Consider the following 142,575-nt stretch of genomic DNA (forward strand, 5'->3'; position numbering starts at 1 on the left):
TTGTAAGAAAACACCTTTAAATTCAACATAGGCACAAACCCATCTTCCTTCTCCTCTTCCTCCTCCAACCCCTTTCTTTCACAACCCCTTTTCTTCTTCACCATCACCAACAAAGTCTTCACCACCACCCCCAAAACCCCAACAACCCCAATCACAACCCCACTCCACGCCACCATTAGAGAAACATCCAAGCTCGAAATACCCATCTTCAACAACTAAACCTGATGAAGGTCATGTGCTGCTGCGGAGCTCGTCGAGGGCAACGACGACGAGGAGAACGAGGTCATGTGGTTTCATTGCTTGGGATTTGTCAAGGACGATGGGCCCTACGATAGTGATGGTTGTGCATGGTCCTTTTGGAGAAGAAGGGGGTGACGATTTTCACTTTCTTCGGCATTCCACTCCCTCGCCTCCGATGAACACTTCTAGGTTATTTTGCATCATAAAACCCAAACCCCACTTCTAGATTATTTCGCCTCCGAGAAGAAGTGGTTGCACTAATTGCGGAGGCCGAGGAACTGCGGGGAGCGCATGGTGTGGAGCTGGCGATAATGGTCTGCAAAGACGGCAAGGACGGAAGGGTGTTGGCTTATAGACATAACTTGTTGGCGCGTGAGAATTGTGGAGAAGCTATGGAACATGGTGGGCTTGGATTGGGAATCCACGTAGAAGATGAAGGTCTTGGAAGCTTCATCACCGGAAACAATGGAAAACAAAATGAAGAAGAAAACAATGGGAGGAAAGGAATTCAATACTTGTTTACCCATTTCAGAGACACAATAACAAGTGAGTGAAGAATGAGAAGAATGACGTCATTTTTACCTTTTAAAAAAATAAATTTCAACGTGTAATTTCACTTACACAAATATTACATGTGACAACACACGTTGTATGTCAACATGTCCCGTTAACGACCATGTATGCAGTTAATGGATTCTGACTAACGACAAAGATCTCAGACAAAACTTTTAAAATATTAGAGACCCGATTAGAAGAAAAAATTTATTAAGGACTAGATGTCAAAAATTGGTATATATTAGAGACAAAAACATATTTAAATCTAAAAATTATAGTGAATTTTTTATCATGTGTGAATTTTTTTTCCCTAAGAATTTAACCTAATTATATGTTTAGGACTCGGACTCACCATCACTTATTAACCTGAAACAATCTTTTATTTTTATTAATTGGTCCACGTATACAATAGTTAGTTTGCCTCATTTTACGATGAGTTGGTTCACTAATAATATCATAAAATAAGATAAAGAGGAAGAGAAAGTTATTAGAGTATTAATGGTCCACCTGCACTAAAAATAAATAATCTATACATACTTTCATACAAAAATTATCTATTAACTATTTTTTTAGTAAAATTTAATTAGATATGATAAAAATATTACTACTTTCGGTCCTTATAAGGTTCAAATAATTAATTTATCATGATTAAGGATTTTGATTGATTTAGTTGAGAGTATTAAATTTATCTTAAATTAATATATTTTGTTTCCAAATTTTTCAATGTGAAAAAAAATAACAAATATTTATGGGTTATATTTCTTTCACTGTTATGTGATTCTAAAACTGACTTTAATAAAGAGTATTTTTACAAATAAAAAATAAAAAATAATGCAAGAGATATTTTAAATTAGACCTTATAAGAATGATAAAATTATACTTTTAATTTGGACTTTATAATAAGGATTAAAGTTGTATAAAATATTATTAATATAAAAAATAGATTTAATTACATGTTTTACCATTCAAGTATCACTATTTTACAAGTTTTATTTTTTTGCATTTTACCTTCATATTTTTTAATTTTATGCATTTTATCACTCACATTTTTTTCGCACATTTTATCATCACATTTTTTCAAGTTTTGTGCATTTTATTTTAAGTTGGTAACAAAATTACATCATTTTACAAAAATTGATGATAAAAATACATTGTTTTGTTGGGGACATATCAACACTTCGTTAGATATTTAAATTGGTAAAATACACGAAAATTTGAAATATGGTGAGAAAAAAATTTGTGATAAAATTTGTAAAATAATAATAATGGTGTGATAAAATATGTATTTAAGTCTAAAAATTATTAATTAATAATTGTTCTAAGGAAAAAAAAATAGGTTATCGAACTAACCTGCTCCTCCAAAATCAGGTTAAACAAGTTGGCCAATCTTAAACTGTCATGCCAAAAAGAATGGATTAAAAGGGTTGGCTGAACAAGTATTTTGCCACCTCTAATTAAAATGGGTCATACTTTACTGAGTAATAAATTTTTCAAATATAAGTCTCGAACTTAGCTTATTTACTTGATATGGATTATTATTTTCAAATTTAGCCTAGAAAAAAAATAAATAAAAGCTTAATTTGTCATAAGAACTTTTAAATAAGCTTACAAACTTGCTTTAAATAAATAAATAGGCCGAAACTCATATAAACTTGTCGGCTTAAGTCTCTAAATAGATTAATAAGTATATTAAAATTTACAGTAAAAAAATAATATAACAATAACAGTAAATTATTTTATTTACATTCATTTATAATTTTATATAGGTCTCAGGCTTTAAAAATCTTTTTTAGATGTGTTATCCTAAAACTAACAAATGTTAATACAAGTGGTAATGGTCTGTATCTCTTAACCAACTAATTTAATATTTGAATCATAATTGACATTTGGGTATAAAATAAATTATATTAGAAGAAAAATACATATTTCGAATACATTCATGATTCCAAATGAAAATTTAATCACTACATTGAGCTGGGATTGCTTCGTTTTATTAACATATTAAAAAATATGCTATTCTAAATTCATTTTTTTCGTTAAATAGATTTAAAAAAACATCTTAACTTAACTTATCTAATAAATAGGTTAGATCAACTTTGTGTAAGTTAGCCCAGAAATTCTTGATGAGTCACCTATCATATTTTTATCCTTATTTATATAGAATAATTTGTTAAACCTCATAAAGTAAGAGTGTGATTTTTCTTATTTTCTTAATGTCTCAAAAGACGTTCTCATTCCTAGGTTAATTAATTACGTACTCTAGCTAAAAATGTTTCACTTAAATAATCCCCATACATGCATTCAGAACACATGCTAAATTTTTATTGTTTATAAAAATGCTAACTCTTGAGAAATTAAAAGTAAATAGTTTTTGGTTTGAATATTTGATCTTACGAAAAATATTAAGTTTAGGCACCAATTTTTTTTCTTTATCTATTATATCTTTTTAAAAATAGATGATAGACATAGATTTCTTGTAAGTTTAGTGAAGAATTCCTTTTTTTTTTTCTTTCGAATTGCTGCAAAGCTCCTTTAGCAAGCTTTTGCACCAACCTTTTTTATAGACTGATTTGTATCTTTGTTTTTTTATGTAGTTAGCAGGTTCTCAACAGACTCTGAAATATATATATATGAGTTGAAATATTCTTTATACTTTATCAATAAATTTTTGGCTTATATAAAAAGATAGAGCATAAAGTTCTAAACTTATACTTTAGACCCATACAGAATATGAATAAGAAAGTAATTAGCATATAAAATTTCATGTGAAAGGAAGCTATTTTAAAGTTAAAGTTTAAAATAAAAGTTTTAAAAATAAAGTACAGGTTAAGCATAAAAAAAGTGGAAGGTTTTTTTTTTCAGTTTTAAAATTCTTTTTAAATTAAAATTTATTTGATAAAAAATATTTAAAATTTTAAAATTTATTTAAAACTAATTGTCTTACTCAATAAAATTATATATATATATATATATATATATATATATATATATATATTTATAAAAATAAAACCACATAAAAGTATTAAAACATTAATTTAGAACTTTTAATTTTAAAACATAAAAAAATATTTTAAATAATAAAAATATTTTTAATGACAATATACAAATAAATAATTGTATATAATACTGCCCAGTTCTATTACGTTTTAATAAAAAAAAATGTTTCAAATTAGTTATTGTAAAATAATTAAAGCATTAATCCCCCCCCCCCCCCCCCAAAAAATATTAATTACAGAGAATAGGAGATGAAAGAATATAATAGAAAGTTGCATAATATATTGTATGAAATTTAAAATATTAATTATATTTCTTAATGTCTATACTAAAATCTTAAACATCATATAAAATAGAATGAAGGAAATATTAATTAAAAAGTTAAGTATTAACTAGAAAAGATTAAATATTTTAAAAATTCTGTATTACAATTTCAATTATATGTTTAGAAGGAAAATAATTTAATATTTTGATCCTAAATAGAAAAATTGTCACAATTAAGATATTTTGTGAATTTTTTTCATTAAAGTATCATAATTTAGACAATAAAATAAATTACTTATTATTTTATTAAAAGTTTTTACAAAAAGTGTGTGATCCAACTTCTTCGAAGATAAGTTCACACAAAGTCAGACGTAACATATGTGACGAAAAAGCTAATTAATTAACTGTATACATGTTATGCTCCCATTACATTTTTTATCCTAGAAGAAAAGACGCTTGGATTCAACTTTTTTGGACGTACTACATGGAGTATTATAGTACTTATAATTGAGAAAAAGAATCATAACACTTTTTAAAAAATTATATCATAATTCAATCACATAATTATGTGCCATAAATTTATTAATTTTTATAATAATTATTTAAAAATTATATTAATTATGATTTTAAATTTAAGAATAATGTAAAAATATTTTACAATATTAATCTAAGATCATATTAAGTTCTTTATAATCTTGTATAATTTAGATCTCGAGATTAAAGAGAACCCGAATTCGAACCCAAACAAATACATGAGAAAAAGACGGTTTGGATTCCAAACTATATATATATTATTGGGAACACAATTCTTTTTAGTGATTAGTGATCTGGTTGCCTTACTTAGCAAGAATATGAATGGCACCATGAAATTCAGCTTGCGGACAATTTAAATATCTAGTTGCTATATATAATATGATACTAATATTATACCCGAAACACTTTATTCTCATATTCTTAATATTGGACAAATGTGCTTTAAATCATGGGAAAGTTGCATCCCCACGTCTGTCTAATCAAACCTTTGAGAGCTTATAGTATAATAGTAATGATTAAAGTTGCTGATATATATTTAACTACATGAGAAGAAGTGGAGAATATGACCCATGCTGATTCTGTGTATGTATGTATGTAAATTGCTCCATATAAAGAGAGTGAAAGCAATGATTTTTCTTCAAAAGTCACGTCCTTTGCTTTCCTATAAAAATTAAAATCAACTGTGACACACAACTAACAAAAGAAAAAAAAATAGAGCATTCTGGTTTTCTGAATTTTTGGAATATTCTAAAATTTAATAAAAATACGTGAATCTAGCAGCACCTTCCTTAATTGAACTTAAAATAATTAAAGTCCACTCTTGTTGCCTTTTCAAGTGTGAAAAGGAAAAAGAGAAGAGCAATGCACAATACGAAACGAGACACCATTCTACACTTAGATGCCAACAAGTTCATCCCACCAAAAGAATTTTTAAAAAAAGGGAAAAGGAGGGGGAAATAGAAAATAATGGAAAAGGAAAAGGCTAACCAAGAAGAAGACATCTGATTTCTTTGTGCCTTAAAACTATACTCACACAAAGCCACGAGTTTAAAAAAAAGCGACATATTATACCTTTCATGTTTCTTAACTCAATCAAATATCAAAATCAAATGTTCCTTCTACTTTGGCCGAAAAAGCATCTTCTAAAACCTTTACAAAACAACTCATACTAATAATAATGATAAATAACAAAAATATTACTAGTGCGAGGCAGTGCTCTGCATCCTTAATAATTCTTTTAAGAAACTTCAGAGTGAAGTTATTTCTTTCTTCGAGTATCTTTGGACTTTCCTTGGCTGCTTGTGACACTGGACGCCACATATTGTGTCTTAATTAACATTGGTTAATTTAAGTACTTTTTTTATCCTTATGATTATTTATGTTTTGTTTTTCAAATTTTATTTGTGTTTTTTAATGTTTGTTTAAGCATCTAAAGGAAAAGAAGAGAAGGAAGAAAGAAAAAAATGAGAGGAAATAAATTGTTTCTTTCTTCTTGGTTAGGAAATAGGCTTTTTATTTTATTTATCGATGTCTTTTTACATTGATTATCACACATCGTTGTAACCCGGAGTCAAATAAATCATACATTTAGACAGTGAGATGATTAGAACTAGTTGATGTAAATCTAACGGTTTATAAATTATTTTGATAAATTTCACTTGTCTAATTTGCTTTCAAGTGCTTAGAAGTTAGACCAGTGTTGAAGTACTTTCTGCAGCCACCGGCTTTACTTTTTAACCTTTTTTGCTCACGTCCCCACTAAATTCAATGATGATTAGATGGAATTTGTTATGGTGTTTCACTATTAACATATAAATAGGATAATCTCCGTATGCTTTCGGTTTTTAATGCATAAGAAGTTCAACCCAACAACCATATAAAATTTACTTAAGCCCTCTTAAAGTACAGGTAAGCGCACGCTGGATTCTGATTTCTTCACATAATTTATGGCGCAATCACTTTTAACCTCTTAAAACATGCATTGATAAATAATTAAATTTATTTGTCCTCATATAAACATATTAAATTTATTTTTAAAAATCAAAATAACCTTTACGTGTACTTTCATTTTTACATAATTACATATCATTCTATTTTGTAACATTTTCCTACTAAACTTACATATCAGATGATTCAGATTAACTTAATATATTTTCTTATTGAATTAATTAAATACCGAAATATTTATTCTTCCTAATTTGTTTATTTAATTCTCAAATATTTATTCAATTTTAAATATAATGAGATATTCACATCTCGTAATATAATGAGATATTTTAAATTTTATTTTTTTTAAAATGAGATATTCATAATCGAAAGTTTCAAATGATTTGTGTATTTTTATATTTTAATTCATTTTTCACTATCAATAAATAACATTTATTAATTAAATCGATCTATTCTTAATTTTTTTATATTTTTACAAGCACTTCAAAATATTCATGAAATAAACAAAAAAAAAATTACTAATTAATATTGAAAATTGAATCTTTTATCATATCCAAATCACGTAATAATATTTCTCTTAAAAATTATTAATAAATGTCTTTATGAAACTGATTTTAAAAATAAAAAAATATATTAAATAGTCATTATATTGGAAATGAAAATTTATTTAATATTATTTTTTCTAGTCAAAGAAATAAAATATAATGTATTTGATATAAAAATACGACATTTAATACATTTAAACTTACAAAATAATATATCTTTTTAATGTGTGTGTGTGTGGCATATGCTTGGGCTGAAATTTTCCATTGATAAAATAAATTTGTCAAATGCACTCGCATCAAAGGCTAAAAGTGGTGTGGTGGTGTTGGATTAAGAACGACAAATGTCACTTAATACCACCAGAAATAATGCAGTAGGCATCAGTGATTAAAGGCTTAGGGCAAGAAATCAGGTTGACGAAGGGTTTTGATTCAATTCTATCAGAATAGAATCGTACTCGACCTAATTCAATATTTTTGTTGGATGTGACTACAAGGATGACAATTGCCCGCATGAACGTTCCAAGTCATGATAGCTTATTAACATAATTAGTGTGTACTATGTATCTGGATGTGCGTTTTTGAGAAGACCTAAAAAGGTTGCATATGAAAATTAACAAAATATTTAAACCTACCAATTGTTGTAATTAAAGTTATCCGACAATATTAATTGTGCTTAGGTAAAGTAGGCGGGGCCTGTATATACCCCAAATATTTAGTTAAATAATTATTAGTTCAGGGAAGACAGATTTTATCCAATGCCAATACTATTCACCCCCTTGTGTCATAGAATTTTCATGCTGGGATAGTGGGGATGCTTCAAAAATAGTATAACATATTGATATTTTTTTTATATCTCATATTATAATTTTTTAAGGGCAAAAAAGCTTTATCACGAATATCCTGAATTCAGCACAAGTGCTAATTCAGGCTCCAATCTTTCATTTACCTTTGTTTGTAATTGATTGGTTTGGAAGAGTGTCATATAGCGGTGACAGTTATTTTCAGGGGCAGTGACAGGGCAAGATTGTACTGTAAGACCTTTAACACTCTAAATTAGATAGGAGCTGAATTTGGACTTAAGAGATGAGAAATAAGAATGAATGCATATCTCACAATGTTGAATTTGAAGTTGATATAACTCAAACGATGTGTCATTTGGTGAGAAGTGTAGTTGTAATTCCTTCCATTATTTTCACAATGTTAAAAAAATTGAAAGATAATTGTTAGGTTGATACAAATTATTGAGAAATAGTTATATAATATTCATCGCTTGCTCATTTGTCTTCGAAACGTCCATTATAAGCTTAAACATCAAATCAACCTACATAATTCCAGCCTCACAATTAAGTTGTGATTAAACCAAACCCTGTCCTGAAACAATAAAATAAAATTGTCAAGAATGAATTCAATCCGTTTATACTTGAATTGCAACATACAGTTCGTATTTTAACTGGAGTGATATGCATATATAACAAATTTAAGCCAATGACACAACTACGAATTCTAGTTTTTCCAAAAATGGATGAACTAAGAATTTCTCAAGCTTTCAACCCCTAATTAAAAGTTGAGCCGATGGCACAACTAATAAATTTGAATGTTGAATTGAAGAATAAACTGTGATAATAATATTTTGGCCAAGAATTGTCAACCTCAAAGGACTACGGACAAGAAGCCCCATCCCTCTCTCACCCACTCTCTACTCTCAACAAAACTGTGGCATTAATTGTACAACTATTATCCTTGTTACTAAACACCACCGTTATTTTGTCATATATCTATATGTATCCACTTGTATCCAACAAAATGTATGTCTGTTTCACTATGATGATGAGTGAGCCAGTCACAACATGTATAAATGCACACAACAACACACAATTTTTTTCGAAAGACAAAGATATTTTTTTCAGGTCCAAATTGGCCATCACATTTGGTCAAATTCTCCTCTTTTTTTTCTTTCTTTCTTTTAGGGTTGTGTTTTTATGTGCGCATGTCGTGGTAATTGGGGAGGAATGAAATACACAAAGATGAAAGACCCATGTAATTATCCATTTGTCATAAGGAGTTTGATTTTTCTATTGTCTCTGTGTTATCTCTTTGAAATGATATCATTTTCATGATTTTTAAAACTGAATCACAATCTTAAATATTAACACAATTATTATATACGTGATATCATCGTTTTGAATGGATAACACAAAGACAACTTAAAAAGAGACGGCAGAAAAGATAGATAATATCACAAGAGTGTGCTTCCCCTTCTAATGAAATCGGGAATGTTTTTTAGGTGAGCCTCGTGATTAATTTCTAGACATACGAATAAACTCAATTTGATAGAGATTGGACGACAAAGGGTGCATAACCATTCATTTTGTGGTAACTTGTCAATTTCATATTCAGACACGTGTTCTATATATCTATACCAACCATAGTCATTTCGTTTAATCTATATGTCACGAATTTTGTTTAATAATTTGATTAGCTGAAGAACTCGATGTTAATATTTTTCTCTCTTTAATTATGCATAAAAAAAATATGAAGATACTAATTAATGAATCAAAAGTGAATTTGTTCAGTAAGAAATAATGGTAATATAATACGTACTACTGTAATTTTCAATGCACTCAAACGTGACTTATGATAAAAAGAAATTGTATAAATTTCTTCTTTAACTAGTTTTTTTAGAGTGCTGGTTAGCAAGAGTATCTTTTAAGTAATTAAAAGTATTTAATAACATTTACTTTCTCTGTCCTCCTGTTTCTTTTATAAGAAAAAAAAATTCATTCTATTTTGGTCTCAAATATAAATAAAATTTAATTATTTTTATCTTATTTAATGAGATCATTTTTAAAATATCTTTCATTTAATAGAAATTTAGATTTGATATCAAATTCCAACGAATAATAATTAAAAAAATCATTTGTTTAATTAGATTGACAGAATTTAATAAATTTAAGGTTAATATTAATTAGATTGACACAATTTAACTAATTTCCTTAAAAAAAAGGTTGTAATTATTATTTTTTCTTACCAAAGAGACCGAAGGAAGTATATTAAGGTTAATATTAACAAAATCGTGATAATAATTAAGGAGCTTCCATAAATAAATAAAAAATACATTTAGTAAACTACACGACCAATAAAAACGTCTCTTGGGCAATAACCATCTATAATGTCAAGTCCAAGGGTGGCCCTCCTTTTTTCCATGTCATTTATTTATATGGCCTTCATTTGCGTATATTTATTCTCTTGATATCCTTTTCCATGATTAGGCCACTCATTGGCAATTCGGGGAGTTCAAGGGAATGTGGTATCTACTACATATTTAATGACATTGCCAATTGACAATAAACTCAAATTATTGCTTTCCCGTGACCCTACATAAATTTTAGCTTTAGTTTGAAAATTGAAAAGCGTTAACATAATTTTAACTAGAGTGATTACTCCCTACCTAGGGAGTATTAAAATTATTTTTAAATTTTCTAATAAAACATCTGTTATTACTTGTTTAGCATTTATAACTTACTTTCTCCTCTCAAGTATAAGTTAATTAATAGTATTATTTAATTTTATTTTTTTTAAACTACCCTTCATTAAAAAAATTATAATTGAAAATATAACCCAACTTAAATAAAGATATTTTGGGATGGATTTATTAAACATGGTGAAGTTAATTATAATTTCCTTAATTTAGACTAACATTTATTTTGTTCCTTATCGATAGATTTCATAAAATTGGTGATTTGACCAAGTCCAAACCCACTAGGCCAAAATATATAATCGTGCGAGATCGAGTTGACTCAAATTTTATTCAAATAGAAATTTTAATCGCCAAACTTAATTGTATATTGTGCCAAATTCCTTCTAATAAAAAATTAAACATATTTAATATATAATTTTTCAAAACATATGTAACTATATAAAATAAATAAAAATAAAAATGTTTAATAAGATCAGGTCAAATAAGTCCAATTTTTTTTTTTCAGGACTCTTTTCAAAACTCACCTTACCCATCGAGCCAATTAGGCTGGGCCAAATACGGCTGTATATTTCATGCTTGTTATTCAAGAAACTTACTCGACTCCAGAATGATGATTTCTCATGGTGATTAGAGGAAGATATTTGTTGTCTATAATAATCCAATCTATTTGAAGTAAAAATGTCTTTCATGTATAATATTTGTGATCTATAAAAAAAAATTAAACAAGGTAAGTGTTATCATACACTAACTTAATACAAAAGAAAAGTGACTATTTTTGTTTGCATTATTTTAGTTTTTTAATTGTTATGAGGAATCTTACAAGCGTATAAAAATCATATGCTAATTGTAAATTAAAATATTAGTCTTTAGACTTGTGTCTCTTAATATAAATTTTGTCCATCGAAAATGAATTTAAAAAGTTCACGGAGTATCATGGATGAGCAACTTACACAAGTCACATAAACTAATTAATGGAAAAACTTTAAAAAAATCAAAATAGAGAACATGTACCATTTAAAATGAAAACATTTACAATCACTAGATCATCAGAGAACGAGTTTGAAATCAAAATCTAACGAAAGGATCAGGAATAAGTTAAGTTACTCTCATTCAAATTATAATTTACTAGATAGGGATAGATGTAAGCTCGGACAAAGCATGCAATTATTAAGTGTTGAAATTGCTACAGTTTTAAGTCTTTGTAACCAAAACTTTTGGATACCTCTCTTCTTTTTTACTTTATTTGAAGAGTAAGTTTTAAATATTTCATATAATATTTTTTAATAAAATGCAATTAAATAAATTTGATGATACAATATGTGACATGGTTCTGATAATTTTATAATATAAAAAAAACATTTATATGCATGGAATTTTAGTTAGCATTTCTTTTTCTACTATCAGTGATTCATATTGTAATTGTTATTTTTTTAATCATCAATCGTAAATGTATTTTATCATCTCCACATTCAAGAGGAGTCCAATAGACTTTGTTTATGTTTTTAAAATATATTAGTATTTCAGTATGCACATTGCACCAAATAAATATTTTTTATGGCATTAAAATTCATGATAGATAAGTATTTATATATATATATATATATATATATATATTATAATTAAAATTCATAATAAATAAATATTCTTACATGTACAAAATTTATATTAGATGTTATTTTAACTACTGATAATTTTGTTTTGAAAATTTATTAAAATAAAATTTAGAGATAAAGATAAAAAAATATTAAAATAGATAGGAAATTATATGAGAAGATCAAATATAAAAATAAAACTAAAATAATAGTTTTAATCAACTTAATCTATTTAACGAGAACTATCAATCCAATAATGGATGAGTATTTACTTATAATTATAAGATAATATAGTTGTTAATTTTTTATAAATTTAGTATAAATGTTCGTGTAAGTTATATATATATATATATATATATATATATATATATATATATATATATATATATATATATATATAATCATTTAATTTTAAGTTATCGCATAACATTAAATAATTAAATATTAATAATCTACGTATGTTATATAGTAAAGATTTTCTCCTACTCTTATATAAGATCAGTAGGATCTGTTTTCTACCACTTTTTTTCATAAAAGAATAATTTATGTTTAAAAAATATTTTTTTAAAAAAATATTACATTTTTTGTTCCAACCTTTCAAATTAGTCAACAGAAGATAAAATAAAAAAATCTGATAAAAATCAGAAGATATTTTAAGTAGTTTCTTATTAAGTTAAACTATAATTTTGATCCCTTATAATTTTTAATATGTTATTTTAATCCTCATATTTTAAAATTAAGACATTTAATTTTCTATTTTTCATAATAAGCAATTTTGGTCCACATGATACTTATGGGAATAAATAAAATAAAAAATAAAAAAGATCTTGATAAAAAAGTGAACTAATGTCATTTTATTAAAAAAAAATGTAATAAACTATTATAATACTTATTTTATTTAATTAACTTTACAAATATCATTATTTTGTATATATCATTAGTTAAGAATTATTAATTTTTTTAATTATAAAAATTTATAAATTAAAAAAGTATTTAATATATAAATATTTTTAATTTTATTTATATAATTTTATATATTTTTATTTTAAAAATTTTACATATTTTTATTTTAATTTTACCAATTTATAATTAAATTTCATAAATTATTTGCATACATTATATTGTAAATTGATTTTAATAAACATATTATTTTTACTCTAATTATATAAATCAATATAATTGCATCAAATAATATTTAAATTATACAAATTAAGTAAATTATTTTTTTAATTATATAAATTAATAAAATTTTAATATTTAATTTTTTAGAAAATTTACATGTTAATACTTTCATTTTAACTATAAAAAATTATTTTGTAAATAAGTTTTTTTAATAACAATTATATAAATCAAGAAAATTCAATAAAATAATTTATATAATAAGTAAGAAAATTTTAATTTTTAGATTATTTAAATATTATTTAAAATTAAAGTAATTTGTATAAATTACATAAAATAGTTTTTTTAAAACAATCTCTATATTAGTTTATGTAATTTTTTAAAAATTATAATAAAATAAGAAATTTTTTTATATATAATAATTTGTATTAAAATAATATTTTATAATAAAAATAAATATATGTAAAATTAAATATGAAATATTTTATTTTAATTTATAAATTTTGATAATTAAAAAAAATTAATAACTCTTCAATTATGATTCATGTAAAATAGAGTTTATAAAATTAGTTAAATAAAATACGTATTTAGTGATTGTTTTTAAATAAAATATTATAAGTTTAATTCTTATTAAGATTATTTTTATTTTTTATTTTATTTATTTTTTTGTCTGATAAATATCGTGTCAACAATAATAATATGTTACATCGAAGTTCACATTTGATTTTAAATGGTGGATAAAAATACTAAAATTGTTTATTCTAAAAATTAAGTAAACTAAATATTTTAATTTAAAAAAAGAAAACTAAAACCATAAATTTAAAAATATAAAATGAATAAAATTATAATTTAATCTTCTTATTATAAAATAACCCAATTCTTAAATAGTTTCTCATAAGATTAAATAAACAAAAATAGCTATATATATGTAATATTGATGAGTGATGATAGTAGAATAATAAAAAGAAAATAATCCTTGACTCTATTTGCATTGAAAAAGGAAAATAGAAAATATTCCATGACGTGGTTACAATTAGGATAGAATTCACAAACCACCCAGTCAAGCTGAGTCACTATTGTCCAAGAGAACTATCACCAACAGCTATCTTCTAGTTATTGTCTGTTAAAACCAACTCTTTTAATTGAAGCTGCTGCTATCACGTTGGATTTGTTAACCACTTCAAAAGGAATAATCATTTTCTGCAATCTCCCCTAATATTGACGAACACAGTGACGTCGTTTCCATCTGGGGTTAAATATGTAAAATGCCCGGCTTTAATTAATTGGCCTAGAAAACTATATGATTTCACTGTTCATTTAGTTTATTTAATTTAAATCAATAACAACTTATTTATATACTCTTTTTTTTAATCAAACATATATTTTTATTCTTAAAAATAAAAAACAGATAATCTAATATTTATAAAAACTCATATATTATATTCAATTTAAATTCGTCCAAAGTGAACCAACATACATACTGGTTAATTAAATATGTATTATAAAATGTTCCCACCATGGTTGCTTCTGTTTTTACCACTTGGATCTGGGCCATATAGATTGCTTGTATGATGCAATAGGAATCTCTCTCTCTCTCTCTCTCTCTCTCTATATATATATATATATATATGCACAGAGAGATGTCCCCCATCCTTCTCAGTCTCTCTCTGTGATGAATGCTGATTTAGCCCCGTACTTGGTGCTCATCCTCCCGATTAACCCTCCTCGGTATTGAACCATATCATACACTATACTATATAAGAGAGAGAGAGAAAAATAAGAAATTATGATTCTTGTTTAGTGGATAAGACCCTCTTAATCCACTCCAATTTTCACGGAAATATTTTACACACAAGCCAAATCCTCCTTCAGATAAGGCACCAAAAAATTACCACTCAGCTCACCCTAATCCTTCTGCAAATCAAGACTAGAGAGAGTCAGAGAAAGAGAGAGAGAAAGAGCTTTCTCTCCAACGTGGTTTCTTCTTACTTACCCGGTTCTCTGTCTCAAACAGAACCAGTTCTTTTTTCAGTTCTCCAGGTAGCATACCTGGCCGAGAGTCGGAGACTAATCTTCTTCGAGATACCCAGACCTGAATTCTTTTTTTCTTCTTCTTTTTTCATTGCATTCTTGATGGAATATTTCTTGAGAGAAATAGAAGGAAAGCAAGCACACGACCCGTTGTTCATGAACAACAACAAGTCATCATTGTCGTCATCGTCGTCATCATCTTTTTCCACCGTGTGGGTTCATGGGCCTGTGATAGTAGGAGCCGGGCCTTCAGGACTCGCAGCAGCAGCATGTCTCAGGGAGAAAAGTGTCCCAAGCGTGATACTAGAGCGATCCAATTGCATAGCATCTCTATGGCAGCTCAAAACCTATGATCGCCTACGCCTTCATCTTCCAAAGCAATTCTGCGAGCTTCCCTTCATGGGGTTCCCTTCTCACTTCCCAACATACCCTTCAAAGCAACAGTTTGTACAGTACTTGGAGAATTACGCGGAGAGGTTCGGGATTAGGCCGAGGTTCAATGAGACGGTGCAGCATGCGGAGTTTGATGCGAAACTCGGGTTGTGGCGGGTGAAGAGCGTCGACAAGGCGGAGAAGACGACGGAGTACGTGTGCCGGTGGCTGATCGTGGCCACCGGAGAGAATGCGGAGGCGGTGGTGCCGGATATAGAAGGGGTGGAGGAATTTGGCGCTCCTATAAAACACACGAGCTTGTATAAGAGTGGGGAAGAGTTCAGAGGGAAGAGGGTTTTGGTTGTGGGGTGTGGGAATTCGGGGATGGAAGTGTGCTTAGATCTTTGCAACCATAATGCTACTCCTTCTCTTGTGGTTAGAGACACAGTAAGAACTCTAACTCTCACTCATCTTTTCGCCTTTGAATTATGGTTATGAAAAAAAAGAAAACAAGAAAGAAAAATCTGTGCTTTTTTTTTTTTTTTCTTTTCTTCTTTCCAATAGTTCATGTCCCTCCTTATTTGGAATTTCTGATTTAATATGGAAAAGGTTCGTTTGCAACAAGACGCCCACTTTTTTTTAATCGTGTTGTGTTGTTGTGACTTTTGTCATGTTTCGAAATATACACCGTTTGCTTTGCAAATTAAACCAACGATGGGGATTTTACCTTTTTTCTTCTCATGCAAAAATTCATAAACTTTCGTGAAATATACTGTTACAGGTTCGTACATAAAATTTTGCATCACTCACCACTATCTCACTATCTGAAAAACGAAATTGCAAGGCTTCTTGTGTTCTTTCTGAAAACAAAATGGAATCAGTCCAAGTAAGATTCATGTAAATATCCACAAATTGGGCTTTTCTAGTCTAACACACAAACTTCATACAAATTACAAAACCCTCGTTTCATTCTTGCATCGATCGGCTTCAAGTTCCAATAGATTGTTTAAAAATGATTCAGAAGCTTTTTAATTTTAATTTACTTTATTAAAAAAAATTCTTTTGAGGAACACGAGTCTTAAAATTTGATCTTGAACTTTCTTGGATTTTTAATTAAGCATGCGCAACATAGGTGTGTGTGTGTGTGTGATCAGTGATATTTTCATTATTTGGAACCCAAAACTTCTCTTTCTCTTGTTTCAATTTTTTTGAGTGTTCTCCCAAAAAAATCAGGAGGTAAAAGTCCTCGTGCATCAACTCCCACCTTTTAATTATTTTAATCTTTGGAGTACTGAAGTTGTTTTGTTTTTACATTTTAGTAATTAATATTGTTGGTGTTAAATATTTTTTTGGTGGTTTGGTTTGGTTAAGGTACACGTCTTACCACGAGAGATGCTGGGAAAATCAACTTTCGGGTTGTCCATGTGGTTGCTTAAGTGGTTACCCATCCGACTTGTGGATCGATTCTTGCTAATGGTGTCATGGCTTCTGCTCGGTGACACTTCTAAATTAGGATTGGATAGGCCGCGTTTGGGTCCCTTAGAACTCAAAAACCTTTCAGGAAAAACCCCTGTGCTAGATGTGGGTACCCTTGCCAAGATTAAAGGTGGAGACATTAAGGTAGTTCAATTCCCCCTCCTTGCCTTTTTATCAAATCAATTAATTTCATCTTTCTTTTTTAATCTCAACAAAGATCTTATTTTTCACTTACACCACCATGCTTTTTCAATTCTAAATGGTGCTACCTAATTTTTTTTCTTTTGCTTTTTCATCAAGTGCCACATTAAAATTATTTTTCATGATCAACTCCCCCCTCCTTTTTATATTTAATGAAATGACCCCCTTACTGAGTTCCCTTTTTTTTCCCCTTAGATTTTGTTTTTTCCATCATTGTGCGTTTTCAATGAAATCGTGGGCGGAAAGCACAAGGTCTAGAGTAGTTTTGGTTTGTTTAATAATTAAAAAATATCCCAAAGCTAGTCGACAAAAGACGTTCACTAATCACTAATCATTGTTTTGATCACGTTTGGTGGGGTTATTATTTCCGTTAGATTGGTTTGTTTGAAATCAACGCACAAATGAATCAAATCTGAGTGTGTCAAACTCAACATTTGATGTAGGTACGTCCAGGCATTAAGCGGCTTAAACGTCAAACTGTGGAATTTGTGGATGGAAGGACAGAGAATTTTGATGCAATCATATTGGCAACTGGTTACAAAAGCAATGTACCCTATTGGCTTAAGGTGTGACACATGACACTTACCCGTTCCTTCTCTTAAATTTAAATTCATATAGTATTAAATACAACTATAGTTAGTAATTTTTAGCAAATTTATTTTTTGAATGATACAAAGCAAATAATACTGATACACTTATATGGTTGGAAAATTGTGTAGGAAGAAGATATGTTCTCTAAGAAAGATGGGTACCCTAGGAGGCCATTTCCAAATGGGTGGAAAGGTAGAAATGGGCTCTATGCTGTTGGTTTTACCAAAAAGGGTCTACTTGGTGCATCCATGGATGCAAAGAGAATAGCTGAAGACATTGAACAGAGTTGGAAAGCTGGGGCAAATCATAGAACTACTTTTGCTCGTTCACACTTGCCGCAACCAAATTCATAATTTATAGTATTAATTTGGTTTTGGCTAGGTGCAAACACACGAAAAGGGGTTCATCAAAAGAATGATATTGGAAGGAAGGAAGGAAGAAAAAAAAAATCATAATTGATGTTTGGGTTTGGCCAAGGGGCAAAAGAGAAGAGATTTGTTGAAGTTGGTACATAAATGGAAACGGAGGTTTTTGGTGGTATTACGCTATCATACGTGTTCAAAGCTAGTACCAAAATGATGCTCCTCCAATATCCATGCATGGGTGAAGTGGGCAAAAGCGAAAGAAACATGAGGAGGAATTTACTTTGATGCCCTTCAGCTTAATTTTGATGGAATCATCGGTCATGGGGTTGAGAAGATATTGAATTGAAGTTGAAGGAAAGAAAGATGGCGGATTTTTCCTGGGGGGACCTAGCTTAGGTCCTGGATTCTATGTGCGTCTTGTACATTGCATTTTTTTTTTTTTTTTTGCCTAAGTAGGTTTGACTTACAAGAGGGAGAGAGAAAGTAAAAGAGAAACAGAGTTTAAGAGGACATGTTCAGTTTAACCTATATTTCCTTTTTTTTTTCTTTCCCTTTTTCCTAGAACTAGAGTATAACATTTTGATTTTTTTTGGTGGCATGTTTGGCTCTCTGAATGCTTAAATCGTTTGGCTAGGGGTTATCTTTCTTTGTTTTGTTAACAAACTTTGGAGAAAAAACCAAAAGTCAGTTAAATGAGAAGGCTAGGGGAAAAAAAAACTTATAGCTTGGGATGAAGTGCTAGATTGTGTACCATTTTCATTATCACTTCCATGCAATTTCATTGTCGAAATGATTTCATTCCAAGTTGGAATCAGGACCACTCCCTCTTTTCAGCACAGAAGCTTGAGAATGTGCGTTTGGAAACAGCCAGAAGCAATTAATTTCAGGGAATTACAGTAGATTTGTTATCACATTTATTATCTACTCACCAACTTCATTAAATTGACACCGCTCTGAGAATTCAAGCAACGGGAAATGATTTGGACAAGCCATATGTGGTGGCTTTGCATCATCAATCGCAACCACCCTTTTAGAATTACCACTCACAAATATGAAATATGTAATTGAAATTTTAATTTAGTAAACATTATTTTACTTTTTCCCTTGCTTTGTCAGAAAGAGAGCAGTGTCCAGAGTCATACAACCCCACCTACTACGTGGAAGTTCCGATGGGAATATACTATATGTGAAAATTGATTAAGATCAAGTGATTAGTCGAACAATCTTAAAAAGTAATTCTACACTCAAATCTCTTAATCAATGTATAAGATTTTATTTATGATTTGAACACAAAATCACAATTGCAGATACTATTTTAAGTATCTATGTGTTATCGTTGTGGAATCCAAACACAAGTTGGCAATATGATTCATCCCCTTATGCATTAAGAACGTCTCAAGATGAATACTATAACAGTTCCAACGATTTTCCAAACTAACACTTTATTTTAAAATAGGTCAAGTCAATAAAATTAAAATTAGTTGGGTGTAAAAAGAAAACACCAAATACTTCCTAGTTACATAAAAAAAGCGATCAAACTCTAGTTAGTCACGTTGATTTTGATATGATCTGAATCATTTTAATGATAATAAGAAAAAGGGGAAAACTATTTATCCAGAAAAAGAAAAAGTGTAACAGAGTATGGGGGGGTGTCAACGTCACACTCTAGTGTCAAACTGTCAATTCTGGGAGGTTAGAATAGCAATGGACGATTGTGTTTATTCCTTTCCAGGACTGGCTGATAGTGCTCAAATTTATGTTTCTAAAGCAGCTACCGTTAATTATACTGATGATGCTTGATTGTACTCCAAATTTAGCACAACACTTGTGATTTTAACGTGACCCGCTCGTCAGAAGAAAAAAAAGAAGTCATATCCTTGCTTTCCTTTTTTCCTCCAGTAATGTTACTGTTATTTAAGCATTGTGGGGGAGGCACATCACTTACATAATATTGATAGGTGGTTGCTAATGGTGAAAACTGAAAAGGAATAAAAAGAAAGAAAGAAAGAAAAACAGTGAAAAAGATATGTAAATTATCGTATGAAAACCATTTTTTTATACAATTCTGGTAAAATGAAGACTAGCTACTTATCCACCCCCCCCCCCCCCCTCCCCTAATAATCTATTAAGAAATAAGGACTACTTATATATATTTTAAGACTAATCATGAGTTAGGTTGACTAGACTAAACTTGATTTAAGTTCTTTTTTTTACAAACTTGATTTAAGGTAAAAACATCAAATTTGGTTGAATTAATGAGTGAAATTGGTTTGAAAAAAAAAGAATGAATTATAAGCAAATAAGTGGGATATCAATTTTTTTAAAAAAAATTATTCAATTATATTAAAATATAAAAAAAATTGATATTTAAATATTTCAAAATTTAACTATTATTTAGTCTTCTCTAAATCCAGTATATGAAACAATATATCTATTATCATTAAATGCATATATTTTTTTTTAGTTTTTCCTACTTTTCCATTTTATATTTTTTAGATATATAACTCGAGGGCACTATCCGACCCATTTTGACTGTGATTGGATTGGTTTGGGATAATATAAACAAAATTAACCGATCTGGTCTAACCCAATGTTTTCAATTGGTTAGAGTTCAAAACTCTCCTAAATTTGATTAGATTTGTATTTACGCCTAATGTGTGCTCATGAGTGTGCCAATGCAAACCTCTAATATTCCACAATTTTGGTTTTGAATATCGATATATAATTTTTTCAAGATCTTTAGCTCATAAGTTATTACCAAACTTGAGTAAAAGAAAAGTTATTACCAAACTAAGTTTGCATTTATGTTGTTTAATATATTATTACCTATTGTTCAACAATATATAGTTTTTGGAATTGAAATATTTGGATGAATTCTATTTAAGTTCTCATGAGCCAAACCCATATGATCTACTTGCAAGGATTCTAACACTCAAATCAATATGTATAAAACACACATAAAGAACTAAAATTAGAGAGAAAATACCTCCGACCTATCTATTAGATAGATCTATTTATATCATTCTTTATTTGGTTATCTTGACTTTCTAACTTGAGATGGCGTGAAAAATGCATATTCTTTGGGTAAATGATACCTTGATTACTATCTCTAAGGGATTTTTTGTTATGATTTAATGCTTCACACCTCTATAGTTGTTTGTCCACCATGGGAAGATTCACAATAAATGCATTTTAAGACACGATTGATGGTTTTTGGTCATTTGACAATGCATTAGCTTAATTTACCATATTGTGTAAAAACTAACGAGGGTTTGAAAACACCTATATAAATTTATTTTCATATTAGAGTTATAAATAGTTGAAGAAATCTATTTTCATGTTAGCTTAATAATCCTCAGTGGTTTTTCTTTATGATTTTTTTAAAATGAAAGATAATTTTTTACACTCACCAACTCACCACTGAGGTGAAATAGGTAAGAAGAGAAAGGATTTTAGTTCTCTTAACGTGAAAAAATGTATAAATTAAGAAAGTAAATAACGGAAATTACATTTTGATAGAAAATATATGCATGAAATCACATATAAATTAAAGGTATCGTAATTATTTTTTTATTTTTATTTTCAATCAATAAAATACAAATACCGCTTTTCATACTTTGTGTGAAATCTTGTAGTAATTAGCAACCATGAAATGAAAATATATTTATTATTAATTAATTTGAATTAAATTATTTCCTAATCTTAAGTAACTTTAAATCAATAGAAATATACTTCTACTTTCTCATTTTCTAAAGGCCAAATCTGAAAAGAAAAAGAAAAAGAAAAGAACATGAGAAATGTGATGGATGGGGTCGTGAAAAAAGAAGAATGATATACAAAATGTAAGAAAAATAATCATAAAAAAAATTAAAATTCTTAAAAAAATTATCAACAAAGGTTAGTTGCTAGTTTTTTATTTATAATTTTTAAAAAAAATGATTCATAAGGAGGTATTAGACTAGTAAAATGGTTGTTATAAATTCATTTTTTAATAGCATAAGCAATACATTCTTTGAGGGGGTATTTGTATACCTTGAATTGTCATGTTTATCTTAATTTTCATAAGCTGAAAAGATTTTTTGAGTAACTTTAACTTTTATTTTTTTAACTAACAGCTATTAATCATTTTCTTAAGTGAATAACTATTAATCTATTAATTTCATCATCAATCCGTTAACGATTTGATATTTTAATAATTTCATAATTTATTATACATATACATTTTTAGAAATATAATTTTTCACTTTTGTACGTTAAACTTGCGTATTAAGACCAAAAAACTTGCGTATACTTTTTTTTTCAGCGTAATGTATCAACAAAAACTGTAGCACCCTCAAGAAAAAAAAATTGTAGCACGGTAAAAATTGCCTTTTTTTATAATTTGATCCTAAACTCCAGGTGAGATTAGTCATCAAAATAAAAATCCAGCTGATATTTTTTTTTTATATATATATAGGTGATCGATTCTTGAGTTAACAACCTCGAAGTCAAATGCTGACTTCACGAAATTCAGTTTTGCGATCAAAATATCTTCTCAAAATTAATTAAAGAATCCCAAACAAACTGGAAAAGGAAAAACAAAAATCAAGGAAAATATTCATACATATGAAGTTCTTCAACATATGTCAAATTCATTTTATTATAGATAATATGTATTTTTTATTATATTTTTTATATTTTAATATTTATTTTAACTATTATACTATTTAGAATATTCATTTTATTATTTTATAATTATATTTCAAGATGTTTATATAGATAGATGGTAAGTTTCTTTTTTTTAATGTTTTTTTAACCACTACGTCACATTATTTTATTCTATTACATAATTTTAACCATTATACTGATTCAGATCATTTAAAATTTATATAAAATATAACATAAATATGCCAATTTCTATAATTTTACATTTATTAATTAATTATTTCAACAAATAATTTTATTAAACTTTTATAATTCAATAACGAACTTAATTACTCTTAGTTACCCATTATCATTTTAATTACTTTTGTTAAACATAGCCACAAATTATCATAATAAATAAAAAATATGAAAATGAAAACATTGAATTTTTTACACATGGGTATGTAATGAAGTTATTTTCTAATTAATAAGATATTTTTCCTAAAAAAACACTTACAGTATATATATTAAGAAGAGTTTTGTTAAAATTTAAAACCAAACATCAAATTCTTTGATTTTCAAGAAACATGTATAGATATGACTAACTAAACAAATTTTAATTTATCTAAAAAAACAATTTTAAATATTTTTCCACCAAAATCATGATTTTTAATATTCATAATTTTCAGAAATCATTTTTTCCTTATATGAAAAAGGTTTTCGTCTACCGAATACTTCCTAAGTTAAATTTCATAGAAACAATAAAATTGCAGTATTTTATATCATTGTCATTTTTGTTAACCAAAAGGGGGAAAAGTATATCATTTCTGACCTTGAACGGAACCTAGTTGCATACATGAAATGCTGCTAAAATTTAATGATGAGTCATTTCATGCATTGTTGGATGCATGCATACACTGTGAAGTGGGCAATGAGTATATATATGATGTGTACTAATCATGAGAAGAATGTCCGAGAATTTGACAATGCATATACTTCTGTCATGTATTATATGACATTACATGGGTGTTAAGTTAGGATTTTTATTTCTTGAAAAAATTGCATAGTTGTTGTGTGACAGATGCAGACGTACGTTGAAGAGCTTTCGTCTTATGCAGCATATTTATATTTAATCAAAACAATCAGAACGTGAGATTCACCCAAAAAAAGAAATAAAAAAAAAAAACAGAAAAAGAGAGATTACCAAATACCAATTGACATGTTGCCTAAAAAATCATTGAGCCATCTACATTTGGGCCCATCTTTAAATGTCATCACTTGTCCTTTCCCATTCCTCACTCCCTTATCATTTCCTACACTCCCCCTTATCATTTATTTCTTACACGACATCTATCTTCCAATTCGAATCTTCATTTAACCATTAATAATAACGAACAAAAAATAAGAGATATTGTATAATATAAGAGCATATATATATTATTGGGAGAAAATCCATTAGAAACAAGACGATAGGAAAATACCCAACACAGAGATGTTGCTGCGAGCACATGTTTTGATCATCACATGTGTTGAACCTTCTGATCAATTTTAAGCACAATTCAACATGAATGAATCTTTGGTTGTGATTTTATGGTGATTGTCAGGTGAGTATGCGAGTTGATTTGTCTCTTGTCTCTTCTTTCTAATGGTGGTTGATTTAACTTCCAAAAAGGCTTTAGACTCATTAAATTTTAATTGTAAGTTAGGATCAGCCTCAAGTTATATTTTTACTTTCAAATTTCGTCAAACGTTTAAGTTTAAAAATATATACCTTTTAAATTTCCATAATTAAGTTTAATGTTTTGTCCAACAAGTTATATATGGTTGGCAAAAAGTAACTGATAAACTAGTTGAAAATTAATATTTAATCGAAAGGTAAAAGTTATTAGATTTATGTGCGTGTGTGTGTTTCGGGAATTATAATTTTGATTTTTTTAGTTAATTTCAAACTTTCATGGTTTTTAATTTAAGGACCAAATGTCTTATTAAAAAAATAGAGCAATTAGTTTAATAATTAAAATAAACAACACCAGTAAAAGAAATGACAAATCAAGAATTTAATTAAAGAACGAAAGATAAAAATGATAAAATAATAATAGCAATTAATTTAAACACTATTTGAAGTCACGCGTGAGAAATTATATATACCTTCATTTATCAAACATTTATTTCACAAACAAACTTAATTAATCATAAGGTAGTCAAAACTTGTGCTTTAATATATCTGCAATAATTAAATCGCAGAAACCAAATCAACAATTGGCATAGAGGAGTTGCAGAATTTATACGTACCTTACCCTTTTGTCCTAGTCCTTCTCTTCGATCTCCATGCTACTACAAGAACAACATTCACCGAAATCGTTTGGCCTTTCCACTAATATTACTTAACCCTAACCCTAAGGCTCTATACTAAAATATACATGCATAGTGTTATACGTACTCAGCCCGTGAATTAAAATTAATAAAGATCGAAGCTCCTTTAAAAGATACCCACTTGGGAAATAAATTTTCATTATATATAATTAAAATGATATAAGGGTTCGGTGGATGTGGATGTTTATGTGTTGGAAATCTACTTCAGGTTTCAATCAAAGTGCAAAATGGGAGATTAGGCCCTATCAGCCTGCTTGAAGCAATTGCTTTTTTGAACAAAAATTGCAACTCAAAGTTGTGCAATTAGGAAAAGCCACTCATGACTCAACTAAGGTGGTCCTGCTATGGTGTATAGTATTGCATCCACAAGCTTAATAGGGCAATTCAAAATGTACGTACACATGGTGCACATGGAAGCTAATAAGAGCTAGTAATCAGGATTCAGGACCATTGTAGTTTGAAGGGTTAAAAGAACTTAATTGTCTGTGGTCCAAAACTCCAAATTATTGATTATCCTAACAGTTTTGATGAATACGTCTTGTAGCGGATTTCGCTCTATGGACCATTATATTCTTTTCTCATTTCTCTTTATTCTAATAAGGAAAGTAGGAACTAATTTTCTCCGGTTTTTATAGCCAAGGCTTCCATATTAAAACCAATTTCTCTCTCTCACGGACGCACATTCTATAGAAAGATTCATGATTAAAATTAATTTAATTATAATTTTCAATTACATTAAATAATATAAAATCAATTTTATGGAATTAATTATGTTCGGTTTTCGATCGGTATATTTGATTAGAAGAGAGAAGAGGAGGATTTTTTTTTTTTATAATTTTGCCTTAATTATAATTTGATTTAATATTTAGAAGGAAAGAAATAAATGAATTAACAAATCTCCGATTTTCGAGGAGAATAAAGTAATTTATAATTTTTTAAATTTATTTATAAAAATGATTTAATAACACATTATCCTATTTTCGATCCCTTCCCTACACAACCATATGTACCTTCTCTATCTTCGGCTTCTCTTAAATCAATCTAATAAAGGAATTCCTCTTTCTTTTCCTTCATCTCTCCTTTCGATCGTTAAACTAAATAGACTGTAAAACAAACATACACTTTCTTGTTCTTTAAAATTTAATTGGTGATTTGGTGGTAGGCACGTTCATGTGTGTATAGACCAGAGAGAAGCCATGGAGAAAGAATGGTGATCGGAAACAGTCCGCATCAAGTCAGACGGTAAGCAATATAATTATTAGTCAACGAAAAGGTCATCTATCAATAGTCCAAATCTATCATTAGGGTTGGATCAAATGATTGGCTTTTCTTGGAATGTCTGAAGGAAAATCACCTTTTATACAAGTTCCCAAGACTATCTTATACATTATTTTAATTTCAGAAATTGACTTACGAAAATTTAAAATTTCCTACCTGCCCAAAATTAATTAAGTGCCTCATTTTTTCCCATTAAACTCCCGGTGATATTTTTGTATGGATTTTTTTTCTAAATAAAATGATAGAATGAAAAGATATTCCTTGTATTACTTAATAGAGTACTAATGACACATTGAAACTATCAATAAAAAATCTTCTAGAAAAAAATTGTCTATCAAATCATAAAAGTGACGTCACACGTATAAAAAAAATTATTTTCAATCTTTAACCACGTGTGTCACTCTATATCCCTAATATAATAGTAAGTGATTTTTCACTTATTTTGTGGTGGAAAAAATTGGTTTTAGAAGAAGTGGAATTTTAATACTTTTAATGGATACAATTAATTCAAACAATGTTAGCCAATTTGAACTCAAATTAGAGATGCCAAAAGGGTGGCTTTCGCATGCCAACCATGCCACTTGCCTACTGTATACGGACAAGTCAGTCAGCACTTAACCCATAAAATTGACTAGCTGAAAAAATTAGTTAAAACCATGTCAGCCAGTAATGAATAAAACGTTTCTGAAAAATAAAGTAGAAATCATTATAAAGTAAGTTAAACAGTGATTAGCTTATTATACCTTGTTATATACCTCCTTACAAATATTGTTCTGGGCTAAATACTTTGATTCATATAACCAATTTAAGCCGACATGTTGATCTAGAAAACATAAAGCCCAAAACATAATCTCATGGATAACAGTTTAACACTCCATTTCAGTGGGGAACCTTCCCTATAGTTTATTAGGGATACTACAAGCACAAGGCTGTCAAAGCATCAGATTATTATGACCACAATCCTTCGCAATGAGCCCCCAAAAGTTACGGGATTCAAGAAAAAGATAGGAAGAGAATAAAATGGGGAAAAAAAATAGAAGAGCAAACAAATTTATGTTCATAATCACCCACAGTTTATACTCTCCTATGCGATACCATCGTTTGGGGTATTGATCATCTTTAGTACTTGAAAATTTTCAAACAAAAAAGTTAAACGATCAAAAAAATGTTACACACTGAGCTTTTTTTTTGAGATGTTGGATACAACGGAAAGAAATAAGTGAAATATACGATTATAAGAATAGAGAAAAAAGAAATAGACATAATAAAAATAAGTAAAAAAAATAGAATAAAAAAGATAAATATTCTATTTAAGATAAATAGAAAAAAAATAAAAAGAGAAATAAGGAAAAATAAAGATAATCGCTATTTATTTCTTTTCATTTTTGAAGAGCAATAGAAAAAATATTTGATCCATACCTTTTTATTTTTCTCATATATTCCATTCCACCTCCTTTTTCATATTTCCTCTTCATTTCATCTCTCTTTTACAAGAAAATTTCTTCTGGAACATGCACACGTTGTTTTCTTGTTTCACCTTTTTGTCCTTACAATTATCCCTGGGATGAGTTTTTCAACGAGGGTACAGCAACCAAAGTAGTTATCAAATAATGTGAGCGTAATAGTGTGAGATAAAGTATAATTAATCAAGTGATGTAAAAACAGGGAACACTCATTGTAAGCTTTTGGGGTTGAGGACAAACACGCGAAAAAGAAAAAGGGTACACACTACACAGAGTTACACACTATTTGTGCTTAATTATTATGATGATAAGCTTTCTAGCTATTGATGGCTGGCTCCAGTTCCACCCGACACTGAATCTATACGCAAATATTTATCAGTTTTTTTTTTTTATTTTTACTTTTAGTACCATCTCTGACTCTGTTGCTCATGAATCTAACTAGATCTATGTCAAGAGACATTAAAGAAAAATCATTCACGCTTTTCGTACCATCTGTGACTCTGTTTCAAGATGCCAACACCCAACTTGCACTTTGCATGATTTCTTCTCCTTTTTCAATGATTACTGTAGTAGCCCTTTAGTTTGACAGAAGGAGGAACAAAAAATAAAAGTGAAGAAAAGAAAAAAAAAAAAAACAACTGATACGGTAGCCCTGCAGTTTGTAGAATGAGGAACAAAAACTAAAAGAAAAAAACATAACAAAAAATGCGGTGAGCGTGGATCGAACACGCGACCTTCAGATCTTCAGTCTGACGCTCTCCCAACTGAGCTATCCCCGCTGATATTTGTAAATTGTATTTATTACAAGAAATTAAATGTTAGTCAGAATCAGGCATTAATTTTGCATTTACCACAAAATTTCACGAAATTAATGGACAATTTGAATATAAGTTTTGAAATAAATTTATCAACATATCATGCAAGAGGTAATATATATTATCATTTATCATTAATTTTTAAATAATTATAAATTTTAAAATATAATATACTATCATGTTAAGTTTGAATTAGTTTAAATATGGCATAATACTAACCGAAAAAGATCACCGTAATCTATAGACTTATTATTATTATTTGCAAATGATCCTAGATATTTCAATTTTTCCCTACTACTCCACATCCACCAGCAGTATAAGAAGATCCATTATGTTAACCCAAATAAGCCTTTACAAGGAAGCCTATAGTTGAAAAAATAAATAATCGCATTGAAAAATCACAGTTAAAAGAGCAAAACCAGAGTTCTGTTATAACATTTGTCTTTCTAGAATTAATTTCTAACAAAATCAAGTTTAACTCTCTTAAAGTAAATTACTAAATTAGATTAAAAGGGAAAGTTGCTATGGATTTTTATCAAATCAATTTGATGAGTGTGAAAAATACAGTTATAATAATTCAATATGATCGTGCTTTTTACCCTAAAAGTTATGGAAAATAAAATAATATCGAATATTTCCAGATTGTTTGAAATTTGTCAAAATAACAATATTTGAAATAATCGGAGATTTCACCATTGATAAACTTTGAAGGGAAACGCTGTTTTTTTGTGACAGAAAGAGAAAAGGAAAAGCAGAAACAAAAACAAAACTAGGGTCTTGAAGAGCCTACTCCTAACGCATCCGCATACAACTGCGGTTCTCCTGAGGCCCGCGTTTCGCAAGTATATCAGCACATATATTGCCTTCACGGAGTGTATGCCTAACCTCACATTTCCATTCTCTAGAAACTAGCAGAATGCGTTTTGGATAAAAAATTTTAACTGAGAAAAGTAATTTATCAGAGAATTTGATTTTCTGTAATTTATAATTCATTGTTTGGATGTTTTTTTATGAAGAATTAAAAATTTTGGAATTTTAAAACAGAATTTTAAACAACTAAAAATCTGGAATTTCAATTTCCTTCTAAAATGTGAGAAATTGAAATTCTCTTCTTACAGTCTTCTTCAAGAAACACCATCTAAGCTCCTAAAATATCGATCGGGTGTGTGAGCATAGAGGAACACGTATAACTAGCACACCAACCATATCTTCTCTTTTTTTCATTCATTTTTTTCATCCTCATAATTTTAATTTTTTTTATCCAAACATAAAATTTTGAAAATAAAAGAATTTCAATAGAAGTATTTGAAATTCTTAGAATTTAAAATTTCTCAGAATTTTAAATTTCTCCATCCAAACACACTCGCAAGGATATTTTTAATTCTTGAAATATCATTGCTATGCCTATGGTGGGGTTGAACTTCCTGCTGAACTAGACCATGGTAAAGTGCCATGATCTCTGCAAACAGAATGGCTGAAAAATTCATACGTCCATAGAATCCCACTAAAAATTCCCCACTCCTCAGCATGGTTTCATTATGAAATTAACTTAATAAAGTTCAATTATGATTCATTTTAACTTATTTAATATGAAATTTATTAACATAAAATATAAGAAATAATATTTTTAAATAAAAGAATGAACAAAATAATTCTTTTTATTCCTTGAGTTCAGAAAGTTTCTTTATATTCCTTTTTCGAACTGCAAAAGATGAAAGGGGTGTATTTTCAAGGCAGAAAGCCAAAGGCAACCGTGAATACATCATCTGCAACTTCTACTCAACCAAGTTTCCAATCTATATATCTCTGTAGACAAAGGAACACTTATTTTGCTAAACATCATTCATTGAGTTGTGTGCTCAAACTTTTGACTATCCTTTTCAAGGCTTGAGTTTGAGAGATTGTAAATGTAAATTGTATCCGGCTAAAAGGGGTATGGGTAGAATGCCTCATTAAAAGTGAGGAAAAACAAACATTAACCTAAACTATTGTTCCTTTTGTGTTTACGAACAAAAAGTTACAGCCAAAATTCCATAGCTAATGTTCACCTGTAATGCATTCGGGAAAATCTCTTCCAATTCTTGGTAAATGCACGTGAATAAAAAGTACAAATTAAGAGATCCAATGGAAGACAACCGCCAAAGGCAACTGAACTGACCACATTGCCATGTCCATCACAACAGATACTTCTCAACCACAGTCCTGCCAAACTTCTCTTGGACATCCCTTGGCGTTTCAATCTGGAACAAACAAGAAATGCCACATGAGATATCACAGGGAAAAGTTGTTTGAAATACTTGCATTGCAAGTTTGAAACATTGGCAACATGAGTTACTAACCGCATTTAGTGCTTTGAAGACAGCCTTAACTGTATTATGAGGATTTCTGGAACCAATGACCTATCAAGACAATAAAAATTAGATCTAGCACTAAAATTACTAGACCATGCTCAATTTTTCTAGGCATCAGTTACCTTTGACTTGACATTCTTTAAACCAGCTAAATGAAGTATGGCTTCAACTGATCTGCCGGCTTTCATGCCAGTCGTAGTAGGAGCAGGCCAGAGATAAACCTATGGAATAATGCAGAAGGCATGAAATCTATATAATATATAATATAATATACAGGATGAATACAGGCAGGATAAACTCAGTCATTACTTGTCAAAGACAATTAAAACAAAACATTTTAATTTTTCTAACAGAAGTTGAGCTTTCATGGGATAAATGGGAGAAGTACTACCTTGGTCTTTTTATATGACGTTTGTACTGCATGTGCAATTGTATGCTCCTCATGTCGCTCTACATAATGCAAATTCTGGAAGCATTTCTCATACGCCTGATTGTAGTCAAATCAACTACTAATTCAATATGCTATGTTGTTATCAGAATAATAAAATATTAAATTGCATTAAACATAATGCACATAACATAAGTTTTTTTTAGGTCGAGATAAAATAAATATACTTTTATACTGATACGTATTGTTTTAGCAATGTTTTAAAGTCATACTCAATAGCACAATGCCAATACAAAATTTAAAACATTCAAAATTGGATTTCAGATTATGGCCTGGTAAAGTAAATGCACTTGGTGAGTAGTGACCAATAAAAACATAGTATCACATAGTTAATAGAGAATCTACAATAACAACCGACCAATATCTGATTTTCAGTTAGATTAGAAAAATGTAAAATCAGTTAATGCACTTTATGCAACTCATTATCAACGGTATATAATTAAATAATGGAAATTATTTGGATAATCTTTATAATAATCAAACCAGATATGTTAATGAAATTAGTATCAAGCTTGTTGAAACACAGAAAATTTGAAAGAAATTCGTGCATGCTGAATAAGACATGTAAGGTTTGTGGAATCATTATGCAGATGTTTTCTATCAAACATTTCTAATAACAGAACAGAAGTCACAGTCATCAATCCCAACTCCTACTAATTATGAGTTATGACCAAGATATCTCAAGGATTAACCAAAACCTATGTCAATTCAACATCAGAATGTTGGCCAAAGACAAAGCCCCTGGGCAGTATAACTGCCATAAAAAATCAAAAAAGATTTGTGACATAAATCAAAACTTCAATCAGCTTGAAACTACTACTAGTAATTGAAACAAAAGCAAATCTATCTCTACATATCTATGTTGGGTAATGAACTCATGAAACTTTTCTACATTGAACACAGAACAATTGGAAACAGTCCACAGACAAACCACTTTAAGGAGAACTTGAAAGACCTAATAAGATAATGTGAATACCTTTTGAAGGGCAACTGGGACTGCAGGGCCTTTGGCTTTTGCAAAACCAATAACACCATTATAGTTGCCACAAGCTACCATAGCAGTATACTTCACAACTTGTCCTCCCTAGATCAAGAGATTCAAACGAAACTAAGAACATACAAAAGACAAGAGGGAAAGCACAGCAGGAAGCACAGATTTATAAAATACCTTTGTGACTTTACAAGTTCGGTTCATGTCTATCAATCTCGTATCAAAACCCTGGTAACATATACAAAAACCAAAATCATAACTGATAAGTCAGCTTTATTAAAAGTAAAAATAAGAATATGGGAGAAATAACAAAGATTATTTAAACTAGAAGGGCAATGAAAGTGCACAACATAAGAATCAATTAGAACTTCAAAAAAAGATCAAACTACAAGAATGCAATATCTTTGAAAAACATCAAAATATTATTTTGCGCTTGATAAAAGAAAAAGAAAATTTCACGAACAACCAAAGAAGGCATCTCTAAATATATATAAATTGAAATCAAAACCAATAAGATTTGGAGGAAAAGACAAGTCAGTAAATTTAAACAAGCAGTTGCCTTGCTATGAATGCATAATGTACCTCACCTACATGGGCAGACCTTTCACTTCATAAAATTAGTAAAGAAACAGGAGAATTGATATATTATTAAGCAGGAGAAAAGGGAATAAAATAGATAAAAACTAACCAGTTGAAATTATATAATTTCTATTTTTAGGAGTTCTTTAACAACTTGCTTATTTTTTCTTTTTTAATTGTTGAATATTAATATTAGGAATTCTCAAACTCAGAAGCTTCTCACTCTATCAGATTGTCAGGAATATAAGTTCAATTCACTATCAATTCATCACTCCATCTAATTCATTCTACAAAATGATTCCAAAACCAACCATACAATAAGTCAACTGATCTGTTCAATAGGTCAATAAATTGTTCTTAGTTGGTCAAAGAGTGAAGTGGGGAAGTGCCTCACAAATTTTTGTTTCGTATTTTTAACTGATCTGCATAAAGATAATGATTTTTTCTTTCTATAAGGAGTACAATTAAAAGAATCACTAGGCTAATAAGTAAAACAAAGGGCAATGATAAAAGCTTTGCAGTGGTTAAACGTATATAAAAGAGCAAGCTCCTATCAAGTGAATTCATCTGTAAAATGAGCCAGTAAGAGTGTATTCAATTCACCCTTGGTGCATTGTGATCTTAACCTACTAAAATTCAAGAACTAATCCACTCTTTGCTTGCTCACTTTAGAGAACACTAGACACAAAAGAAGATGAGCAATTGATTATGGTACATAACAAGGTAAAAAATGATGCACTCCAAAATGCCAAGACAAACAGTTTGTTTGTTCCACATCTCAGATATGATTTTTCACATTTATTTTTAAACAAACAGTTATAGCTCTTCCACATCCCAGTCATGATTTCTTACTTCTCAACAGGTTTCCAAACACGCTAAAAATCAGAGAATTGTGCAAGTATGAAACTACCTTCCGGTAAAGAGGCTTTCTTTTCTGCTCAGTCAATTCATTTCTCTCCTCAGCAAGATCCTTGATCTCTTCCTCGAGCGCCTTCCCCTTCCTCCCAAACGTATACTCGAGCTCCGCCAACTTCTCCTCGAGCTTCCTATCAATAGCCTCAAGTTTGGCCATCAGTACATTATCCTTCTCCTTCATGTCATCAAACTCCTGCTCATCATCATCATCAGCATCAGCATTATCTCCCTCCTCGATCTGCTTCTGCTTCTCCTTCTCGAACTCAGCCTCTTCCTTCGCATCCGCCGTCGGCTGCTCACGCTGAATCACACCATAATTCGCAGGGTTATCAGGATCATAAGCCTCCTTCCATCGCACCAACCTCAACGCCCTATTAAGTTTGTTCTGCAAAACAAACTTGTCCTTCAGCTCCGTCGAGACCTTAAGCCGATTCATGAGCTCGCCGATAACCCTATACTCGGACCGGAGGCGGAAATGCTTGTTTTCGAAGTTGTCTATTTTGGTCATGCACTTAAACGCGTCATCTAGGGTTTCGGCTTCGATGAAGTTCTTGAGCAGGTCCGTGTGTTTGTCTCTTTTCTTCTCGAAGTCACTCATCTTCTTGTCCGCCTCGTCCTTGGTTTCCTCGTCGGAGTCGTCGTCGGAGTCGGTGGGCTCCTCGTAGCGGTTCAGCTCGGGGGATTCCTTGAGCATCTCCTTCTCGAGCTTCGCGATGAGGGGCCCCACGCCCATGTAGTCCTGCTCCGACTCCGTGTCGATGTCGGCGGTGTCGAGGCCGAGGCGCAAACGCTCGTTTCGCTCCCTGCGCCTGTCGCGTTCCACCTCTGCGGTAATTTCGTTGAGGTATTTATCGCCTGTTGAGAAAAAAAGCACGTTGCCGAGGATAGGGGAATGGGAGGGGAATGCAGCGCGCGATTGCGATCTGCCGGAGTTTGAGACCACGCCGGTGGCGGTTCTGAATCTGAGTATGTGCCTGAGACCGGTTCTTCCATGGTGGATGTAACCCATTCAGATTAACGCTTCTCTCTCTCTCTCTCTCTCTCTCTCGTAATTTCGTATATTCATATATGCAGTGAGACACTGAGAGTCTGAGACTAATGCTACCAAACAAGTCCTCAAGAAAATAAAAAAGATAATTGGTGTAAGAAATTTTATTATTATTATACCATATTTAGTTTATGTGTATTTGTTAGTATAAAATACGTTTATATAGATATGTAATAAAGATGTATCTTAATGTCTTATCATATTAATGAATAAAAATATGTATTTTATATTGATTGTGTATATAAATTACATTTTTATAATAAAATGTTAAAAATCATTTAATATTTGTTAAGTCATAAATAAGCATTTTATAAAGTGTATGAATATTTTTAATTAAATAAAATTATATAATTAATTTAAATAAGTTAAAATATCATTAGTTTAAAATTAACAGAGAAAAGAAAATTTAAAAATAAAAAATAATTTGTAAAAGTAAACAAATTATATTTGAGTTAAATTATTTTGAAGTAATTAAAGCTAAGTGGGTCCATTTGACGTGTATATGTACAGAACAACCTAATAAAAATTTAAAACCATGCCCACCCAATAACATGGCTCCAACCTTTACCTTAGCTCATATCTAATATCTAAAACTACACACATCGGGTCCTAGTCGTATTCAGCAACGATTATGGTATGTTACTTAAGTAGAGGAAACTCCACTTTAGTCCTTAACGTTAATCCGTTTAGTTTTATAAATTTTTTATTTAATCCTTAACATTTTCTAAACTTCACCAAACATTTACTTCAATCTATAACATCAATGAAAAATGCAACGAAAAGAAATAATAACATTTTTTAACAAAATCAAGGAATAAAACAAAGGTTTTGTAAAATCAATTATTAAAATGATGTATTCTTACAATGTTAACGACTAAAATAGAAATTTACTCCACTTAAATAGATATTTCAGCCTAGAGATCCCTTCAAATATTTCAAAATCCTTAAAGCGGCTTCTTGTAGGTGAGAAATTCTAGGCTTGGAAATAAATTGACTGACTTGTTGAACAGGAAAATCAATGTTTGGTCGAGTATTGGTTAAGTTAAAGAGTCTTTCAATAAATCTCCTAAAAGAAGTGGCATCTTTTAGAAGATCTCCTTCATCAGAATTCAATCTAACAGAAGCATTCACAAGAAAATTAGCTGGCTTGCAACCAGTAAGACCAAATTCAGAAAGGATTTCCAAACAATACTTCCTTTAATTAAGAACCAAACCAGCCTTAGATCTTGCAACCTCAAAGCCTAAGAAAAACTTCAAATCACCCATATCTTTAATGTGAAATTGATCATGAAACTGTTGTTTGACTGAATAGATTTTAGCTAAATTATTTCCAGTAAGTACAACATCATCAACATAAACTAGTAATATTGTAAAAGAAGAAGCAGTTTGCTTGACAAACAAGGAATAGTCTAAAGTACTCTAAACATAACCGAGTTGAAGAAGAGTAGAAGACAACTTCTGATTCCATTGCCTACTAGCTTGCTTCAATCCATACAATGATTTCTACAATTTACATACAAGGCTAGGATAAAAAATGTGCATGCCAAGTGGAGGTTTCATGTAAACCTCCTCATGGAGGTCTCCTAGAAAGGCATTATCCATATCAAGCTGCTGAAGATACCAAAAGTTGGCAACAACAAACAAAAGAAACTGCATAGTAGTCAACTTGGCAGCTGGTGAAAAGGTTTTAAAAAAATCAATCCCCTCTATTTGTGTAAAACCCTGAGCCACTAGCCTAGCTTTGTATCTCTCCAAAGTACCATATGCCTTATACTTAACTTTGTAAACCCATCTACAACCCACAAGAGGTTTTCCTAAAGGAAGCTTAACCAAAGACCATGTTCTATTGGCCTAAAGAGCCTGTAGTTCTGTCATCATAGCCTCTCTCTAACAATCAAGTTTGTTTGTCTCTTTAAAGGAATGAGGCTCAGGATGAGCAGAGATGGACAAGCAAAAAGAAGTATGATCAGCAAAACACTTAAAATAAGAAAGAAAGAATTGCAAAGGATAAGGAGTTGTAAAATGAGGAGAAGAATAAGAAGAAATAGTGCTACGGTAGTAATCAGACAAATAACCAGGGGGTTTTTTGAGTCTAGTAGAGAATCTAACAGGATCTGCAATGATTGGAAATATGTCATTATTAGAAACAGATTCAGTAGAAGAATTGGACAAAGTTTCTAATACTTGATTCTGATAAGATAAATATTGATAAAAATCTTGAGTTTGAGTAGAAATATCAACATCAACAAGAGAGTCAAAATTGGAAAAATCAGAAGAAACACCATTGAAAGTACCAGTATCAGTATTGACAATAGTAAAAGGAAAAATTTTCTCATAAAAGATCACATTTCTTGAAACAAGAAAAGAATGAGAGTGGAGATTAAAAACAAGATAGCCTTTTGTACCAGTCTTGTAGCCAAGAAAAATGCATTTGGAAGCCCTTTTATCAAATTTAGTTTTGCCTGAATCCAAAGTATGTGCAAAAGCCAAACAACCAAAAGTTCTAAGGTTTGAAAAATCAGGTTTAGAACCAAAAACAAGTTGAAAAGGGGATTTGTTATGATTTAAAAAGAAGGATGGCGGCCTGTTGATAATATAGACAACATGTCTAATAACATAAGACCAAAAATGAATAGGGAGTTTAGATTGAAACAACAAAGCATGACCAACATTTAAAAGATGTTGATGTTTTCTCTCAGTAATGTCATTCTGCTGAGGAGTCTCAGGACAAGATGTCTCATGAAAGATTCCCTGTGTGGCAAAAAAATATGTTAAAAATAACTCCTTATCATTATCTGATCTTAATTTCTTCAATTTTATTGAAAATTGGTTCTAAATGAGGAGAATAAAGTTTGGAAGCATAGTTTTAACCTCAGCTTTAGTTTTTAATAAGTAGATCCAAGTAAATCTACTAAAGTCATCGACAACTGTTAAGAAAAAATGATGGCCTTCAAAAGAGGGAATAGAATAGGGGCCCCAAATATCAACATGAATTAATTCAAAACACTTTGAGCTAACAGTAGTACTGATTGAAAAAGGAAATTTCTTTTGCTTAGCATAATGACAAGTATCACAAGGATGAAAAGAATCAAAAGAAATTTCATTATATTGAGAACATAACCGGTGCAACACTTTATTTGAAGTATGGCCTAGCCTAGAGTGCCATAACATGGAACTATCAGTAGCATTTACAATAAAATCTTTAGAAAAAGAATTCAAATCACTAAAATCCTGCAGATGGAAAAGACCATGATGTTGCTTAGCAACTCCAATCATCTTGAAGTTGGAGGTCTGCACAATTAAACAAATGGATTTCCAGATAATGACTAAGCAATCAATAGTGATAAGAAGCTTTGAAATGAAAACAAGGTGAACAGAGAAATAAGGAACATACAAAACATTCTTTAAAAGCAAATCACCTAACTGAATGTCACAAACAAAAGATGCAATAACAGAACTATTGTTAGGAAGTAGAACATGAATAGGTTTGATCTTCTTAAGAAATGAAAAAGAAGATTTATCAGGACATATGTGGTTTGTGGCACCACTATCAAGAATCCAAAGAGAAGAGATAATACCTGATTGATTAACCACAGAATGTTGAATGTGACTAACAGAAGTAGAAGAGTCCTTGGTCGGCTGAAGAAAGGCTATGATGACATTGTACTGATCTTTGGACAAACGAACCTGGTCTCGGTTGGAACTTTCCTCTAAGGTACCATGTTGTGAAGCTGTATTAGAATCTGCTGGAACTTTCCATAGAATCTTCAGACGAGTATAATACTCAGAAATGCTGGAATTACCTTGCTTACAACTCTGGATTTGATCTTGAAGATTAGCAATGCGAAACTTGTCAGAATGCGAAAAACAATCCTTAAGATCTTTCTAGATTTCAAATGCCGAATCCATCCACATCATAGATTGCTTGATCGAAGGACTCATCGAACGAGTGAGCCATGACATCACCATGTGATTGCAACGCCTCCAAGCTTCATGCATTGGATTTGTTGATGGAGGAAAGGGAAGTGTGCCAAAGAGGAAATGCTCTTTGTTCTTGGATTCAACCGCCGCAATCATATCACATTCCCATTGATGAAAGTTGTTTTTGGTCAAAGGTGACAAAACAAGAACAACGATAGGATTCTCTCCGGGATGAAGAAAATAGGGATTGACAAGGTTGACAAGGTGATCGGAAGTTGAATGTTGATTGTTAACAGCCATGGTTGATCAAAAAGAAGAAGATAAGAAGGATCGAAAAAGGAAACAATCTCAAATAGAGAAAAGCGGAAGAATGATGAACGAAGATAGCTTCGTGTACAGGGATGATACCATGAAAGAAACTCTAACAAAAATTGAAGAGAAAACTCTGTTTTTGGAATGATCTTCTCATACATCCAACTGAATGTTTACAAGATTAACTATATACACAAGCTAAACTAGAGTGAGTTGTAACTAACTATAAAACTAACCAAAAACAGAAAGTTAACAACTAAGCTAACAAGATTAGTTGGTAGAACTTGTCTAATCCTAATAAATACATCAACGAAGAGATATTACAATAGGTTGGTTGGAACATAGTGAAGTGCACCAATAATTCCATCACCAGAGGCAATTACATATTACAGTGCACACAAGTGTAGTAGATATCGTTATTGATGGTAACTTCATTAACAATTCCTTTAAGGAGCCTAGTAACACTTCAGTGTCATCGCTGTTCAGCATGCTCGAGTCATCTGGTTAATAGTTATGTATTTAGTTTTATGTCAGGGAAATATAACCAGCGAGAGCATAAAGGATAATTGATAGATTTGATAAAGAACGGAAATTGAAAAATGATACTACTATCTGATATCTCATTCTTCTCACTATCGTATAAAGAGGAAAATGTTATAAGTTTTTACATGGGAGCTGTTTTCCTGCCGCATCCTTGCATGTATTTTGATTCTTCAGCTCATCTACAGCCGGAAAAAAATGAATATGCAGTGGCCTGCTAAAAGTAAGGGCATCATGAACGCTCATGTAAAGTGATGGTTTTCCATGAAGTGTCACTTCGGGGGAGAGGCAAAAATCTCACATATAAGTTCTTTAAAATCAACGACAATAGTACTTTGGAAGTATCCAATTATTTGAATGAAAATATCATTACTAATTTACAGGTGATAATAACCATTTGTGAACATCCAAAACAAACTTCATTAGAACAATCGTACAGGGCTGGGAGTAGAGAACCTCACGCAGGCATGGTGTTGTACAGTATCAAGCTTTGTTCTAAATAGTTTTCTTTATCCAGCTTTCATGTCACTAGCTTTAGGCCTTGTAGGTACTTGGGCAATACAGAGAAGGCACACCAGGAAAATAGATAAATTGATAACCATATTAGCTGGTAATCAAGCAAGTCTATCTGGAAATGCGTATCTGCGATGATAAATATTAAATAAAATATTTGTTTTTGTGGACAAAAAAAGCATGCCATTTTATTTTTGACACGATATAAAATGTTAATTAATTTAAAGCTGTTTCTCTATTACTGTAAAACAAGAGATATTGGATGAATTTAGAACTTAAATCACCAGCTTGATAGAGTCTCCTACTAATTGGCGCTATGAGGGAAAATATAAAGCAACTCAAATCTATATAATCACTTGAGGATTCAAGATTGACATACCTGCTCTAACGATATCATGTTTCTCAGAACTAGTGCTTGAGCCAGTAGTTCCGTAGCTGGGCCATATGGAGGAGTATCTCATCACGACCCTGATTGGTAACACTACTGGTCATGATCCATGGAGGCACTGATTGGAAGAAACCTCGAATCAAATCCTGAAAATCATTAACATTTTCTTCTGGTCTTTTGCCTCCATTCTTTTTCTTTTTCCGCTTGTCACATTTGGTGAAGATTAATGTCATTGGGATCTGAAAGAAAAATTATATTAAAAAACCCACTCTTGTTACCGAAAGAAATTATTAACTCTCTTCTGTTCGCAGCAGCACAAGTCCCATCTGGCTGGGTGTGAGACATGAACTAGAACTACTTTATGATGCTCCCATTAGAAGTAGGGGCTAGAGGTTTTCCCTTCTTAATTACCTGACCTTTAGCTTTAGGAGAGGACTCTCCTATACATCAAGTGATACTATAGCTTGGTTGTCCATCTTGGTGTAAATGGGCTACTGCCGCTACTCTATTCAACACACGACTAACACAAGTGTAATGCAAGACATATAGCTCCTATTTGGATTGAGGGAAAAATGCTAGCAACACGCTCTTTTATTATTAGGTAAAATTCAAGTGGGAATCATTATACAATGTGCCCCCACCCCCTTCTAATTTAATGGGTCCCACATGAATTTCACCCAATAGTAAAAAATTTGTTGAAAATATATATATATATATATATATATTAGCATTCCTCTTAAATAAAGACCCTGCTCTTGACAACTTGGCAGGAGTGGGCTCTTACATATAGTATTTACATCACATATCTTCAAAGTCTATAATAACCTCAGTTGACAACATTTAAATTATAATAACTAATTTAAGTTGTAACTGTATTAATATTTGTCCTCCATATAGATAACCAAGCACTAGCTGAGCAAAGTCAACCTCTTGGAGATATTATCAATCATCTAACCAAAACATCTCAGTGATTCCAGTTTCCATAACTGAAATGAAATATTTGGTATCATACTATCATAATTCTCACATGCACATTACCTACTTGACATAAAGATGAAGTGGCAGTAACACCAATATGCCAGTTAATTATTATCTATAAGGAGTTCTACTAGGAAATATGTAGTTTTAGCTGCAACTGCACAAAAAAAAGGTAGGAAGACAAAAGTGAGCCAAACTTCCACACAAGGTATGCCATAACCATCAGATCAGGTAGCACATGCAGGATTGATGGTAAGTAAACATAAAGCATATAACTTAATTCTGCTAATGAAGAAAATTTGACACATTACCTGATTCTGACCCAACCAACTGGCATAGTCAAGATCAATTTGTTTAGCAGGAATGCTAGCATCTATTAGAAGGAATACTGAAACTAACGTTGAGCGGTTAAGGAAATAGTCTTTGGTGAATTTTTCCCAATCCATCCTAAGTTCATGCGGTGCAGATGCATACCTAATGAAAAGAACATAATGGCAAATAAATGGCATTGGCTTAAGAATGGTGAACAAGATCAAATTATTCATCAATAGTTATCCTTAAAAAACAGCATAAACTAGCATTTAGAAAATAAAACTCTGGCCTAAAGGCAAAAGAAATGTTAAAACAGAACTTTAGCATTTCAAGAACTCATGTGGATAATGTAACACAGAAAAAAAAAATCATAAGACAACATATCAACATATAAAATTATTTGCAACCTTGAATATTTAATCAGTCAACCTAAGAGAAGTAAAAATACAATGGAATCCTGCTGCTCTGAAGTCTAACACTCAAACTTCATCAACAACATTTGCACAGCATACTAGTCCATTGATATCGAATATATTAGTCAATATTTCCAATCTTTAAGACCTAGTACAGGCCTAACATACTGTGAGAGTATAGCAGGAGTATATATGGTAGCAAGTCATACCCATATCCAGGCAAATCAACCAGGTACCAGCTATTATTAATCCGAAAGTGGTTTATACATTGCGTTTTGCCTGCAAAAATTTGAAAACAGACAATTTAATACTGTCAATAAATGGCAATGCACAGAAGAAAGAATAATGTGAATTACCAATAAATTAAAAATCCCTTTATTATGTCTTAACACTGAATGCACTAATGCTATATACTATGTCCAGCACCTTAATAACCAATATTAGCCATTACTTGATTCTTTATACAACATCACCTAAACCCTACAAAACTTCCTTACATTTGTCTAAATTCAATTTCAATCCACCAATTCCTAAAACTCTATCCCTCCAAAAATACCCTAACCCTAATCTAGAGTCACAAATCCTCTCTCCTAAGTCCTACCTCCTCATAGAGACGGTTCAAATGCCTAAATACACACGTAAATCTTAAATCTAACACGTTATTTTCAAATAAGTCGCATTCAAGTTCAACCTTTCAAGCTTCAACACAGAAGAAATCACCACATGCCTGACATTGAGAACACAATTTTTCTTTGCACTGCACATAAAACAACTATTTAAAAAGGAGCCGTTGTAATAATGACTAACCAGGTTTCTTCGAAGTTAAGGCGAGCTTCTTGCGGCGCACGAGGGAGTTGAGGAGCGAGGATTTTCCGACGTTGGAGCGGCCAACGAGAGCGAACTCAGCAAGTCCATCGGAGGGACAATCCTCGGTCTTCACGCTGCTTTTCACAAACTCGGCCTGCAATACCAGAGCATCATTGGCGTAGTTACTCAACAGAATGTTGGAACCGTTCAAGACTCTGGAACTTTCGAGGGACACGGTGGTCTCCGGCGGAACGAAGAGCTTCTCGAGGGATAGCTCTGTTGGGGAAGGGTTAACACCTACGGGTTCTGAGGCGGTGAGAGTGGATTTGGGTGGCCGTAAGAGGGTGGTTTTGGAGTAGGCTCGGGGAGTGAGGGAGGGAGATAAGGTAACGAGGTAGAGAGGGAACCTTGGGAGGTGAAGAAGGACCATTTCACTGCACTTTAGGGACTCAGCGATGAAATGAAAAAGGAAAATGTCTTGGCGGGCGATTAAACGACACTCCCGGCACACGCTGCCGCGTTACTCAAAACGTCGTTTTGTTAGCCACGCCAAAGAGGGTTGGGGATTTTTGCAATCAAACAGCATAAGTACTATTCATAAAAAGATGGGGATCAACTATTATGTTTTTTTCGGACGATGAAAAACTTTGAGGGAAAAAAAAAAGATAGACGAAGGAGAATAGATTTGGATCAATTATAATATGTTTTGTTTGGATGATGAAAATCTTTGGAGGGAAAAAAATTGAGCAGAAAAAAAGAAGCAAAATAGGAAAAATAACGAGCGAATAATTGGTAGATTTTTAAATTGCTTGCATTTAGAAAAATAAGAAAAAAAAAATAGAATAAAAAGAAAAATATGTATTGTAAAGACATATATTATGTCAGTGATTATTTCATAATTTAAAAGAAAATATAAATGTTTTTTTAATGAGTCCCATAATATATTTTTTTTCTTTTCTCCACAAAACCGTGTCACTCTAGATAAGTTTTTTTTATTTTTTTTATGTCTCATCACATATTTCTATTTTTTTGTAATAGCTCAATCACAATTCTTACTTTTGTAGACCACGAGATATTTGTATGATTTTTTCACTTTAGATTCATGATTAGTCAAACCTCAAAGTTTTGAGTATAAAACGCAATTCATGCATAAGATTTAAAAAGCAACCAATCCCTCAAAGTGTGTTTCATTATTACCTCACAAATTTTGCATAGGAAATAAACGGTGCGTCATTAAGGCCATAAAATTGATGAGGTTAAATGGGATTGTTATTTCTTTCATTATCTCCTCATGCGCATATGAAGTGAGGTTTGAGCAACAATTATCCTTCTTACGATGGATTTAGCTTGAGCTAGTGCCTTTAGGTTTATTTTGTTACTGAGACTAAAATTATAGGACATTAGGTTATGAGAACTAGTTAAGGGTTATTTATTGATTTTCCCCAATGATTGTGTTGCGAATTTGCTTTTGGCATGGGGCGCTTTGCCAGGTATGCAAGTGTGGCTTTTGAATTTTGATTGTCATTTTGGTGTGTAAGAGTAACACATATGTTCTTCTTCTTATGGTGAGAAATCCTAAGGCCCATGAAATTACAAATGTCCTCCCAATTTAACTTATTTAGTCATGTATGAACATTCTAAACATACCTATCGCCCTCTCTTTACCCTTTGCCTTTTTTCCAATGACCTCTCATGATGATCATTTAAGGGTCAATATGTGTCTTGGCCTTACTCCCCTAACACGATCGTGCTTTCCTACCCTTCCTCAGGTTTGACTTTAATAAACAATAGAATGGACAACCTTGTGTGTGCTTTCCAGAATCATAAGTTGTTAGTTGTCATCACCAACCCCCCAATGAGATTAAACCTCTGTTTTAGACCTATTATTGTATAACTCAACAGGAACGTGTGAGATTTTTTTCCCAAATCGCTATTTTTCTAATCTCCTTTACATTCACCATAAAAAATGGTCTCTGTCACTACACTATTAAATAATGATCCACCACCATCCATGGACCCTTAAAGGAGATAATGATAATAAACTCTTGATGGGAACGACATTAAGCAGCAATCAACAAACATATCAGCAATCTTTATAGGACCCCTTTACACTCTAACTTCTCTCCAACCTTTGTTCAAAAACTTCGAAGTTCATTTTTTTTCCTAAATATTTGACCTCAAGAGTCTTCATCCATGGCTTAGACCACATTGCCCATTATTTATCCACAACATTAGGGTCAACAACAATAATAATAATAATAAAACTTATCTAATTGGTTGGGAGCCTATTCTTCTTACCATCCATTTTTGGGTAACTCACTCTCCACCCACAAAAAAAAAAAAAAAATCAATCTTTGGGACTAACCTCACTTATTGGTTAAATAATTATTATTTTCCATACTCAACCTTGACTTCTTCAACACCATAAACTTCAACCATTACTTTCACCTATTGTCTTGGCTTTTTCTAGTGCTTTTACAAAGGATGTCATCCTTTTGGGATGAAAATGGTATAGGATCTATTGCCTCTTTACAAATGTGAGCAAAATGTTGTAGAATAATTCACAAATTTTGGTCTTATAAGTTACAATGTACATATATAAATAAATAGATAAAAGGAATGTAAATTTTTCATGTCTTGATTATTTAAGGCTCCCCCGATATTTTATATAATAAAAATAATTATTTAAATTGAAATTATTAAATGATATGATTTTGACATAATTATATTTTGAGTTCTCTTGCAATCAATGTGTTTTCCTCATTGTTGAGCACTTTAGCTTGATTATCTAGCTATTTTAATTATATAATTTTAGTCTATTTATTAACTTAATATTTAATAAAAATACTGAGATAATTTGATATAATAGTGCATAAAGCATTAAAGCCTCATATCAATATATATTGACGTACCAATATAATGAAATATCAATTATTTTATTTATTACTAATTACTAGTATTTTTTAGCATGGTTTCTAAAAATCAATGAAACGTGATTCTATTTTATTCACTCGCAAGAAACATGGCATAGAAGTGGAGAAGAGAGACCCCATACACCATAGGCAATCAGATCTCGCCACTTCAGCTTCTCATACGTCGAAAGTATATGCACCAGAAAGTTTCTACTAGTAATTTCTAATATCCATCTCAATCATCACTGTAGCTACGATTACCGATCACTCTTGTATCTATCTTCGTTTAGATCTCACTTTCTCTGAAGAAGCAAAGGGGCGATCTAACCGCGTTGTCGTTCTACTCAGCTTTCAGTGGCTATGGCTCCACCGCCACCGCAGTCTCATCGATCGCCCTCACCGTCGCAACCGTCAGGGTCAGTTCCCAAATCCACTTTCCTTTCTTTTTATTTATTTGAATGTTTCACAATTTCAATTTGGACTCATCCACGGAAGCAACTACATAGCAATTGCCGCCTTTATCTCGCAACATGCTTTAGACAAATAGGAAATTTCGTATGTTTTGGGTTTTACCTCACAGCATAGCATGGCTTCAAATGTTTGAACGCGCGCTTCGCTTTGTTCTCATTAACGTTAGAGATCCAATGCCGTTGAGTTTTGTCTTATTTGGCGTACAATTACGAAATTTACAGTGCTTGCGTGTTATGACTTAAGTAGTTAAGTTCTGTATGGCATAGTGTCTCGCGGATTCATCAACTTGCGCTATCTCTTCTATTTCAGAAACTTGTTTCTGGAATGAGGAAAGGAGCTATGTTAACTACATTGAGTTGGTGCATTAGCTTTACACACACACACATACATATATTTAACCTCTAATGTGTTCTTGATATTGTTCTCCAACCAGAATTGAAGTTTCACGTTGGTTAATCTATGTTGACATTTAATGCAAAGTTTTATTACGCAGATTACCGAGGTGAAACTCTGATTTTGATTGAAAAGCAATATCTAGGGAACTGCATCCAAAGTTTTGTCTATATTGATATCCCAATTCTCTTCTGTCTACATGGTTGATTATTTCTTCGTTGTGGTGTAATACCTTTACTTCGAGTACTGACCTAATGTTTAATTTTACCAGGAAGAGTGAAGTCTCCGATCTGAAATCGCAGCTCCGGCAGCTAGCTGGGAGCCGAGCTCCGGGCGCTGATGATTCTAAGAGGGATCTCTTCAAGAAGGTGATTTCCAACATGACTATAGGTATTGATGTCTCATCTCTCTTTGGCGAGATGGTAATGTGCTCTGCAACGTCAGATATTGTTCTGAAAAAAATGTGCTACCTATATGTTGGGAACTATGCTAAGGTCAATCCTGATCTTGCGCTTTTGACGATTAATTTTCTGCAAAGAGATTGCAAGGATGAGGATCCAATGATTCGGGGACTAGCATTGAGGAGTTTGTGTTCGCTCCGGGTGGCAAACTTGGTGGAGTATTTGGTTGGGCCATTAGGATCTGGATTGAAGGACAATAATAGTTATGTGAGGATGGTGGCAGTTATTGGGGTTTTGAAACTATATCATATATCAGCTTCCACCTGTATTGATGCTGATTTTCCAGCAACACTGAAGCATTTGTTGCTTAATGACCCTGATGCTCAGGTGAGGATTCTATCTGTGTGGAAATTTTATCCTCAATCCATGATAAATCATAACAGCTTCGTTCAACTTTTGTAAAGAATTAAGAGTTTCACTTAGAACCAAGCTAATCTAAATTGTCCAATGATTAATGAATTGCAAGCAAATAGGCTGCTTAAAAGTTAAAAAAATATTATGCTTGATTATTTTTTGGTTTCTTGTTTGATAAAGAATTCATTCATTTTCTATTTTTCAAATGCTTGTTAGCCTAAATTTTGTTAGAGTCCCTCGACGATGTCTTTGGACATTTACAAGTACCATATATCATGTTGATAAGAGAATCATGTATGATACTTATAAGCAAATAAAAATACAAAAGAGCTTGTATGGCACTGATCAAGGTTTGGTTAGGATACCTGTGAATAATAAATACTCTGAGAACCAGTTCTATTGAAGGTATGACTTTTTTATTTTATCAATTTGATTCAAACTAGTGTTTTGATTGATTTCAATTTCAAAACAGTATAATTTCCTTGAGTAGTCACACTTTAAATGAGCTGGTCCTTTGAGGTCCCATTTTAATAATTTTTTTGTTTGCTTAAGAAGTTAATTGTATGGTTTTTGGCATAATGCATGTATTTCTACCTTATTAAAAAATCAATTCATTTTGTTTACTTTTTTCTAGTTAAAATGCTTTATTATGAGATAGTGAAAGAAGTGAATTTTGCCCATTGGGTGAAATCATGAAATCTGAAGATTAAAAGACAAAGTCATGTGACTTTTAAATTAGTAATGTGATTATTAAACAACTTTTAATCCTAATGATCAATGTATGGTTATATGGTTCAGATTTACTCCTCTCACCCTCATACAAACACTCCTCTCACTTAATATGCCCTGTACCCACATATGTGTGTGTTAATTTTTTGTTCTTGTTATTGCTTTTCAATTGTTCACCTAATCACCTTCATATTAGAACAAATTTAAAACAACAGGAGTCACCAAATAAATTGTACTTTACACATTTATATGGCCATGCTTTTTTCATCAGGTAGTTGCAAATTGTTTGTCTGCTTTACAAGAAATTTGGACCTTAGAGTCATCCACATCAGAGGAAGCAGCCAGGGAGAGAGAAACTCTACTTAGCAAGCCAGTTGTATATTACCTTTTGAATCGGTAATCTTTTCTTAAGTCTCTCTGATACTTTGATGAACACTACTTGGGAAAGATGTGGTGCTTAAGTTATCTTTCCCTAAAGGACAGCTCTGTTATGTTCTTTCTTTAGCATTTTTTAGGGGAAGCTAACATTCATCAAAACACAATAGATAAACTGAATTTTCTCAACCACCCTCCTCTGGGATTTTCTTACATAGGAATTTTGTCTCTTTCCATTTCTCCTTGGCAAAAAGGCTTATAGCTACCATATAATCTGGTAGTTTAATAGCTGCTTCATCCTTGTGGAAATTATAAATCAGTGATATGTAGTATGATTGTGGGAGTAATGGTTGACTGAGTAGTATCTTCACAAATGGGTTAAAAAATGTTTTATTACCTTATTATAAGTGCTAACTGTTGTCCTATTAGACTATAAAATGTGTTGATAATTTTAGTGTGTCTTTGGTATCACGTTTGAAGTTCACGGACGTGGATCAAGCAGACGCTACAAAGATTAGCTTCTGTGTCTTCTACTCTTTTTTGATGTGGATACGCAATGCCAGCCCAAACACGCTAGTAGCAACCATTAGATATAAAAAGAAAGCACCTGTAATATTTTGCAAAATTACCAATTTTAATAAAACTTATCTGTTCCTTCTTTTTTCACCTGCAGCATTAAGGAATTTAGTGAATGGGCTCAGTGTCTTGTGCTGGAATTGGTGTCCAAGTACATTCCATCAGATAACAGTGAAATATTTGATATAATGAATCTTCTTGAAGATAGGCTCCAGCATGCAAATGGTGCTGTTGTCTTGGCAACTATTAAAGTATTTCTGCAGTTGACTTTGTCTATGGCTGATGTGCATCAGCAGGTATGCTTTGATTTGTGTGTAAACATCTCATTTAATCTTGTTTTTCATTGCAACATTTTTTTATACATGTTATTTTTCCCTTAACATAAAGTTCTTTGGTCTGAATCGTGCTTGCTTTGTATCTCATAATGATTTTACTTTTAACTATTATCTTGCTCAATCATTCACAGAGGACATATATTTGGCATTTAGGTTTTTCAGCTGAAAGATTAGGCTTATGATATTCATATATGGACTCATATAAGAAAGAAAAATAGCAGAGAAGGTATTCTTCTCTGCCCTGTGGCACAGCCACCCAAAACTATCCCAATGATTATAGCCCACCCCTCTTTTCCCTTATATCCCACGAAGCCTGACAATGCTTCCCACACTCGTTGCCACATATGCAAGTTTGTTATAGCCTACACAATCCCTCTTTGCCCTTACCCATATGTCAACATGTTACATCACCTTCAGTCATAACTCATGACAATTCCCTTTGGTTACGTACTTATTGAAACTATCATTGTTATTATTTAAACCTTTTTTCTTGATCTTGAATTATTTTGCCTTGAGACTTGTCAGCTTTGGTTGCTTCTCTGTGATTTATGTTGCACATTCTTCTTGTTAGGTATATGAGCGCATCAAAGCCCCTCTCTTAACTCAAGTGAGCTCAGGAAGTCCAGAACAATCTTATGCAGTTTTAAGTCACCTGCATATTTTGGTCATGCGAGCACCTTATATATTTTCCTCAGACTACAAACACTTCTATTGCCAGTATAATGAGCCATCATATGTTAAAAAGTTGAAGCTTGAAATGCTGACTGCAGTTGCAAATGAAACTAACACCTATGAGATAGGTAAGTAACTTCAATTTGCTATAGAGAGAAATGGTTAGGGGAAGGAGTAATTGATGTAAGATTTGCATTTGGTGTTCTATTCCCTGGTCTGAGGCTGCCCGTCTTATGACTTACTCATGAACTTCTTGGATCTCATTTCAGTGACAGAATTATGTGAATATGCTGCAAATGTCGACATTCCCATTGCAAGGGAATCAATTCGAGCTGTTGGGAAGATAGCATTGCAGCAGTATGATGTCAATGCTATTGTTGATCGACTTCTCCAGTTTCTTGAGATGGAAAAGGACTATGTTACTTCTGAAGCTCTGGTAAAAATGACAAGTGCCTGCTAGCTACCCTGAAATTTGTGCTTAAGAGTAGTATTGCTTTGTTTTATATTATATGCAAACATGTGTTGAAAGTAAGGCATTTTGATTTGACTTAGCTATGGTATGGTAGACTAATGCGAAGTTTGAAAGTTCATTTGTTCAGGTGCTTGTGAAAGATCTGCTAAGAAAATATCCACAATGGAGTCAGGATTGTATTGCTGTTGTTGGAAATATCAGTAGTAAAAATGTCCAAGAACCCAAGGCTAAGGCAGCTCTTATATGGATGTTGGGGGAATATTCTCAGGACATGCATGATGCTCCATATGTCTTGGAGAGTTTAGTTGAAAACTGGGATGAGGAGCATTCTGCTGAGGTAGTTACATAACTTTTTATGCTTTACAGTGGTGCAATTTCCGCATTTGAGATTTAGATTTTCATATTGAATGGCAATTTATGCCCAACAACATGGGACAGTGTAATCTTAGTTATATATTCAGTTCTGCCCATGTTGAATTTATATTCTTTGATGGTGGGATTCAACCTTTTTCATTCAGCATATCAAGCTCTGACATTTTAGAAGAGGTGTCAACTCTCAAGTGCTTCATTCCCATCTAGCCATCTATAGCAAGAGTTCCTGTGCATCATTCAATGATGTATAATTGTATATATGAAAGCATAAATTTAAATATTATAGCGGATCATTTGGATGGTAAAACTCAACCATTGTTTTACACTAAGATTGTAGTTGAACCAGTTTCTTCATTTTTTTCCTTTGAAAGGATTGCAGAAGGAACATTGTAAACAGCCTATGTTGAAATTATGGGCTTTTAGGTATTGAGGGAGAAACTGAATAATATTCTCTTGTGTATTGTCATGTGTTACATATGATGATAAAACATAGAGCACTAATGCTTATTTATGCTAATACTGGATGATAATCCTAATTAAATAAAGAAACAAATTATTTTTTACTGCGAACAAACACATCATTAAATATTAGGAAACTTGGAAACTAATAAAATAGGGAAATTAGCCCTAAGAGATAATCTCTATGATACATTAGATATAATCAGCATATTTATTGGATATTTTTCATATATTCTAACACTCCCTCTCAAGATAAAGCTTAGTAAGCCTGAATCTTGTTGCAAATAAATATTTTCTAATGAGGGCTCCACCTAATATGGCTGGAAGGATAATCACCCTGGAGAGTTGGTTTTGGAATGTTGTGTTAGGAAATAAGGAGAAGGGGAGTTAGTTAAGATAGACTATTAATGAGTTAGTTAGTTAGTTAATTGGTTAGAGGGGTTTATTAGATATAAATAGGGGAAGAAGGATAGGAGAGAGGGGATTTGGTATCATTTGTAGATTGATCATTAGTTCTTTGTGAAAGGAGAAATCCTTTGTGAAGGGGAAACCCTTGGAGGAGATTAGGGAAGAAGAAAGAAGAAAGAGAAGAGAAGACTGTGCACTGCAATTCTGTTCTTATTATTCCAGCCTATCTAAAATACAACAGCCCTTCCTTTTTTATAGGCAGCTACTCAACAGCTATGAAATCTTATCTAATAGTAGCTAGCTGACTAACTAACATATGCAGCTTTCTTTCCTTGTTTATATTTACGTATCACAATGAATGGAGTATTAGCTTGTATTTATGCCTGCTTATTTATATTTTGAATAAATGCTGTCTCATGATGCAGGTTCGCTTACATCTTCTTACTGCAGTTATGAAGTGTTTCTTTAAGCGACCACCTGAAACTCAAAAAGCATTAGGAGCTGCATTGGCTGCTGGGCTTGCTGATTTTCATCAGGTTTGAATTGTTGTTACTAGTTACTACTTTGTATTGTCAAAACAGTGAATTGTTTGAATATTTGCTTTGTGGTATGTTAAATGAGCTTTTTGTTGATTGCAGGATGTTCATGATAGGGCCTTATTTTATTACAGGCTTCTGCAATACAATGTATCAGTGGCAGAGAGTGTGGTTAACCCTCCAAAGCAAGCAGTTTCAGTATTTGCTGATACTCAGAGCAGTGAAATCAAAGATCGCATATTTGATGAATTTAACAGTTTGTCTGTTGTATACCAAAAGGTAACTAATCTACCCGCTTCCTTCCCAGTGGCTTTAATGAAACAAATTATTCGTTGAGTTTGGACTAATTTGAAGTGTTTCGCACCATTTCTAAATTTAATAAAATATTTTACTATTTTTAACAAATTTAAAGATAAAATGGGGAGAAAATAATAAATAATTCACCTTACCATTTAAAGTGTGTTTTTTCTGTTTCTTCCCTTTAAAACATGTCTGACTTCTTAATGTTTTATGTTTAGTCTTGCCTCAGCTGTTGAATCACCTGAGATATTCTAAATAATATGCTGCAGTTTGTTATTTACATTAGAATTCAATTTTAGCATTTTAAAAATATAAAGCATTGTACTGCTAACTTTCTGCCTCAACACCTTGTGGTGTGATAGATTAAATTAAACACCTTGTCTTACAGTAACGCTACTTGAAAGTTGAAACATGTTTATATTACTGTGATGCTTGTGTATATTAAAATCTGTCAAACTAACAATAGCAAATTCATGCAGCCTTCTTATATGTTCACTGATAAGGAACACCGAGGGACATTTGAGTTTGCAGATGAACTTGGAAATCTATCTATTAGTGCAGAATCTTCAGATTCTGTTGTTCCAGCTGAGAGAGTGGAAGCAAAGGACAAGGATCTGCTTCTAAGTACTTCAGAAAAAGATGAAGGAAGAGATCCTGGTAGCAATGGTTCTGTCTATAATGCTCCTTCCTATAATGGTTCTTCTGCCCCTTCTACAACTTCACAACCACTTGCAGATTTGGCATTTCCAAGTACTGGCATATCCGGTCAAGCTCCTGCTTCTAGCTTGGCAATTGATGATCTACTTGGTTTAGATTTTCCAGTTGGGACTGCAGTCACACCTTCACCTCCTCCATTGAACCTAAACCCAAAAGCTGTACTGGATCCTGGTACATTTCAGCAGAAATGGCGTCAACTGCCAATATCCTTATCTGAGGTTTGCTTTGAAATTATCAGTTTTATTAATGTGATAACTTTGGCTTAAAAATATATATATTTAATTTGAACGCATTGGTATTATAAAAAAGTTTTTACATCATCCAATGATGTGTTGCCACATCATTTAATGAATTTGACATCTTAAAGTTGTAAAGCTTATTAAAGGATGTGCAGCAGCACATAGCAAATAATTGGATGATTGTGTAAAACTGTAATATACAATTTTCATTGATAATTCATCAAAAATTCAAAAATTGAACTATAGAAATGTCTTAGTGTGTACTCTATCTTTTCTCTTCATTTTTTTTGTGCCACTCCCAACCAACAAAAATGTCGAGCACTTTTGTTTATATGTGGTCTATAATTCATTATCTGGTGCAGGAATATTCTCTAAGTCCTCAAGGAGTTGCATTGTTGACAACTCCTCATGCACTTCTGCGGCACATGCAAAGTCATTCAATACAATGCATTGCATCCGGTGGTCAGTCTCCCAACTTCAAGTTCTTTTTCTTTGCTCAGAAAGCAGAAGCAGCATCAATGTATCTTGTGGAGTGTATAATCAACACATCGTCAGCCAAGTCACAGATTAAAATAAAAGCTGATGACCAAAGTTCATCCCAGGCATTCTCTACTTTATTCCAATCAGCCTTGTCCAAATTTGGTTTACCTTGAATCTTTATGGTGTCTTCAGAGCTTACAAATCGGCAGTTATGAAATTTTGCAATCCTAGAATGAATATATAAGGGAATGGAGAATATCGGCTCCATACACACTCCCCCCCCCCCCCCCCCCCCCAAAAAAAAAAAGAAAGAAAATTCAGATCGGTGTATATCAGAAAAATGCAGGGGGATTGCATTGGCGAAAAGATTTTGTAGTTGTTCAGTATCCAAATTATCGTGATGATCCATCAAATATTCAGTTGTAGAAAACCCATTGGGTTGTAAGTTTGTAGAGGTTTTATGTTGATTTTCTGACGTTTATTCAAGTGTTCATTGTGTTCTAGGTCATAGGCATTGATTGACTAGTGGTTAATTTCTGTGCCGGGTTGGTGCTGAAATGTGAATCTGGACCCTTTATTAGTTGATTGCTTAATACACAAATGATGTTCGATGTCTGTAGTGTTGTTGCTTGTTAGTTTGCATTAGGTGATTTTTTGTCTGTCATTATCTTTAATTTACTGCTGTGAACTGAAGATATTTTTAACACACAATGTTTCACTTAATTTTTGTTTCAAGTGATCGTGACCATGATCATTTTTTATTTTTTTTATAAACATGTTTCTGTTTAAAAGAATAGTACATGATGCCAGTTCAATGAAACATGTATTTTTAGTAGATATTAAATTTACACTATCAGATTAATCTCAATGAAGTTTTAATCATGCATCGGCCTAATGGAAAAGATCCACTTAGCTAAAGATTCACCAGAAATTGATTTTTTTTAATATTTTAATATTCTGATCCAAATGATCTCTAATAACATTTTGAATTGGTTGGAATTATAAGGTTGCCTTAATGGCTTTCGGTTGATTTAAGTGAATGTTTAGAGCGGGTTTGTATTGCCATTGGAACTGTGGCAGCACAAAGTGTAATGCACTTAACAAAGGACATGCTTTTGCAAATCAAGGTTGGAGTTGTCAAAATGACAAGGTAAACATTCACTTAAACCAACCTGAAACACATCTCTGTAAGTTATTCTTCCGGTGAAACTTTGCACGGATATGTTGCATGCTTTAAACAGAACTGTAAAGGTAAGAATGTGTCTTTGTTCATGTGTATGAAGAAATTTGCTTTAATTTTGGGTAAATTTAAGCCAGAAAGTTGAACTAACATGTTAAACCCAGGGTAACGAGAAACGGTTAATCCGGCTAGTGGCTCGAAACATTTCCCCTTCATTTATTTAATCATAATTTTTATTTTGAGCGGCTGTTCCGAGGTACATGTGACATCTTGGGATACTGGAAATATTAAGGAAATATTCACCTGGGATGATGAGATGTTACTATTGTTAATTTAAGTGTCTCCATCTTTGTTCTATATTTTGTTTTGTCTGTTCTAATCCAAATGCAATACAGCTTTATTCAGTTTTATTTGGTAAATACTAGACTTGTGCGTGAGCATTGAAGATGAGGGTGCCTCATTGCCAGTCTGCCACACATCTTTTTTCCATCACTATTGCTCTCGTGCATTCCTTCATTTATTTTTTTCAATCTCAACTACTCTTCTATCTTAGTTGATTCTGAAAAAGGTCACTCGATCTACGGGGACCAATACTATTATATTTTTCGTAAAGGTCAACCACCACATGCAGGTCAGTCTGTCTCTACTATGATACCAAATAAAATTTGAAATGTTTATGAATTTATCCTAATAGTTGGTTATAAAGTAATTTTCTTTTCTTTCAATAACTGTATTCGTTCTTATTCTTTATGTACTAAGCTTTATACATAAGATGATAAGAAAAGAAAAAATGTGTTGGAAGTCTGGTCACTCTTACATAATACATTTCTTTATTCTTATTATAACTAAGTCAAAATAATACAAACGAATGACAGTCTAAAATCATCGATATATATAATCATTGAACTTTAAAAAAGAAATTATTATTATTATTAAAGTTTATACAATTATATTAAATATTCATAAGATAGAATTTTGTTGTATAAACTTATCCCACCCAAGTAGGGATTGCCTTCCTTCCAGCTAATACATGTGGTGACTAACTACTAACTAGAGTTGGATTGCACTAACCATTAGTGAACCAGTGGTGCTGGCACCGTAGCGTTCGTAGCTCTTCATTAATTAATTTTCACTTTTCTCTAAAAATTGCAAAATGGCCACTATTATAGTCACATATTGCTGCGCTGCTTCATGTGCATGAATTTCTTCTTCGCCATCCAGCAAGCCATAACCACTGTTTTATTATACAAAGAAAAGGAAAACAAATTTCATGTTTGCAGTTGCATATTATTCCCCGGCGGCCTCGCCACCACTGCCGCCGTTTGACATCACTCCTCCGCCGTCACCTTCAATGTATCCGACTCCTCCAGCACCCCCAGTCACCCCGCCGCCGGATACTTTACTTGTTCAAGATTCGCCGCCACCATCTGCAGTCACGCCACTTCCTCTGACGGAGCCGTTGTTGCCGTCTCCGTCGCCGGTATCTCTGCCACCGCCATTTCCACTATCTCCTTCAACTCCGACCGCCGCATCTCAGCCACCACTATTACCATTTGCCACAGCGCCTGCAACGACAACGTTTCCGCCGTTTGCAGTTGCACTATCACCTCCAACTCCAACCGCCACTTTTCCACCTGCATTGCCAGAAATGCCTTCGAGACCGCCGGCGACAGTGGCGACGGTGACTGTTCCTCCACCATTCATGACGGAACCTACGCTGGTAACGCCGTGGTTTCCTGCGTTGCAGTCCTCGGCGCCGGAAGTGAATTTGCCGTCAACAACACGAGGTGGAAGTTTGCCGGTGGCTGTGAATGTTCAGAAGCCTTCAATATTCCACGTGTCAAGTGGTCTCATTGTTGGGTTTGTAATTGGAGCTATCGTTTTCGTCTTTGTTTTTACTGTTGGTTCAGTGCTACGATGGAATAGGAAGAAAAACAAACACAAGAATCTATCCACCCCTCACTGTAAGGAATCATCTCCCTCTCTTGGATCCAAGGGTTAGAAAATCTTATTTCTTCAATTTTTTAAATTTGTGATTAATTTATGGGGAAAACTTAACATCAGTTTGCTAAGTACTTTTTGCAATGTTATTCAAAAGTTTTATTTTGATAATCTAAGTTAATTTTTTTATGTAAATCTTTATTAAGCGGATTATCCTCTTAAATGAATTATTGAGATAAAATTTAAGAGTAAGTTTGATAGGAGAGAAGTTTTTTCTATATCCGAAAAACATGATTCTAAGTGGAAAAATCGATTCTTAAGAATCATGATATCCAGATATGAAAAAACTTATGGAAAAAGTTAGATTCCTTATCTCTTAATTATATTTTTTAAAATAATAAACTAAAATTGATTTTTGGGAATCATAATTTCTTCATAATTTTTTTATTGATTACATATCAAGAATCATAATTTCATACTTTAAGATTTTTGGGAAAGAAAAAACTTTCCGTCTATAAACACCCCCCAAATTCTAATAGAAAACTCTACAAAAAATACTTAGAACTCTATCTAGGTTTTATCCATTCTTTAATCAGAGTTAGAGTTTCATCTGGATAACTCGTGCTAACCTCTAATGCAAACCTTTGTTGCGTGATTAGCAAGACGAAACTTCAATTCTGAGAATAATAGTATAATACTAATAGAATTTAAAGGTTGTATCAAACTTTTTTCCCTATATTGAAAAGCATAATTTAATAGTTTATATGATCCCTTCTATTTATATATATAAAAAAAAAGTGATGCGTTAATAGAGTTCAATGCATTTCATGTTTCATTAGATTTGTTGGATCATTATTGAGCTGCTAGCACACTAATTATCTCATCATCAGGGTCTCATGTTATTCGAGTGCCATCAAATCCAAAGCTGCCACCACGACCTCTCACTGAGGGCGGTGGAGCTTCTTGCTCTTTTAATTCGGTGTCTGTGAAAGCAATTCCAAATAATGCTCCAAGAGGTGCCTTTGGTCCCGTGAATGGTATTTTCACGTATGATGAATTATTACTGGCCACTAAATGTTTCTCTGAGTCAAACCTTCTTGGAGAAGGTGGGTTCGGGTATGTGTACAAAGGAGTTCTCCCATGTGGAAAGGAAATTGCAGTTAAGCAGCTAAAATCAGGAAGCCAACAAGGAGAGAGAGAGTTTCAAGCAGAGGTTGCGACCATTAACCGAGTGCATCATAAACATCTTGTTGAATTTGTTGGATACAGCGATACCAGGGCAGAAAGATTGCTTGTTTACGAATTTGTTCCAAATAACACATTGGAATTCCACTTACATGGTAAGTCTAATTTAAGGTAACCTTATAAATGATGCATGGAAATGGCACTAGTGGTTTCTTGTGACATAATGTTATTTTAAGTACCCTTGCTTTGTTGTGTCTAGAGTGGACAGGTTTTTTTGCTGTTCCATTTTACAGTTGCATGGTCCTTAACATGACATAAAAATGTATTGCAGGGGAGGGGAGTACCTTCTTAGAATGGTCAACGAGGATTAAAATTGCCTAGGGATCTGCAAAAGGGCTGGCATATCTACACGAAGATTGTGAGAATTCTTCCCTAGTCTTATGATTTCTTGATCTTTCTGAAGTCTATATCTTCTAAAATTTGTTGCTGCATATCTCATTACATTGACAATTTCAGAAAGAAAAAAAAAATCATTTCTCACATGGATCCCTTGAAGTTTACATACTTATGTCTCATATAAACACACTCTGTTATGGGTATTAGAAATGGCAATTGGTTTTAGTTATGATCATCATGTCCACAGGAAATCCGGCAATTATTCACCGTGATATTAAAGCATCTAATATCCTTCTTGATTTTAAGTTTGAACCCAAGGTAAGCCTTATATTGTTCCCATAATGGTAATGTTATTTTTATACAGTTTTCTATGCCGTTCCTTTTACAACAATCTTTTGTGTCCTCTTTCCAATAAAACGCAAGAGATAAAGGCAAATGTAGAAAATAATAGTAACATTTTTATTATATTTAATACCTAATTAGTCCTTCAGGAAATCAGAATGCTTGACTTAATTGGATAATGCCCATTTCCCCCTTTTATATTCAGCTATGCATCTTATTCACATTGCTTATTACTCTTAGACAGAACTTTTGTCTTCTATATTTTTCCCAGTGCATCATACAGCAGATGAAGTGTTCCTATGTTAATACTTTGGTCTGAGACGTATGTTTCTCTAATACTTGTGGAAATATATTGATGATGAGCTTCTGTTTGTTTAGGTTTCTGACTTTGGCTTGGCAAAAATCTTCCCTAACAACGATAGTTGCATTAGTCACCTCACCACTCGAGTGATGGGAACCTTTGGGTAAGGCCACTTTCCATCTTACAGCACTACACGTGTCATAAATGCACTACTTGACATTGGTCCTCATCGTTTCCTTAATGGAATTGTTTTTATGTAAATAAGCACCTCACACTTTAAAATCAGGTGTGCAGAGTATAGGTGTTAATAAAAATGGGTAAAAAGCACACTTTGTATGTTCCTATACATCAATGATGTGTAGCCAAAGTTGTCTATTAATGTGCTACTATGTCAAGAGCAGCTTTGGCCAACTTTAGAATTTCGTTGCAGGTATCTAGCTCCGGAGTATGCATCAAGTGGTAAACTGACAGATAAATCAGATCTATATTCCTATGGCATCATGCTTTTAGAACTCATAACAGGACGCCCACCAATCACAACAGCAGGATCAAGGAATGAGAGCCTCATTGACTGGGTGAGTTGACCGAGTTCTTTCCAATAACCTCTTTGTATATTAGAGTCATCATGTTGGAAAATGTAATTTTATTTTTCAATCAGTTTCATGCTCATGTGTGTGAACTGTGGACAATCATTAGGATGATAATAGATTTTTTAACAACTCAAAGCAATAGTGATTAGTGAATTTGAGGGACAATTTTTTCTTGTTGCTCACAAGGTCTCTTTTGCTGCTGACCCTCATAGTATTAAAATGACCTTTCAATATGTTTGTGTATTGGCACAACAGGCTAGGCCATTGCTTGATCAAGCACTACAAGATGGTGACTTTGACAATCTTGTTGATCCAAGGTTGTGGAAAAGTTACGAAGCTGATGAGATGGAAAGAATGATTACCTGTGCAGCTGCTTGTGTGCGCCATTCAGCCAGGCTTCGACCTCGTATGAGCCAAGTAATAATCTGTTCGTTGTCTTTCATTTACATCAGTAATTCATAAAGGGAGAAAGATGAACGAATGAAGCTAATTTAACTTCTCTAAATTCGTTGCTAGATCACGAGAGTAATTCTGACGGAATGATCGTTATAGAAAAAAGATATGGAAGTTAAGGCAAAATTCTTCATAGAAATCAATTAAGGACAACACTTAGAATCTTAGATGCAGTTCGTTAAGTGTTTTTTTATATTGTTCTTCAATCAAAATTAAGTTTCACTTCAATATTTTGTGTCACAAAAATTTGTATTAAAGGTCAACATAGATTACCAAAGTAAAACTCTAATTATACCAAAAACACTTGTGCAACTGTATCTAAGTTCTGTCCATAAATTAATATATCTTGGCGAAATTCTTTGGAACTACTTTTTTGATGGATTTGCTTCAACATCCCTAAATAAAATATATCCCTAACCAATCCTCTTAAAAAATTATGAGTGTAAAATATTTGCTTCTATTCGGACTTACAAGTAGACAATTAATTCTTAATAGCTAGATTTCCTTTGTTAAAATCCCATAACATAGTGTATGTTTGGAAGAAATATAAATACATGAGTCTCTGAACACAAAGTTCACAATCTGTAACAGATAGTTGGAGCCTTAGAAGGAGTGGTTTCTCTAACCGATCTTGTTGGAGATGTTACAACGGGGCTTACCACAGACACAGTATAGTGAAATATTTTAGATTATGATGCCAGCCATTACCAGCAGGACATGAGAAATTTCAATTAGGCATTGTCATGTCATAAATACAGCTCCAACGGGTATAGTGAAACCACTAGTGCTTATGGTCTTCACTCATAAGGCTCAAGCAGTGAGGCTCAGCAATCTATCCGAGACATAGTATAAAAGTGGTCAAAGATAGTGAATGTATTGTGCATTCTGAGCTATGGTAATTATGTTCTGCTCTAGATGTAAAGCTCGTACTGTCCAGACTAGAGTGACTAGATGTTCAAATTCTTAATCAGATTTCAATTTTTTAACAAATTATTAAAAGCTTCCTCAGCGTACTTAATTAGAGTTGATATTTTGGCAAAATGATGTGGATTGACACTTTGAACGGTGGGTCCAAAACCACACTAGCAGGCACCCAAAAGCACTTATAGGAAATTTGAAGTTCTTTTTTCTGATTCAACACTGTAAGACAGCAACACCAATAGATTTTATGAAACTTGCGGGTTCTTTTTTATTTGTTTCAATCAATCTATCAATTTATTTATTTATCTATATATCATCATCATCATATATAAAACATGATGCGCAAGATGTGGAGTCGGCATATCTATGGACACTCACTATTATCAAACCATGTTAACGTGATCATTCTTTGTTAAAAAAAAAAAGACCATTTTCTATTATGAAACCATGTCATTCGTCCTTTCCTGCTATTATAATTCTTATTTACATTAATGTTTCTTTAATTATAATGCTTCAATTTACCCATTACGTGGCATCCTTACCTGCTCTACTATTATAATTTTATCTTTTTTTATGTCAATTTGCATAAGATCTTTGAACCTTATTGTTGTCATCAAGGGGAGTGAAAAATTAGGGACTAGTAGTTTCAAATGTAATAAACTAGAGAGCTCAAAATACCAAAATTCAAGACATTTATTTGTAATTTTATCAAAGTCATACATTTACACACCCTAAATTGTAGATAGGTCCACCAATGATCTTCATTAAAAAAAAAATGCTTCAATTTTGTAACTCTAACTAATTGTAATTATTCATGAATGGAGATATCAATACTAAATTTTCACTTTTTACACCTTGTAATTAAATGTAATTATTCATAAACGAGTGATATTAATGTTGAATTTAAAACCGATAAAGAAATGAAAAAGATGTTTTACTAATTATTATTATTATTCTTTAAGAATTTCCTTAAGTAAAGAATTTTCTTTCTCCTAAGGTATCACTTTATCGTCCATTATAATAATTCTTTGCTTAGTATTTAATTTATTCACCCAATATTCTTTTAGGTCTTTATCTAGATTTTAAGGCATTCCTTTCCTTTCAAACAAATATTCTGTTTGTCATTGTCATTAGTATTATGACCGTTTTCTTTTCTTGTAAATGTTATTATTATTTTTCATTGCAGTTATTATTATTTATGTTTTGGTAATAAAAATCTGCACATATGTTCTTACATATAAACCTGCTTTGTATTTATTATTCCTATTACCATATACCTGTGTTTTAATTAGTTGGGTTTATATCACAAAACGTGGCTTGGCTATGGCTCACTTCATTATTATTTTATATTAAGACTTACGAGAGGCCTAATTTTTATTATTATTATTCATCAATTTTGTTGATAAATAATCTGAAATTGATCATTTTTAATAAATTTTATTTTTCAGTTATATTTTATCATCACAAAATTTAAACATGAAAATTTATTTAAAGAAAAGAAGTCTAATGTCACTTGAATCAATAAAAATCATATAATATTATTAAATTATTTATTTACATACTTGATTATTAATTAAATTATTTATGTACACATAAAAATTGAATTACATATTAAGTGCTTTACCATGAACTGATTGTTTATACTTGGATGGAAGGCTTGTTAATGTGATTGATGTTACACTAACAATAAATACTTTTCTTTTTAAACTAACAATACGTTTTAATACATTACATTTACTAATTCGACTATCTATTATATTTAATAAATATGATATTGTACCGTAAATATTACCTATAATATATTAAATTTAATATAGAGTTAATATATTAAAAAAATTCTACATTAATTTATTAGTTTTTATTTACTTAATAGTTTGACTACATGAGTAAAAAAAATAGTTTGACTACATATTATATTTAATAAATATGATATTGCATAGTCAATTTTTCTTATAATATATTAAATGTGATATTTAATGAATGTAATATAATATTTATAAAATTGAATTGAATAAATAATATCTAGCACTTGTCCTTGTTTTTTGTTAACCTGCGTCGTGATTAGGATTTAACAAAGACAGAAATTCCGAAACCTGACGTGGAAGCTTGCGAAAATTTGATTGGGTGAGATAGCTCAAACTACGTGGGTCGGTTTAGCAATTAGCAGAACAGTGAAGTTTGATATATCGTCACCATAAGTAACAATCACGGTCACTGCCAATTCACCGTTTGCCACGTTCGCAACCAAACACCTTCTCTCTCTCTCTTTGACTCTTTAGGTAAATCTTAAAACCCTACTCTTCAATTTCTTCTTTTTTTTATTTTCTTTTTCCCAAATCAATTTCTCTCTCTCTCGCTCTCTGATCTGTTTTGTTTCAGGAGCCACCCGCTCCTGCAGTTTTCTTTTGCGGTTGGAGGTTCCTTACTTTCTTTCATTCACCAACAATATCAACGTTTTATCTCTCTTTCACGAAATTGATCGACGAATATTTTTTTATTTTTTGCTGTTTCTTGATCGCAGTGGAAGGCCATTCTCGCAACGTTTGAGTTCAGCAGATCCAGAATTTTTCAGAAAACAGGTTTAGGAGAATGAAGAATACGGAACGAATTGCCAATTTGGCTTTAGCAGGTTTGCTTCTCGTGTTCCATGCTTCAGTTGATACTCAAATTTGATTATAAGTAAAACCTTCAAACCTATGCGGGATTCGTAACTAGCCTTTTCGGCATTCTAGTGCAATGTAGCTGCTATGCTATATCATCCATTTTCTAATGGATTAAATGTTTTTTGAAATTTGATTCTGAAATACTAAGGTGTATCGGATTTTGGTGGTTATGCATTGTTTAATAATGTCAGTGTATGAGTGAGAGGGGGGGGTTTTGTTTCTCAATGTTGATGGCATTTTATTTGTAATCACAGGTTTAACCTTAGCGCCTCTTGTTGTGAAAGTAGATCCGAATTTAAATGTTATTTTGACTGCTTCCCTCACTGTGTTTGTGGGCTGTTACCGCTCCGTTAAACCAACCCCACCAACTGTAAGTAGTGATCCTGCTTATCCTATTCTTTGCGCTGTGTTTTTCATGGTTCAAGATATGATTTCTGTGAATGGTATTGTTGATATGTTGCTAACGATTTTGCAGGAGACAATGTCCAATGAACATGCCATGCGTTTTCCCTTTGTTGGGAGTGCAATGTTATTGTCACTCTTCTTACTCTTCAAGTTTCTATCCAAGGACTTGGTGAACACTGTATTGACAGGCTACTTCTTTGTACTTGGGATTGTTGCCCTTTCGTATGTTCTTTTTCTCACGTCCAATGTGCTTATCATTTCGAGTCAATAGAATCTTTTTTAACATATTTGCTATTTTATGTCTACAGGGCAACATTATTACCATTTATTAAACGTTTTCTGCCAAAGCATTGGAATGAGGACCTCATAGTCTGGCGTTTTCCATATTTCCGTTGTATGTGACACCCTGGCTCCTTTTTTTTCTTTTCTTAATGTTAATATTCTTGCTCTGAACTTGTGGTGTATCTAGCTAGCCTTTGGCTATTATTACCAGTTACCACTGATGACACTGACTGCTACTAGTTTTGTGATGTTCTTGATGAAATATCAAAATGTTTGGGTTATTTATTTAATGTCAAATTGACAATAAATATATTTTCCTCTTTTAACTATATGTAAGTTTTAACCCTCCATTTAGTGATATTAATATCGAAGAGTGGGTTATGGTGTATTTGCATGTACTTATAATGTTACTTGCACAACATTCACATCTTGTAGTTTCTACTTGCATTATTGAATGAATTTTGAAATTTGAACTATTTTCTAGAGAAGGGGTTAGAAATTAACCCAGTATAACACAAAATAATGATAAATAACTCATACCTCACGGATCCCACATGGATTATTGCAAATTTGTCATTGTAAAAATGGTTGACTAGTTGGTGGTTGTAGTGACACCCACTAATTGCATGATTTTTTTATTTTTAAGTTCTGTTGGTCAAGTGTGACCAGTAATTTCTTTGGCTAATTATTATGCTTAACTATCTATGCTGTTGGTTTTATAATACCTTATTTACTACCATGATATGATTATCCTCTTGTGTTGAATTGTTTGTATTGTTCTGTTACTTTTAGCTGTTTGCACTTGATCTAGTTGACATTAACTTGCTTGTATCATGCAGAATGATATACTTTTGCTTACAATTTTCTTACACAGCATTGGAGATTGAGTTTACAAAGTCACAGGTCGTTGCTGGAATCCCTGGGACATTTTTTTGTGCCTGGTATGCTTTGCGGAAGCATTGGCTAGCAAATAATATATTGGGTCTTGCTTTCTGTATTCAGGTTTGTTGCTTTTCCTATATATAAATGTTATTTTTTTTTGTCAATTGAGCCAATCAATTGATTATGTTTTTTATACTAAATTTTTGGTATCCATTTCCATGGTTTGAAGCAATACCATTTTAGAATTAAGCTTATTGCTAAGAAAATGAATTTTAAAAATAAATTAAACCATTCTATCGTTTCTGCTGTGAATGTTTGTGCAATACTGTGAATCAGTTTTGATTACTAAACAGTATTTGACACCGATGACTACATATTTATCACTTACAGGGAATTGAAATGCTTTCTCTTGGGTCTTTCAAGACTGGTGCTATTCTCTTGGTAGGTGTTTTTCTTTCTTTTTTTAGTAATTAATGGTGCTCAAAGCTTCGTTTTAAGAAAACATGTATACCAATAATCCTTTGGCTGAAGATTAACCAGACTAATTGTCTTTGTCTCGTTCATCAAGACAAACATTTTGGTCATAATAGAATACATTTAAAGGGCCTTCATCTCAACTTGCTCTCTCATCTGATATCTTAAGTTTCTTTGACCTTTTCAATCAAATGTGAGCTCATAAAATGTCACTGATTGCAAATTTTATTTTATTCCCTGTAGATATAATAGAATTAGTCAGTTATTAAAAGATTAAGCATATGCTTTTCATTGTATAACTCCTTTTTTTTTTCAATATGATCTTTGACTCTCTTACATTCATGTATTTTACAGGCTGGTCTATTTGTGTATGACATTTTCTGGGTTTTCTTCACCCCAGTGATGGTCAGCGTTGCAAAATCATTTGATGCTCCAATAAAGGTTAATTTTTTTGCTAATGAAATGGAGATTTCTGTTTGTCTTTGTGTGAATTTTAATTGTGTACTTACTATGATATCAGATAAAAAAATGTAATAAATCTATTCCTAATATTGTCATTCAAATTATTTTGCAGCTTTTGTTCCCCACAGCAGATTCAGCAAGGCCATTTTCAATGCTTGGCCTTGGTGATATTGTTATCCCTGGTAGGATGACCCTCAAACTCTATTCCCCTTCACAAGTTTTTGAACTCCCATTTAAGGAGACTTATTCCTTTTTCTACCTTCTTACTTCAATGCATGAATAACTCCTTATCCAAATAATAACAGACTCCTAAAGCTAAATTTCAAAATTAAAAACTCTTGTGGTGATACTATCCCACTCCCCAATTAAAAACTCCTTCGTAAGAGACATTGTTCTGACCCTTATTTTTCTCATTGTGCATAACTGCTTTGTTGAGTTAAACTGTTAAATTTGTTGAGTTTGCCTAACTGATCTAACTGTAACATATGGCAGTGGTGACTGTATTTTAAAGTGGGTTTTATAAATATATTTTGCATTTATAAATCCAATCAGGTATAGCAGATGCAACTTCTTGCTTTTGCTGGTTTAGTTTACAATTACAACGTTGAATTAGATTTATAAATAACTATTTGTCCTTAGCTTTATGAGGATCTTTGACAATTTTGATGTGTTTTTACTTCCACATTTGAAATGTTTATGCTGCAGCCAATTGATGTATAAGACCCATGCATGCATGTGGAAGAAAAAGTTTCATTATAATCATTTGGTTGTTACCTCTATTTATTTTGACTACATATTTTTTTTCCTCCAGGTATTTTTGTAGCATTGGCTTTGCGATTTGATGTATCTAGAGGAAAACAGCCCCAGTATTTCAAGAGTGCATTTGTAGGATACACTGTTGGCTTGGTCCTTACAATTGTTGTGATGAACTGGTTTCAGGCTGCACAGGTAACTGATCTGTTTCATCTTTTTTTTTTCTTGTTAGGTTTGGGGGGGATGGTGTGGGGTTGTGGAACTATCATTGATTTTTGGTGATCAATCTACTCTATTATTTTTCACACTTCTAATTGTATTTCTTTTGCCAGCCTGCTCTTTTGTATATTGTACCTTCTGTAATTGGATTTTTGGCTGCTCATTGCTTATGGAATGGTGATGTCAAACAGGTTTGTTTTCATTGCTTAGTTTTCTGATTTCTTTGTTCTCATATCAATGTTAATCATCCTTTTTATGCATCTAGTTTGCTTTCAATCATTAGTTTTACTTGAGTATAATGCTTCATGTTTTGTATCATATAATATGTATAGTGAAGTGTGTAAATTTGATTTATCACATGTTAAACTATTTACGCCATCAATAAACAATAAGGTGCCACATCATTATAATATTGCTGTAGACCTTTTGATAATTTTTAGGAGGCATGACATAGTCACTAATATTGGAAGTTGAGTCATTGACAACAGACCGAAGTTAAATTCTATAGAATATTAAAGTTTGTTTATTTCAAGTCATACAAATTTATTCCCGGGAATGTGAGTTAGGAATGGATCATTACCATGGTTGGTACAACTTATAAAAAATTATTCTCGGGCATGATATATTCCCAGGAATATATACTACACATGATTTCTCTTCTTTCTATTCCCATGTAAAAGGGTGGGAAACTTAAATTCCTATGAGAATGGAAGTTATTTTCTAAAATAACTTCCCACTTTCACTTTATTCTATTTTTTTAATTGAAAATTTGAAATAAATTTTAAAATATTCCAAGAAATGTGAAGTAGTTACCAAACATGTTGATGGGAATAATATTTCTAAGAATATCATTCCCAGGAGAGTATAATTTAGTCTGTGTAACAAGCGCCCCCTTATTTGACATGATCCTTAGCACCAGTGTACCATTAACAATATGTACTAAATTTTCCTTCAAGTAGATTGCTGAACAACCTTTTTACATTTAAAGGTGCACCAAGTTATATGTATCCATGTTTTCAAATTAGTTATGAAGGATACCATTGCCAGCAACTTAAGCAAACATGTAGAAGATGAACTTCTGTTTACTACCTTCTAAAGGAAACTTTGCTTGTTATACACAGTTTTAAAAGGTTCCGTGCAATGTCTTTTGTTGGAATGGAAAACAATTACTTGTTAAGATTTGAAGATGGTTAGGATTTATGACTACCATGCATGCTTCCAAAATGTGGTTTAGCTAGTTCTGACATCTTTTCTTACTTGCTATCAACGCAGTTGTTGGAGTTCGATGAGTCAAAGACTGCCAATTCACCTCAAGAGAGTGCTGACGACAAGTCTAGCAAAAAGGTTGAATAAGTTGAAGCATGCCCAATACCAATACTTCCGAGTCACAGAACAAATACTGCTTTTTTCTGAGAAAACCGTTTCTTTTAAAGCTAACTTATTTCAGCAGCACACCTCTGTAACTGATTGTGATTAAAAAAAAATGTATTACTTATTTTTCAAATTGGCGTTTTGCTTTTACTGGTTGACTGCCCCAGTCTGGGTTTCCATAGCAAACTTTCTAAGAATTTTCTTCTCTCTTGCCAGCACTCGCAGATGCACACACATGCAATTTTTTTGTGCTAGTATTACTAGTTATGCCTATGATGCTTCTTCTGGAAGACTTATGCTCTGCCTGAGTGAGTGTAATACTCTTTGGAAAAGACAAAAACTAATGTATATCTATGTTGAAATTGCATCAAATACAATAATAATCAGCCTTAGAGAATGAACATGACACTTTTTCAGCGGTGTTCTGAATAATTCTGAAATCTAGTCGCTAGTTAATATTCTGTAGCATCTGCAATTGTTTTATTTGACGTTAGTTTGCTTCCAATCCAATCATTTCTATACAATCTTGTATAGTGCATGCTCTATGTTTAATTGATTGTACGTAGCTTATCCCTGAAAATCTTACAAGTAAATACGTCGTTTTCTCATTTTTACATACTCTTTCCAACCAATGTTTTTCTACTCATTAGTCAGGACTTAAACCCTTAACATATATTTACGAGACCTGAGCCTAATGTCACTATTAGTAATCACTTGTTGGTTGGCTTTTAAAAACATATTAACAATGTTCTTAATACATGGAGAAAAATAAAACAAAATTATATAAAAAGTAAAAATTATTTATAGTTTAAAAGATGATTAAAATAACTAATAGATATACCCACTAGGATCAATTTAACGACAAGGGTTAAGGTAATTTTTACAAAATTCTGTTGCGATTATTATAAAAAAATAATTAATAAATATATCAAATACTCATTGATTAATATTTTCTGACTCTTGTCATTTAGACTTAAGTTTTTTTTTTTTCAAGTCAAAACTCACTTTGAAACATGACAGATAAGAGAAAGGAAAACAAACCAGATTATTAGTAATTTCGATTGGAGGAGAATGAGAGAATGAAGTGAACGGGAAATATATTTTTTTTTATTTTATATCATTGGATTTAAAAATTTAAAGAAAAGGGACGAAAGCATTTAGAGAAATTGAAATTCTTTCATTATTATTTTTATTTTCCCTCCAAGTTAGAAGAAAGGAAATAAAAGAGTACATTATAAAATTGTATTGTTAACATGTTTTAAAATATGTTATTTTGTTACAAAAGTTTTAAATGTGTCTCGATTAAAATAAGAAAAGTCTTTAAACTAAAAAACTATTTACAGAATTCTCATCTCAATGAGACAAATAAGAGTTCGTGTGTTAAAAAAATTGTATTGTTAACATTTTTTTAAAAGTAATTTCTTTGTTACAAATTTTTTTAAGGGAAGATGTCCCTGTTAAGATAAGAAAAGTATCTAAACTTTAAACTCAAAAGTGACTTACAAAATCACAAACACAAAATGTATGTTATCAAAAATCTCATACATAAAAGAATTATTTCTGATTCTCATCGTTTATTTTTTAAAAATTTAATTATTATAATGGGTAGTCAATTTTAACCTTTAGATTTTTAAAAGATAAATAATAAAAATGTTAGAATAATTTGATCTCTCCTTATTCATATATATATATGCGCGCGCGTTATTATTAAAATATGTCATTTAACTAAATCAATCGCGTTGTGAATGGTTAGACACAAAGTATTTAAAATGGAAGATTGTAAGTATAAGACAAATATTAACTATTAGAAAAAATATATATTATGTGCTGCTGCTAATGTGCCTTTGTCATAATTTTTAATATTTTTTATCATATTCTTAATAAATATCTCACACATTGTTTAACAGCATCCTAACTATAAATATCTGTGGAATTAGTAGCACTAGTTTTTTTTTTAAGCAATTAGTAGCACATGTTAAAGTTACATTTTTTTTTTCTTTTCATCTTTCAATCAGTTGCAAGTTGCAACTCAATAATTTAGTATATGCGTCAGCAGATTATAATAATGTGAATCTTGAGGACGCAACAAAGGTACTTACTACATATCTATTCAATTTAATATTTGTAGTTAGCTGATGTTGCTAAGTCCAAAGTTGTCCACACGTATATAAATTTTTGTTGATTTTTGTTTTCTGAATCGACACGCATATAGATGCTATCATGTCAGTTAATAAAGGCTTAAATATTTTCCTACAATTTAAATATTTTATTTTTTCAATCTCTATAAATTTTTTGATTATTTAATTTTGAAAACATATTTTATTTTTTCAGTTTTTATCATTAGAAAAGTTATGTGAAAAGATGTGTTGACAAACAAAGTATTACCTCACCGTAATAGTTTTTTTTTATTATTATTATTATTCATCTTCCTCGTTGTATTAATTGTCCTTAAAAATAAATGAAATTAATTGGTTATGAATATTTTTAAAAATTAGTTAAAAATTAATAAAAAAATTTATTAAAAGTACATTTAAAATCATGATAGTATGTATGAATAATATTTTTAAAAATTTTAATTAATATTCTAACCATTTGAATAATTCTTCTAAAATAAATTCATTTTTTATTTATAAGAATCAAATACAATATTAAAAATTTACAATGTTCATGATTATATTCAACCAACTGAACTAGATTATTTTAGTAAAATATTACATATATTGTTAATATTGTTCAATTATTGATGAGAAATTAATTGTTAATATTCCATATGATATTTATCTTTTTTATCACATATATTTGTTTTTAAAATAATATGATTTAAGAAACTATCTAACACTAAATTTAAACACTTTTCTTAAATAAGATTTGAACCTTCTTTTTTTCATCATGTGAGACATCCCAACTCCCTTTGATTATTAGATATGTATGTCTAACAAATCAATCATGTATTAGAATATGTAAAAATGCAAGAAAAGGAAGTAAACAAATTGTTTTCTCTTGTTTAATTGTGTTGAAAGTTAAATTTTATATATATATATATATATATATATATATATATATATATATATATAAACATAAATATCTCAATAAAAAAAGAAGTATATAAAAAATAAAAAGATTTTAACCTTTTCAATGCACCAAAACATTTTTCTGTTATTTTTCTCCAAGAACGATGGAATGCATTTTTTTTTTTTACATAAAGCATGAGTCCCACATTAATTGTAATCATTCCTTTCATTTTTTTTTTCTTTTTATATAAGCATCATTCCTTTCATGTTAAATATATCGGAAAGGGGAAGAGAGCTTCTTTTTTTATCTTCCACTCCTTCGTCCCTCTCTTTTTCCGGCTTCCAAACTTACACTTTTTATAAGGTATATTTAGTTGGGTGGATGAAAAATAATAAAGAATTTTTTCAAATTAAATTAAAAAAGTTGAATGAAATAAAATTTTAAAATTTGCTTCCAAAAGTCAAAATTTTCCCATTTTATTTCATTTTCTTTCAACCAAATAAAAAATCATCACTCATATTTTTCTTTTATTTATTTTCTTAACAAATTACACTTACCCTAGCTCCCTGGATTTTTTCAAATTATATACAACACTACTTTTTTTATTCATATTAACTTTCTTTTATGTTTTTTATTAATAAGAAATACTTTTTTATGTTTAAAAATATTATACTGATATTATCTTATATATTACTTTTTTTCTCGGATCCTTATATATTACTTGACATCCCTTCTTGTTTGAAAACATTATATTACTATATATATATATATATATATATATATATATATATATATATATATAATTTCACTAAATTCTAAAGGTGATTAACGTCATTTTTTCATTCATAAATCATGATTGAACCAAACATACTGAATCCTACCTGGTTCGCAGTCGAAGGCTTTTTAACCCACGTGTGAACGAAAAAATGACACGAGTTAGTGTTTGTATTCACGTTAGTTTTAGTTCAACGCAAAAACTCTAATTTTCTCCGGTCACGTTCACTACCTGAAAAAAAGTGAAAATTTGCTTTGAAAAGCATAAAATGGGGTTCTCAATCAAGGGATTCCCAAACACACTTATTGTTGATGTCTCATGACCATACATCGTATGATTTTTTTACATTATATATTGGACAATTGTTTTTTCTTTTTCTTTTTTAAAGCAGACAACTAACTAGGTTGAATTTTGTCCATTTCAGAATATTCACGTGCAGATTCAACACCCAAGATCCGAATCTGAAAAAAACAATGAACACGTCAAACAACTGCCAGATACAGATATACTATGGCCATTGTAATAATTCTATAATTCTTAATGTATTTCCAACAAACGGCTGTATAATTACTATAATATACATTAGTTAATATTAATTAATGGCGTCGATGTCCTACACTAACTAAATAAGCACTTTCAATCTTTCATACAATATGTATTATTATACTAAATAATAAATAAACATACACCACACCACAGTTTCAAGTTAAAAAATAAGATACATTTGACAATTGAATTTTTATGATTAAGATTTAAGTGACTTAAATTAAAAGTTTTTTTTTTAAATTTATAATCATTTTTTTAATAGTGAAATACCTTTTTATTATTTCTATCGTGTAATCTTTCATGATTATTGTAAATAATTTTATTTGAAAGAATGTTGATTATCCAACATATATTACTAAAAAGATTTAACTTGTCATTAAACCCACAATTATCGTCTAAAAGAATTTTTTTAATCTAATATTAATTATTATTTTTACTTATATTTTTAATATTAATGATAAATAATAAAATTTATAAATGAATTAAAGATGATATAAAATTAATTTTATAAAATTATTATTTTTATTTATTTATTTATTTATTAATTTTTTTATACATGCAAAACAATTTAGAACAATTATTTTTTTAGCACGTACGGAGTATATTAATTTCACTCCCCTTTAGATGACACCCACTCGCGCTGAGTCTAGCATGAATCACGTTGGATTATTTTATACATAAAAAAGTCTGTCTAATTAATTTGCTACTCCTACTCCTTATTTGACTGAAAATTGTTTGGGTCATCTACAAATTTTATCTTAACTGATTTTAATTTTAGTTAAGAATAATTCAAAACAATAATTAACAATGATTGGTTCTGTTTAACTCAACGCAAAAATAGTAAGTTATGTTGATATCAAATATTACAGACTCCACTACATTAACCATAACTACATTCTACGATAGGTTTGTGCAATGGTCTTTAAGTCCATGGGCTTGTATTGGCCGTTGACTCTCTTGGAGAAAAATGTTCGAATATCAATTTTTATTTCATATTTAAAGTAGGATTTGATATTTGATCATTTGATTAAAGGACATAAATTATTATTGTTGGTATTAAATGTTGTTGGTGGTTGCTCCAGGTTTCAGTCTTTCATATGTAATTTCTTATTTCTGGATGAGCTTTCAGACACGTTATGTATACTGAAATCTAAGCTTCGACGTCGATAAACCGATCCTTGACGCAACAACATACTGAATAATCGTAAGGTGACGTTGATATACCATAATTACCAACCCTACATTCTAAAAATGGCATGAAACCATGATAATTTAAAATGACAAAAACCAAAAAAATAAATAGTGACTTTAAGCTTTATCACACAGACATACATCTTTTGAATTGTTCGGAGGGACAACCAAATGTGCACAGACAGAGAGTCTGACTTTCATCCTTATTGAAGTTTTATTCATCAAATTCGATTATTTTCTTCTTACATCTAGCTTATTCTGTCGTTGTTGAATAGACATGCTACATGAATTAATATTTGTTTTGAAGTTAAATATAATTAATTTTAAATAATTAAGTAAAATTGAAAGATACAATATTAAACATTAATATCAAGTATGTAAAGCAGTTGAAGGAATTAATGGAAACCCAACTTTGCAAGAAACTAGAAAGGTAGCTAGCTACTTGCACCGTCCACTGCCTCTTGATAATTAGTTTCTGTGATCTCATCAAAATTTTGAGTATTGACTATATATGAAATTCGATATCAGAATCTTCCTTATGTAAAAAGAAAGAAAAAAACTACTTTTAAAGCATCAGATTCCAAAGAGAACAATTCTAATTCCTTGGTTGGTCACACCATTCTTAATTGCTACTAATTCAGCAAGGAGAGCATCTCCATGACTTTCATAACTAGAAAAACCAGCCATATATCCAGTTCCCCCTTAGAATCACATCAACTGAAATTACGTGAGTTTGCTAAATTTTCTGAGACATGTAATTCATCTCTTCTTTAGTTATATTATCAATGAAATTCTGCTTATAAAAAAAATTAATAATTTTAATGTTAATGTGATATTTTAATTTTAGATAGAAATAAAGATTGTATTAGTAAGAGAAAACATAAATAAAATAAAAATAAAGATAAAAAATAACAATTTAAAAAAGAAAATAAAAACATAAGTAATTTAATTTAATAATTTAATAAATTATGTGAGTTAAAAATTAATATGTTTTGTATTTAATAATTAATTTATATATAATAATAAATTTAATTTTACAATATAAGTTGAATCGGATTAAAAAAATAAAATTCGTTATTCAATTCCTTTATGATTAGGTTTTAATCGTGTCAGATTAAATTTGACCCAAATGCTTATAAAATCAAATCAATATAGTTGGGTGGGATATGTCATGGGTGGACCAACCTCCCTAATTTTTTTATTTCTTTATGTGCCGACGATGGAAATTAAAAAATAGATATTTTTGTAATTGTCCACCAAGCAACTAACGTCGGAAATTCTTATTGGAGTGAATATAACAGAATATTCCTCACATTCTAACTACCGGAGGAGGAATCTTTGCTTTCCCTTTGTTTGAACGAAGAAATAAAATTAAAACATTATATCTTAAAGTTTCTTTTTTCTTTCTTAAATCCAAGATACATTAAATCTGCCAAATAAATAATGTTTTCTTAATCGAATAAACGTGTTCGGATGTGGATTTTATCTATGCTTTCTGGGTTTTTTTTTTTTATGTATAAACGTGTATGGATATGGATTTATCGATGATAATTGATTTGCGATGACGAGGATTAGGCGTGGAAAATTGGAAATAGTTTATAGTAGTATGTTTTACAAGGGCGTATAATTTAACCTATAAAAGTTCAGATTTTAAGGCATTCAAAAAACATTTTAAGTTCGCATTTAAATAAATTAAAATAATATTTTTTTTATTTTCAATATTAAATATGTTGAAATCTATTGAATTCAGCGTAGAAAAATATATATTTTAAACAATACTTTTAGCTAATAGTTGAATTTAATATTTATTTATTTTTATACTTAAATTATTTTTATAAACTGAAAATATTATGAAAATGACAAATTATTTTTGTTTGAAATATCATTATTAAATAAAAAATCATTTTATCAATTCGTATTTTAAAATACAATAACATTTTAATTTGTGTAGTGTCAAATTTAATAGTATATTTAATCATTTAAACATCTCATACTAGCTAAAAGGAAAGTCATTTAAAAATCTATATTATTTACGATGTTTAAATTTACAGTTTTGCTATACTCAATATTTAAATGATATGAAAAACTTTTATATTCATTATTATTTTAATAGCATTCATCTAGGTTTTAAATTTTAATTTTACGGCAACATTTTTATTACTCTTCATAAAAAATGAAAACATTTTTATTTTTAATAAAATATACTTGTTATCTTGTGAAAAAAATACTTAATTTTAATTTACTTAAAAACTATTTTATCTAAAAAGTTTAGTAAAAAGTACCTTTTAAAAAACAGATCCAATCTTGTTTTTGACTAATAAAGTAACAATGATTATCATATCATCTTCATGCAAGGGACAACAAGACGAGAGAATATTGCACAAGGCGTTTGAATTTTTGCCACGTCAGTGTCGTAGGGCACCGAAAATGGAAAACCTAATGTTTAATCCCCTATTAATACGTTTGCGTGGTCCTGATTATGGTTTTAGTAAATTTCAGCATCTTTCAGGTTTAGTGATTTTTTTTTATTCATAGGAATTAAAATAAAGTATTAAGAATTTTATAACAATATATATTATAATTAACTAATTAAGTTAGATTGATTGATAGGTTTAATGAATTTAATTAGTCTATCAGTGAATCTTTATGTATATTTTTCTTTTTCTTTTTTTGGGGTATAAACACTTTTTTTAATATCTAAATATGATGATGTACCACTTGACCAAGTGGTGGGAGATTGAAATAGGTGGACAAAGATTTAAATTCAATTTCCATTTTTTTAAAGACAAAAAAATGTTATTGATATGTTAGTTTGCAATGTACCAGAAAAAATTAGTTTGTGAACATAATTAATTGAAATAGGATAGGATTGTGTATGTTATTTTTTATCTGCGAGATAAAAAACAGTGTAAGATATCTATAATAACTTATATATCTTATTTAATCAATTGATTTATACTTCTTTAACCAATTATATATGATATAATAAAGTCATCTCACCTTTAAAAAAAAAAAGCAATTCCTGAAGCCGTGAAGCCTGAAGGAGCCTAGCTCAGACGCATTTTTTTACTAAATAACTAATTCAAGACTTTTAATAAAAAATTATCTAAAAAAGATAGACTTTTAATATAAAAAATTGCTTCAAAAGGTTAAGTTTTAAGTAATAATTTTAAAAGGTTTTTTTTTTATGTCTATCCTTGCTTGTTAATCTATACAGTAAAAGCTTATTTTTTTTCTTAAACATCTCATCAAAATTTAGTTTTGTAAACATTAAAAGAAAAAATTATGTTATATATTAACATTATAAAACAACTTTACATCTTCATATTAGATGACAATGTAAAAAGTAACATTTTCCTAATATTTTTTATCTCAAACTGTTTCATTGTTTATGATTTTGTTAACATTATAGGGAAATAATAGAGTAGTTTCTCTTTATATTTGTTGAGAGAGCAGCTTCTCTTTTTATATAATAAATAAACATTTATTATAAGCATTGTAAACAAGGAAATAGTGAACCTCAATTATTTTCATTCCTTATAAATCGGAGCTACTAGCATGGCAAGGATGACTCAGAATATCACGAGAGAGAGAAAGAAAGACGGTTCTGACAAACCCACTCACTGCGAATTGTTGTGATCCCATCCTTCATCTCCATCTCGTTTTTTCGTTTCAAGCCAACAAATCCTTCTTTTTTTTTCTATTATATTTTCAATATCGCAAAAGTGAAAGTCCTTTGGAGGTTGCTCATTCGTTTTCTCTGTAAAAAGAAAAAAAGTGAAAGAAAAACCTCATTTTTTTTCTTCGGTTCTTCTTTTCCTTGTCCGAGTCTTCTTTACCGGTCAAACAGAGACTCTGTTGATTAGAGAAGAGATTTCATCAATCACCGGAAGGTGAAAACATTAGGAAAATTAATTTCAATCAAAGCAAATATACAATAATACGATGGTCGAGTTTGGAACGAGAATGGGATCCATATGGACGGTGTTGTTTTGTTTTGCATCGGTTTTCGCGATCGTTTCTGCAGAACGAAGCATTGTGAAAATGGAAGTGCCGAGATTCAATGTCACCACCCGAGAGCCTCAACAGAGTTTCCTCACCAAAGCTTTGAATTTCTTATGGCAATCTGGAGAATCAGGGTACCAACACGTGTGGCCGGTAAGCGCTCCCTTTCGCGTTGAAATTATTTTTCCTCTCTCAGACTTTGATTAATTAAAATTTATTAGAAATTATTAATTTTAATATGATTTTCTTATGTTTTTTTAATATAAATTAGAAGAGAAAATTATTAAATAAAAATAAAATCTATTTAAAAATATAATTTTTAATAAATTTTAACCGTATCATTAATCAAGTTTCCTTAAATGTTTGTTAATTTATTAATTTTTATTAACTATATATAACCTACCACCTCTAATCTATTTCCTTCTCTCTCCATCCTTTCGTGTTGAAATTCCTGCTTTTGGATTTCTTTAAGGGAAAGGAAAACTATGGAAGTTTCTTTGCTTTTATTTTATTTTTATGTTTAGTTAGTTGGAATTTGGACGGGGAAGGGGATAAGTTCATTTGACTTGTTTGATGTGCTTTTTCTTTACTCCATTTTATTGATTGATATTTTTTATTTATTAATGTTTCGACTGGATTTGAGGAATGACAATGGCAAAAGAGGAAGGTAATGCATTGATTGGATCCGATGAACAAGAGTTTTCTTAAATGATTTTTAAAAGTAATAAAATTCTATTTGTAATTTATGAAGAATTAAATATTTACCATTTTTGTTTTTAATTTTATATGTGCAAAATATCTAGTGAATGATTAATCTTCAAAAGGAAAAAACCTGACCGGGCACAACTTAAAATTTAGTGTCTGGTTCATAATATGTATTTCCATAAAACTTAGACACTATCTTAAAAAGTTTGTTCAATATTTAGAGGCTATTTAATATGATTTCCAATATTTTTAAGATTACTGAACTAACTAGTTTTCTTTTCACTTTATGAACCACTCAAGAGAGAAGAAGTATTTTAAGGATAAAATTTATAATTTACTAGAGAACATTTTGAGTTGAAATGAAAGAGAAAATAGAAGGAAATTAAAGAAAAATAAATTATATTTTATGTATTTTTCCCCTCGCGTAAAGTGAACATGGGGAAGAGGATATGGCTGAAAAGTTGGAGATAATGGCTTTGTTGGCTTTCTGTGGTTGAATTTATTATTGCTATATCCTGTTTGGTTGTGTTATTGTCACTATTTTGATTGGATAGATATCATGCATGTCAACGAAAAGTAAAAGTTATGGCGGATGTTATGTTACTTTTGCAGGATATGGAATTTGGATGGGAAATTGTGTTGGGTACTTTTGTTGGGTTTTGTGGTGCCGCGTTTGGAAGTGTTGGTGGAGTAGGCGGAGGTGGCATATTCGTCCCTATGCTTAGCCTAATCATTGGATTTGATCCAAAATCATCCACAGCTATCTCAAAATGTAAGATTTGACTTACCCGCTTTAAACGTGCTTATTACCATGAGTTTGCCGTAATTTTGGATGATGGCCACAATTAATTGGTTCCCTTTTTTAGTTTTACGATTAGTTGAAAAAAGAAATACTTCTTACACTCATATAGTTGGATAAAATAAATATGAGTAAAATATGTTTGGGCACCCGTAAAATTTTAAAAATATTAATTTGATTCTTATAAAAATAAATCTTAATTTTGATGATTTTTAATGGTAATTTTGTTAGATAATTTTCTTTTGTAATTAATAAACTTAATTATTTTTTCTTTCTATTTTTTTAAATACACTTAAAAGAAACTAGGCTCCATTATTTTTTTCATATTATTTCATTGGAAAGCGAGAGAAGATCGCTCAAGATATAACAAAAAATTACAATTTGAAAGATTTTAGTTAAAGAAATTGTTTAATTTATTTTGAGGGTTTAAGCATCACAAATTATTTAATTTATTTGTAATTAATTTACATGTGTAAATTTGTTTGTCACATCAGATTAGAGTACCACTGAAGTATCATAAAAAAATATTCTATTTTTACAAGAATCCTAATTAATACAAAATTAATATTTTTTAAATGTCACAGGGACTCCAAAGTCCAAACTTATTTTACCCAATAAATATTTTCTTTTTCAATAATATTATTTAATTTTTAATTATTAAAGTCAATCATTTAACTGATATTAAGAAAATTAACTATTTTAAGTTCTAACATCATCAAAGCTAGCATAATATGTTCGACTGGATGCAATCCTATGATTAATAGGATGAAGAGAAAAATGAGACAGAAAAATAAAATATGAATTAAAAAATAAAATGAAAGAAAAAAAGCATTTTTTTTTAGAAATAAAGTTTTCCTTGTCTTTTCTTTTCATAAAAAAGGTTACACTATTCGTACTATTTTTCATAAAAGACTTGCACCTTTCAAGAGTCCCCACCACATTTAATTACCAGGTGTTCTGTTTTGTGACAGGTATGATCATGGGTGCAGCTGTGTCAACTGTTTACTACAACCTTAAGCTAAGGCATCCTACGTTGAATATGCCCATCATTGACTATGATTTGGCACTTCTCATTCAACCAATGCTCATGCTTGGCATCAGCATTGGAGTGGTCTTTAACGTTGTATTTCCTGATTGGATTGTGACTATATTGCTTATTGTTCTCTTCTTAGGTAACAACTAATGTAGCTGTGATTTCAGTTAAGCATTCTTCTTTTTGCTACACCTAACTGATTTTACTGTATTGCAGGCACATCAACAAAAGCATTCTTTAAAGGGGTTGAAACATGGAAAAAGGAAACCATAATGAAAAAGGTATCCTTTAAGTTATCATTTATATTTTCACTGCATATTTCTAACTGACATGTTACCATAACAAACAACAGAAATTTAACGAGAAGAAAGTAATGTTTTGTTAATAACTTTGTGTCTTTGAATTTATTGACCATAAAAGATCAGTTTATGAAGATTTTCTGATTAATAGTGTAATGATGTGTGTGTTTTGTATATATTTAATCTGGAATTTATGGCTAATTGTGTGAACACATCTTGTTTCAATTCAGGAGGCTGCTAAACGACAAGAATCAAACGGTGAGTTCAGATTATTCATTAGCACACCAAATCATATCAAAGTTTTACAAGATCAATTTCTTCCTGATGCCGGAGTACATGCAACTTTCCTTTTGGTGTAGGTTCTGGGGCTGTAGTGGAATACAAACCTCTTCCCAGTGGACCAGAAAAGGACACCAAGGAACAAGAGGTCATTATTCTCTACTCTAGTGAGTTCTTATGGATGTGGGGTGATTTTCATATCTAACTAATGTGGATTTTGCAGATGAGTATTATTGAAAATGTATATTGGAAGGAGTTTGGACTTCTGGTGTTCGTTTGGGTTTCATTCCTTGCACTACAGATTGCCAAGGTTTGTTTGCTCTTTCATATCTACTAGTACCAAAAAATAGTTTATACCATGCTATTTATCTAACTCGAGACCAATAATCTCTTATTGACAGGAAAACTATACGACTACTTGTTCAACATTATATTGGGTACTGAACTTGTTACAGGTAATTCTGTTCAAGAGTTGGCACCAGAGCATTACCCTTATACAATAAGTGTCGTTGCTTTTCTTGATTGCACATGATATGCTATTATTGCTTCTTTAAAAAATGGATCCGAATGTCTGTTACAACAATATCTTGAAACTGTTTGAAGCATGTTTGTTTTCCATGTCATGCAGGTCCCAGTCTCAGTTGGAGTAACTGCATATGAGGCAGCTGCCTTGTTCAGTGGACGTAGAGTAATTGCTTCCACGGGAGAACAAGGGAAAGATTTCACTGTTCTCCAGTTAATGATCTATTGTGTCTTTGGTGTTCTGGCTGGTGTAGTTGGTGGCATGTTGGGACTAGGAGGAGGATTCGTTATGGGTCCACTTTTTCTGGAGTTGGGAGTCCCACCTCAGGTGAGTTTTAAACTGCATTTTGTAAGTAGTATTTACTATTTAAATATATATCAAATGAAAGAGTGTTTTTATATGAAAAGGTGAGAGGAATAAATCTACACTTATTTAATAAGCACAGGATTACTTAAAAATGTCTCATGATTTTGTGATTTAATATTAACCCTTTATGATTTGATCCCATGACTATAATTTACCTTTCTCACTCTCACGTAATAATAGTCCCCTATTAGTTTTTTGTTGTGAAATTATTCAGTATTTGTGAGTGTTGAATTGTTTTGCATTTGGTTCTTGGGGGAGAAGTGGGGTGTAGGAGTTGAACTTCTGCTACTAACAGGATTCAATGTCTTGTGTGCAGGTGTCAAGCGCAACAGCCACCTTTGCAATGACCTTCTCCTCATCTATGTCTGTCATAGAATACTACCTGTTGAAACGTTTTCCAGTTCCTTATGGTTAGTGCCCAAGAATTTCTAAGTTCTAATTAACTGTGTATATTTGATGCAATTTTCAATTAATTACTTGTTTGCCTCTAACTTATGTGTTTTGTTAAATGTTACACAGCTCTTTACTTCATCCTTGTGGCTACTATTGCTGCCTTTGTTGGACAGCACATTGTGAGAAAACTAATTATCCTATTCGGGAGAGCATCTCTTATAATCTTCATTCTAGCCTCTACAATATTTGTCAGTGCAGTCTCGTTAGGTGAGCGTCGTAACTTTTTTTTTTCTTGCTCAAATCTTATTACATGGGGTGACATAATATTAACGTGATTATGAATTCTGAAACGTTTTTCACTCACGTGTTAGGTGGAGTTGGCATTGTCAATATGGTACACAAGATCCAGAATCATGAATACATGGGATTTGAGGATCTTTGCAAATACGGGTCATAGCACATATTGGAAGATTATTTTTTTCGTATTTACATTACTATTCAAGGTCCCTACCAAAGCCAAGAACCGAGGTCGTCAAAATTGACTTCAATTACGTGCCATGGCTTCAATCGTGTTAGTTAGGTGTCATTTATTTTATTGTTTGTTGCCAAGTCATGGAGTGATTCCGTGGGGAATTCAGATGCTGAATTATTCCGAATATTCATTGTGTTGAGCTTTTGTCTCATCTTGATTTTTTTTAATGATAAGTACGCGTGATCTTAATCTTTCATTTTTTGCGTTATTTAATGACAACTTCACAATAATTTCGATATTAAAGTATCAATTATTTATTATAATAGAAAACGTAGGGGGATCCAATCCAATCCTTTATAAAAGAGGAATCAAGGCGTGGGGTCAACTTCTGTACCACTCGCGCTGTGATCACGGAAAAATTTTCATACGGAGCATGCATAATGAATAATGCTTGAAGTTTACTGGTCATTATTAATTATTAATTTATTATAGGTGAAAATTCGGGTTAATCCAGCTTCTTTTATCTTGTTTTGTTATATCAACAAATATTAATGGTTTATTAATTCAAATTATTTTGCATTTAAATGATTGGGTTGGACTAAACCCCTCATTAAATGGATCATATTTTTGTCTAACTAACGTACTTAACCCACGAGTTAATGGACAACTCTACAGGCCCAGTAATTAAAAAAAAAGAAATATATAAAATATTGAAAAATATCTAACATAATATCAACGAAAAAATATAAGAAAATATGCAAAATTAATAAATCTGTAAAATACAAAAGAAAACTTCTTTTACGTCTCTCAAACATTAAATAAAATATAAAAAATTCAATGCCTTTAACTTTTTACATAATAAAATAATAAATAATATTTAAATTATTTGTGAGTTGGTCCGTCAACTCATGAACTCAACTCATTTAATCCGAAGGTTAAATGGACAACCGATTAAAATTTAAAAGACATAGTTGTATATTCAAACTCGAATGCCCATATCTAATCATTATGCATAAATTATTAATGCAAGGTTGAATTTGCATACTATTTTTTGCGGTTATAACACTTTCAATATCTTTACAAAATTGATTCCAAATGAGGTATGTTTCCATAACACATTGGTTCAAACTAGAGTTAGCAAAATGAGTTACGTGACCAAATGTGGGTTACATGCCATGGGAGGCCGAGTAAAAAAATTCAAAATTAATTTGGATTTCAAAAATGAAGTACAAGCCTTATAAAAATTTGTTTTTTTAGGCTTTTTGACAAGTTTGTACAATGGTTGAATAAGGCTAAAAATGTTTAAATTTAATTTGGACTCAAAATTTAAAATCCAATCCCCACATCTAATCAGGTAGGTTCATGTTGGTCCTTTTAACTCAATCTATTTTGTTTTCTTTAGTTCAAATCAACTTAGGTGTCAAATATAAACATAAAACGATAATAAATATGCACAATTGATATTAAATGAGTACTATTATGTCCTCAATCATATGACTAACTTATTGAAATAAGTTATTTTGACATGAAGTGTTACATCAATCTAAAGTGCAAGAATTGAACAAAATCAAAGTCCAAATACAAATTTTTTAAGATGCACACAGACAATAAATCATATTTTGGTCTAGAAAAAAAAATATGCTTTATCATTACATCATGACAACATTTTTATTGTTCTTAAGAGTTCAAAATTCAATTCATTTTGGATTCTTATAAATACAACATATATCAATATAGTAAGTAATCTCATATATATATGTCATTATGGTAAAATCATTATTGATCTAAGTGTCACAATATATTTTATAGGTATCCATATCTATGTCTGTCAACCACATTTTAATCATGTTGGAGAGTTGTACCATTGTATTATACAATGGTAAAATATTTTGAGATAAAGTAATTTAGATTGTAAAATGTTTTTTAGAACCCAATCCTATTCCTCCAAAAATAATTTAATCAAAGCAATATATTAATTTTGTTTGTTAAAGAAGTAGAGAATTAGTTTTATGCACAATATAATGATAATGACTCTAAAAGAATGAAAGCCATAACATTCACAACAAATGTTCAATAAAATTGAATATATATTTTTTTGGAATTAAAAAACATGCACTAATATTTTTTTATACTAGTCTAACTATTATTACTGACTAAAATTATGAATTTTTTTTTAAAATAAAAAAATTTAAATCATAATTTAAAAATTATAAAAAAAATCAAAATTACAATTTAGTTTAAATTTTACAAGTATATATCTCTTTGTCTTTTTTTTTTCATATATATCGTTAATATTTTTTTTTGTTAAACTTGTTTGCATCTTATTAACAAATTATTAGTTCGGGTGTTATTAAAATCATTTTTTTTTAATAATTTTCAAATTTGAGCATGTGAAAGAGATGTGATAAAAAGAAAATAGCTGTTAAAAATGATTAATTAGGTTAGTTAGGCGGAAAATAATCATCTTTGCCAGTGGATGGATATTCCACTCTGTTGCATTTTATTATTAGAAGCTGAAAATTCTAAAGCAGGTATTATTGTATTTGTACTTGTACACGCCACAAAGGTGTAGGGAAGGTTCCGTGATTATGATTTTCGCAGCGATTCGGATAGCGAAAGCAATCCCCCACCCCTAATTTTGATTTGTGTCGAGGAAAGGACAGGTCTTGGAACCCTAACCGCACCTCTCTCTTTCTTCCCGTGTGCGTCAAAGCGAAGCATCGCGACACGATGGTGTTCTACTTCAAAGCGCGCCCCGAAGCCGGCGATTTCACCATCTTCATGGGCCTTGACAAGTACGAGAACGAGGAACTCATCAAATACGGTTTTCCCGAAGACATCTGGTAACCCTAATTTTCCCATCTCCAATTTTATTTTTCTTCTTCGTTTCCGCAAACTCTCTGCTCCCGACACAGATTATTCACATGACCTATGTCTGGAACTCGATTTGATTTATCAGTTGTTTGTGTAGCGAAGATTTTTATGCTGTTTCGCTTCGATGTTTTGCATCACCTAGAAAGTTGAAGGTGAACATTTGTTAATTTGGTGATTAATCTTATCATGTAATAATAGTCAGGTGTTTTCACAATTGTGATTCAACTAATTCTTATTGGAACACTATCTTTTTTATTTTGCGTGTCACAAAAGTTTGGTTGTTTTCATTTAAGAAGCAATCAAATCAGTTTTTGGGATATGGTATTATTTGTTGGCTAGTTGTTCTATTATGGAAGATAGAAGTCCCTTCACACATTTTTTCGAAAGTGCATTGCCTGGAATTGTGGCTGCATTATATTTCGGTTTGATTTGATGCTTTTGCTTAGATAGTTGTATTGTTATTTTTGCTTTCTATGAGGTTCTTTAATGATAAAATCTATCCATTGTAGGTTCCATGTCGATAAAATGTCTTCAGCCCATGTCTATGTCAGGTTGCACAAAGGCCAGACCATCGATGACATGAGTGAGGGTTTACTGGAAGACTGTGCTCAGCTTGTCAAAGCAAATTCAATTCAAGGTAAAAGCCTGACTGATTATATTCCTTTGGCTTATTAGTTTTAATTGATTTAAAAGCCAATTTTATATATCATTGCAAAGCTGGTAAATAGTATGTCACGATGCCCTTATTTAGGTTTCTTTTGTTATTCTATTTACAATTGGAAGTTGGAAAGAAAAATTCCGGTACTAGGTTTCAAGATACATATATGTAGTTAATTTTTCTTCACATTCATGTATTTCCTTCCAATTACTAAATTCTGTGTCTACCAATTACTTTATTCATGGCAGGAAATAAAGTGAACAATGTCGATGTTGTTTACACACCCTGGTCTAATTTAAAGAAAACTGCTTCAATGGATGTTGGCCAAGTTGGTTTTCACAACTCAAAAATGGTGATTTCTTTTACATTTGGATCTTTTCCATATTCTTTCAGTTTTTTTTTCCAGTTCTTTTTTATTTTGCCTTTTTGTTTTTTCACAGTGGGTAGGTAGATGAATGGTTGAGCTTCTGTTTTCAGAGTATCATTTTCTGGTTTTCATGTATTTTAGGTTCGAACTGTAAGAGTTGAGAAGAGGATAAATGAGATTGTTAACAGGCTAAACAAGACAAAAGTGGAAAGGAAACCTGATTTGAAAGGTACTTAATAAGTTTGCTCTCTTTCCGTTGAATATAGTTTTCTTTTGAGCATTTAAGTTTTAATAGCTAAGAATGCTATTTGCTGGATAAGTAGGCAACTGGTGCACCTTCTTTATCTTTTTTGGGCTATCATACGCTTACAAACTTGATTTGACATATCCGATCTTGATATGTAATAATATGCTTACAAATCTCATGTATAATAAATATACCTAATGTGCTGCAGCTGAGCGAGAAGCAGTTAATGCAGCTGAGAGAGCTGAGAGAAAACAACAACTGAGAGAAAAAGTGAGTATTGCTGGACTGTTCTTTCTTCCCCCCCCCCCCCCCCCAATTCCCCATTGCTGCCATTGCCCTTAATATCTGTGCATGGTAAATTATGGTGAAATAGACTTGGATCTAATAGTGTACTTTTATAGAAGTTGTTTCATCTAACTTTTCCAAAAGCTGAAGTGCATAAATTGATTTTAGCTAATCATTTTGTTTTATCTTATTTTTGTCTCCTATAAGTGCTTATGGAGAAGTTTATCAAAACAAGGTCCTAAACTCATTAGATGATTTGTTATCATATCAAATTTCAATGGATTTAATTGAAAACTTTTTATACTGATGGAGCATTAAATTAAACTCAACCTCCAAGTTGCATACCATTCTGACGCATAGTTTTTTAAATTATATCTTTGTCTGGCCTCATCCACTGCTTTAGTTCTTTGAGTCACATTGTAGCTTGTTGCTCTTTAGGATTTTTGTTTGTGAACTTTGTTAAGAATTAGAGGATCCAACCCAAGGTCTCAAGTATGTTCAACTCTGCAAACTTTGTATGATAACAATGAAATGTCTGCTTTGTGGTGTAACATATTTGAAATTCAATTACTATGCTTTAATTGATAACTTGTATTGGTGTCTTCTTGCTTGGTTTATATAGTTCAATCTGCATATGATGAAAAATGCTGGAATGAAAATGGTAACGTTTTTATTGAACAATTGTTTCTTTTATTTACCCACATGTTTCTCCATCCAGAAACGTCGGGAGGAATTGGGAAGGCTTGAAAAGGAGAAACAAACAGAGCTTAGGAGCTACAAGGGTTTGATGGTTGCAGAAAATATGACATCCAACAAACAAATTGCATCAGGAAGCAAATCATTACAGGAACTGGAGGAGGATTTCATGTAATCATTTATTGGGTTATGGACAGATGACTGGTGGTCAACTTACTACCTGGCAGATTTATGTTTTTGATTAACCAACCCTACTTTGGATTTTGAAGCTGCATTATCTTGGTTGGTTGAGGAAACCAAGTAGTGTGTACACAAATTGTGATTGAGGGATGCCGGGTGGGGAGGTGAATCCTGATAAGGTCAATATACCTTATCTACAACTATAACCTTGCTTTAGACAATGGTTTTTGTTATTTAATGTTCTCACAGTCGAGTCAAAAACTGGAATTTCGTGCTATTTTTATCGTGGTCGTTTACGCTAGTCGGGTTTTGAAATTTGTTTCCCTCTTTGAATTGGTGTTCACTGCTTGCGAAATTATTGGGGACATTATGTAGTGTTTATGCTACATGCAATGATAATACTCTTGTTGGGAACATTATGTAGTGTTCCCTGTTTGGAATATAGGATACATACTAATATTGTTACCCTGTATTTAGGAGTGAAAATTGGGCAAATCACTTCTCGAGGGTGAAGAGTTAGGTAATGTTTGTTATTAGTTGAGGGACCTTCAATATTTGTTCAAAAAGTGAAATGGAAAAAAAATTGTTTGATTTTTAATTAGATCCGATTGTAAACTGAAGTTTGCCTCCTCAACTATATCTTGAAACTCACTTTGAAACTGAAGAAAATGTAGGGTTGCCTTTACAAATTTAATTTTTTAAATGATGTTTGTTTGGCATAAGCTAGGTTTATTTATTAAATGGGTGAGGACAATACTTCTTTTTAAGAAAATATTTGTTTTAAATGATTAGACTTTCACCTCTTGGAGTTCTCACACTAGTAGTTACTCCTTCATACAAATCTTATATAGCTTGTTATATATGCAATGAATACACCTTTTTTTTTATCCTAAGTCTTTCATAACACTTCTCTTTGTACCCAGTTATAGGCTTTTTTCCCAAGTCAATAAAAAATATATGTAATTTCTTTAATTTTGTACCTTTCCATTAACTTTCGCAAAAGATAATCTTTTTTGTAGACTTTTTGACAAACCCAAATTGATTATCTGCCATCCTTGTTTCATATCTTAATCTATGCTAAATCACTATTTTTCCATGACTTCATATGTATCTCATAAGTTTCATGCCTATGTAACCAACACAATTTTAGATATCCCATGTGTTTATAAATACTAGGACTAAAGTGTACTTCTTCCACTCATCTAACATTTTCTTAAATCTCAAATTCTCATTGAAAAGTTTAGGATCCATTTGGGGTGATTGTGAACTTTTGGTTTTGTTTGCAAATGTAACTTTTTAAACAAAATGTGTTCAATAAAATTGTAGCTGAAATAATTTTTAACTCAATTTTAAAATACTTTTACATTCATTTTAAAAAATCAAGAAAAAAATATTTTTGAATTTGATTTTCAATTTTAAAAAATATATTTTCATTATTGTCACTCCACCATCGTCATTGTTATCATTAACTTTATTATCATTGTTATCATCATTCTTGTGTTATTTTTTTTAATATATTTATTTTTGTTGTAATTTTTTTCAACCTTTTTGCTATTTTTAGTAAATTTTTTTTTAATTTTAAAATTATTTTAATGTATCTGTATTTTTTTTATATTACATTTTTTCATAATAGAGTGAGATAAGATAAAATAATGGACTCTTATCAATTTCAATTTGCAACAACTTCTTAAAAACTAAAAACTAAGAAAAAAAATGAAACTAAAAACTGATTTTGGATTTAAAAATTTTTAAAACTAAAAATAGAAAAACACTCCAAATAGGACCTTAGTGAGCCAAATGAAATCTTGTTCGCCCATGCACTTCCAAACTTCAATACAAAAAAAAAATAAAAAAAGAGAAATTATTTCCTTCCTATTTTATTCTAACTTGGCCAATGATTTTCCGGTGTGTCCAACATAAATAACTCTCTTCTTTTTTATTTCTCTTCTCAAACAAACAATAAAAATTTGTTATTTATATTTCATGTCCATATTTTTTTAATTTCCTTCCATTCTATTTATGTGCAACCTAACACATGGTTAATGACTAAATAGTATTTTTATCCCATAACAAATCATATATTTTTATAATAATTATATTAAAATTTATATTGATAATGATCTTTAATTATTTGTAAATTACACCTACAAAATACATAATCTTCTGTCCCAAAAATTAAGCTCAAACTTAATGTAACCAACTCATTTTTATGAATTTGATTCTTTTAAAGTGAATAAATATATATTTATTATGAATTTAAAGTAACTTAAATTATAAAATACGTTAGTTAAAATTAACAATAAATATACACTTTTTTTTTTACCTTATACATTCATTTATTCGTTATGAAAGAGATAACTTTCATTTTCATCCCTCCTTTTATTTGCCGAAAAAGAAAAGTGGATGGGGTCGGTTTGGAGTTGGACTGCGTAGAGTTGGCGTAGTGCGTTCAGATATCTTATTTCGTGTTTTATTTCTACGAATCTAAACTGAGCTTTTAAAAGTGCAAAACAAACACAAACCTACTTTGAAGCCCAAAGTGCAACGTACTTTGCAAAAACCCTAAACCCTCTCTTTCTCTCTCCGCGACTCTGTACTCATCAATGGCGACGCAATCGTTAGACGAAGAAACAACTAAGAAAGTCATACGACAGGTATGACTCATACTCCAATCTTGCTTTTGTATTTCAACTTTTATTTTTCTTATGATCATTCATCATTCAATTTTCCATTCTTTTGTCGCTCAGGTCGAGTTTTATTTCGGCGACAGCAACCTTCTCACCGATGGTTTCATGAGGAAGAGTATCACTGAAAGCGAAGATGGCAGTATCCTTGTTCTTCAGTATTACCTGTTTTTATTTATTTTTTTGTTTTAACTGTAGCGCTTTTGTAGAATAATTTGAAGTTATCATTGCTGGCCTTGACTGTGGTCTCTCACAGTGATTAGTTTGGCGCTGATTTGCTCGTTTAATCGAATGCGAAAACACCTTAATTTGGGTGATGTTAAGCCCGATGAAGTGGCCCAAGAAACCGTGAATACTGTTGCTCAAACTTTGAGAAATTCGGCTTCACTCAAGGTCTCCGAAGATGGTTAGTTTCCTAAACTCAGGCTCTTTTTGTTTTTGGTGATTCAGAGATGAATTTGTCATAAATGAACTTATTTGCTGTTTATTTGTCACTGTCAAATCAATGGTTTTCTGGATGAAAATGCCTTTTGCTTTTATTTTTTGCATGCTACTAATTGTATGTTCATAGGTTATATGAAGAATGATTAATTATATCCTGGCTTTTTATTCTTTTTTATGTGTATGTTTCAGGGAAAAAAGTTGGCAGGAAAACTGAACTTCCAAAGCTAGAAGATGTTGAGCAGGTGGAGATAAGAACACTTGCTGTATCACCATTTGAATATGATCTGAAGCTTGAAGATGTGGAGAAATTTTTTGGTCAATATGCAAAGGTAATAATATTAACACGGGGGAGTCCGGGGCCTGTATCATGATCTACATGCTAACATTTTAGTTTAAAAGCAGTATGTTTCTTTTACTTATCCTGAGTTGTCAACGTGTAGATAAAAGAAGCCAACTGGAGTCACATCTGCATAAAAGAAGTTTCTTAATGCTCTTGATTGACAAGGAATTAAGACTATATACAAAATGCTTCTCATAAACTCAAGACATTATGCATCATTTAAAGATAAACCATGACATTGTATTCCTCTGGTTAATATCTGAGTGCTTTAGATTTATGTAATATGTATTACTTTCAATGAGTATGTAATCGGTTGTTGTCTAACTGATGGTTCTTTAAGTATGATCCACGAAGTATTGTGTGAGATCTTTTTTTTTCCTATACTTTTCTTTTTATAATAATTTACATATATATATATATATTGGGTTTTCAGGTTAATAGTGTCCGGCTTCCCCATCATGTTGGAGACAAAAAGTTGTTCTGTGGCACTGCTCTTGTAGAATTCTCTTCAGAGGAAGAAGTAGAAAAGGTTATGAAGGAAAAAATGGTATATGCTGGGGCTGAGTTAGAATTAAAACCAAAGTAAGAGAATTCTTATAGCATTTCAACACCTGTACCTGAAAATTAATTATATTAAAAAAAGGTCAAATATTTGGCTTCTAAAAATAATTTCTAAAATATGTGCTATGACGGGTTCCTTTATGTTAATGAAAGTATTGCAATAGGAATTGCACATTTATTCTCTATATTTGTGAAAAATATAAATAAAAGGAGTTCCTTTGGTGCCAAGTTCTCCTGGCATCGTTTATGAAGAATTTAAATTCACTTCATTGCTGCTTGTAACTTGTGCTTGCATTACTAAAATTTGAGAAATTTGGTATTTGAGACAGTCAGACAAAAATGTCTTAATGTTCAGTGACTATTGATAATATATATGGAAGTTTGTGATGCTTATATTTTGCCCAATTCAGGAAGGACTTTGATGCAGAGAGAGAAAAAGAATTAGAAGATTATAAAAAATCTCGTCCACCTGTGGGTTCAAATCACCAGAATAGCTCAAATGTAGAAGAAGAGTAAGAAGCTGCCAACTTTTAATCCCCCCAAAGAAAGTATATATAGAAACTGATAGTTTACATTCATTTCCATAACAGCTACCCTAAAGGCTTAATTATTGCCTTCAAATTAAAGAGCATTTCAGAAGAAATTCCGTCTGAACAAAATGGTGTTGATCAACAAGCCAAGGACAATAGTGTTGTCTCCAAAACAGATGAAAACCCCCGCTCTGAAATTACTTCTGGGGAAAATGATCAAAAGGTAACAGAAAATGTTGGTGTTGATGAAGAAAAAAATGAGATGAAAGAAGCAAAGGAAACTGTAAATGAAGAGGACAATGAGATGAAAGAAGCAGAAGAAACTGAAAGTGAAGACAACACTGACATGAAAGAAGCAAAGGGAACTGAAAGTGAAGACAACAATGGGATGAAAGAAGGAAAGGTAACCAAAGATGAAGAAAAGAAACAACAAGCTGGTGAAAAATTTTCTGCCGCTGCTTACAAGGACAACATGGATGTTGTCTCACGTGAGGATTTGAAGAGTGTCTTTGAGAAATTTGGTACCGTGAAGGTAATTGGGTTTCCCCCTTCCTCCAGCCTGTAGAACTTTATGCCTTCTGGTAATTTGTGTTTGAGGTTTTGCAGCTGTCTATTATAACTCATCACCCCTCCCCCTGAAGTTATTTTCCTGTTTCTGGAAGGGGGATACTTTTCTTTTTTAAATTTGTTTGATTATCCTGATGGCAGGCTAGATTCCTGTTACTGAAAAATAGACTATAGTCAGTTTTCTTAATTGATTAAATTTTTTTTTTTCCTGTTTAGTACATTGATTTCAAGATTGGAGCAGAGTCAGGATACATCCGCTTTGAAGAAACTGAAGCTGCTCAGAAAGCTCGTGCTGCTGCAGTTATTTCAGAAAAGGATGGCTTGGTTGTAAAGAATTATATTGCTATTCTAGATCCAGTGACTGGTTAGTTCTACGTCAATTTCTTTTTTCTTAAGCAGGTTTGGATTTCGTTTGTGGGCTTAAAATACTACTTCTCTTCACCAGTTTCTAATGATATAAGCTTGTACCCAAATTGAAAAAATATTGCACCTGATGAACAAAACCGCTTAACTAGGAGGGAAGGGATTTGGATATGGAGAGAATAGTTGCTGAGATTAGAACTAAAGTGGTATCTTCTGTCAGTGAAAATTGGATTGGTTAAGTTGAGAGCCACATTTATTTGTTATGGTGATCACAGGTGAGGCCGAAAAAGAATACTGGAGCCTGCTTCGTGGTAATCAAGGCAAACACCGAGAATTCAAGAATAAGCAAGGAAGGTACGTTGCTGGATTCAACGATGCCTTGCATTTAACTTTACCAATTGTCTATACCTTTTTACTTTGCGTTTTTGGATGCTCGAAAAAGGGTGGAACTTATATTAATTATACCTCTCTTTGCAGGGGAGGATGGCATGGGAGAGGGGGCAAACATGCACGCTCTAGAGATAATGGGTCTAGAGATCGCCGAAATAAGGCTCAGAAAGTTGGTGGTGCATAATGTTGGGTTGGTTAGATACAGCAGTTTTGAGATCAACTTGCCTGATGTATTCTCCGCTAATATATACTCAAGTTTTGATTTTATGGTTCGGCTGTAACATGGCACATTATCATTACTTGCAATATTTCTTTATAATTTATCGCTTCCATATATTTCTCTCTATTCAGTCTATTATTGTTTGAGGTTCATACTTAATCTAATTATGTAGATGAGATCGTAGAGTAAGATGATTCGATAAAAAAAAGTTGACAATTTTTTATATGGTAAATTAATTACTCTAGCATTTTACTTGATTCTTTCGGTTTACTCATTAATTTAATAAAGCCTTGATTTTAATCCCTGTCCTGTGTCCTGAGTTTTTTTTTTTTTTTGTTTTACTCAAGGAGCTAAAAGCCCAAAAATAAAAAATCCTCTAGGAAACAGAACAGTAGTAGCATATCATCAATCAGAAATTACATAAAATTGCGTAACGAGAGGTCATTACTCATTCGAAGTGAATTTAGCGAAAAGGTCAGTGGGCTGATTTGCTTCTCTGTAGCCATGCTCCCTTGATGTGCATTGCTTGAATTTCTAAAGATTAAATATAATAAACTTTGCTTAAATTCACATTGAGGGTGTCTTTGGTTGTGAGAAGATAAAATGAAGGAAAGGAAGAAAACATGTGAGAAGAAAAATAAGGTATAATAAAGTAAAAATAGAAATGAATGATTTGGCTGAAGATAATTGATATGAAATAGAAAAGAAATATTTGAATTAAATAGTTTAGTAGGTATAAAAAGAAGTCAATATTAAGATAGAAAAATTAATATTAAGTAAAAATATATTATTATTATGTGGTAGGAGAATGCTTGCAGTAAAAGCACATCAAAAACTGCACAGCAGCAGCGGACATAGTACCATCCCAAGTCTCAACCAAACCACCACCACTCCCGTATTTCACCTGCATTTCTCTACCTTTCCTTGCTCTTCTCTAGCATTTGATCGCAACCAAACCATGCCTTAGTCCTTTAGCTTTATGATTGCGTAATTTTGGTCCTATTGCACATTTGGTCTTAAATTTTAAAAATTTAACAATTTTGCTTCATTATTTGTTTATTATTATTTTTTTAAAATAGAAATTATTAACCGATATATTGATGATGATGTGACACTAATAATGTGTAAAACTATCTTGTCATCTATCAAGTTATATGTCTGTCACGTTAGTAATTTTTGTTAAAAAAATTAATGACAAATTAATGGTGAATCAAAATTGTTAAATTTTAAGAATGTGAAGGATCAAATTTACAATAATTTTTTTGAGAGATCAAAATTATATAATTATGAAATTATTAGGGATCAAATATAGATTTAAGCCGATAAACTAATATTGTGTTGATGAGTATTGTTACAACCTTCCTATAATAATTAAATTCGAGTAATCACATATTTGAAACCGCCTAACCAAGCAATTCGAAGATTGTGGGACCCACCTGGTGCTTTGTATCTTTCTCCATCCTATTAAAAATTCTAATTAGTGGGTAGAATCTAAACCCATATAAAATACTCCATTTTGCATGAATAATGAAGTTATGCTCAACAAAAGATGTAAATGTTAGGGTGAAGGAGCCATCAAAATTCCCAATTAAACCTCCACAAACAGCTTTGTTACTAGATTCATGCCATGATCTATTTGTATTGATCTTAACACAATTTTTTGGGGAGGTTTCAAGGGATAAATTAATTCTTTACAAGATGATTATTAAGATAAGACCAAACCTTTCAAAGTGTGCAAATGAGTGGAAAAATATATGTGAATAAAATTTACTTTGAGCTACGTAGACTAGACATTAGGAACTTTATTTTTGAATATATATGGGCCTGTAATTTGTTTGTTAATTTTTTTAATAAAGTAATCACTCCTTAAATTTTAAATAAATGAATCACCACAGGTTAACTTTGCTTTGGTTGTATAAGAATAAACTTAAGTAGTAGCATTGGAACAGTAGCCAATCATTACCCAAATTGTATGGTCAATTTGAATGGTAGTACTACTATAACTGATTGATCAGTTTATGTGTAAATTCGTTGGTATATAATACTGGAATAAACGCGACAATCACATATGCCATGTTTAATATTTCCCATGTTGCATTCCGATTTCCGAGTAGTGTAGCGATGCTACTATGCGAGTATCAAACTATCAATTGACTATTAACACAATCTACGTTAACATAAAACTACTATTATATGCATTAAAGAACAATAAATTACTAACAAATAACAATAATGACCCATTTTTCAATTGAAATATTTCAAAGTTAGTTCATCCGTCTCTTTTGATTTAGACCTTTATCAATATTTCTACGCACTTCGCCACGATATATTTATTTGGATTTTCTTAATACGATATTTTTTTTTCTAATAAAATTGTCTATTATTTTACGATAAACACTATTTTATAAATAACCGAAGTTTCAAATATTAAATTGATTTAATCATTTTAATTTTTATGTAAAAATTAAATTTTTATTATAATACTATATTATTTATTGAAGTAAGTATTAAATGTATGAATAAAAGATACAGTAAATTATTTCAACTGTTTTCTTGTATCTGGGTGGTTATAGTTGACTTGCCAGAATTACATCAACTGTCGTGAAACGTAAGATTGACAAATTATAAAAACGCTTTGATTTTTAATACTTATTTAATGTAAATTTAATAGTAATAGCTATCTTTATTGTAAATATTTATACTTATTAAATGTAAATTTAATAGTACTAGTAGTAATAGCTAACTTTATCTTTATTGTAGCCTTAAAATAAAATCTTTATCTTTTTTGTGGAAAAAAAAGCAGGACCGCTCTAAATAAATAAAATAATGAGTGGTAGAAATTTGAAGAAAGAAAGAAAGAAAGAAAATAAAAATGAGAGAATAGTATCTTTTTTAAAAATAATAATTTGCCCGTTGTACATTTTGAAAATAAAAATGTACGCTACCGTGCAGAGATGGAAACGTTTATCCGGCGTGTCGTGATCTAGACCGTTCATTTGCCAAAGATGTTCGAGCTATAAGCATAGGGTTTGAAACGCAAGAGTCCGCCTCTTTATGTTTGAATAGAGACGAGGACCGTTTTAGTTTAACTCTTTTCGTTTTTTCTTTCCATTTTTCAATTCTGGATTGTGGTGGTGGTTGATGTGCATTTGCAGATCTTACTTCGCCATCGCTTGCGCGTGGATCTGCAAATGCGCACCGTTTCGATCGCTTCGTCCGTCATTAATCTTTCTCTGAAGCTCAGTCCGGTGAGTTATCCTCTAACGGTCACATTCGCATGTTCGTTCTCCGATCTTCAAATCGTGTTTTCTTAACTTCGATCTTGTTCGCCGAAGAATTTTACGAGTCCTTATTGGATTCTGAGTTTTATGCGCAACTTTAATTTGAATTGCTCTGTCTTTTTTTTTTTTAAAAAAAAAATTAAATCGTAATTTGAATTAGCTTTCTTTGACTGGGATTTTAGTAGCGAATTATGTAATTGAGCTATTGGTTTTTATGGTGGATGTGGCTTGAGTGATGCAAGCGGTGGAGCTTCAAAAGTGGTGATGTGTTTGGTTAAGGAAAAATTGTCCGTTCTTAAAATCATGTTTTCTTACCTTCGATCTTGCTCGCTGTGGAATTTGAGGAATCTTTATTGGATTTTGTGTTTTTGAACAACTTTAATTGGAATTGCTGTGTGTGCTTTTTTCTTTTTTAATTTTGAAAATTATCTGTGATGTTGAAAGTGTCGAATTATGTAATTGAGCTTTTGGTTGATAAGGTAGATGTTGACTCGTGTGATCCAAGTGGTAAATCTTCTGAAATGGTGATATAATGTGATTTTTTTTTGAACATTTTGAATATTCTTTTATTCAATTGTTTGGTTGAGAAAAAAATTCTTTGATTCTTTTTTTTTCCTTCCATTTTTTCTTTGAACTTCTCCTGATTCCTGTGTTTGTTTGCAGAAGTTTGTTCATGCGATCTCTTAATTGAGGGGGGATTATAATGATTTGGAGAAGCAACTGGAGAGAGAATTGCAGTCCAGTGGGAATTGGGGTATTCTATTTTAGTTATCTGCCAACAAACTATGGAAGGTGACCAGACAATCCTTGCTGCATCAGAAGGGGTGATAGAAGGTGTTCAGAAAATTAGATCTCTGAATGGGTAATTCTCAAAATCATCTTTGTTTAACTACATTGGTTCTTTTATTACTAGGCAGGCCTTTATCATTGGCGTGATACGTGAGTGAAGTGAAATTAATACTGGTGTTTAGCCTGTTTCTCTCTAGTGTCTAACACCTTTAACACTTAACAATTGACATGCTTAACATGTTTACATGTGAAGCTGTTACTTGCTTTCTTTTTGGGAATAATTTATTAATTATTAACAGGGCTGAGGATTGGTATTGCTAATATTTTTTTATGTTCCAACTCTTGCTCTTTCCAAGTCCTGTCCTTTCTCTTGAACAAATAATGTTTCACTTATAAAAATAAAGAAAGACAAAGAAACCTTTTGTAGGTAACCGTAGTAAATTTTTTCTATGAAGAGATGAAGTGAGTTTTTTCTTACGATGAAATACATATCTGTAGGAGGACTACTGGCCCTACAAGGCGCTCTACAAAAGGACAATGGACACCTGAAGAGGTGAGTTATTTTAACACTTAAAACTTATTTCATGTTTTGGAAGTTTCGTAATGTTTTGCTTGTGCTACAAATTTTTTTTAACTTATCTTTTATAGGCTGGTAATGTTTTATTTGCACTATAAAATCCTGTAACTTGTGAAACTAAGCAAGTTTATGAATTATTCAAATGATTTTTCCATGTAAAAAATTTGTTTACTTACAATCAGTTATAGTTATTCTTTTGAATTTTACCACAAAAAAAGGTTATAATACATTTTTTTTAATCTTTTTGATATGTTTGTGCATTTAGCACTTTAAGACTTAACAGTTTCTAAGATATAAAGTTTGATTGATAATTATCTTGTATATTATTAGGTGATATTCATGTGTTTTGTTTTTGCAGGACGAGATTTTGCGGAAGGCTGTTCAGCGTTTCAAAGGAAAGAACTGGAAAAAAATAGGTACTATTTTGGTAGCAGACCCACTAGTGTTGATTTCTAATTTTGATTAAGTTATATGCTTGAAATTTAATATGCTTAACAGGGAGATATAAATGGGGGGAAAAGGACTGCGTTTCGCGGGGTTCAATATTTTGGTCCCCTTGAGCAGTTTTGTAATTCTACTTATTTCTCATACACACACACACACAGATACATTAAGCACTTTTAATTTACACAAATTAATTATGCAATATTTTGTTATGTGACCTGTTCTGATTGCCAAATTTGTTTGTAGCGGAGTGTTTCAAGGATAGAACTGATGTACAATGCTTGCATAGGTGGCAGAAAGTCTTAAATCCAGAACTCGTCAAAGGTCCATGGTCTAAAGAGGTAATCTCTACTTTCCATTTCTTGCCCATGTTGATCTTATCTCTACATGTTAGAATTTATTTTGATGTAATATTAGAATGTATAAATTTTCTGTTTACATATCTAATGTGAAGTCACCTATCGAATCTGAATGCAAACAGGAGGATGAAATAATTATTGATTTGGTGAATAGATATGGACCTAAAAAGTGGTCTACTATCGCACAACACTTACCTGGACGTATTGGTAAGCAATGTCGAGAAAGGTATGGGGGCTATTGGATTTCTATTGTTTTGTGTAGGACACAAGCATCATTAATGTATCTTTATTGTCCAAAAATGATAAATTAGAATATAATAATAAAATATTTTATTCAGATTATCTTTATCCCTGTTGCCTCATACCATCATATTGGAGAATTTCGATGGATGTAGTTAATTCTCGTTTATATAATTTTGTAAAAATGTATAGGTGGCATAATCATCTTAATCCTACTATAAATAAGGAAGCATGGACGCAAGAAGAGGAGTTGGCTCTTATACGCGCACATCAGATTTATGGGAACAGATGGGCAGAATTAGCGAAGTTATTGCCTGGAAGGTAAATACATATTGAATTCTTTTTTTTGGAAGGTAAATACATATTGAATTACTTGTGCTTGCTTATGTGGCAACAGGACAGACAATTCTATAAAAAACCATTGGAATAGTTCTGTAAAAAAAAAATTGGATTCTTACTTGGCATCGGGCTTGCTTACTCAGTTACAAAATGTACCACTTGTTGGAAATCCGAATCAACCTATTGCTTCCATCTCTTCGAGGTTGCAGCAGAGTGGAGACGATAATGGTCCTAGGGGGGCTGAAGGGGAGGAAGTTTCACAGAGTAGCCAGGAGTCAGCTAAAGCTGGTCACTTTTCGTCAGCCAGAGAGATGAGGAGTGTTGTTTTACAAACTGGAGAGGAATACAAACCAAATGAAAAACCTAGTCAAGCATCCTGTTCAGAGCCATATTACGTGTCTCTGGATGAAGTAACTGCATCCCTTCAAGACATGGCTGGCCAAGGGATTTGCACTTCTCAATTCATTGAACAGAAATATTCACACAAACCTAGAAACTCCACAAACGGGGACTGCCAGCTTGATTTACTTGACTTGACCCATATTTCCTCAATGGACTTTGGGCCGGAATCATCACAGTTGCAAAATGATAGGGTAGCTCCTAGTGAAAGTCCCGACATGGTGAATATTCCGTTTCAGACTTCGATGGGGTTAGGTGTTGCAACGACCATGGGATCTATATCTGTTAAACTAGAACACATATTGATGTCTGATGATGAATGTTGCAGAATCCTAATTTCAGAAGCAATAGGTGATGAATGCTTTTCTTCTGGAGATTATAATAAAGGTGTTAACATGGTTAACTTGTCAGGATGCACCTCATTTCTTTGTCAGTCATTACCATCTGTCCAATCAGTAGTTTCTTCTACTGGTGATAGGTTGACGTATACGGTCGAACCCAATCAGTTGGTTGGGTCTGAGGATCAGCAGTTTGTCTCCAGAACACAGGACAACATAATTTATGCCAATGACTTGTCCAGTTCTCCTTGTATCCATAGGATAGACAGCACAGAAATGCAAGAGCCATCAGATGTTGTGAAAGATGATTCAAAATTGGTCCCTGTAAATAGTTTTGGCTGTGGATCAGACGCTAAGCAAACTTCCTATCCAACGGATGAAAAGCCAAATGTGCCTACAGAACAAGAGGACACAGGTGCTCTATGTTATGAACCTCCCCGCTTTCCAAGCTTGGACATTCCTTTCTTAAGCTGTGATCTTATACAATCTGGAGGTGATATGCAGCAGGAATTCAGTCCCCTAGGTATCCGCCAATTTATGATGTCTTCTATGAACATGAACCTAACTCCTTTTAGATTATGGGACTCACCTTCTCGTGATGATAGTCCAGATGCTCTGTTAAAAAGTGCAGCTAAAACCTTCACAGGTACACCATCTATATTAAAGAAACGAAACCGAGACCTTTTATCTCCACTATCAGATAAAAGAATTGACAAGAGACTTGAGATTGAAATGACATCAACCTTGATAAAAAACTTTTCCCGATTGGATGTCATGTTTGACGACAATGAAACTCCGGTAGCAGATTTGCTTCCTGCATCTTCAATGCAAAAGAGGGACTCTGGTACCTCTGTTGAAGGTGATAAAGGGAGTTGTCGACAAGATTTAGTTAAAGTGGAACGAGCAGAGGATAAAAAGAAGTCTGTAATTTTGGACGACAAAAAATCAGAAGACGATTCGGGTGGTAATAATTCTCAGGATAAAGTTAAGCAGCAACCTCTTGATGTTGATTCTGAGATAAAGAATGATGCTAGTGCTGCTGCTGAGATTGTAAGTATTATTTTCTTGTAATAAGCTTTTAACCAAAATTTGTAAATGATTACTTATGTTGTTATTTTGTTTGTCAGGTGCAACAACCATCTGAAATTTTGGTTGAACATGATATGAATGATCTGTTACTGTATTCACCTGATCAGGTTAATTTGAAATCAGAAAAAGTTCTTAGTTTAAGTGCTAGAACTAAAAAAAATCCATGCTCAAGGATTAACTCACCATCTGTTTGGGTAAAGGAGCATGAAAGACTTTCAGTTGCTGTTACTTGTGTACAGTCTATCAGTTCATCCGGCTCAGGGGAGAATTCGGGTGATCACACTGGAAACGATGGTGGTCTTGAAACATGTAACATGTAATTTTCTTCAAACTAATTATATTATCATTTGCCAACTGTTTCCATTTTCCATTATTTATTTTATTCGGGTGTTTTATTAACGAGGCTGAGTTATTTGATCAACCTCCAATAAGGTAGTTGTGAGGTTTCATCCATTTAGCTTTATTTGATGTTACTGTTAATGGTTTAAGCTCTGCTGCATTGGAAAGTTCTCTCATTATGTGGCACTTGTGATAGGTTTCATTTGTCTAGTTTATGTTATTTGCAACGTTTTGGACTCCAATGACAATTGTTTCCATTTTTGCTTTATTTTTCAAATTATTCAGTGTCAACTCGCTGTGGTTCTGACTACTGCTTGTTTGGTTTCAGATTTGGTGGAACACCTTTTAGGAAAAGCATTGAATCGCCTTCAGCATGGAAATCTCCTTGGCTCATTAACACTTTTTTGTCCAGCCCCAGGATTGATACTGAAATTACAATCGAGGTACTGTAGGTTCTGTTGGATAATGATTTCCTTGAAGTAGATTTTAATTCACCAAAATTAAAACAGAGCATTTTTATAGGATTTTGGGTATTTCATGAGCCCTTGTGACAGAAGCTATGATGCAATCGGGTTGATGAAACAGATCAGTGAACAAACTGCTGCTCAATATGCCAGTGCTCAAGAGATTCTAGGAAATGAGACTCCCAAGGCATTACCAAAAGAGGCGTCCAGAAATGACAGGGATGGAGACCAGGAAAATATCGATGCTCATGATCAGCATGGGAACCATTCTCAGTTGGCTTCAAGTGCTTTGGTAAAGCTTAACTTAGTTCCTTTGTCCTTTGATCGACATTTTCACTTGATCCTTTCCCATAAGTCATAGTAGCCCTTGGGTTTTTCTTGAAAGCTGAAGCATCATATTTAGATCTATATTTCATCATATGGCAAGAGAACACAAATAACATTTAGAAAATAGATCTCCGAATATTTCACCATCAAGAGAAACACAACTATCCTAGTTAAAAAGCTGCAGCTCAATTCCCTTCCCCTCACTGGCTTTTGGCGGTGAATTCTTTGAGTGGTTTCTTTTTTGGTGTTAAAAGTGACACACAAAATCTTCACTAATAATTTTTATTTCACACTTTAAATTTTGATAAAGCATAAGCTTACAAGATTATTTTGAGCCTTTGGAGATTTCAGGAACCCTGCACTGCAGTTATTTTCTTATGCAAGAAATTCAGGTCTCTAGTTTTGTCAATAGCTTATGGCTTAAAGGAATTTATTCGTTTGCAGGTGGAGCGACGTGTACTTGACTTCAGCGAATGTGGAACTCCGGTCAGAGGTGATAGCAGCAGCAAATCCTCAGCTATGAGCTTCTCAAGCCCTTCTTCGTATTTGTTGAAGGGCTGTAGATAGTTGATCGTGCACTGAAATGCTATAAAGCCTTCGGTTGATGTACTTTTCGTCTCCAAGTATATTTTATATATAGTTTACTATTTTTTTTTATTTCTTTATCTAGCTTATAGTGATAAGACTTGAATTTGTAATGGTAACAAAGAATTCTATTTAAGCTTGTGTCGATTCTGGATTCTTAATTTGTCACCTCTATAGTAAGCAAATACACATGAGAGGATTTATAACATTCTTCTTAGTTTTATATTCTCTCAAACCAATTGTCCGCGGCACCTACAATTACTAACAGCTATGAAGGTAGGGGAAAGTTCAAAATCTTGCTTTCAAAAAGCACTGCTCACAAAACCAACATTTGTTAAACTAAAAAGGATTTGAACCCCTTAGTAATCTTGAATTCAACCTTAAAACTTACGTGCATGATAAAAATATAAGAGGAATCTTTACTTTTAAGATTATCATGAGGTTGATCTCATTAAGTAAAAAGATTTTTGTAAGAAAAGAGAACGGGGAAGGAATAAATGTATACATACAAGTCAAGCTTAGATAAAAAAAAAAATGAAAGCAAATCTTAATTCATCCTATAATCTTGCGATCAAATCATTGTCCTAATTATGCTAATTAGGGAAGTTAATTATAAAAAAATAACTATTTTTTTAGTAGTGAGCCGAGTCACTTTACATATACTTTGACAATTCTACTCACAAAATTTTCATATTAAGAGAATAGAAAGCACACACAAAAAAGGACATTGTCAAAAACTTGGGCAAATTATCATAAAAACAATATTTCCATCTTAATTCTTAAATCTGAGAAAATATTTCTCTCTTAAAAAATTATCATACATTGTGAAAGATAACTAGGTAAGTTTTCAACAGTCAATTATAATGATGAAATAATATTTTTATAAATCGTATTTATAAATGAATTATCAATTTTTAAGTCATCATAGTTTCTCTTAGAACATCTACAACACAATTACTATGCGAATTGATTAAAAGTAGGACAAATTACTTATTAAAATCTGTTGTTTTCTTATACAAGCATAGCTGCTTCTATAAGCAATGTTAAGTACCCAAAGACAGTAGTTACTAACTTCCTTTCAACTTTATTTTTTATCAACAAATGTTAATTGTTAATTTTTGTTAGAATGTTGGTAAGAGAGATTCATATTCATGATCTCTCCCTTCCTCCTCCTTTCAGGGTTGTCTATAGATTACTAGTTTACTCATTTGAGGAATGTTCCTCAAGTCTTGATACTTTGATTGTTGTCTTTTGAATTAAGGAATTGGCTAGTGTTCAACCGATGGCTAAGTACCCTAAAAAAAATTTCTAGGCCAAGAATTAATAAAGAAATTAAAAAAAATAAGTAAAACACTTAGTTTATCAATCTTAACATAAAATAAATAGTAAATACTCTTATAAATTGAGTAAAACACTTAGTTTAACAATCTTAACATAAAATGAATGCTAAATACTATTATCAATATTTCCTGCTTTCTCTTCAAACTCTGATGATAGAACTATCGTACATCTAATATACTCTTTCTCTACTCATCTCTAAACAACCGGTTTTTCTCATCACTTCAACCTTCTCTCTAATAAACTCATTCTTAATCTTATATGAGATATTCACTTATATGCACCATTCTCATATTTACATTATATTTATTCTTAAGACTTGGCTCCATATGACATCACGAGTCTTTTCTAATATAGTTTAGAGAGTTTTACACCTTCCGTTTCACACACCTCACCACAAATCTATCTTGCCACATTTGAGTCGAAACTAATCTATCGAATGTTGTTTGTTTCTTTCCAACAAGGATCCCGGGAAAAAAGAAAAAAAAAATCCCTCTAAGAAACACTTGATTATGTCACATTAAGAAACAGAACAAAAATGTATAATGCAGAAAAGGTTTCATTGGTGATGTTGACAGTTATTAAACAAAAATAATGGAAGTTCTCCTATAGGGACTAGGGAGCATGTTGAAAACTGCGGTCAACAACATGTTTTAGGCAACTCGAGCTACAGCAGCATGTATCGCATCCGCTAGAAGTGGGACAGTTTTGGAACTCAGACCAGCCATGCTAATCCTCCTGCAAAACAAACCGTGCACGTTAAGTCATCTGGAACTTCGGCATAAAACATAAGGGTTGTCAAACATGTTTTCAACATAGTTGACATTTCTTTTTATAGAAGATGAAATATGTGTCTATATATATAAATCACATCCTGAAGAAAATTAATGACAATGCCTATGTAGTAGATTTGCTGAAAAACGTGTTCAACATAGTTGACATTTCTCTTTATTATCCAAGTACCAAGAAGAATCTAACTTGGACAAGTTCTTCTTTGAAGAGGGGAAGAATTGATGTGGAATAATATTTGTTTTAGACAATGGTTGCTAGGATACGTAGTTGTTTATCTGATAATGTTTGTTTTGGGTTTATCCTTCTGGTAAAGATGATTTAGTTCAGTTGTTAACATCTATTATCTTGTTCCTTAGTGTTAGGAAAAGTTAAGTGCAAGAGGCATATATATATATATAGACTTAAACTAGCTACTGTGAAGCCTTCAAATTCAAGTATACAGTTAGTAAAATAATAGTTTTTTGCTTTTAGTGATATAGCTATTCGTGTAATGACTATTTTTCCCCCCTCTTTCTATCATCCAGCGTCAAAAAGGGTTTAAAAATGTAACCCCCGTACATGAGGCATATTCAACTTCATGTTTATTTTACACCAAAAAAGAATTTGACAAATGCATGGTAAGCAAGATAACAAGGTGCATTGCTGCCATATTCACAATTGACTAGAGCATAGAACACGGAGAAAAAAAAGAGAATGCATGTCATATTCATTTGAACTCATTCAATGAAGTCATAATAAATAGAGTATCTTACCCGTCAGATGTCATGTATATATGGTACTCTTTAGTCATGAAGGAAACTTGTTCCGCATTCAATCCAGTGAAAGTAAACATTCCAATCTGCTTGATAATGTGACTCCAATCACCAGGTGTGCCTGACCAGTTAAAGGAGAAATTATTATAACTGCAGTAAATGTATCACAAAAACAAAACTAAAAAGAACAGAGTAAGATGGTAAAGAATGAGCAAACAAGTAGTAGCTTCTTGCGTACTAGTGCAAGTGCAACAATAATGATACAGATCCATCCAAAAAGACAAACTAAAGGAATTGAAAAAGGAGCTCGGTAGAGGCTGACCTCAGAAATGTAAAGCATAAAAAATAAAAAAATAAAAATGATACAGATCCATCCAAAAAGACAAAACTAAAGGAATTGTAAAAGGAGCTTTGTAAAGGCTGACCTCTGGAACGTAAAGCATCGAAAAGTTCTTGGCGCATATTGATGATGCGATCAGCCATTGCCTTCAACTCAATAGTCCAGTCATTGAACAAATCCCTGAAAGAGAAGAAAAAACAAGTGGGAAATTTTAACAGAAAAAAGTCACCTAGCAAAAGAATGTGTACAAGGAACACCTCCTTGGCAGTATTAAATATATCGACACAACCAACACATATGACGAAACAATCACAACCAGTAAAATCATCATCTTGGATATAGACAATGTTCACTAGAATCTCCCATCTAATCAAACATATATTGGAAGAATGGCCTCTATAAATATCGAAGTACCATCATATTCTTTACCATTTGACAGGGCCATTCAAGACTAGTATTCATCAGAGAAAAAAAAAAAAGCAGTGGGGAAAGAATAATAAGATAGTCAGCAACAAATCCTTCTTTGTGTAGCAGAAGTTTGGCTCATTACCGGTCCTTGAGAATGGCAGCCACAATGGATGCACCATGAATAGGAGGACTTGAGTACATGGGCCTAATCACTAGTTTCAGCTGGCTCTCGACCCTGCTTGCAACATCAGCTGACTTGCAGACCTAGGTGAGTTTATTTTTAAAAAAATGGGGAAACTTATCAAAACACTAGAAGCTTTTAGTCATCAAAGAAAAATGAAAGTATAAAGTACATTATATGCGCTTAGGATACAAAGAAAATAATAAGATTCAATGGGACAAAAAACATGCACGATTCACTTATTGGCACTGATAAAAAACTTCATTCTCTCCATTTAATGCTTTAAAAGTTCTTACAATGCTTAAGGCGCCAACACGTTCCCCATAAAGACCCAGATTCTTTGCATAGCTTTGTGCCACCAGCAATTCACCCCCATCAGCAACAAACAAACGAACAGGCTGGGCATCTGCATCTAGACTTCCGCTAGCAAAACCCTTCAGAACAAAAAATGATAGTTTAAAAAAATATTTTTTAATCAAAGAATGGGCATCTGAGACATAGTAAAGAAAAATTATTGTGGACATGAACCACCAAGGAAAGTGCCAAGAAAAAGGAAGCTTAACACTCGAAGTTTGATTTTTTCTGCCTGTGCAAAACATCAGGATTCAAGGGATTTCAAGTGGACGGATTTGTAATTTTAATGCACGAACACAAATTTCACAATGGTGAGAAGCAAGATGTTAGTTGCATGCAGAGAGCTTACCTGATAAGCACTGTCAAAGAAAGGTAACAAAGCTTTTGATCTTATTAGCAGCCTAATCTGCTCCCATTGCTCAAGGGTTGGATCCACACCAGTGGGGTTATGTGCGCATGCATGTAGCAAAACAATAGATCCAGATGGAGCAGAACCAAGATCTTCTAGAAGTCCTGTAAGGAACAGACGAGAAGGTAACATTAAATAAAATAAACTTGATGAATATGAAATTGATCATGATACAATAAGTAACAAACACTTCACAGCTTGATAAATAATTTCCAACCTTGAAAATCAAGCCCTCGTGTTGCTGGAGCATAGTAGCGATATGTTTTGACAGACAACCCTGCTAAGTTGAAAACCTTTGGGTGATTACCCCAAGTTGGTGTTGGCAAGTATATAGTCCGCTGAGCAGACAAGTGCAGTAAAAAAATGTTAAGGTGGGATCATCAAATTAACATCAGTTAAAAAGGAGGATAAGAAGGAGAAAAATATCAAGGACAAAGCACTTTACTTGGTGATAGTGTTTAGCCAAAAATTCACCCCCAACTCTTAATGAACCAGTTCCAGACAAGCATTGAACAGTGGTAACCCTGTTGTCTTGAATAGCAGGGCTATAACAAAAAAAAATAAATGTAAGCACAAAAAATTAGGTACTGATCAGCAAAAATCTTTACAAACAAGAAAGCACTTATATTGTTTTTATTATTAACCTGTCAGCCCCAAAAATGAGCTTAGCACTCAATTTATTAAAATCAGCTAGCCCAACAATCGGAATATATTCCTTGTTGCGTGACCTGAAAATAATGCAGAACAGAACATCATAAAAAGTTCAGAGTACAATGCCACCGGAAATGACGAGAAAGAAAGTATATATATATAGTCAGGTACTAACACGTCATTTATGAGTTGCTGCTCAACTCGCCTCACTACATTCAAAACAAGAGGTTTTCCTTCCTGGAACAATTCTCAGTATTAGTAAAACTCACAAGTTTCCAGCTGAATGATTATATTCGATCATTTTTAGTTACATTACAGGTCATTCTCGTGATTCATCCGCTAGCATTTTCAGCAGCCAAATCATATTAAACTAACGATTATATTTATGAATTAACATAATCTAGTGAGAAATAAACACAAGTGTAATCAAATATCAGTCTGACCTCAGTTCGGTAAGCACCAACTCCCAAGTTGAGCTTAACTGGACTTGGATCTTTGTTATAAGCAACAGTTACCTATTTATTCAAACACGCAACGAGAGTCAATAAAACAGAGCAAAAACTGAAAACGTTTCGTATGAAAGTAGCTTAAGATTAACCGCTTCGGTATAAAATTTACGTGAACTAATTTTCAATCGTGCCGTGCGGCTTCAAAATTCATACGTAAACATAATCGCAGCTTAAGATCACGCAAGGAAACAAAGAATTTGCACAATAATCAAACCACACCTAGATTCATTAAACAAAATTGATCTCGAATAATCATCCAAAAATAAAAATATTCAAATGATGTATAGATCGTTGAGAGCGCGATCTTAGAAACTCGAAGAACGAAAATAAAAAAAGAAAAAGAAGATGAGACGGCGATATCGTGTCATGCGTTATATAATAGAGATGAATTTGAATGAAGAGTGATGCGAGAAGAAAAGAAGAATATTATACCCCGAGGATAGGATCTTCGGGAGCACGAACGAGGTGATTGAAGACGGAATCTGAAGAAGCAGCGGAGATGCCGTCGTGAGAAGCCATTTGATGAAGGAAGTGTCTGGAGAGAGTGTTGAGTCTGCGATGAACAATAAGAATCCAAAAGAATAACTATTAATTGGCTTTTTTGGTTTTGATGGTCCCTGTAATTAATAGAATAGAAAAGTATTCCCTCCACAAATTACAAATTCACTTTTTTATATATATATGTAAGAAGAACGAATGAATTTGTTATTTTTTTATTATTTTCTATACTACTACTGAGGGCGAGCCCTGGTTTGGTGACTTGTATCGTATAATCGCTTTCTTCATTACGGTTCGTCGCTTCCATTTTATCATGCAATAAAGACATGATACATACCACTTTCTAACATAAGCTATTATTATAACTAGTTATTGAAATTAACACCGTGCAAGCCGACAAGACATGTATCTTATTGTAAATAACAATATGGTAAGCAGGAATATGAATATATAAGATTTTCTGTACCATCCATCGTTTAAAAAAGAATTATAGTATTGGTGACACTTAACTAGATTCACCTTCACGAGTCATGACCAAATATTTTAATTATAGTTAACCTTTTAGACATAAATCTAGTTCGATCTTGACTTTGTCAATAATTTAGACAGACATCAAATTAATCTTATAATTATGTACGTTCAGATATTATCTATAGCAAAGTCATAGAAATTTAAAAGATCTTATAAATATATATTATAAAAGAAAAATATAGTATAAACCTAAAAAATTACTTTAATATATTTCTTAAAAAAATAGGTTTTTTATTTAAAAAATATAGCTGAAACACACCATTTCACTTTCTTATCCTCCATCTTCTTTCTAATTTTTCATCTCTCAGCCTTCCACTTATTTTTTTTCATTGTTTCAAAATTCATCAAATTTATTACATTCTTGTGACACTCTCAAGCATGGGAATGTGGTTAGATTAAAAGGAAATATCACTCGTTTTCTTAAAATTTTTATAAGGTAAATTTATAAACCATTGAGTTAGATGGGTATTTTATAACATTATGAGTTGTGTGAGAAGGGTTAGAAAACTAAGTATTAGGAATTATTGTGGTTTCCTCAAAATCTTATGTATGTTAAATTTGGAAATTTTGCCTAATTTTTTATTCTTTTTATTTTAAATGCTTAGATTCTATGAAAAATATAACGGTTGATCCTCCCAACAGCATTGGAAGGCATTGATTGCGTTCTTTTTTGTGTGAGTAGTTAATCTACTTAGCGGCATTTCTTAAATTCTTTTAGGAGAAGCAAGTAAACTCCAAAAATATATTATTTTGTGATCTTTGAAATTCTAGGAGTAGTTGAGAATGAAGTAAAATGTTTATCTTCGCTTGATTGGAATTTATTCCTTGAGATTTTTTATAAGGTATTTAAGAGTGGATATTGGATTATTTATTTATTTATTTATTTATTTATTGTGAGTTTATAATTGATTGTTGCTCGCTACAACGGAAAGATAATGTAGCTTATGAGTCAAAAATTCATAGTATATATATGTTTTTTTTTTTGCTGCAACGAAGAGAGAATGTAACCTATGGGTTGAATATTCATAGTTTCTAAAGATCCGTTCGCTGCAACGAAGAGATAATGCAACCTACGAGCAAAGTGTCGTTGTTCTATAATTAGCGGTCGCCACAATGAAGAGGTAATGTGATCTATGTGCACATAGTAAAATGAAAGTTTTTACAAAGTTATTATTCTTGAATACAAGTTTATATGTAGTTCTAAAATTTTTCAAGGGAGTATACAATAGTTTCTAAAAGTAAGTTGTATTTATTTCACTTTTATTTAATGTCATTTAAATTCTTTTTGGATGTAAAGACTTGTATTATGTTTGTGCTCTCCTTCCTATCCGGTTTATATTTTATGCTCTCACTAAGTCTTCGAGACTTACCCCCTTCTTTCATTTTTGTCCTCAGACACACAGATAGTCAGCTTACTTCCTAGGATTTGCTGACTTACCCAAGAATTTGTTTATCTTTTTGGTAGGCCTCCATTGCGTTTGATGAAAAATATTTTTTTTGTGACTCCAGTATAATGCGACTATAGGGATAAGGGTAAGAATAAATATAGAGAAAATTCCGTTATTTTGAGATGTAGATGATCTTATCTTATAGATATGCTTATGGTGTAATTATGAAATTTTGAGACACTTTGATGATTAGTATGTATGACCAACATCACTATTAATTGATATTTTGGATAATATGTCAAGGGTTTATGTTGTGATCTATAACCTTGATATCTAACTATTGGATCTTAATATATGTATATATAGATTTGCATGGATATATGATATATTTTCACAGGTTATTCAATATGGGGTTTGTCTTGTTTTTAGGGGAAACTCTATCGAATTTTCGATAACCCATTTTGGTTAATCTTTTAAATGTGATTTGGAATGAAATACTCTTAGACTAGCCAGGCTAAGGAAATTATAGTTTGTGCATCAATTATGGTCTAAGAGTGAGTCGTGACAATAACTCTACAAAAGTTATCAAGAAAGTGGTTTTGTTCTTTTTAAGTTTACCCTAGCATATTTCTTATTCATGTTAATGAATTATCATGAAACGCATAAAAAATTGGGATATCAGTCCACATGTTAATTGGCTTGCAATTTGGCCATAGGGATGGATCCCGAAATAATTAAAAAATGAAACAAATAAAAATATTAATTTAAGTCCTATTTTTAAAAAAAAGTTAACAAGATAATTATAAATTATCATATGAGATTTAAATTAGGTAAACATTAATAACTTGTTTATAATTGTTGACCTTGATCAAACCTTTTAAACTAGGTTATTGTCAAACACCTTCGGACTAAGGTGATGTTGTGATAAGCAGCATCTCACACAGTCAAGCATATGGGTTGACGAGGATGCCTTGGCCTGACATCGCAAGGGCCTAAACTCAAGGTTTCTGAGACTTCTATGGGACATGACTCTTACTACTCAAAACCACAACCTGAATCCTTAAGTTCCTCATTAGGTTTGGACCTTAATTTAATCTTGAGTCGAATATCACCTCAGGCCTTCTCCGTATCTAAATATGATCCTATTTTGATAAACTTATCATAAATACTTAAGATTGGTTAACTTTAATATTATAAAAAAAATCCATTTAGTTTCGTCTAAAATTTATCCGAAGACTGTACGTCTACACCGTTCGTCCTGAAACGCACACCTCATTTCTTGTAATATACTAATAAACCGCAAGAATATAGGATTTGAGAGCCTTGTGTTTGATGAGTAGCAAACAGGTTTTCGATCTTGCTCGGCTGTCAATTTATTTCGCCGCTAAATTATTGCATAATTCTATACTAGTACAATATAACTTTGTTGCTGGGAGACAGAACACAGTGTTTAAGCTATAAATCATGAATTAAAACGAGCAACACATGAAGAATTATTAACTTCTGTAAGCCCTCTTTTGAAACAATAAATGGATAAGTTAATTCGTTAAATAAAATCAAGTTGAGGAAAGAAAATTTTAGAATTACATGTAGAAAGCTAACTACATCCTCCACCTCAAAAACACAGACTCCTCAGGAAAAACTCGGCCTGGCAAGCAAGTAGAAAGGGAAACCTACAACGGAATACTATCAAATCCTTTTAGCGTCTTACAGGCAGTAACTCACTCCAGCTTTATACCGTCCATCTCATTGATCACCCCTTCAAGCTGCAAACAAAACACAACAAAATGGTCAAACAAGAGTCAAGAAACATGAAGAAATCTTAGCAAATAAGAAAATTATGCAACAGAATGCATACGAAGCATACCTTGACAATCTGACGCAAAAAGTAATCCCCATAACGTTTGGCAGGCTTAGACTCCATAACATGAATTGTGTCCTGCAGCAAATGAAGAAGACATTCAAAATTTGCAGCACCATTTAAGATAGAAACTGGTGAACGGCCATACAGTTCAATTCCAAAAACCTAACTTTTGCATGACACTATGAACCCCTTGTCCAATGTTTACAGCATTGGCACAAGGTAGTCAAGCAGGTGTCCATTCATCACTGACATCCCTGTGCACTTGGATTATTCTTAATATAAATAGAAGTAAAACATAAGCCAATTAAAACATAAAGGATAAGACCAATCAAAAGACAATCACTGGTGTACTGCTGACTCAGTAATGTATTTGGGGGTTTATCTTTAATTCAACAAGGATTTAGAGAGCAAAGAAATGCTATTATTATCAAAGAAACGATTTTAACTGAAAAAGACACTCATGCCAATATGGCCTGGAAAATCTGTTAACATCCCCAAATAGCATTTGAAATAAGAGAAAAGGAATATTCAGGAAAAACTAGTGAGCAAGCTTACATCATCAATATAGAAATCTAAATCGGCATTGGATGTAATTTTCCCATCACTATCAACAGCATGTGTCTTGTGCTTGTATGTCATCAAGATAGTCCTGCCAAGCATCAAAATGGAAATACATGAATAAGCTTATGCACAAAATTTATATTTTATAAACAAAATTCCTGATAATCAAGGGGGATGCTAAAATAATTGGATGTCCTTGCAACCTTAAGGTGGGTTCATCCACTTCCATGTAACTTGCAAGTTTTGTGAGGGAGATTGTTGAATACACTTTCAAGAAGGTGCGGACACCTGATAGCAACTGTTGTTGCTTTGCTTCATAAAGGAACAGTTTCAACTGAAGTCTATAGGCATCCTGACAAAACAAATAATATTTAGTTATTCACATGGAAAAAAAGGGGAATTAAGGGAGCAAAAAGAATATCCAAACAATTATTTCTAACAAGTTGAGCAACTCTGCCAGATCAATGCAAACCTTTAATGAATCCATAAACATAGAAGGCCCAAGGTGTAAATAGAAGTCTAAGAACAACATTATGAAAATGAATACCAAGTTTCAATAAAAATTTATCTCTTCACTGTAAAATTAAATAATAAAATACAGAAAATACACACTCTTAAGATTAAGGTATCTAACATCCTCTTTAATGAAATCAATGGGCAAGAACTCTAAAATATCAAAATTCACTTCAATGTAGTTCGCTAACTGTCCTTTAGTTGATCATGTTCTCTTTTTCGGTGTACAGTTTTTAGTTTTTAGGGGATGGATAAATATTCCTGACCAGATAACATTTCACCCATTAAGATTGTGGAAGGAGAAAAAATTAGTTACAAGCTCAATAAAGAGAAACAGAACTTCAAATTTCGGTTCAAATGGAGCTAACTTCAAATTTGAAGTTTTGGGGGGTTATGCACTCACTCCAAATGCTTTTTTTAGTGACCCACATTGCATCAAAGGCATACCTGATTGTAATTTACTAGAGGCTCCTCGAAACTAGGTGCTGAAGGGGTAATGAACTTGGGGCATGCATATGAGAAGAGCTCATCATAGATAGCAAATGCCTCATCATCATACCTCTGCATTCTAACCATCTTTTCACCATACTTCTCACGTAACTGAGAGTTCACAGTTTCATCAACAAGCCTGCTTTGGGGGCAGAGTGAAAGGCTAATTGCCAGTAAGGCATACATTTGTTCATTTTTCTTCAGTATCTGCTCATATTGGGGTGATTTCTGATGATACTGCTTTGTCTTAAAGATGTACAAGAGAATTTTGTTAAATTCACGAATTGCTTCCACATATCTGTAAAAGAGGCTACAGGTTAGGTCATGTAATGAGATAATACAAAACATTATCTGGTGGAATAGAATTCTTCAATAGAGACGCAACCTTCAGACAGCCTTTCTTAAATGGAGCATTATTTTAAGCCAACATGCAACAAACTTCATCCAAAACAATGCATGGGGGAATATGTTGGATTATTGGTCTAGTCTTCTAATCAGAAGAAATATTGCAAGTGCATAGTACTCCAGAATAGTTGAGTATTTACCCATTCCTAACTTTTTTTAATAAATTTTGGATGCTCAATCGTACTTCATAAAGTACAGAATCAAGAAAGACAAAAGACAAATCCCATAACACACTTACATATTATAAGCTCATGGATTGGAAGAGATTCATGCTATTCAGAAAGAGATCATAGACATTTTCAGATGAATAGAAAGAGAATAACTTCCATTAAGTGATTTATTAGATAAAAAAAAACAGAATCTTGAGAAATGAGAACTATCCAAAATTCAGAATAAGTATGGGAAGGAGCCATTGAACAGCTGGAAAAAGCCGCGGCCCAAATATGGAAATTCAATACAGAAGTAGATCAGTTTCAGCTAAAAGGCTATTCTGAGATGGAACAAGAAAAAATTGAATTTCATTAATTCAATTTTATATGACTGTGAAACAATTAGAAAAATACGAGGCAAAAGACCAGCCACCATTGTTCAAAGACCAAAACAAATCTCACCCCCAACTATCAACACAAAACAGCAGTCACTAACAACATTATGAAGCTATTAATTCAAGAATGTGATTACATAAAACACAAACAAAAATAAAATGATTACCTGCGGAGCATGAGATTGGCGAAACCATAGTGATAAATGGTGGTGATGTGACTCCCAATAACACTGGTATAAACCCCTTGCTGAGTAATATCAATAGGAAGCAAGCACTTGAGCCCGGTATGATAATCCCCCAAAAGACAATGAACCCTAAGCAAGCCCACCATGCTAAAATACCCCAACACCTTCAGCACATTGCTCCCCCCATTGTAATCATAACCATCGGTCGCGGTAAACTGCTCGAGCCCCTCCTTCTCCTGCTCCAGAATCTGAATAATGGCACTCTTCTCCACCAGCGCCTGGAGGAAGTTGAGGACCCCGAAAACATTCCAGGCCTGGTCGAACTGGCGCAAGAGGGCGATTTCTTGTTCAGTCTTGCTCTTCATCTTGGCACGGTACTGGCAGAAGCTCTGGAACTGGTAGACGAACTCGTCGACCATGTCCCATAGCCACTGGTTGGGGAGCTGCATGTTGACGACGCCGTGGAGGACAACCTGGAAGAGGCTGCAGTAGTTGTCCCACGAGTCGATGCGCTGGCGGAGCGTCGGAGTGAGACGAGCGTAGAGGTGGCGGAACCACATCTCGCGGTAGAGGAGGCAGAAGACGTGGTCGTTGTCGACGTAGTGCGCGACGGCGTCCACGGAGGGCCACGGGGTATCCTTGAAGAGACGCTCCGAGAGGGTCTGGAAGGAGCTCTCGTACATCTGGTGGATCTCGTACACGTTCTTTTCGCGGATGTGACGGTACAGGTGAACCACAAAAGATTTTACCGAGTCGGGGACAAAGTTCGGGTCGTACCCTAGCTCCTGCGGTTGCTGCGAGCGCTCTTCGAAGTCTTGGTTCGCCATGGTTGGAAGATGGAACAGGGTTCAGGGGATAGAGGTGCCGATATAGAAGAACTAGGTTAGGGTTTGCGCACGCACACCGTCATAGAGGACTGAGTAAGTTAACGAAACGCTATTTACCGTAACAAAAATAAATGAATAAATTGCTCAGAATATATTTTATTCAGGGACACCACAACTAAAGTATCGGGCTTCTTGTATATATCCAAAGTTTAATAGGTTGGATAAAAAAAATGAAAAAAGATATGGAAATATCTCCAAATAATAAAGTGAAGAGTTAAAATACAGTTTTTACTATCTTAACTCTTGTATTTATATAAGCAATAGGGTAAGAAAATTAATTCTTATCTTGTCTCTAAATTGTTAAAGTTTTTCATAACAGTAAATTTAGAGTCAATTAATTCAAATTTTGTAAATTTATATATTTTTTATAAAAAAAAAATCAACTTCTCTTATTAAAATAAGTATAAGAAGTGTTTATATTATATCACCAACTTCTCTTATTTTAAAAATTACTTTCCTTTCTTAAGAGATAATTATGTACTATATTTTAGTTTATTTTAATGTGCATAAATCCATTTATAAAGAAGAAGGTCATCATTTAGCTAAATTTAATGTGATATTATCAATTTTCAAATTTTAATAGATGACTTAAACACTTAGGGTAGGGTGTATTTAATTTTACATTTAGATGGATGGACACACATTCCAATGTACATTTGTGAGAAGCTTCAACTTATTACTTTTAATTCAACATCAGTTTGAAGTTTCCAACGAAACAACAAACATGCACTTGTATTATTTTCTTCAAATTTTTATTTATAAACTTTTTATCTTTAATATTTTGAGTTAGTAATAGGATTATTCGGTTTGGAAAGATGTTTTCTTGTTTTATTTTTTTTAATTATAAAAATATCACATTATTTTTTATTTTATTCTTAAATACTTGTACATGAAAAATGAAACATTTTTTTATTTTCAATTTTTATACAAAACATCTGAAAATAAGAATTAAATTAAAAATCAAGTAACATTTTTAAATTAAAAAAGATAGTAATATTTTCTGAAATCAAATAGACTTTAAGGTTCGTACTCTTCTTGAGTTTTTTTCACATATATCTTTAGAAACAATCATATTTGGGACATAATAAATACTAAATTTAAATATAAGTGCACATACCCAATAATTTGAGACTAAAAAAGCAATTAAGAAAAGGCAGGCCCATAGAGAGAAGACCAGCAAGTGCGGTTCGGCAACCCATCCACCTTAGGAAAGGCAAAGCTTGGTCATTCCCAATTTAATTATTATTCACAAGCTAAACTACACAAACTGTACCTATTGGACCAGACCAGATGAAATCGTAGTTCAAAGTTGAGCATCAAATCCATCCTTCTTTAATCAACATTTGCTTTTGTCATATGATACATGTCAACATTTTTGTCCAAAACTGATTTCCATACCATGCAGCATTCTTTTAAGGCATGAAGGCTGGAAAAGATGATGTTTCACACTGAATTTATCCAGTTCAGAGTCTTTGCCTGTTTAAGTTAGTATGTGTTGAATGAGGTGCCTCATCATAGCTGTCAGGTTCATCTTCTTCATCAGAAGAAAGAAGGGATGGACCCATCCATGCCTTAAACCCTTCATTAACACGCCTTTCCACCTCTGGTGTGACTTCCAGGGGGCTCGCTTCCAGCATTTCCAACCCTAGATTTCGACCACTAAAATTTCCCTCGTCAAGAATTGTGGCTGCCTTTCTCCTCAAGAAGAAGGCAGTACCACCATATAGTACAACCAGTCCCCAACATGCAATTTCATAGCACCAAAACAGAGGTTTAGAGCAGTTGCTCATCAATGTCAAGAGAGTTGAACCAAGAAACAAGGCAAGACCACCAAAGACGATAGCAAAGATAAGGTTTAAGATGGACAGACAGCGAACACCTCCTGTAAGTTATCCAAAGAAATAAAAAACTTAAATCAATTTTGAACACATAAAATTATCAAATATCAGAAGAAATGAAGATTACAACTGATGCCATAATTTGAAAGCGAGAAAAAGCACACAAAGGAAAAAATCATTTAGAAGAAAACATACCCCGTCTCGAAGCACAATAATTATTTTCAACCACCTTCAAGCATCCATGCCTATTTGGAGCAGAATATGCAACAGTCATGCCTGTGAAATAATTATCATCATCATCATATTTTTTAAAAAAAATCAAGCATAACCAATGAGATAATCTCCACAATTATGGCCCAAAGCTTTTAGAACTAATAAGACAAGTTATTTAAACCCCAAAAACAGAAATTCCTGTGAGACAAGATAACGCACAGGAACAATCAAATGGGTATTTATGCAACTTGTGTTTCTAAAAAATTAAATATTAGACTTAAATTGCATTTTTTATCCCTTCAGTTCAGACTATGTGATTTTGGTCCCTCTAATTTTGCTGGAGCCAATTAAATCTCTATGTTTAAACTTTAAACTAAGCAAATTTGTTTCTATTGTCAATTTTTTTTACTAAAACCCTCAAATGCTCATTTTCTACTAAAAATCCTAATAAAATGCCAATTAAATTTCTGCCTTTTGCTCAAAATTCACCTACCAAAAAATCAGGTTTCACCAAATATTAAAATAAAATAAAAATCTCTCTTCAAACCCTAATCCCTTATCTTATAAAATCCTTCAAATTTTATCATGTTTGTACTTTGTACTAATTTTCTAACTTCTAAATTTTTGAATTATTTCATATCCCAAATCCATTATCAATCCTCAAATATTTGAACAGAAAATAATAATTTGAGGGTTGTAGGTAGAAGAAAAATTGATAGAGACCAAATTTCCAAAAATAACTTAGGAGACCAAAATTGCACACAATCCACATCCACACTACCAAAGAATAGATGAATTATTAATAGAGGGTCAGTAGTCAGTACAGTTAAAAACAAGTTTTGTATGAAGAGGTGGTGTAAGATACAGGAATTAGAGACCACTCTGTAGGCACCACAAACCATTGATCTATATTAGTTCAACATCAGGATTTCCAGAACAAAGTGCCTTTGTTCTGCAAAAAGTTAAGCTATAGAAATGAAATATGAAATATATTTCAAAACATAGTTATGTGGCTGACAATCATCCACATTATTTACCAAATCTGTGGAAAGAGTTCCCATAGTTAGATCTGTGGCATTATCCAAAAGTCCAGTAAAAGGTCAGGGGGTTGTATTGAAAATATAAATGAGAAATACTCAAACAGAGTAATGGACGGTTGTGCGACTATTGGATTCCCAAATTTGTGCAGTTTTCTTAAGTTTAAAACTGAAAACGTTAGACTTCCATGAATCAAACAGTAAAATTGTGCAGGATTGTGAATCCAAGATTTGATAATGTAGCATTACTCTACTAAGATAGTATAGACACTCTCACGTAGTCACGTATCAATTCTCTTCGAAATAGAAATTTCAGATTTGATGGCAATCATGAATTTCCACTATAAAAGGCAACATCAACAGTGCAACTCTTCCCACAATGCTTCTCCAGAAAAATATTCCCAGCGGCCCCCATTCCTGAGTTCTCTCAATGCCAAAAAATTCTACACCTCAAATGAGCCCCCACGCATAATATTCTCTCAATCATTATATTATAGTTATAAATGTTTTAAATCAAACTTATAACCAAGAGAAGAAGCCACCGAAGTGACATTAGTACATTACATATAACACAGTCTATGTAACTATATTTAGGCGCCTTTCCCCATTAATGCATAAAATCAAACACCAAATAAACAAATGGAAAAAAAATTGTGAATTATCTCTAAAAAAAAAAAACTTAACCAAAAGCACCAATGAAATTGACTTCCTTACCAGCAACGAGATATACAACGGAGAGCGCGAAAACGATCATGGAGGGAATGAACACAAGCATCCAGTAATAATCAGCAATCTCCTGGTCCGTGAGATAAAAAGCACCAGGAAACAGATCCGAATCGGAACCGCCTTTCATACCTATTTGAATAGGTTGAAGCCTTCGATCGACGCAAAACGCTCTTCTTCCATCGCTACTCGGAAACACGATTTTCAAACTGATAACAGTGGACACGGCGATTGCGAGCACGATGACGGCAACGGAAGCCACCGTCACGGGCCTCAGAAGCTTGCCCCACGCCTTGTCTTCTTCTCTGAGGCTCTCGTACTCGCGCTTCGGCATGAACGCCTGGCGAAGCGCGTCGCCGATGATCGCCATTGACGGAAGCTGCGAGATCAAGCTGGCATGGATTTGTTGAATCTAGGGTTTCGAGTCTGCTCTGAAATTGGCTTTCCAAAACCCTAACATTAATCAATTTTGTTTTAGTGAAAAGTGTATGGCTTCGAAGAAAATGGAATTTGGACGATGGTAAAGAAACTTGATAATAGTGGCAGTGATAGAAACTTGTAACTGCTTAGGGTTTGAATCGTGAATGAACAGATTGGAAGTTGAAACTAAACGTGAAGGAGATGAAAAAGACTATTCGATTTCGGTGCTCTGGTAAATTCTTTAATGATTTTGAACTACGCTTTTTATTTTTTAGGTGACGGTCGCCAGGCTGCTTTCAGGATTTGGTGCACCGAGACAAGGGGCATGTATGCATAATTTGGTATGAAATGAATAATTATTTTTCCTTTTATACTTTTTATTTTATAATTACGTCTTTTATTTTCTTTTTCTATATTTTTATTATAACTTTTCTTTCTATTTACACTTATACAATCACAAGTTACTAAAATAAAATAAGTTTATTAATTTTTCTAATAATTATTGTCAAAATTTATCTATACTATTAATTACTATTAATAAAGAAAATATTCCTTTTGGTCTACAAATTTTACGTGATTTTTTGTTTTTTTAATTAGTTTTTATTAGATTATTTTTAACTTCTAACTTTTTTCCCTTTTCTTATTTTTATTTAAAATATGTGAAGTCCCCCTAGGCAAAATAATTATTTTATTTATTGATATAATTTCATTCATAAGACCAAATTAAAAGTGATATTTGTTTATTTTTGTAATCATATTATCTTTTATACTAATTATTTTAAAATTAAAATATTACTAATAAACAATTAATGAGTAGAGAGAAAGTAATTCATAAAAATAAAAAAGTCTTGCTTCACGGGTCATGGGTCACGGGTCTCTTGACTCCCACGGAAGAATTTGTGTAACTTCAAAAAAAACTCAAAAATGATTGATATAATTTAGGTAAACTCTAACGTGCCATGAAGGGTTTTTAATACCTTGATAAGGATACTAATATAATATCACGTGTATTAATTTACAAAAGACATAATACATTTTATATTCTAAAATAGGAGATCTATAACTCTAGGAGAAATTTTATTCCGAAACAATAAAAAAACAAATAAATATTATCAATTAAATAAAATTAAACTCCTATTTATACAAATTAATTCTAATATATATATTTAATTAATAAAACACTAATATTAAGAAATTAATTGATATACACTTTGATAACAAAAAAAACTACTATACACCGGTAGTATAAAGATTTTTTAGATTGTTAACCGATAATTTTTTTTATAGTAACAATATATATCAATTAAATTCAATATTTAATAATATAGTTTAAGAAGTTAAATATATGAAATAACTTAAAATATTTTTAATCTGAAAATATAATTATAATGTTATATTATATTATTACTTTATATTATGCACAATAAATAACTAAATAATAATAATAATAATAATAATAATAATAATAATAATAATAATAATCACAATTTTTTTATCATTGTGTCACTTAATTGATACATTGGTGGAAAGAAATTGCAATATAATTAAGGTGTAACAACATTTAGTAAAATGTGTACAACAAAATTAAAAACATTATATAAGAAATTTCCACAAACATTAAAATATTAATGAATAAACATTGATATCCAAAATGTTAATAAAATTAAAATATTACATCGAATAAAATGTTTTTGAGACAAAAAAAAATATCATAAAAAAGCATTGTAGCATAATTTGTTTAAGTATTATGTCAGCTCAGGTGTTCAAATGACCTTTCAATAGTTTTTTTACTATTCAAGATTCAAAGTCAAATTTATGGTGAGCTACATTCTTGTTCCATTATTCATCTATAAACAATTTTTTTCAATCATTTGTTAATGGGATATAGTTGTAAAATTTAACAATATAAAATAGTTAACTAAAAATAATATTTAAACTTACTTTATTATGTAACCATTTGCGTCATCCAAGTTGCCACCCAAATACCATAGTCATTCCTATTTTTTAAAATCATCAATTTTTAACTTGTAATTTAATTAGTATACATATTCAATAAAGTAAATATAATAAATAAACTAATGAGTCATGCTTTTGTATGCCTCACTTTTCAAGATGCACAATTTCATATTTGCTAATTAACAATCTCTTTGTCAAGGATCGAAGAATTTATGCTCCATAAAATTTTCTATATATCGACCCTACACAAAATTTATTTATTACATTAACAATGGTGGTTAAATTAATGTCATTTTAAGCATTATAATAATGGATAATATTTACCAGTAGTTTAGCATTAAATTCTAGTTCATCCGTGTTTGATGTTGTAAAAACTAAGTCAAGGACAACAACTTTTTTCTTTGGCACATCAACAACCACCAAAAACTAATGAGTTTTCTTCGTTAACAAGGACAAATATCTATTTATACATAAGTAAAAAATTAGACTATCAAAATGTAAGGATGAAATAACAATGAAAGTTTATTGATGTTATTCACCTTTATCAAAAATTCAACTTTACCCATAAAAGAATCTTGATAACATTCTCTCATTTTTGCTGGGCTTAATTAAATCAATAGCACAATGCTACCAAGTGAAAAGATACACTAATATTATTTTTTTAAAAACAAAAAGTCAAGTAAAAATAATATTCAAATTAACTAAATGGAATGGTGTCAGATGAAAAAAAAATACTGAAACATGGGTAGGCATGAACCAAACATTTGGGTGGTTGAATTTTGATCTAATTTCATAAGTCATCATACAGGTCACCAAATCAAGTATCTATAAATATTACCTATTAGTAATGTTAATTAATAAATAAATAAAATTAATACCAAAAGAAAGGTAGATAGATATGATTACTTCTTGACAAATTTCTTTTCTGGGCACCAAATCTTTTAATGTTTTCCTACTACCACTGCAAAAATCTCCGGATGTAGTTATTAAAATCTCATTGTTGATATATTACAAATAAGTTTATTATAATCCAATAACAACAATTATGCAAGTTTTATTTAAAAAAACAACAATCATTGTTAGCTTTAATTCATATTCAATGCAACTATCATTAAAATTTAACTAAAAAAATTTACCTATCCATTTTATCTACATTTGATTTTCCAAAACTGTATGATAAAACGAAAACTGCTCATGTGGTTAGATTGATGACTTAGAGTAGGTGTAGTTCAAGCAATTCACTTAACCACTACATGTACGGGCAAAAAAAATATTGTCAAATATATATTTTAAAAAAATATTTTTTTAACAATTACATTCACCATTTATGTCAACTCTATATCGTATCTATCTGATGAATCAAGTGGTCTCGAAATAATTAAGAAGGGGAGGTTGAATTAATTATGAATGCGTCTTAATTAATTAAAAATTGTCCTTCTTAATGTTACTAGATTCAATTAGGTTTTATTATTGAGTTATGAGAAAGTAAAGAACATAAACAATAACTTAGATAAAAGTAAGGCGGAAATAAAAAGTATACAGCGAAAAAGTAAAGAGTGTAGGGAAGAAGAAAACAAACACAAGATTTATACTGGTTCAACCATAACCCGTGCCTATGTCCACTCCCCAAGCAACCACCGGTTCTTGAGATTTCCAATAACCTTGTAAAATCATTTACAAGCAAAGATCCACAAGGGATGTACCCTCCCTTGCTCTCTTTGAACAATCAAGTGGATGTACACTCCACTTGAACTGATCCACAAGAGATGTACCATCTCTTGTTCTCATTATTACAACCCAAGTAGATGTACGCTCTACTTGTACCACAAATGATGTATCCTCCAATGTGTTAAGACAAAGAATTCTTAGGCGGTTAGTCCCTTGAATCTTTGTAAGGGAAAACAAAAGATATCTCAGGCGGTTAGTCCTTTGAAATCTTTTGTTTAAAGGGAAGAGGAAGAATCAAAAGAATTCTCAGACGGTTAGTCCTTTGAATCTTTTGGTAAGATGAAGAAGGAAGAATCAAAAGAATTTTCAGATGGCTAGTTCTTTGAATTCTTTTGGTAAGAGGGAGAAGGAAAGAAGAAGAAGAATAACACAAGTTTTTGGCCAATAAACTTATTTTACAAAAAAAGTATTGAACAAAAACTCTTAGAAAGATGAATGAATGAAAGAAATCTGTTATGCATTCTTTGAAATTCGTGTCATGGTCACATATTTATAGCCATTTTATGACTCTTGAAAAAGATTGGTGACTTTTGGCAATTTCTTCAAAACTAGTCACTTTAAGAGTTGTGACTCTTTTAAAAACTAGTCACTTAAAAGTTGTGACTCTTTTTGAAAACTAGTCACTTTAAAAGTTGTGACTTTTAAAAAATATTCAGAAACTAGTCACTTTAAGAATTATGACTTTTAGTAATTTATTTTTCAAAATAAGTCATTGGTAATCGATTACCATCATAGTGTAATCGATTACACATCAATAGATGTGACTCTTCATGTTCAAATTTAAAAATCAAAACGTTTAGAAACACTGGCAATCGATTACAAGTATTGTGTAATCGATTACACAAGTTTAAAATGATTTGAAAATGTTTTATCACAAGTTGTGACTCTTGAAATTTGAAATCTAATGTTTTAAAACATTGGTAATCAATGACATGATTATGGTAATCGATTACAGCTTTGTAAATTAGTTTGAAAAGAATGTTAGCTAGTGGTAATCGATTAGTGCCTTCTGGTAATCTATTACTAGAGAGTAAAACTCTTGGTAAAAGATTTTTCTTTGAAAAATTCTCTTGAACAAAATTGTGCTATTCAATCTTTTCTTTTTAAAAAATCTTTTTATATTTATCTTGATGCTTTTCTTAAAGTTCTTGCATATCTTGAGTCTTCTCTTGAATCTTGATTCTTGATTGAACAACGTATTCTTTGATTCTTGAAACTTGCTTGAATCTTGATTCTTGACTTGAGTCTTTGGCATCATCAAAATAAACTTGGAAAGCATTGTTTTCACACCATCGTTGATATAGTACCCTGCATTAGAAGTTATGGTTTGCAAAACCTTCAAGGGTTTCATATTTTTCTTTAAAGGTGGGAATAATTTTTTTCCACTTGTTTTTTTCTCAAAGCATTTACCGTCACCACTTGCATAAAGATTAAGTCGACATCCTTGTTTGTAAGGCGTCTTGAATGGTGTGTCAATAGTAACATGTGTTGTTAAATTCAACACCAATTCATAAAGATCATCTATGCTTTTTTTTTTACTCTTTCATATCATCCTGTTCATATTGAAAGAGCATAAAAATTAAGAATGATTTTATTCATATAAAAATTAAACACTATAGAAATAATTTTTGTCACACACTTTGTAAGAAATCTAACAATAAAAAGACAAAATATATCTCATTACTTGATGTTTGATGTGGTCAACCTCTTTAGAATTTGTTTGAGCATGATTTTCACTTGTCATGAATATTTTTTGAACAGGTTGTTGGACATATCTAATTGATATACTTTCAGCGTTTGTAATTTTGTGACCTTTTTCGGGATTTATTTTACCCAAAAATTTCATTATAACATATAATATATAACTACATAGGAATTTACCTGAAAGATATTGATAATTTAACAACCGGAGTTTTGTTTGGAAGACCTAAACCTCTTTACTTGATCATTTTTAATTTATGTTATCTTCAAGAACAATCATAAAGGACATTTATAAAAGTATAATTATCCAGAATAGAAAATGATTAATACTATATAAAAGTAAATTTCTTTTTTATTCTAAATTATTTAAAAAATAACATTTAATAATAATAAATAATTATTAAAAAAATAATAAAAACATAACCGCACATAAACAGAAAATTAAAATAATGTAAAATTAAAATAATGAAAAAATAATTACTCTTAATAACTGCAAAAAAATATTATAATATATTACATATTTAAAATTTAAAATAATAATAATGTTGAGCAATATTATATAATTTTGAAACACATATAAAATAAATAAAAAACTATTAATGCATATAAATAATATTACTGCACATAAACAACATGTAAAAAGATAACAACAGATAAATGGTTAAAAAAATCAAATATACCAATAAAGATAAAAAAAAAGTGGTACTTAATTGATGTGTAAAAAGCAAAATAAAACAATTGCATAATGTAAAAATTAAACTTCCTAGAATTTGTAACGTTTTTAAAAATACTACTATCTTATTTTTAAAATATTTGAAAAAAATGGGACGTTACCAAACTCGTCAATTATAAACCGCACCAAAGCAAGCACCTATAACTTATTCTAATAATAAGAAGAATAAAAATATAATTAATAATAATATACTATCAAGTGTCACAATTTTACCTAATAGTATCTTATAAAATGAGTAGAAATTATTATTCTGCATGTTACAGAATTTATATCATTAATTAAGAGTTTAGATATGTTTTTAATCTCTTAAATTTGAAGTTAATTACTTTAAAAAATAAATTATAATTTAGTTATTTGAATATATTTTTTAAGAAAAATCAAACAATTAAAAAATGTATAATCCTTATACTTTTAAAACACTCAATTTTTTTCCCTAATGAAAATTATTTAAATTATTAAACATAATAAATTTTAACTTTAACAAATTAAAAAAAATATATTTAAAACAATCCATTTGAAACACTTAAGTAAACATAACTTTAATGTTTTTTTTTTCGAATGCTTCCAGTCCCTGAATCCAGTTGTGTCCTCTCAGTGTTGTCCTCTCATGCTGCACCTAGAATTGAACCATAGAGATGGTCGAAAGACTCGAAACATAACAGGTTAATGACAAAAAGTGAGAAATAATTTAAGTGTAGCTTGAACAAAAGCAATAATAAAAGGTGCATATGTTCCCGTGTACTAAATTTACTAGTTAATGAAGTAATAAATAAAAAATATTTAAAAGATTGTCAAAACAATTCATTATTACACTAATTGATTTATCTTAATCTATACTTTTTCCCGTGTTATGTACTATAGTAGCATAATAACTGAAGTCAACATACTGCTTCGTCAGAAACCAATAGCCTTCAAGCCGTTGGTATGCTTATATATGACATGCATTCTCTCGTATTGCAAGAAAACAATGTCTTATTGATTTAACGATTAAATTTTTTAACATTATTTATACTTCTAATGTTTTATTACAAAACAAACCAGCAGCTAATTGATCACTCTATTTGGTTGATCATGAATCATGATAACCCTGTATAGCTTCAAATGCAAGAATGCACAATCTGGGCATGAAAATGAGGTTTGAACCCGCAGGATCTGTCCCGATCCGTCCCAATTCTGACGGGATAATTTAAGTTAACCGAGTTAGACGACCAAAATGTCGAAATGAGATCATTAATACTCAATCTTAACTTATTATTCAGCTAATAATTAATTTATAAAAATATTCTTACATGTATATAACACATTAAAATTTAAAATTATTGGATTAAATTTTATGTTACTGTTGGATTAGATTTTATATTGTGATTGTTATTTAAAATTATTTTGTCCATTATGTGAAAAATTATATTTTTTATAAAATGAGTAGAAATTATTATTCTATTACTGAATTTATATCATTAATTAAGAGTTTAGATATATTTTTAATCTCTTAAATTTGAAGTTACTTTAAAAAAATAAATTATAATTTAGTTATTTGAATATTTTTTTTGAAAAAAAAATCAAACAATTAAAAATAATATATAATCCTTATAAGCATATCTGAGGCGGGAACCCTATCCTGTCGGAAACGGGGAAGGGGATAAAAATACATCCCGTCGGATTTCGGGGGCGGGAAAACTTGGGCCCGACATGCCCGTTGCCATGCCCAGCAGAATCTCTCATTTGAGGGACTCGATCACTGCTTTCTTCCACGTGCCTCCATCATACCTTAATTATGTACCAACTTTGATATATCACAGTATTCAAGTTACATGATTTTATGGTTAACAAATATTGATGTTCATAAATCATAACTAACGGGTTTGAGGTTGCAGATTCTAGAACTGAAATATCTGATGTTCCACTTTTGTCTTGTCCAGAGCTCTACCTTTCAACCTCTTCATTAATTTCGCATTGGCAATTTAATTAGCCACACATATAGACATAGTCAAAAAGGTTACTAATGGTTTTTTTTTTTTCTTTTCATTTTTGCATTTATCAGGCCATGGAAAAACTAAAATCATTCAGAGAAAAGGTAAAGGGCAAGCAGCAATTCCTTGCTATGTATTCTAGCATTTTTGGTGGGATAACAACAGACCCTGCCGCTATGGTTATTCCCATAGATGACCACATGGTCCACAGCCCACAGGGGCCATGGTGTCTTTGATACTACAGCAATAATGGACGGGTTAGCCATTCTGAACTCAACATGAGAAGCCCACTTTGTTGCTAGAAGATCTCTTAGATCTCAATACTAGTACTTTATGTTGATTTCATATGATGAGTCTTCTGATCTACTACTCTATATGCCATTAAAAATCTTACTTCATCAACAAGCTAGGTATTAGATATATATAGAAAGACGAGCGTTTTGTTTAAAATTTAACAAAACTTACAAAATCATTAATGAAACTATTAAATTAGGAGTACGACTTCTATCCCTCGGCCTAGGATGAATATCCCTACGCCAAAGCCTAACGCCATCCTCAAATATGATATAGCCAGATACCCCATCTGGTACATGACTCGCAAATTGTTTTCGCCAAATAAACTTCGAATAACAATAAGGGTTTATATATATATATATATATATATATATCAAAGAATTTGTTTAAAAAATTGTATTAGAAAGTATGTGGCTGACATTTAGATATAAAACCACTACTATCCAAAAACATCAAAGGATCCTTGACACCCCAAAGATTAACCTCCCCCACCATCTCAATTATAATATATATATATATATATATATATATATATATATATATATATATAAATTAACTTCAAGTGACTAAAACATTATTGATTTCATATCTAACACAAAGTTAATTACAATACAAAGTAGGATTATTTATGAATTATGATGTAATAGAAAGTCTCTTATCTCATTTTTTTCTTCTTCTTTCTACCTTTTAAGATGTCAAATGATGTATTATTTTCTGCATGATAGATACCTCTACGAGCTGGATCAACACCTTGACCGCTTCCTAAGATCAGCATCCACAGCCAAAATAAACCCCCATATGATCGTGGAACCACACGAAGAATACTTATCCAAACCGTGAGTGCTTCAAAATGCAGAAACGGAACTCTAAGATATTGGGTCTCAGCAGGACCAGGAGATTTCGACCTATCTCCCTCTGGCTGCCATCCAATCATGTCTTTACGCAATCGCAATACGTGATCCGTCACCAATCAACTTTATGGGAGTTAAAGTTGTGACCTCAAATGTTCCCATTAAGCCTCAGTTTGCAACCACCAAGAGTGTGAATTATCTTCCGAACGTGCTCTCCAAGATTGAGGCTGAGGAAGTTGGTGCGTTTGTGGCCATTTGGTTTGATAGTGATGGGTTTGTTGCTGAAGGGCCTAGCATGAACGTGGCTTTTGTCTCCAAGGAGAATGAGTTTGTGATGCCTCTACGTGACAAAATTCTAAGTGGCTGCACGGCTAAGAGAGTTTTAACCCTTGCCGAGTCTTTGGTTAAAGAGGGTAAGCTTTGCGGGATAAGAATGAAAAATGTGAACGTGGAGGAAGGGAAAAAATGCAGATGAAATGATGCTACTTGGGAGTGGAATTCTTGTTCGATCGCCCTGTAGTGCAGTGGGATGAGCAGATCATTGGATGTGGTCAATACTTTTCATCACTTTTTAATGTGAATTCTAATTGATTCCTAATTTTTTCACCACTTTTTGTACAAATTCTTGAAAATGAAAAGCAAAGTAGAAACAAAATGGTAACTCTTTTGGTATCATTAACAAAAACAGTACTTGTGCTCATTAACTGAATAGACATTTCTTTTCATATATAGATCATTATCTGATGTATAAGACTCGAGTTGCCTAAATGAATAGATACAACTAATAATAAGCTTGGATAGAAAATGTTGTTTTTGTGACTCCTTATTAAGTTGCTATCATAGTGCTTACAATTTTTTTTCCCGACAATTAATAGTTAATATTCTTGGTCTCGGCTTATTTAGTTGTGGGCATTTGACATGCTGTATATTAATCATCAATAGATTTAATGAAGCTTATGTTCTTCTTCTTATTTTTTCATTGTGCATTTCTTGGGTGCATAGACATTTCATCACTCAGTTATATGTAGCATTAGTAAATTAATGTTCTTCCATTTTATGAGTTGATTTGATTTCATTAATCATTTCTTGTAGGTAAAGAAGGCCCTATAAGCCAGACTCTACTGAATCTAGTTGTTGAGGACATGAAATCCACCCTCCCATGCCAGCTGTTGGCACACCTGTTCCTTATTGAGGCAACTTTTTTTTTTTTTATTTTATGGCCGAACTAACTATATTCCTCTTGGAAAAATTACATGAGAAAAGTCAGCCAACAAAGATAAACTATAAAAAACTCTATCCTAAACCGTCATAGAATTCTGTGTCTTATGATGAAACTCCAATGCTTTTTGGCATATATATTAGGTCAATATTTGGCCCCACAAGAATAAAATAGTCAGTAAAATATTTTTTTTTTTATATATATTTCTTGCACTTAAAATAAGAAGTATATGTATAAGGAAGAAAGAATATATGTTTCCAAACTTTCAGTCCTAAAATTTCACTTATATATTTTATCATTTCTAAATTATTTTGTTTACTTTATTTTTTAAATAAGTGCTTTTAAATAAAATAAGCAATTTTATTGAGCGGATTCCATTGCAAAGTTATGTTTGAGGCAAAAATAATTTTATCAATGGATCAAGTTTTTATTTTTGTTTATTTTACTTTTATCAATTGAATTTACATTCAAATAATACAAGGAACATTTTTAACTACAAATCAACATATTCATGTACGTAGTTTTCTAATGTATTTGTCTACATTATTTTTATATCCTTTCTCGCGCTGATGAATCTATTTTGTTTGTTTATTTAATATTGACGTTACTGGCATATATATATATATCACAATTAACACACGGAACCAAAAGTATAAAATATAATTTACCTCGAGAATACATTCAAATGGTTACAAATTAGTTAACGTAGCTCGTCTCTTGTTACGGATAAACATTAAGCACAAACTGCTTTTTGTTACAAATTATATTATGCAATTCTGTTTGGCTCAACCTTTTCTTTTAAGGAGAAAAAAATTAAAATTTAGCTGGACCAAACTCTACCTGAATATTCATTTAACTCACCAGGTAAGTCGAGTTGCAGGAGATTTGAATAGTTTATACAAAGTTCGAAGTTTAAATTTTGTTGTTTTCATTATACACACAGCCAAAAAAACTAAAAATCATCTTTTTAAAAAATATAATTTAACTCCCTGAAAGTAAATAAAATATACTTCTAAGAATAAAATATATTACTAATTATTGATTAAAAAATAAAGATTGAGATAATATCTAATTTTAAAACTGGTTAACTATTAATCTTTTCATCAATATTTTTTATTCTTTAAAATTTACTTTCTCATTTTAAAAGAGTTAAATTTAAGAAATAAATATTCGAAAACTGGAGTAATATCTTGGGCAAAACAAAGATTGTATAAAGGTATAATCCATAATCAAACATCATCATAACAGAATATTGAATAGTAAAGTAACAATAAACAACTACTTGCATATTATTTTGCCGAGACCTAATATCAATATTGAGAATTTGCGTAGCAAATACTACTATGCAGCATATAATCACAAGACAGGTAGTCTAATTAAAGACAATCGTAAATCAAGTTACAGAATGTAAAACTATTCTAATTTAATTAGAGACATTAAATTCAAATTTTGAGTATATAGTTATATTAAATATTTGAAGATATAAAATGAGTTGGATGATTAAGAGTAAAGAAAAAAGAAAAAAAATCATAGAATTAATCATTTCCACTAATAAAGTTAATATAATTAGTTTGTTGATAAAAATATTAAGTTATTGGTTAATTAATTGCACAGTCTCTTTATTTTAGTTTATGTAATTATATTTTCCACAACCTTTCCAAGACATGCTATTTGCCACTGAAGCACCGACCAAGAGCGTTGTTTATCAGTAGAAATATCCTTAAAAATTCATATGGCGGCGTCCTTTCCATTAGCTGGCCGGTTTGCCTGCTGAGCGAGGGCACCAAAATGACGATGGCAATAGCGACATGATGGAGCCACCAATGTAAAGTAGTTGACAGAAATTATGATCGTTGTGTGATAACTTTGGCAATTTTTGGTGTAGAATTCTAACCATACTCTATCACTACAATTTATCTACAAACTAGATAGTACATTTATCTAGATTTTTTTTTAAAAATTATTATCACAAGATTTGTGGGATGTTTATAATCTGCAGTAAAAAAAAAAAGAGGATGTTTATAATCTAAATATGTTAATTTGTGGTGTTTTTACATCAATTTTTTTTGTGGTTTTTCAGGGGATTAGGCGTAAATTATAATTAACGTACATAAATCTCATCAAATTTCATTATATAAAACAGTCTTAACAAGTGAATGGTCTGTACTCAATTTTCTTAAATAAAATGTAAGATTGAAGTTTTGTATATAAAAAAAATTATTAGGAGAATTTTTTTATATTAAAAGTAATTAATTAAATTTTTTAACAAGTAAGAAATATACAAAATAAATACAATTCATTCGATACTGAGGTTTCTTATCCTAGCAGAGAATATACGCTTGGCTATGGTCGATGGTTATCTCTAAGCCGATTTGCTTTGAAAGAGGTGATCGTATCTGTTTTCTTCTAAAAAAAGGTACAGTATGTTTTCTTCGTCACAGTTGCATTGGCTTAATCATATGGTAAGTTTTGCTTAATGATTACGGTGATTCATGACATGTTATGAAGGTTGACTTCGAAAAAGTTGTTGTAACTTGAGGTAAATATGAAAATTATTTATTCCAAAAAAAGTGTTTGAAATATGAGTAATAAATGTTTGATTTTGCTCATTATAGAACATCAAAGGAAGAGAATTTGAACTAGCTTTCGAGTGTCAAAGCCATTGATGTTTTCCGGTGGAGAAAATAATGGAAGTACTTTGCCTTAATTTATAGGACAAAACCTTTGATTAATTTGCTTTCTGTGATGCATTTGACGAAACTAACCGGAAAGTTATAAACTAAAATTAAGAGTTAAAAAGTTAATTTTTTTAAGAGGTGGTTAATTAAATTGAAATTATTTAGTGAAATTAGTTATTAAGTTAACGGATAACTACAAAATAATATATGATATATGATGTATGATTATATATGCAATATATCAAATGAGAACTTTGTTTATTCATAATAATGAGGACTTTTTTATTACGAAAAATCAGAATGGTAAATATATATCATTAAATCGCATTTAAATAGTTGAGATTAAAAGAAGAAAAATATACATAATTTTTTAAGTTATCATATGATTGATAATTTTTAATTTTGATTATTTATGTATCATTATGTGTTTCAGATTTATGATAAAAAAATTTCAATTATACGTCAGGTACATGGATATATCACTTTCCATGTTTGAATTTATTTATAATAGTTCATCATCTTAAAAATTAGAGCAATAAATCTTAAATTTCATATTACAAAGGAACGATGAAAATTTGATTATTTTGCTTAACTGTTCTCAAGTATATCAATATATTACTTTTGAAACAAATGGGCAATTGACCGCTCAATGTTGTTGTTGTTTTTTTTTGTTTTTTTTGTGATGTGCTTCCTCTTGTTTACAAAAAACTTATAATGTTATTTTAAATAATTTTTTAATGTTTGAATAATTTTTAATAATACAGTACCATTTTAAAAAGAATAATTATTTTTCTTTATAAAATGAAAAAAGTAAAAAAAGGTTTCAAGTAAATTAGTGCTGGTAAAATATGGAAAACGAAAATAAAAAGTTAGTAATTTCTAAAATAAAACACTTTGTTAAAGGCTTTGTTTCGATGGAGAGAAGATAAGAAAGGGGAATGAAATAAATTTCTCTCTTATTAGTGAATTTGTAAAAGTTATCTTATTTTAATTTATGTATATACAATGTGTAAAAAATTATATATTATTATCTAATTATAACATATTTATTATGTATAATAAATTTATTAATTTTTATAATAATTATTTTAAAAATCATATTAATAACGAATTATGATTGAAGTTAAAAGTGATTTATACTATCAAGAAATTTTATCAATGCTTAATCTCTACGCGAAAAATATATTTATAGAGTTTTTTCTTATAATTACACTTTTTTTCATCTTAGTATGATAAATTTAATCATTACACTTTTTTTCATCTTAGTATGATAAATTTAATCATTACACTTTTATTTTTGTTTACTAGTATAACTATGTTTTGAGAAGTTTATTCAAATATTATAAAATTTATGTAAGAAAATAAGCTAAAATTTACTTAGAAATGGTTGTGTATCGGATTGACTTGTTTTATTTGGCTGAAATCAAATTATTAATTAAATAAACTTACTGTATTAAAATAGCTTGTCAAATATATATATATATATATATTATTTATTTTCAATTTTGTTACATTGTTTTTTTTTTCTGGCCACTGCATTGTGTTTTGATATGTATAAAAACTAATTTATTTATTTTTCTATAAGGATTGAAAAGAAAAAAAAGTGTTACCAAATGTTTTTTTAGGCCTAATGTGACTTTGATTCATTATGTAGTTATTTTGTTTTGGTTGAAATACAGGAAAAAAAGGGTAAAGATTTGGTTGAAATATTTTCTTAATAAAATCATACAAATATGATTAAATTTTGATTCAGTTTCCTATTTTACGGTTTTGCGGAAACAACGTCCGCATTTATATTAAAATCCTGTTTGACTGCATATGATGCAAATCTTGTTTCTGGACTGTTACCAGGTGACGATGTGGCATAGCCTTCACACTACCACGTGCACTCCAATTATTGGTCCCTTATTTCTCATTCCAATTCTACCCCTACTTTACCTCAACGGAATTCATTCAGCGACGTAGTAGCAGCAACCTTTGTTATTGTTGTTGGAGACCGTTACTTATAATATCTCTCTGTGCTATCGCCAGAATCGCTCTTTCATCTCGCCGGCGAGAGGCCATGGTGAATCCCTTGGTGGAACGTGCCACGAGCAGCATGCTCGTGGGCCCTGATTGGGCCTTGAACATGGAGATCTGTGACATACTCAATCGTGACCTTGGGTGCGTATACCTTCGGATTTTCGCGGCTTTTTCTTTTTTTGACGTAATCGAGAGTGCACGTGTTTTTTTATGTGCCATTTTCTTCTTCTTTCTCCTCGTTGTGTGTTTTGATCGAACAGTTCGTTTTTGTTTCTGCGGTTTATGGCGGAATTGTTGCGGACAAAAATGCACGAGTGAGATTTCTTTGGTTTTATGTTATGGATTAATTCTGACGATGGTAGCTGGGTTATGGAGTGGAGTTAGTGTCGATGGATGAAGATTGGCGTTTCCTAATTCCTTCTGCGTTTCTTATACTCTTATTTGTTTCATGATGATGATATTGATGGTTGTGATTTCACTTTTTGCATTGTTTTATTAACTGTAACAGCAATGGAACAGAGAAAAATTTGAAATAAGGTATTTCAAATTCGAGCCAGAGGCTGGGCTTGAGTTTTTACTTTTTGAATTGGTGATATTGGGGATTGAGTGATGTTCCATTGATCAATTAGGGAATAGGGATAGTAGATGGCTATTATGGATTATACTAATTCGTGCATGATCCACTTGTTTATGCTGATGCTGTGTGATGTCTAATTAGCTTCTGGTCACTATAAGTTGCCAGTTCCTTTCTATAGGACATTATGAGCCTTCTAGGAGCTAATACTTATGTTTGTGTCCATTAGGTTAAGTTTCATAATTTGGAAATCTTATATCTGATTATAGTATTTATTGTTTCCAAGAGATTGTGAGTTGTTTCAGTCTTTTGCTAATGGGAAAAAATGGTGGAACATCTTATTTTATTTCTTTATTTACGTTTCTATGCATTTCTGAGTTTATACAGTTTGGAATTAGAATTTTTAGGAGTGTTTGATTTGTTTATTTTCTGTTTTCATTTTTATTTTTATTGGAAATAGAAAATGGTGATTGAAATACGTTTAATTAGATCATTGAAAATGAAAATATTTTCTGGAAACAATAAAATCTCGTTTTCAGTTGAAATAAAAAAATCTTATTTTAAGTAAAATAAAAACAGTGAAAAAAATGTAATTTTAAATAAATCTTAAAATATATTTCTTTTTGAAAACATATTTTTAATGTATTTTTAGTATTTTTATTTTTTAAAAAAAGAAAACAAAAAATAAAACTAAACATATTTTCAAAATTTTAATATTTTAAAAACAAAAATAATTTTAAAAAAATAACAAAAATGAAAATGCAAATCAAAATTATTTTTTTAATGGATATTGTCTGGGGTGGTTCAGAACGGGGTATGTATATTCGTGCTCAGATCAATTCCGCTCTTGATGGCGAGTGGCTTCAAGAAGGTTGGACATGGCAGAGCACCATGAAGGTGGTGCAGTGCCTGTAAAGACTCTAATGCTCGAATTAAAGAGTGATTCTGGCTGAGTAACAATATATATTGAATCTAAGATCTTACTAGTAAAGGGGAGGAGTCACATATTTATAGGTGAAGATGGTGGGTTTCGGATGCGTTATAGTTACCAAATCCAGTGGGTTGGGGGTGATAGACAGCCATATTTCGGCGATAAAGATGGGGGACTAATGTTGTCCTAGTTAAGATCAACGATCAGGGGCCATCTAGAGGTTCTTATATGACAAGGCGTAACTCATGTTGTTGCGTGGGCAATACCTCATAAATGCAATCTGTACCTTCCTGCGTACCATGTGCTGGAATGAATCCTCTAGATGATCCGTAGTGAGATGTTTGCTTGAGCCAACTAGAGGTCGGGTTTCCAGGTTCCTTCTGTCTTAACTGAGGCATTGTATCTCGATTGTCGGGGACATCTGCGTGGGGCCCACCGATTTATGCTTATCTGGGATGGGCTGGAACATATATAAATGTCTAACTGGAATTTTATGTATAAAAGTATAATTTTGTTTCCTGGTTTGTCTTTGAGAGTTTGCTAACTCAGTTTGGTTATGATTTATCAGGCAAGCAAAGGATGTTGTTAAAGGTATAAAGAAGCGGATTGGAAGTAAAGTTCCTAGAGTTCAAATTCTTGCACTGACGGTAAGCTCTCTGCTTGTCTGAAATAGACATTTCCTTAATATATTTAAGGAATAATAGATGCAACATTCCACAACTACCATATATGCCTGTGGATTAAATAAAAAAATTATTAGAAGAGAAGAAACTAACTTATTTGATTCCTTGGATTAATCTTTTCAATGTTGATTGATAAATAGCTGGAGTAAAGTCAATACAAGATTTTGTTATCTATTGACTATTAGTGTGCCATTTTCTTTTTGATGTTTGAAATAGAAGTTTTTTCTCTGAACTAGTTTGGAGTAAAGTCAGTAGTGTGATTTATATGGAAATTGAATGTTCCATAATGCAGTTGCTGTTCCTTGTTCAGATTGCCTGGATGTTTTAGTTCATTACTTCCGTCTGAGAATACCTTAGATCTGTATAAATTAGGTTTGCTCAGACAGGGAGGATTCTATCTAGTCTGTGTATAAAGAAAATTTCTGTATCATCTTTAATAATTGAGAAAGCTCATTTGTTTTCCATTTGACTGCTATATTTTAGCTGCTGGAGACAATCATAAAGAATTGTGGGGACATTGTCCACATGCATGTTGCTGAGAGAGATGTTCTTCATGAGATGGTGAAAATAGTAAAGAAGAAGGTATTGATATTTCTTGGATGTTTTCATAGCCTTCCTATTTTATACCTGATTTCATCATGAAAAATATGTTTATCATATTTATCACGCAAATTGTAGCCTGATTATCATGTCAGAGAGAAGATATTGATTCTTATAGATACTTGGCAAGAAGCTTTTGGAGGGTCAAGGGCAAGATATCCACAGTATTATGCAGCATACCAGGAGCTTTTGGTATGTTAATCAAGTTATTTGCATTGAGATTTTTTTACCAAGTATTTCATCGCCACTCATTACAAACAGGAAAGATACAGTTCTTAAAAGAAGAATTTGCCACTTTTCTTTTGGACATAATGCTCATCATCTGATTGCTTATATGGGTTTTTTGACTTTGAATGTTGATGGTTACACTCAGTATTTTCATAAATTTTTTAAATTTAATTTGTTTATCTATTCCTTTTGTTCTATAAAGGATTTGTTTGTTTCAGCATGCTGGCACAGCATTCCCTCAGAGGTATGAGCAATCTACACCTGTATTTACACCGCTACAAACACAGCCATTGTCATCATACCCTCAAAATATACGAGACACTGTTGCTCGGCAAGACACAGCTGAGTCCTCAGTGGAGTCTGAGTTTCCAGCCCTAAGGTATATTTCTATCTCTTTTCTTGTCATCATGTATAAGGAAGTTGACTTCATTGTTGATAACTTGATATTGATGGATACTTATCTCTTGGCTTCTAATTCAATGCTATCTTCTGATTTTTCTTTGATGGAATGTGTTAATTATATTTGTCCCTAAATATAAGACTCTTTTGAATTTGTTTGTCTGTAAGACTTTTTTCAAATTGCCTCTTGCAGTAATTATTTTTTCACCAAAATACTGTTAAATTCATTATCTCTCTTATGAGGATTGGAGAAGATGACCAACACACATTAATTAATTAGATAGAAAATCATTAAGTGGAAAGAATGAGATGATGAGTCCCAATAATTTTAAGGGTAATTTTAGAAAAATAATATAAATTGTTAACAAATTTAATGCTACTAACTAACTAAACCAACTTTCTTAAAGGATGTAAATTAGTTAAAAGAGTATTATTTTTAGGAACGGAGGTGGTATAAATCTGGTATAGTTCAGTGCCATAACCATATCTATTACCAATCTAGGTTTTCTTTGTAGCTCAGATGTCACATTTTGAAGCCATGTGTTGTTTCTTTTATAAATAGCCTTGGTACTGTTTTTATCAATTAAGATGGTTGTTGCATCATCTTTCATTTGATACTTGCTTTTTAAAGTAATTGAAAGCATTTAATAGGGTGTACTAAATGCTCCCTAACTAGTGTCCTTAGGGTGCTTGTTAGCATGATCCTATTCTTTTTTATTTAGAGAATTTCATGTGGGTCTCGCAAAACAGAAACTAGAGAGTGGGCCAAGGTTTTTCAATGGGACTCATAAAATATACCCAATAATAGAGTGTATATTGTCATCATTTCTCTAATTACTATTATGTTGATGGCAAAATTAGGCTACATGGTACAGACTACCGTCAATAATCATGCATTGATTTGTTTTGATTGAACTTTCTATTGCCAGTTTGTCCGAAATTCAGAATGCACGTGGTATTATGGATGTTCTTGCAGAAATGCTCAATGCATTAGACCCTGGTAACAAAGAAGTAAGTTGTTCAATCCAAACTTTCAAATTATGATGTAAATGAATAAAAATATTTTGTGAAGCTTAAGGTTTTTATCAACAGAACTACTGATTCTATTGAATATATGACATTTCATTTATGACCTTCTATTTTCAGGGGCTTCAGCAGGAAGTTATTGTTGATTTAGTGGAGCAATGTCGAACATACAAGCAGAGAGTGGTGCACCTTGTTAATTCAACTTCGTAAGGCCTTGTTCCCTTTTCATTACGATGTAATTATTGTCATATTATATATTCTTTACATGTTTGATTCATGTTAACTCTACTCTCAATAAATTTTCTTCTTTAAATCCAAACCAAAA

The 142,575-nt window shown here is 31.5% G+C and overlaps 13 protein-coding genes, 1 non-coding gene and 2 pseudogenes across 25 annotated transcripts in view; 10 read left to right on the forward strand and 6 right to left on the reverse strand.

The window, feature by feature from the left end:
- The first annotated feature begins 14,896 nt into the window (after positions 1–14,896).
- On the forward strand, positions 14,897–19,404 carry LOC114409080 (indole-3-pyruvate monooxygenase YUCCA6-like). Its single transcript, XM_028372381.1, has 4 exons — positions 14,897–16,118; positions 17,043–17,291; positions 17,792–17,914; positions 18,068–19,404. Exons 1-4 carry the CDS (start codon positions 15,402–15,404, stop codon positions 18,290–18,292), a joined length of 1,314 nt encoding a protein of 437 aa, XP_028228182.1. The 5' UTR covers positions 14,897–15,401; the 3' UTR covers positions 18,293–19,404.
- Positions 19,405–28,747: 9,343 nt separating this feature from the next.
- TRNAF-GAA lies at positions 28,748–28,820 on the reverse strand. Its single transcript has one exon. It is a non-coding gene; the product is annotated as a tRNA-Phe (tRNA).
- A 1,794-nt stretch (positions 28,821–30,614) lies between these two features.
- On the reverse strand, positions 30,615–35,233 carry LOC114409081. The gene is made up of 7 exons (XM_028372382.1): positions 34,136–35,233; positions 32,824–32,874; positions 32,632–32,739; positions 31,599–31,694; positions 31,330–31,428; positions 31,196–31,255; positions 30,615–31,096 (listed from the first exon to the last, which is right to left on the reverse strand). Exons 1-7 carry the CDS (start codon positions 35,147–35,149, stop codon positions 31,031–31,033), a joined length of 1,494 nt encoding a protein of 497 aa, XP_028228183.1. The 5' UTR covers positions 35,150–35,233; the 3' UTR covers positions 30,615–31,030.
- A 4,741-nt stretch (positions 35,234–39,974) lies between these two features.
- Positions 39,975–43,955, reverse strand: LOC114409082 (GTP-binding protein At2g22870-like). The gene is made up of 5 exons (XM_028372383.1): positions 43,373–43,955; positions 42,775–42,844; positions 42,152–42,314; positions 40,854–41,101; positions 39,975–40,603 (listed from the first exon to the last, which is right to left on the reverse strand). Exons 1-4 carry the CDS (start codon positions 43,800–43,802, stop codon positions 40,883–40,885), a joined length of 882 nt encoding a protein of 293 aa, XP_028228184.1. The 5' UTR covers positions 43,803–43,955; the 3' UTR covers positions 39,975–40,603; positions 40,854–40,882.
- A 2,427-nt stretch (positions 43,956–46,382) lies between these two features.
- On the forward strand, positions 46,383–55,249 carry LOC114409083 (beta-adaptin-like protein A). Its single transcript, XM_028372384.1, has 11 exons — positions 46,383–46,700; positions 47,420–47,936; positions 48,964–49,088; positions 49,741–49,939; positions 50,550–50,778; positions 50,920–51,086; positions 51,250–51,459; positions 52,787–52,897; positions 53,000–53,176; positions 53,677–54,132; positions 54,516–55,249. Exons 1-11 carry the CDS (start codon positions 46,645–46,647, stop codon positions 54,804–54,806), a joined length of 2,538 nt encoding a protein of 845 aa, XP_028228185.1. The 5' UTR covers positions 46,383–46,644; the 3' UTR covers positions 54,807–55,249.
- Positions 55,250–56,670: 1,421 nt separating this feature from the next.
- LOC114409084 lies at positions 56,671–62,253 on the forward strand (annotated as a pseudogene).
- A 1,842-nt stretch (positions 62,254–64,095) lies between these two features.
- LOC114409086 (signal peptide peptidase-like) lies at positions 64,096–69,854 on the forward strand. 2 transcript variants are annotated; one of them, XM_028372386.1, is made up of 12 exons: positions 64,096–64,221; positions 64,464–64,571; positions 64,860–64,975; positions 65,081–65,232; positions 65,319–65,404; positions 66,167–66,294; positions 66,565–66,615; positions 67,003–67,089; positions 67,223–67,292; positions 67,922–68,058; positions 68,196–68,273; positions 69,355–69,854. In XM_028372386.1, the coding sequence occupies exons 2-12, from the start codon at positions 64,532–64,534 to the stop codon at positions 69,433–69,435; spliced, it is 1,026 nt and encodes a 341-aa protein (XP_028228187.1). In that variant the 5' UTR covers positions 64,096–64,221; positions 64,464–64,531; the 3' UTR covers positions 69,436–69,854. The 2 variants fall into 2 exon arrangements, with proteins under 2 accessions (XP_028228187.1, XP_028228186.1); XM_028372385.1 differs by lacking the exon at positions 64,096–64,221 and adding an exon at positions 64,249–64,359.
- An 8,643-nt stretch (positions 69,855–78,497) lies between these two features.
- Positions 78,498–84,107, forward strand: LOC114409087 (sulfite exporter TauE/SafE family protein 3-like). The gene is made up of 12 exons (XM_028372387.1): positions 78,498–79,135; positions 80,300–80,459; positions 81,458–81,658; positions 81,736–81,800; positions 82,049–82,076; positions 82,178–82,245; positions 82,321–82,407; positions 82,499–82,552; positions 82,726–82,947; positions 83,303–83,396; positions 83,506–83,646; positions 83,751–84,107. Exons 1-12 carry the CDS (start codon positions 78,923–78,925, stop codon positions 83,834–83,836), a joined length of 1,419 nt encoding a protein of 472 aa, XP_028228188.1. The 5' UTR covers positions 78,498–78,922; the 3' UTR covers positions 83,837–84,107.
- A 2,257-nt stretch (positions 84,108–86,364) lies between these two features.
- Positions 86,365–89,756, forward strand: LOC114409088 (coiled-coil domain-containing protein 25-like). 4 transcript variants are annotated; one of them, XM_028372390.1, is made up of 7 exons: positions 86,365–86,694; positions 87,235–87,362; positions 87,632–87,735; positions 87,892–87,979; positions 88,206–88,267; positions 88,399–88,400; positions 89,001–89,756. In XM_028372390.1, the coding sequence occupies exons 1-7, from the start codon at positions 86,582–86,584 to the stop codon at positions 89,068–89,070; spliced, it is 567 nt and encodes a 188-aa protein (XP_028228191.1). In that variant the 5' UTR covers positions 86,365–86,581; the 3' UTR covers positions 89,071–89,756. The 4 variants fall into 4 exon arrangements, with proteins under 4 accessions (XP_028228191.1, XP_028228192.1, XP_028228193.1 ...); XM_028372391.1 differs by lacking the exon at positions 88,399–88,400 and adding an exon at positions 86,823–86,877 and having other exon boundaries at positions 86,368–86,694; XM_028372392.1 differs by lacking the exon at positions 88,399–88,400 and adding an exon at positions 86,828–86,877 and having other exon boundaries at positions 86,368–86,694.
- A 1,885-nt stretch (positions 89,757–91,641) lies between these two features.
- Positions 91,642–95,383, forward strand: LOC114409089 (la protein 1-like). Its single transcript, XM_028372393.1, has 10 exons — positions 91,642–91,812; positions 91,906–91,984; positions 92,099–92,248; positions 92,476–92,615; positions 93,060–93,208; positions 93,598–93,699; positions 93,778–94,249; positions 94,501–94,648; positions 94,923–95,001; positions 95,125–95,383. The coding sequence occupies exons 1-10, from the start codon at positions 91,762–91,764 to the stop codon at positions 95,219–95,221; spliced, it is 1,467 nt and encodes a 488-aa protein (XP_028228194.1). The 5' UTR covers positions 91,642–91,761; the 3' UTR covers positions 95,222–95,383.
- A 2,932-nt stretch (positions 95,384–98,315) lies between these two features.
- On the forward strand, positions 98,316–105,044 carry LOC114409090 (transcription factor MYB3R-1-like). Of its 2 annotated transcripts, none has more exons than XM_028372395.1 (12): positions 98,316–98,505; positions 99,202–99,400; positions 99,826–99,880; positions 100,263–100,320; positions 100,595–100,689; positions 100,830–100,933; positions 101,140–101,268; positions 101,345–103,073; positions 103,151–103,428; positions 103,780–103,894; positions 104,037–104,207; positions 104,687–105,044. In XM_028372395.1, exons 2-12 carry the CDS (start codon positions 99,324–99,326, stop codon positions 104,807–104,809), a joined length of 2,934 nt encoding a protein of 977 aa, XP_028228196.1. In that variant the 5' UTR covers positions 98,316–98,505; positions 99,202–99,323; the 3' UTR covers positions 104,810–105,044. The 2 variants fall into 2 exon arrangements, with proteins under 2 accessions (XP_028228196.1, XP_028228195.1); XM_028372394.1 differs by having other exon boundaries at positions 98,319–98,505; positions 103,974–104,207; positions 104,687–105,035.
- Positions 105,045–106,493: 1,449 nt separating this feature from the next.
- On the reverse strand, positions 106,494–111,165 carry LOC114409091 (aspartate aminotransferase 1). Its single transcript, XM_028372396.1, has 12 exons — positions 110,994–111,165; positions 110,496–110,567; positions 110,228–110,289; positions 110,046–110,129; positions 109,847–109,946; positions 109,619–109,739; positions 109,342–109,505; positions 108,935–109,072; positions 108,600–108,721; positions 108,135–108,229; positions 107,710–107,830; positions 106,494–106,903 (listed from the first exon to the last, which is right to left on the reverse strand). Exons 1-12 carry the CDS (start codon positions 111,078–111,080, stop codon positions 106,819–106,821), a joined length of 1,251 nt encoding a protein of 416 aa, XP_028228197.1. The 5' UTR covers positions 111,081–111,165; the 3' UTR covers positions 106,494–106,818.
- A 3,218-nt stretch (positions 111,166–114,383) lies between these two features.
- LOC114409092 (eukaryotic translation initiation factor 3 subunit L-like) lies at positions 114,384–118,510 on the reverse strand. Its single transcript, XM_028372397.1, has 6 exons — positions 117,522–118,510; positions 116,364–116,703; positions 115,607–115,755; positions 115,398–115,491; positions 114,846–114,917; positions 114,384–114,744 (listed from the first exon to the last, which is right to left on the reverse strand). The coding sequence occupies exons 1-6, from the start codon at positions 118,364–118,366 to the stop codon at positions 114,700–114,702; spliced, it is 1,545 nt and encodes a 514-aa protein (XP_028228198.1). The 5' UTR covers positions 118,367–118,510; the 3' UTR covers positions 114,384–114,699.
- A 929-nt stretch (positions 118,511–119,439) lies between these two features.
- On the reverse strand, positions 119,440–122,980 carry LOC114409094. Its single transcript, XM_028372398.1, has 3 exons — positions 122,229–122,980; positions 120,460–120,540; positions 119,440–120,308 (listed from the first exon to the last, which is right to left on the reverse strand). The coding sequence occupies exons 1-3, from the start codon at positions 122,605–122,607 to the stop codon at positions 119,890–119,892; spliced, it is 879 nt and encodes a 292-aa protein (XP_028228199.1). The 5' UTR covers positions 122,608–122,980; the 3' UTR covers positions 119,440–119,889.
- A 7,741-nt stretch (positions 122,981–130,721) lies between these two features.
- Positions 130,722–132,489, forward strand: LOC114409097 (annotated as a pseudogene).
- Positions 132,490–137,754: 5,265 nt separating this feature from the next.
- Positions 137,755–142,575, forward strand: part of LOC114409095 (TOM1-like protein 9) — a 7,282-nt gene continuing 2,461 nt past the window's right edge. The window contains exons 1-7 of one of the 7 annotated variants that reach the window (XM_028372399.1): positions 137,755–137,950; positions 139,883–139,961; positions 140,481–140,579; positions 140,676–140,789; positions 141,044–141,204; positions 142,154–142,235; positions 142,371–142,456. In XM_028372399.1, coding sequence (XP_028228200.1) covers positions 137,850–137,950; positions 139,883–139,961; positions 140,481–140,579; positions 140,676–140,789; positions 141,044–141,204; positions 142,154–142,235; positions 142,371–142,456 — 722 coding nt within the window. In that variant the 5' untranslated portion in view covers positions 137,755–137,849. Of the gene's footprint in view, positions 137,951–139,197; positions 139,792–139,882; positions 139,962–140,480; positions 140,580–140,675; positions 140,790–141,027; positions 141,205–142,153; positions 142,236–142,370; positions 142,457–142,575 lie in introns of those variants that run through there. The other 6 variants (XM_028372404.1, XM_028372405.1, XM_028372400.1 and 3 more) reach the window with 6 other exon arrangements.

Source organism: Glycine soja, chromosome 4 (assembly GCF_004193775.1).
Source record: "Glycine soja cultivar W05 chromosome 4, ASM419377v2, whole genome shotgun sequence".
Taxonomy (NCBI): Eukaryota; Viridiplantae; Streptophyta; class Magnoliopsida; order Fabales; family Fabaceae; genus Glycine; species Glycine soja.

Coding starts and splice junctions, on each gene's coding strand:
- LOC114409081 (XM_028372382.1), bottom strand. CDS start 35,149: ATGGGTTACATCCACCATGGAAGAACCGGTCTCAGGCACATACTCAGA. Junction 32,875..34,135: donor GAAAGCCTCTTTACCGGAAG/GTAGTTTCATAC, acceptor ATATGTTACCAG/GGTTTTGATACGAGATTGAT. Junction 31,097..31,195: donor TCTTCAAAGCACTAAATGCG/GTTAGTAACTCA, acceptor TGTTTGTTCCAG/ATTGAAACGCCAAGGGATGT.
- LOC114409088 (XM_028372389.1), top strand. CDS start 86,582: ATGGTGTTCTACTTCAAAGCGCGCCCCGAAGCCGGCGATTTCACCATC. Junction 86,695..87,234: donor GGTTTTCCCGAAGACATCTG/GTAACCCTAATT, acceptor TATCCATTGTAG/GTTCCATGTCGATAAAATGT. Junction 88,268..89,000: donor AACAACAACTGAGAGAAAAA/GTGAGTATTGCT, acceptor TTCTCCATCCAG/AAACGTCGGGAGGAATTGGG.
- LOC114409082 (XM_028372383.1), bottom strand. CDS start 43,802: ATGGTCCTTCTTCACCTCCCAAGGTTCCCTCTCTACCTCGTTACCTTA. Junction 42,845..43,372: donor CTTAACTTCGAAGAAACCTG/GTTAGTCATTAT, acceptor AAATTTTTGCAG/GCAAAACGCAATGTATAAAC. Junction 41,102..42,151: donor GTTGGTTGGGTCAGAATCAG/GTAATGTGTCAA, acceptor TTTTTCTTTCAG/ATCCCAATGACATTAATCTT.
- LOC114409090 (XM_028372394.1), top strand. CDS start 99,324: ATGGAAGGTGACCAGACAATCCTTGCTGCATCAGAAGGGGTGATAGAA. Junction 100,321..100,594: donor AAAGAACTGGAAAAAAATAG/GTACTATTTTGG, acceptor ATTTGTTTGTAG/CGGAGTGTTTCAAGGATAGA. Junction 100,934..101,139: donor GGTAAGCAATGTCGAGAAAG/GTATGGGGGCTA, acceptor AAAAATGTATAG/GTGGCATAATCATCTTAATC.
- LOC114409086 (XM_028372386.1), top strand. CDS start 64,532: ATGAAGAATACGGAACGAATTGCCAATTTGGCTTTAGCAG. Junction 64,572..64,859: donor TGCCAATTTGGCTTTAGCAG/GTTTGCTTCTCG, acceptor TTGTAATCACAG/GTTTAACCTTAGCGCCTCTT. Junction 68,274..69,354: donor GGAATGGTGATGTCAAACAG/GTTTGTTTTCAT, acceptor CTATCAACGCAG/TTGTTGGAGTTCGATGAGTC.
- LOC114409083 (XM_028372384.1), top strand. CDS start 46,645: ATGGCTCCACCGCCACCGCAGTCTCATCGATCGCCCTCACCGTCGCAA. Junction 51,460..52,786: donor ATGAGGAGCATTCTGCTGAG/GTAGTTACATAA, acceptor CTCATGATGCAG/GTTCGCTTACATCTTCTTAC. Junction 52,898..52,999: donor GGCTTGCTGATTTTCATCAG/GTTTGAATTGTT, acceptor TGTTGATTGCAG/GATGTTCATGATAGGGCCTT.
- LOC114409094 (XM_028372398.1), bottom strand. CDS start 122,607: ATGGCGATCATCGGCGACGCGCTTCGCCAGGCGTTCATGCCGAAGCGC. Junction 120,541..122,228: donor CGTTGTATATCTCGTTGCTG/GTAAGGAAGTCA, acceptor ATTATTTCACAG/GCATGACTGTTGCATATTCT. Junction 120,309..120,459: donor TTATTGTGCTTCGAGACGGG/GTATGTTTTCTT, acceptor GATAACTTACAG/GAGGTGTTCGCTGTCTGTCC.
- LOC114409091 (XM_028372396.1), bottom strand. CDS start 111,080: ATGGCTTCTCACGACGGCATCTCCGCTGCTTCTTCAGATTCCGTCTTC. Junction 109,740..109,846: donor TGGCTAAACACTATCACCAA/GTAAAGTGCTTT, acceptor TTGTCTGCTCAG/CGGACTATATACTTGCCAAC. Junction 109,506..109,618: donor ACGAGGGCTTGATTTTCAAG/GTTGGAAATTAT, acceptor TGTTCCTTACAG/GACTTCTAGAAGATCTTGGT.
- LOC114409087 (XM_028372387.1), top strand. CDS start 78,923: ATGGTCGAGTTTGGAACGAGAATGGGATCCATATGGACGGTGTTGTTT. Junction 81,659..81,735: donor GCTTATTGTTCTCTTCTTAG/GTAACAACTAAT, acceptor ACTGTATTGCAG/GCACATCAACAAAAGCATTC. Junction 83,647..83,750: donor TGTCAGTGCAGTCTCGTTAG/GTGAGCGTCGTA, acceptor CTCACGTGTTAG/GTGGAGTTGGCATTGTCAAT.
- LOC114409089 (XM_028372393.1), top strand. CDS start 91,762: ATGGCGACGCAATCGTTAGACGAAGAAACAACTAAGAAAGTCATACGA. Junction 91,985..92,098: donor CACTGAAAGCGAAGATGGCA/GTATCCTTGTTC, acceptor GGTCTCTCACAG/TGATTAGTTTGGCGCTGATT. Junction 93,700..93,777: donor AGCTCAAATGTAGAAGAAGA/GTAAGAAGCTGC, acceptor TTTCCATAACAG/CTACCCTAAAGGCTTAATTA.
- LOC114409092 (XM_028372397.1), bottom strand. CDS start 118,366: ATGGCGAACCAAGACTTCGAAGAGCGCTCGCAGCAACCGCAGGAGCTA. Junction 115,492..115,606: donor GTGGATGAACCCACCTTAAG/GTTGCAAGGACA, acceptor GATGCTTGGCAG/GACTATCTTGATGACATACA. Junction 114,745..114,845: donor TTTTGCGTCAGATTGTCAAG/GTATGCTTCGTA, acceptor TTTTGTTTGCAG/CTTGAAGGGGTGATCAATGA.
- LOC114409080 (XM_028372381.1), top strand. CDS start 15,402: ATGGAATATTTCTTGAGAGAAATAGAAGGAAAGCAAGCACACGACCCG. Junction 16,119..17,042: donor CTCTTGTGGTTAGAGACACA/GTAAGAACTCTA, acceptor GGTTTGGTTAAG/GTACACGTCTTACCACGAGA. Junction 17,292..17,791: donor TTAAAGGTGGAGACATTAAG/GTAGTTCAATTC, acceptor CATTTGATGTAG/GTACGTCCAGGCATTAAGCG.